Source organism: Lepidochelys kempii, chromosome 14 (genome assembly GCF_965140265.1).
Source record: "Lepidochelys kempii isolate rLepKem1 chromosome 14, rLepKem1.hap2, whole genome shotgun sequence".
NCBI lineage: Eukaryota > Metazoa > Chordata > Testudines > Cheloniidae > Lepidochelys > Lepidochelys kempii.
In genome coordinates, this window is record NC_133269.1 from 12,871,830 (window position 1) to 13,016,008 (window position 144,179).

General features: G+C 40.4%; 1 protein-coding gene across 5 annotated transcripts; it reads left to right on the forward strand.

The window, feature by feature from the left end:
- The first annotated feature begins 1,640 nt into the window (after window positions 1-1,640).
- SPAG9 (sperm associated antigen 9) lies at window positions 1,641-108,083 on the forward strand. 5 transcript variants are annotated; one of them, XM_073310894.1, is made up of 30 exons: window positions 1,641-2,071; window positions 10,834-10,954; window positions 34,565-34,635; window positions 47,340-47,434; window positions 53,114-53,267; window positions 64,036-64,246; window positions 65,036-65,135; window positions 66,194-66,315; window positions 70,497-70,554; window positions 72,091-72,243; window positions 72,326-72,377; window positions 72,837-72,967; window positions 75,712-75,768; window positions 76,902-77,075; window positions 79,995-80,124; window positions 80,622-80,714; window positions 81,165-81,332; window positions 82,227-82,398; window positions 83,805-84,032; window positions 84,589-84,784; window positions 85,673-85,795; window positions 86,298-86,378; window positions 86,917-86,984; window positions 89,866-90,014; window positions 91,627-91,798; window positions 92,774-92,887; window positions 94,936-94,974; window positions 95,866-96,042; window positions 102,318-102,455; window positions 104,363-108,083. In XM_073310894.1, the coding sequence occupies exons 1-30, from the start codon at window positions 1,766-1,768 to the stop codon at window positions 104,476-104,478; spliced, it is 3,969 nt and encodes a 1,322-aa protein (XP_073166995.1). In that variant the 5' UTR covers window positions 1,641-1,765; the 3' UTR covers window positions 104,479-108,083. The 5 variants fall into 5 exon arrangements, with proteins under 5 accessions (XP_073166995.1, XP_073166996.1, XP_073166998.1 ...); XM_073310895.1 differs by having other exon boundaries at window positions 85,676-85,795; XM_073310897.1 differs by lacking the exon at window positions 94,936-94,974 and having other exon boundaries at window positions 1,642-2,071.
- Window positions 108,084-144,179: the final 36,096 nt, after the last annotated feature.

Below are 144,179 nucleotides of genomic sequence, written 5' to 3' on the forward strand. Positions count from 1 at the left end.
ACATATTACAGAAAATGCATATTCACCTGGGCTCCACCAGCCAGGCTGCTGTGTTTCCTACAACTGTTTCAAGTGCTTTATGGAATCATAGGACTGGAAGGGACCTTGAGAGGTCTTCTAGTGTAGTACCCTGCACTCAAGTCAGGACTAAGTATTATCTAGACCATCCCTTACAGGTATTTGTCTACACCTGCGCTTAAAAATCTCCAATTATTAAGATTCCACAACCTCCGTAGGAAATTTATTCCAGTGCTTAATTACCCTGAGAGTTAAGAAGTTTTTCCTAATGCCCAAACTAAACTGCCCTTGCTGCAAACTAAGCCCGTTGCTTCTTGTCCTGTCGTCAGAGGTTAAAGGTAACAATTTCTCTCCCTCCTTCTTGTAACAACCTTTTATGTTCTTGAAAACTATTATCATGTTCCCCCCTCAATTTTTTTTTAATCCAGACTAAACAAACTCAGTTTTTTTTAATCTTCCCTGATAGGTCATGTTTCCTAGACCTTTAATCATTTTTGTTACTCTTTTCTGGACTTTCTCCAATTTGTCCACAGTACTCCAGCTGAGGCCTAATCAGTGTGGAGTAGAGTGGAAGAATTACTTGTTGTGTCTGGTTTACAACACTCCTGCTAGTACATCCCAGGAAAATGCTTGCTTTTTTTGCAACAGTGTAACACTGTTGACTCATATTTAGCTTGTGACCTCCAGATACCTTTCTGCAGTACTCCTTGCTAGGTAGTCACTTCCGATTTTGTATGTGTGCAACTGATTGTTCCATCCTAAATGGAGTACTTTGCATTTGTCCTTTTTGAAGTTCAGCCTATTTACTTCAGACCATTTATGCAGCATTCAGCAGTATAAATGCCTCAAGTTTCCTCAAGACTTGTTGATGTCATTTTTCTGGAATGTATTTTCTTGTTGACTGAGATGTTCAGGAAGCAGGAGCTGGCTACAGTGGAATACTGCCACATGTATTATCTCCCCATGCCTTGCCCCACCCATATGACACAAAGGCTGACTCAAGGCTCTTGGCCTGGATCCCCTACAAAACATCACAAGACTTAAGTGTGGACCCACCTATCCCTTCTCCCCGCCCCACTCTCTCCTTTCTGTGAGGTCAGACACCCTTCCCCACCCCTTAGCCCCCAAAAGGCTAAAGCCTCTGATACAGATGCCTCTTCCCTTAGCGCAGCCTCCCCCTGCAGGTCACGTCATTCCTACCCTGACAGTCCCCCCCCCACATGCCCCTCACCTTTTCTCCCTCAGCCAACAGGCCCCGCCCACTCCGTTCCCGTCCTCATTAAGCCCCTCCCCCAGGCTGTCTCCCCAGCACCACTGGGCTGCTCCCCTCCCCTGCTAGGACCTTCCCCGCAGAGACCCTGCCCCTTGCCCCAGGGACCTCAGTCCCCCGCCCACACGCCTCCGGCGACTCCTCGCCCCTCCCCCCCCACGCAAGCCCCGCCCCCCCCACGCAAGCCCCGCCCCACACGTTCTAGCGTGGCCCGCGCTTCCGCCCCTGTGCCGCGGTGAGTCCGGCGACGCAGGCGCGTCATTCCCCCTCCCCCTCCCCCGTACACCGCATGCGGCCCCGCCCTGTCCAGGTGACGCCGCTGCCCCGCGCCCCGCCCCGGCGCTGTGGGTGAGGTCAGTGCGGTGCGCCCGCGCCCTCGGCCAGGCCCCGCCGCAGAGTGGGGAGGAGGCGCTGAGAGCCGCCGCCCGGCCGGGCCCTGTCAGGGAAGGAGCCAGGCGGGCCGGCCGCACCGAGGCCATGGAGCTGGCGGACGGCGTGGTGTACCAGGAAGACCCGGGCGGCCCGGGCCCCGCCATGATGTCGGAGCGGGTGTCGGGGCTGGCGGGCTCCATCTACCGCGAGTTCGAGCGGCTGATCGGGCGCTACGACGAGGAGGTGGTGGCCGAGCTGATGCCGCTGGTGGTGGCGGTGCTGGAGAACCTGGACTCGGTGTGCGCGCACAGCCAGGAGGCCAGCGTGGAGCTGGAGCTGCTGCGGGACGACAACGAGCAGCTGCTCACCCAGTACGAGCGCGAGAAGGCGCTGCGCAAGCAGGCCGAGGAGGTGAGGGGGCCGCGGGGTCGGGGGCTGCTCACAGGGACGAGCTAGCGGCGGCGCTGGGCGAGGATGCGGGACTGGCCCGTGGCACAGCTGAGGGGACCGGGCCGCCCTACTGGCTCGGCAGGACCTGGGAGGTGGGGCCGCTAGAGCAAGCCGAGGAGGGCGGGGGAGCCGGGCTCGGATGCTCCTGGGATACAGCAATATAAGGGTCGCGGTAGGGTGAGAGTAGGGGCCGGGCCGACGAGGTCCGGGGCCGGCTGTATGTTTCCTAAGCCTAGTTTCCTTTCCTGGGAGTGGGATGGAGGCTTCGAGCTCCTTCTCCCGGGACTCGCTTCCACCTCGTAGGGCGAAGTGCAGGGTGCTTTAACATCCTCTTCCCATGCTGGTGGGACGGTGGAGCTACCCCACTTCCCAGCGTGCCAGAGTATTAGGCTGTAGTAGGCTGGCTTCACCTGGTTCCCATACAAGGTAGGTCACACACAGACACCCAACTTTGTACCAACTCATCTGAGGTGTAGAGATGGCCATATCATGGCTAAACAAGTGGCTTATTTGTAGGGGTAAGGAAACAGATATTTCCCCCTTTCTTCAGACTGTACTGACGCATAGCATCCTGGTCAGAGGAATGTATTGTACATCATATTCCTTTTTTAGGAATAGACAATGCAGAGTTAGAAAATGGCAATACAGAGTTAATTACAGCAAGCTGTTTATCTCAGTGCACAGCTTCCACTCTTTTATGTGGCTCTTCTTTCTTTGGGACTCTTAAAATAACTGACTAGAACAGCGCGAGAAGATTTTGTTTTTCTTTTATTCACATGGGTCAGACAGAAGAACAATACTATTTGCTAGAGTAGTCAAGGAACCAAACATTAAATGAATCAGTATCTCAAACTTCCCCACTGTGAATTTTCTAAAGTTAAGACGCTCAGTAGTTATTTTTATTGTCCTTCCTTATAAATATCTTGTGTGGGTGTGACTGAAAAATGATACATTATGTGGTGTGTAGAAATCGGCAGTGCTGTTCAGGCTGTAACTCCCTGGGCTGGTGGATGGAAGCTTTAGATGAGCAGCAGGTGGCTAGAGATAGTTCAGTAGCATAGTCCTTCAGTGATGATACCACATAATAAGCTCCACGGTTGGGTGTGTCAAGGTAGATCATCCAGTTTCTTATTTCAGAGAGTAAAAATTTGTAAAGCATCCCTTGTGTAAAAGTGTCAAACAATACTGTCCCGCACTGTTGCTTTAATTATTTCCTCCAACACACTATCTCTCCAAAATTGGAGTGAAACCATCATCCTTAATTTAGCCAACTGCCATGTCCAGACATAGGCTTCTTCTCCTGCACTCATCTTCATGTTCTTTACTTTCTGTTGTTTTGAAAACTGAAAAGCATTGTTTCTGAAAGTAGTCTTTTTCCGTACTAGTGTTGTCTTATTTTAACTTAGAAAGAGTTGTTTTACAAGCCTAGTAAAATTAACTCTGTAGTGCAATGCAAATAATTCTAAAATCATGTGAAAAAAGGTTAAGGTACAAATTGCTACAGGTCACACTTGAACAGGCAAGAAGACTACAAAACAAAGGATGTTTATTATAAAATTATAAAGAAATACAGTATGAATACACACATCTTTGCTCTAAAGACTTGCGTCTAGTTTTTGTCTAAACCAATAAAAAGAATGATAAATTTCTATACCAGATTTGCAAAATTAATTGCTCATTAACTCCCAAGGGAATCAGTTTATTGATAGGTGATTGAATTTCACTTTATTATCAAGGTGAAAAGGAAGAGGGGGTATTTGACTTATTTTCATGGACTGGTAAAGTTTCATGACTATATTGCAAAGATGGTTCATACTAAGGTGAAATATGAAAAAAAGGGTCTCGGCAACATGGAACAGAAACTATAACAAAGCTCAGGAACAAAATGTGATGTTGTTCCAGCTCTTATGGACTTTTCAGAAGTGCGCACCTGTAGGTATATCTATGGCAGTATAGTAGTGTTCTATTTCTATAAGACAATTGAGGTGACCAATATAATGTAGACTAAAATTGTTACTCAATTACAGCAAAAGTCCTTATTGATAGTCGCTGAAACTGCAACTAACTTTAAGGCAATGTTTTCAAATGTGAACACACTGATTGTCCTTTCAACATGAACGCACACCTGTAGTACTCACAGGCCATTTTCAATTACTCCATTAACATATGTATGATAAATTAAAAAATGCATGATACAGTCAAAGATGTATATGCATTTTCCAAATACAGTCATAGCACCCATTTTTTAATATTTGGTACTAATGCAAAGATGCTTCTACAAAAGGGTAACCAGCAGAAATAAAATGAGGGGGAAGGTACATGAGTTGCAGATTCATACTATTGCTTTCTTTTAAGGGGCAATTTTTTAACAAATGGTTGGCTTTGATAGTCCTTTGACTTATTTGGGTGAACTCTTCTGTTGCTTGATTGACCTAATGCTTACGATATTTTTCCATATTGTCTACTAAAAACCTGGTATTGCTTGGCTTCCCAACTTTTGACTATTCTGAATAATTCTCTCCCCCTTTCTCGCTATCATTATAGGAATTTTTTTCTTTGGCGTAGCTTGATGATGAATATTTATGTTGTTTCTTAACTCAGAACCTTTTTTGCTTCACTGTTCTTTAATCAGTAAGCTCCCATTTTTGTTGTATTTCTTCCTCATTAGCATTGTGTGACATGATGCAAGTTGTGATTGTGGGTTTCTTTTGGTAATGATCTCCAAAAATGAGAAGTTAAAATCTGCTTCTTTTAGCTATTCTTTGGGTGCCAGTCATTTCTTCAATGACTGATGCATGTGATCAGTTTTCATAATCAGTAAGAAGCTGCCTGCATAACTTTATTCATAAAAAGAAAAGGAGTACTTGTGGCACCTTAGAGACTAACCAATTTATTTGAGCATAAGCTTTCGTGAGCTACAGCTCACTTCATCGGATGCATCAAATAAATTGGTTAGTCTCTAAGGTGCCACAAGTACTCCTTTTCTTTTTGTGAATACAGACTAACACGCTGTTACTCTGAAACTTTATTCATGTGATGTTTGTTCAGTTTCCTGGTTTAAATGAAAATTGAGAAGATGGGATATCTGGATATTTTGCCAGTGTTTTGCATGTGACTGCTGTGTGACCATTTATATTTACAAAATGAGAATTAGGAAAATTTGTTAATAAAGGTTCCAGTATAGTCTAAGTAACAAGCAACAAAGAAATGAGGAAGAGGAAGAAAAGAACTTTTATGTTGCTGTGTCTTATAAATATACTTCTGATAGTAGTTCCTGGAGGAGCACACAGGTCTATGTTTCGCTATGGGGAGGTGGCAGAAAAGTTTTACGGGAGCTTTGAGTCACATAATTGCTTAATGTTACTACTGGGCTTAAAAACAGCACAACAGCCACAAGCAGTTTCTTTCAGCAAAGAAACGTTTATCTGGGGTTTGGGTTTATAGACTTGCCCCATAACTTATTAAATGAACCTATTATTGAAACCTGACGTCTTTAATACATACATTTTTTTTTTGTAAGCATGAAAAGGAAATTAGTTTCCAGCTTCCCATTAAATGGGTTTAAGTATTGTAGACTAATTAGAAATAGTGAGGAAGACCATGGCTAAAGTTTTTCTGCTTAGGATTTCAGGTTAACAGTGTTAAATATTTAAAATTACTCTTATTCAGCAGTGAGCAAACTCAAATACTCTAACTTTTACAAGAGTAGAACTCTTATCCAGATTTGACATTTTGAATGTCACATACTTTCAATGTGTAGTTTTTGATCTATGGTAAGTAGTAATCAAGTGGATGGAGCATGAATCTGAGTGCCAGGAACTTATGGTCCAGCCCTGGTTTTGCTGTTTATGTACTGAGGTGTTGGGCAAGTCACTTAAATACCTTCTTTATTTTGCAGTGTGCAAAATGGGAAATATAGCTGCCTTTCATGAGTGTTGTGAAGATTAATACCTAGAAAGTGCTTTGAAGAAGTATTAAGTGTTAGTGTAATTTAACTACTAAAACCAAGGAGTGGCTTTACATGGCATGTTGAATTGCTGTTATGTTCATCTAAATTTTGGGGAATGCTTGCTACAAATTGATATTTTGTAAAATGTCATTTGATAGAATTGTTGAAGTTGGTCCTCAACGTCAGTTCACTTCTAAAGGAATGTTACCTTGAAATCTAGTCACTTTTAAAAGTTAAAAGTAGTTTAAGCTGAGCTGCCTTGCCAATTTCTGTGGCTTTGCAATAAATTCCCTATTTTTGAAAATGTTTTTTATTCCCACCGCTTTTGCTGTGTGGAAGATCTACATAAACAGGGAAAACTGACTACACAGGGAAATAGCAACTCGAACTCTGCATAGTGCTGTCGGATGCAAAAAGTAAACTTGAGAGAAATGTCTGTTTTTCTCTAATCTCCCAGTTACGTTCATGTTAGGTGTTACTTGTAACAATATGGGCAAAAATAGAAATAAGTTGGTACTGTCCCTTTGAATAACTTCACCTATTTTGAATATTCTTTTGTTTCGTAGGTGAATATTCTTTTGTTTTGGATAGAACATAATTCCCCTTGAATAGAACTTAGGTCCTTAGCATCTCTTTAGATTGTCCAGTGTAAATCTTTAAAATAGCAGTGGAATGAGCAAGAGAATTACCTTTAACTAGTTAAAAAACCAACCAAACAAGCAAGCAAAACCACAACAACCTTAATTTGAAAACTGGTGTGTTTTTTAGCTAAGTCCTGAGCAGCTCCAGAAGAAATTGTGTAAAAGGATGAAAAACTAAATCTATATTTGGTTTTATGTGCGGTGATGACATTAAAATGGAAATAAAAACAGCTGATTCAGAAGTAAAATTGTTGCTAATCTTTTGCACTCATGTGACACGTGACTTCAGGAAATTGTTAATTTGCTTCCATTTGACAATGCTGTTGCAGTTGTGTTTATACCTATTCTTGCCCATTTTCTTTTGCTTACTTTAATGTGGTGCGGTAGAAGCAGTTACAAAAGTGCAAGTTGTATGTTTCTGGTTTCCGGTCGTATTTTTACACCATATATTTCACTAGTGAATATTACTAAAACAAAGGGAAATAGTTAAACTGTTCACTCCTTCTTCCAGCAGTTCATCGGAATACTGGTATAAACTAATAAATTTAAATATGAACTCCCTTCATTAAAGCAGAGAACCACAAAACCATTTACTTGTCTTTCAGCATCAGCTGTTCTTGCTTCTCTTCGCATTTTGCTCCAAGCGCTGTCATATGAACAGCATTGAGTCCTATGATAGCCATGTAACAGCTTATATGAAAGCACTTTTCTTCAAGTTTATAGTATGAATAGAAAACAGTGCATTTAGGTAATTTGGCTTAATCAGAATTTCTTGCTGGTTGGTCTGTATTAAATTTCTTGCTGCATTGGTCTGTAGAAATAAAGTGCTTTCATAAAGTGTTATGAATTCTCTCTCTATTTCCCTTTATGGATAATCTAAAATTTGATGATAGATCATAAAAGTTAGATATAAACAATTGTGAACAAGCTATTTCAATGCAATATTTGTGGGGAATAGTCTCAAGAGTGACAATCAACTTTGACATGATATTTTTGAAAAGCTACTTGTTCACACAGGAGTCCTATATCAACGTCATCTTAATAGATCATCATGTGGACCACTTGTCTTCCCAACTTCTCATTAATCTTATTCATAATCGTATATCATCCCTGTTACAACTACAGCAATTGCTTGTGTGGATGAGTAATATTGGTAAAGAATAGGCCGCTCTTTGCGATTGGAAACAAGGAGTGCCATAAGACCTGCCAGCTCTTAGGTCCATAAGAATGAGCTCCCTGGGCCACCAGTGCTCCATGTGTGACAGCGTGAGGATTGATGATTTAAGTGAACTTGCAGTGAGGTCAAGGAGTCTGTCACCGAAAGGAGCCTCCATACGTATAAAGACCCCTGTTTCCTATTGTCATTAGATCAGAAATATAGAGAAAGCTCAGCTTTCTCCTATGCGAAGGAGAGTGCTTTTTTTGGTCTGTTTTCTGAGGTGGTATGCTTTCCCTACAGATGTAACTTCTGTGGTTTTTAAAGTCCACCCTTTTTTAGACCGTTGGATCAGTTCAAGTATAATCATTTGAACTGGAAAAGTACTTTTGAGTCGTTAGAACTTCACCTATCACTTTCATTTTTTTTGTCATCAACTTTAGAAGTCCATTACCTACAAAATATGCTGAGTGAATTTCACCCTGTGCAGAGGGTAAGCACAAGACCTATGCACTGCCAAAGACCTACAGGTCTTGTGCTCACTCTATGCATAGCTTTGAGTTTAGTTTCTTATGCATATTTCTGCATCTGATTTACTTCCTCATGCTGATCTCACTTCCACACATCACAGTCAGGAGATGGGGGGAAAAAACATTTTCAGAAGATAAGACCGCACCCTTTCTGTAACCGTTTTAGCTTTCTGGCTTTAGGTTATTTTCTGTTATCTTCATTATTATATATGCTGAATACTAGAATATGTAACCACACATTGTATTAGTTACTATGAAATGAAGCTAGTAACTGGACTATTTTATTATTACTTTCCAGCCATCCCTGAAAGAATCAAAACAAGTTAGCTAGAACTTTAAGTGTTATGTACAGTGTAGCTACAATAAAGCATTGCTTGTTGGACACTTGTGATATTGGAACTACAACAACTTGGTTCATCACAGTACTCCCACAGTTTGCATATAATACCATTACTGTACTGTTATACTTAAATTACTCATGCATCCATTTGTGTGAACAATGAAGACTAACGTTACCTGAAACAACTGAACTAGAACTTTAACTTTCATTAAACACTTTTAGCTTGCGTGTCTTTAACTCCCAATTTAAAACTTTGCTATGCATGTTAAGACTGCTGTGTCGTCGTCCCCCCCCCACTCAGTATTAAAGTTAATAAGAGTTGTATGTGAGAGTTGATTAAGCATAATGTACACTTGGCCATTTTTAATCATTGTATGAGGGAGACAACACAGATAGTGGATTACTTGGCCTAGCCGCCACATCTGTATGACAACATGGGATTTTAGCTGCTAGTAGAAATTAATTTTGCATAAATGCCTATATAGGAATTGGACTCAGATCATAAACTTTACTCGCAGGCTATTGAATAGTAATAACTATTAGATGGAAAGGTTAGTATTAAAAAATTGATTCCTGGATGTAATTCTAACTGGATGGCAGCAGTACTGCTGGCATTTGTTCCTTAACACACACTTCCTGTTTTTCCTCTTTCCCACTCCCACTTGTGTTCAGTCCCTCTTACAAAGGATTTTAGGATGCTCGGTAGCTGCGTGTGATCATACTTTGTGCTGGAAGGTAAGTATCTATGGTTAGGAAGGGCCAGAGTGGTTGTAGAGGACTAAGTTATCTTAAAAAGAAAAGGAGTACTTGTGGCACCTTAGAGACTAATAAATTTATTTGAGCATAAGCTTTCGTGAGCTACAGCTCACTTCATCGGATGCTCAAATAAATTTTAGTCTCTAAGGTGCCACAAGTACTCCTTTTCTTTTTGCGAACACAGACTAACACAGCTGCTACTCTAAAATAAGTTAACTTAGTCTGCTTGGCACTGCTCTAAAGTTTTTTCGATTACACCTTATTGGCCAAGTGATCAAGGGAAGTTAATTTGGACAGAATGCTCCAAAAATGAACACTGGAATGCTACATAAGGTAAATGGCATGCTGTGTGCTCACTATAAACTTAAACTGTAAATGTTATTCAAGTTCCCACGGTTTGCTTTCTACCTTCAGGAGTGGAAATCAGTCTGAGAATAGTTTATGGAAATGAAACTGTTCTATTTATGATCCTATAAAGCTATGGTCATGATCCTAGTTGTTACAACATGAGGACTAGTAGTCTGGCTGATGATTAAGATGTTGATAGTTGAATTACTCACCTTTCTTTATCAGGTCTTCAAGACTTGTTTCATGTTAGCTCTTCTATAGCCTATATAACAAATAGGTACTGTTTCCAATACTTCATATTTTACTCTTTGTAAGACAGGTTGGCTTATGAAGAATTTATTCTACTTAAGAGAATAGGATTAATTTTCTACACTTCATGTAAATCCAGAATGGGTGTTGACTCGGTATTGATCTGAAAGTGACACACAATACTTAATAGTTAGAGGGCAGTGCATTATCATGTTGTCAGAGCATTGTTGCTTGTTGTACTACAGTAGGAGCTGGGAAGGAAAAACTTACATTAGAAGTCCCGTGGAGCTCCTCACACTTCTTCCAGTATATGGACAGGACTGAACAGATTTAGAGGCAGGAAGGTGGTAAGGTTTACATCTTTAAAAGCAAAAAAGCCTCTTTGTTGGAGTAAGAAAAAAGTCTATAATTACATGTAAAAAGTAAGAGGAAGTAGAGGAGCCCAACTTGCAGATTTGGTCACCCTAATTTAGGTACCTTAAGACTTTGAAAAATGGGCACGCTAGTTAGAACTACCGTTCAGTAGCTAAAATGTTTGAAATTCTGCAGCTTAGTGTTTCAGGAAAAGTAAACTACTATATATTCTTCTTAATAAAAGTTAAGCTAGGATTTTCAAAAAGGCCTGAGGGAGTTAGCTACCCACTTCCTTTGAATTTGTGAGCTTTAGCGGACTAACTTTGACTTCTTTGAAAATCCTAACCTTGCTGCTCAGTGTCTAACCACAGTATTGAATATTTTATTTGTTTTTTGTCAGAAATTCATTGAATTTGAAGATTCTCAAGAACAAGAAAAAAAGGACTTACAGACCCGAGTGGAATCATTAGAATCACAAACACGACAGCTTGAACTGAAAGCAAAAAATTATGCTGATCAAAGTAAGTAGAAATGGCTTATTGTGCTGTAACTGCACTCTGATTACATTATGACTTCAGAATGTTAATTTTCACTCTAATTTAGCCTACAATAGTGATACATGACAAATCTTTTTCTGATGCCTGGTCTACCACTCTTGACACACGCACTTAAACTGGCTTTAAATAAAAAGGAAAGGAGGACTTGTGGCACCTTAGAGACTAACCAATTTATTTGAGCATAAGTTTTCGTGAGCTACAGCTCAGAAGTGAGCTGTAGCTCACGAAAGCTTATGCTCAAATAAATTGGTTAGTCTCTAAGGTGCCACAAGTCCTCCTTTCCTTTTTGCGAATACAGACTAACACGGCTGCTACTCTGAAACCTAGCTTTAAATGTTGTTCCACCTGTAACTAGGACAGAAGTTTAGATGCTAACACATTTTGTTCTGATGATTCCTTTATCCTCCTCCTCTCTGACACAACACTACCTTCATTTTACATAACTCTTTTCAGGTCAGGGTATAAGTCTTAAGCTATTGCTATACTAGAGAGCTTACAGTGATGTAGCTGCATCGATGCAGCTGTGTCACTGTAAGCTCTCTGGTGTAGCAGCTCTAAGCTAACGGGAGAGTGCTCTCCCATCAACTTAATCCATCCCCAGTTAGTGGGGTCAGCTAAGCTGATGGGCGAAGCTCTCCCCCTGACATAGCTCTGTCCACACCAGCGCTTAGGTTGGTGTAATTTGTCATTTGGTGGTGGGTTATTCACACCCTTTGCGACGTAAGTTATACCGACTTAAGGGGTAGTGTCGACATAGCCTTACTGCGCAAAAAGCATTCAGTCTATAAATTGATGTTGATTACTGACTCTTTCCACTTTTCTGCTTTTAAGAGGACTCTTAGACCCCCCGCGGTAGTGTAGACGAGCCCTACCTAAGATACACAACTTCAGCTATGTACTTGGATCTTACTTACCGTGGTGTCTTCACTGCAGTAAGTCGACAGCTGACACTCTCCCGTTGGCTTGGCTTGCGCTTCTCATTCTGGTGGAGTACCGGAGTCGATGGGAGAGTGCTCATCAGTCGATAGAGTAGATGCGATAAATCAACATATAGATGCGATAAATTGACCCCTGCTCGATTGACCCGCTGCCTGCCAATCTGGTGGGTAGTGTAGACAAGCCCTTAGTGTGTGAGACGTGTAAATAACCAAATTTTTTTTTGCGGGGGTTGGTGACTGAACTGAAAAATAAAGGTTTTTGTTTTGTATTGATGTGAAGTGAAATGAAGTACTTCAGAATTTTTTGACACAAATCAAATTCATGTTTCATTTGACCTAAAATGAAACATTTTGATTTTGTTTTCAGTTTTTATACCTTTCATAATTTTTTAATAAACTTGAAATAAAATTTGAAATGAAGTCATAACATTTTGTTTAGAAAATATCAATCAAACATGCTGACTTTTTTGGACTGAAACAATTGGTTGGATTGGTTGACCTAAATTTTCAATTTTTGGCAAAAAAGTTTAATCTGAAAATTTTCCCCCATCTTTGCTCTTTATTGGAATCTCCTGCTTCAACCTTGCTTCTTTGAGAACGTCAGTTGTCTGCTGAGAGATCATTTCCACTCTCCCGGGCTCTAGCTATGAAGACCTTTCAGGGTGTGTTTGGTGCTGGGCCCTAGCCTGTGGCCTGCTGAAAGATTAGAATAAATTCTAGACTGACCTCCTTCAGAGCCCAGGGCAAAAGATTATGTATGATAACAGGACCCAAGATGATTACATTAGAGGAGAAAATACCTTAAGTACAAAAGACCGAAACTTAGGAATGTAAGAGAAACTCACTGAAATCCCAAACAGGAGATGAATGAGACTCCATATTTTTTCTAGAGCAAAGTCTCATTTTTTCTTAATGTGGCAGTCTTGGTGGCTTTCATTTAGCCTAGAGAAGTATTGGACCTCTCTTATTAACACCACTTTCCTGTTCATGCTCATCATAAAATGGCCATCTGTAGTTCCTCACTTCCATTTCCAATTACTACTCCTAATCCTCCCTAGTTTACTTTTCTCCTCTTGTCTCGGCTTGAGCAGGAATCTCTTGTAAGGAATGACAGGCTGCTTTTTGGAAGTTGATGGCATTTTAGGTGTGTCCATCTACCTTTTAGAGTTTGGGAAATCAGCCAGAACTGACCTCAGTAGATTGGCAATAAGTGCAGATGCCCTAATGATATCTATTTTTCTTCTTGTCCAGTTTGCTGGACCAGGCATGAACAGAAAATAGTTTTATTACCACCATTATAAACCTTGAATTCTGGTATTTTTCCAGTCTGATAATCAGAGTAATGCATTTTGGGAGGGTGTTCTGTATTTCTGCAGCATCCAGAAGGGCAAATGTGGTGTGTCCATGGCTTCTACGAGATTCAGTATCATAAATGTGTTAGTCATTGATAAAAAAGGGTCTCTGGAACATTTGGAGCTGCTTAGACCATTGTCTTTCCAGGAAACAGCTATTTCAACCTATTGTTTTTCTTAAAATGTAATATTTTGGGTTATTTTAAAGAAGCCTCAATTGCATGAAGATAAACAAATTGAAATATACTTTTTAAAATTGTATGTCATTTGCGAGTAGTTGCTGAAGTACTGAATGCAGACTTTATTTAGTCATTTGACTAACTTTCAGATATACATTCTTCCAATACAGGTCCACTAATGAAGCATCCTCCTTAGTCTAGTTTATTCTGCTGGAGGCAGAGATGTTTTGTTCTACGCTAGTTTATTATGTAAAATTACCTTAAAACACTGATGTAACTTGATTGTGGCATATTGTTGGAGTAGGAGAATAGCTGTTTGTTGTGCTAAAGTCAGTAATGTGGGAATAAGTTTACTTCTAAGTGAAATGTAAACTGAGGCTTTAGAAGTGAGAGCATCTTCACCTCTAATCCTGATTAGCCTGTTTTATAATGAGAAAAGAGGAATTGCTCAATTACTTTTCTGTCCTAAGTGGGGGATCTAGTATTTACAGAAAACTAGTTTTTAAATAGAACTCTTTCACTTTAGAGGGATACTTTCTGGTAATTTAGCCCCAAAATACACTTATACACATTTTTCACAACCTACTAATAGAAATGTCTTCCTGAAAACTTGAAAAAATTAATTTAAATATATTTTGGCTTATGTTTTTGCTGCATTATTTCCAACACAAAGATTGTGGACTACATGAAAATGAAAATAAATTAATTTCACTTTGATTGTTTTAGCTAACTGAAGTGCAGAAGGTTTTAAAAAAAACAAAACACTCCCTACAAATCATAAGTTGAAGATGAAGGATCTACAATATTTGGTACTAGATTGATTTTAATTGATTTGTGTTTTGTCTAGACTACCGTTAAATGTCCCAAGATTGTTTTAATCTAGTGGTGTTCATAGCATAGGTATAGAAATGCTCTACAAACTCGTTAATGTGAATATTCTTTTCATGTTAACTTATCAAAATCAAGATGTGCGGTGCTTTAAAATTTGCTTAAACTGATGAAAAATGTTACATTAAAGACTTAAAAAGGGTAGTGATAGATATAGTTCCTAATGCTGGGCTACAACGCAACCTTGCCAGTCAAGATGCTATGTTACTTGGCACTGGTTCTCAATTTCCACCCTTTTAAGCAGGATGCTACTTATTAAAACACACTTTTTGCGCCATCTCCTTCCTGTCTCCTTTTGTTCCTTCTCCTCAGCCAGCTTTCCTTCTTTCATGGTGGATGATTTCTCTGTAATACTAATGAGTAATGTGTAGCTGTCTTCTCTTCATGAGTAATGTGTAGCTCTCTTTTCCTCCTCTCTCACATAAAAAATTTTACTCACAGGAAGAATGTTGCTTTTTTTAGTGACATGCATGCATCTACAGCAAGGGTAGAGATTGAAGAGCTAGGTTGTGTTGTGCTCTGAAGTATGTAAAAGGAGGGCGATACAGATCATCTTAACTCCAGTATTCAATTTAAGAAAAACAGTTATGTGGTGTTTCCAGTTTTGCTATAGTGTAAACTTTGATTAGACAAAGACCCTGCTCCTCGGTGGATTAGAATATTATGGGCGGATCTTTGCAGAGTACGTTTTGCAGGAGTACATGCCTCAGATATGATATGTTCAAACAGAGACTTCTATAAGAATTATCGAAGTAAACTCAGTGTCACGGACCCTGGGTAGGCTGCCCCCACTGAGACCCTCTTCCAGTCCCCTGAGTGGATCTCTTTAAAAAGCTAAGCCCATGCTTCCACTTCTCTGCAGTGAGATCCTGCAATCCAGCCACTCACCCAGTGGCTGTAATCTGGAGACCCATTTGGAAACAACCTTGACTAATACAGCAGGTCTGATGAGGGTTTGTCTCGGCAAGGGTTTCCTCTTGGGAACCTGTGACAGCATATATTTTTAGGGAGACAGAAACAGCTTTTTGAAAAGAAAGTAGGGTTTATTTTGCCCAAAAGGTTTGCAACAGAGGAGTGAATTTAAAATAGCAGACCTACAGTCGTATTTCCTTACCTAGGTTTAACCTTTCTGTCCAAAGCTGGGGTGAGTCTGGCTTATTCTCCATCTCTTAATTGGGAGAAAGAGCATTCATGGCTTTTAACCTTCTCCTCCTGTCTCCAAATGTCTGACACATTCTGGTCAGCCTCTCTTAGCTCATTCAAAACCCATCTTCCTTTTCTAGTTTCTTTGGGGGGGTTAGGTCTCCTTTTAGGTATGTCTGCACTGCAGTAAGAGGTCTGACTGTCACATGTGTAGGCATACTTGAGGTAGCTTTGATCTAGCTAGCTTGAATATTAAAGCAGTGTAACTGTAGCAGCACAGGGTGTATGTATTAGCCTGCCAGAGCATTTTTTTTCTGATATCCTCTGTCAGAAGCTGCAGCTGTGTATAGCTGAAGAGGCTCACCTCAGGACTCTAACTCCTCCCCTGTTACCATCTGTCTAAAAAATGTGGTAGTCTAGCATTTAGACTGGTAGATCACTCCATTTATTCCTTTTTGTGCAGTTACATGAGGAAATTGTTGCCTTAATGGAGAAAGCTAGCTTCATGTCTGGCCTCTTCTTAATGCTAAATTACAGCCTGACTCTGCAGTTCCTGTTAAAGTTGTGTTGCAGGTCCACAGCACCTTTTAAAATCAGGCCACTTCACTAATCTTTATACAATATTGGATTTCTTTAGCCAGTAGTTGTGGCACACTCAGGAATGGTGGTTTAAATTTAGTTCTACTTTTGCCTCTCTTATAGCGCTGATTCAGTTTTTGTTGTCTAAATCGAGTGCTCCATGTTTCACCTTTAAGGCAAGAAATATGAGGGGTTTGGAAGTGATCTGACAAACTAATACTATTAATGTGTGTTTAAAATTTTTAACCTTAAAATAACCTACAAAAATTGAATTAAAGACTGAATATCTAACTTCAGTCTGAGTACCTGGATTTCTAAAAAGCCCTCAAACATTAATATATTTTTAAAAAATGGACTTGCTTACATTTACTATAGAATGTCTTTTTAAATCAAGATGCATTTGTTACGTGTTCACAGTACATAACACCATAGAATGCCACATTTTTATACTGTTTAGTTTCTGCTATAATCAGTTTATGTATGGTTGCTTTACTACATTTAATGTGAAGACTTCTGATTGTTCGGATTTGGCATCTCTAATGCGGTAGGCACATTAAGGCTATTGGAGGCAGTGCAGGCTTGGCATTCTGTTTCAGTGCCATTTCTGATCAGAATAGTTGCTATCTAAAACAGTTATTAGTTTTCTATTTGGAAGTTAATTCATGTTAATTGCTTGGAAACAGGCTTGTTCTAGAAGCAGAATTTAGTACTGGTAAGTGTTTTTTGAGAGAGAATTGCATTTTGCTTTTAGAACAGCAGTCATCAGAAACATAGAATTCAAGGATTAGAAACTTGACTAGCAAACCTTTCTAAAATTTTTGAAGTATACATCTTGCTAGAAGTACTGGGTTTTTGAGTACTTAAATAGAGCACCAATCAAACTTTAATGAGTTTTTCATCTGCTACATCAATGGCCAACTTGGCACAGAGAATTTGAAAACAAGACTGCAAACATTCCACAGACGATTAATCGAAAGTGAGTGTAAAAGAGGAATGGGACAAAAAATTCAGTTGATGCCTGACAAATAAAACATGACAGGTGGATTGCAAAAAATGATTTGAGAGGTTGGCATTGTGAAAATCGTACTGGTATACCCATCATTCTGAACTCTTCTCATTTCATAAGGTAGTCTAATTATACTGTGTTAGTGTCATCTCTCCCATTTTAGCTGAGACACCTATTTAGATGTCTGTCCTATGGTACCAAAGTATGGGGCACAATGTCCCCTTTCAATTCCCTGGATACTGCTACCTGCTTCTTTTTTGGCTACATTCCTTTTCTCTCTTCTCCTGCTTCCCTCAACTTTCTGTGCATTTAAAGGGGCTTATTGTGTGGCAAGATTTGGTAACACTTCATTACTTACTGGATGTTGTTGTGATAGCATTGCTAAAGGACATGGAGTGAACATTTGAGACAGGAAGGAAACTGATGAGACCTGACTTGTTCATCTTCACAAAGAGCCCAAGGTGGCAACGCTATTTGACCTGAGTATACTTAAGATATAATATTTTTACTGTTATTGACCCTTAATATCAGTGGGCGTTGGCTGATTTTGGAAGCTTGATTCGTGAAGTCTCCCTGTAGTGTGTATGTATAATAATTTTTAAAAGGTTAAATGAGGGTTGAAATTTTAGCTGCAAATCTTAATGGTGGCTGAGAACAGGTCTGAAAACATGGACTCTTTTTAGTTTCTATTCCAGCATTTAATTCCTTCTATAGTTTGGGCAAGTTACTTCAGGGTTGAATAAGATCTACAGAGTAACCGTATAAAAGGGAATAATGGATTCTGTACTTATTTCTGTGACTTCTACAATCAAATTACATAAAAAATGTACATTAAAAGCATTAAGGTTGCAAAGTCAAGCGTCAAAAAATAGGAAATGCCGGAATTAAGGTTGTTCACTTGTGCTTGTGTATTTAATTAAATGGTCATATAGTATGCTTTCCGCAGGATCCCTGCCTCATCCAGTGCATACTTCAAATGGTTAGTCATATAATTATCCTGGGTGGCCCCATGTTTTATTTACCACATACCATCCAAATACTGCAATGAATACAGGGGTTTCTTTAGGTTCCTCATGGGCTTTTTCTACTGAGCTCATCACTATAGTATCTGAGTGCTTTAGAGATCTTAAGTAAATTATTTTCACAACACTCCTGCGAGATGTATGGTTGTGGTGATATTCCCATTCTGCAGCGGAGGAATTGAGAAACAAAGAAACCAAGGTAAACTGGCACAAGAGACCACTAATTTTGGATGCCCAGCTTGAGAAACTTGGAACTTAATTTTTTTTTAAGAGTACTTAGCATTTTGTCAGCACTTCACATGTTGAAGATGCAGCTCCCATCAACTTTGGCTACGTTGTGATCCTCAGCTCTTCTTCAAATCGGGTCCATCAAGTTGTATATATGGAAATTGAGAAACATCATTTGGTTTGATTTAATATGCCCACCATCACGTAGCAACTCTGTGGAAGAGCAGGGATAGAATTCAATTCTCTAGGATTCATTTAATTGCCTTAACCACAACAATATCTTTTCCCTTCCTGTAGTTATCAGCCTTATTTACGATACGCCTTCTGCTGCAAATAAGGCAGAGGATATATAGGCAACCAACTTATTTACTCCACAACTGATTCATTTTCCTGAGCACCATCCTTCCTGTGCACTAAATGAAGCAGAGTCCTGGATAAGGTGACCAGATGTCCTGTTTTTAAAGGGACAGTCCCAGTTTTTCGGACTTTTTCTTATATAGGTGCCTATTACCCTGGACTCCCTGTTCTGTTTTTTCACAGTTGCTATCTGATCACCCTAGTCCTGGAGACAATAGAATGTGATCATATAATTAAAGACTGTATCATAACACACATGCACTAGGGGGCCTTGTTAAAGTTTCAAAAGGAATCTGAATTTTAGCACATAACTTCTGAACACTTGAATTTGTAGTCTTAATGCTCTTAACATAAAAAAAATACCTTGCAGAACCATATTGACTTCCTCGTGGATTGGAAGAGGGACCACAGCACAGATGACTACAATTTCATCCAGTGGAGTAACTGGTAGCAATACTAAGGGCTTGTCTACGCTACTGCATGGGGTCAATCTAAGATAAGCAACTTCAGCTACGTGAATAGCCATAGCTGAAGTAGTCTTACTTAAATCTACTTACCGTGGTGTCTTCACTGCAGTAAGTTGGCAGCTGATGCTCTCCTGTCAACTCTGCTTACGCTTCTCATTCTGGTGGAGTACCGGAGTCGACGGGAGAGCGCTCGGTGGTCGATTTATTGCGTCTCTACTAGATCCAATAAATCAGCCCCCGCTGGATTGATTGCTGCCAGCCAATCCTGGGGGGAAGTGTAGACAAGCCCTCAGTCACTATCTATGTAGACCAGCCACTAGAGGAGGCTGCGACACATCTTTTGCCAGTGGGTTTCACAGTTTGCTTGACAGCAGAGGAATGTTGAGACTTGGGAATTCTTGGTTCTCTTGTATTATATGGGTGAGTCCACTCTAGTGTTTAAAGACTCTTGTGTCCCTACCTTCTTATGTTCCATTCTCCCTGCTCCTTTCCATCCCTGCACCTGTTCCCTTTAGCCTTTCCATCCCTCTGCTTCTCACTGCTATGTATTCCTACTTCTTTCTACTTTCTGGACACCACCAGGGAGCATTGGGAGCATAAGAGACGGTCTCTCAGTTCTGGGTCCACAGTACCTTGTGGCTGTAGAAAGAAATGACAAGTAAAATAGTGCTCAGCCCTTTCAGGACTGCTCTGGAGCATGTTCAGTGCAGATGGAATCTTCTGAGATTTTTACATTTAGCCTCTAGCAAATATAGATTCATAGATACTAAGGTCAGAAGGGACCATTACGATCATCTAGTCTGACCTCCTGCACAATGCAGGCCACAGAATTTCACCCACCCACTCCTGCGAAAAACCTCTCACCTGTGTCTGAGCTATTGAAGTCCTCAAATCGTGGTTTAAAGACTTCAAGAAGCAGAGAATCCTCCAGCAAGTGATCCATGCCCTATGCTACAGAGGAAGGCGAAAAACCTCCGGGGCCTCTTCCAATTTGCCCTGGAGGAAAATTCCTTCCTGACCCCAAATATGGCAATCAGCTAAACCCTGAGCACATGGGCAAGATTCACCAGCCAGATACTACAGAAAATTTTTTCCTGGGTGACTCAGATCCCACCCCATCTAACATCCCATCACAGGCCATTAGGCCTATTTACCATGAATATTTAATTACCAAAACCATGTTATCCCATCATACCATCTCCTCCATGAAACTTACCGAGTTTAATCTTCAAGCCAGATAGATCTTTTGCCCCCACTGCTTCCCTTGGAAAGCTATTCCAAAACTTCACTCCTCTGATGGTTAGAAACCTTTGTCTAATTTCAAGTCTAAACTTCCTGGTGGCCAATTTATATCCATTTGTTCTTGTGTCCCCATTGGTACTGAGCTTAAATAATTCCTCTCCCTCTCCGGTATTAATCCCTCTGAGATATTTATAGAGAGCAATCATTTCTCCCCTCAACCTTCTTTTAGTTAGGCTAAACAAGCCAAGCTCCTTAAGTCTCCTTTCATAAGACAAGTTTTCCATTCCTCGGATCATCCTAGTAGCCCTTCTCTGTACCTGTTCTAGTTTGAATTCATCCTTTTTAAACATGGGAGACCAGAACTGCACACAGTATTCCAGGTGAGGTCTCACCAGTGCCTCTCACCTCCTTATCCCTACTGGAAGTACCTCTCCAGATGCATCCCAAGACCGCATTAGCTTTTTTCACAGTCATATCACATTGGTGGCTCATAGTCATCCTATGATCAACCAATACTCCAAGGTCCTTCTCCTCCTCTGTTAATTCTAATTGATGTGTCCCCAGCTTATAACTAAAATTCTTTTTATTAATCCCTAAATGCATGACCTTACACTTCTCATTATTAAATTTCATCCTATTACTATTACTCCAGTTTACGAGGTCATCCAGATCTTCTTGTATGATATCCCTGTCCTTCTCTATATTGGCAATACCTCCCAGCTTTGTATCATCCGCAAACTTTATTAGCACACTCCCACTTTTTCTGCCGAGGTCAGTAATAAAAAGATTGATCCCAAAACCGATCCTTGAGGAACTCCACTGGTAACCTCCCTCCAGCCTGGCAGTTCACCTTTCAGTATGACCTGCTGTAGTCTCCCCTTTAACCAATTCCTTATCCACCTTTCAGTTTTCATATTGATCCCCATCTTTTCCAATTTAACTAATAATTCCCCATGTGGCACGGTATCAAACGCCTTACTGAAATGTAGGTAAATTAGGTCCACTGCGTCTAAAAAATCGGTTACTTTTTCAAAGAAGGAGATCAGGTTGGTTTGGCACGATCTACCTTTTGTAAAACCATGTTGTATTTTGTCCCATTTACCATTGACCTCAATGTCCTTAACTACTTTCTCCTTCAGAATTTTTTCCAAGACCTTGCATACTACAGATGTCAAACTAACAGGCCTATAGTTATCTGGATCACTTTTTTTCCCTTTCTCAAAAATTGGAACTGTGTTAGCAATTCTCCAATCATACGGTACAACCCCTGAGTTTACAGACTTGTTAAAAATTCTTGCTTGCAATTTCGGGTGCCAATTCCTTTAATATTCTTGGATGAAGATTATCTGGGCCCCCCGATTTAGTCCCATTAAGCTGTTTGAGTTTCACTTCTACCTCAGATATGGTAATATCTACCTCTGTATCCTCATTCCCATTTGTCATGCTACCATTATCCCTAAAATCCTCTTTAGCCTTATTAAAGACTGAGGCATATATGCACTGAGCATGGGCAAATGACTGTTTTCAGAGGTTTATAACTTGGTGAAATGTAGGTGGATTTTTCAAATGGACAGCGAAACACACCTTTCTGAATTTCAATCACAAAGGTGCTAGTTTTTCTTAACAAAATGGTTGTAAGAATTTCACTGGCAAAATGTATTTTTTCCCTAGCCTCATTCTCAGAAGTGGCTGAGTTGTTTTTGCTGAAATTTTCAAGGGATTTTAGGTTGAGGCAGACACATGCATGGAAAATTTTAGTCTGAACAGTTAGTTTGGCATAGTTATAAATGACTTAAAACTATTATATAATGGAAAGTTTTAGACAACCTCAACTATAGGACTTTCTGCCAGCTTTGCCTATATTGTGTCTAGTTTGCAAGTAAAATATTTGTCTGGTCAGCCTGCAAACTCGCCTTTCAATTGGAAAGCCCAAAACTGTTATTTCTAGCTCTTGCATCACCAATAAAGATTTTTCAATTGAAACATGAAGCAGTCCACTTATTGGCCAACACAGGTCCATAAGGTCAGATGAGACTGGGCTTCAGATGCTATATTGACATCCTTAATTACTGAATGTGGGAGAAGCTTTACTCAGAGCTCCCCTTGCATGTCATTGGATTTTGTGGAGGCTAGAAATCTTTGGTTTTTCCTTTGGGCACATGGGCTCTCCCATGCTCAGTTATGGATTATGGAGTTATGGAGGTTTTTGGAATAAGGAGGAATCAATTTGTGGTGTGGTTGATCTTTGAACTCACTGAGTAGGTGGGAAAAGCAGCTATGTTTCTTGGAAACAGTGGAACATTCTATGACAATAGTGATCTTGATGGGATATTGGACCTACTTTCTGGCAGTTGCCTCCACCTATGGAACTTCTTGCCACCAGAGCCCAACATAAGTACAAATCTTCGTGGCTTTAAGACAGAAAGACTTATCTTTCTGCCATAGTTTTCTCACAGTGATGATAGTAATATAAGCTGTTTTGCTGAAGAGAATGAAAGAAAAGGTACCAAAGAGAACCCATATTAGCTTAACTTGTTAGATCTTCTAGTTATTGTGGTATAAATACCTAGATATCTATTCCTGTTGACAGAGAGGCTGCTGAAAACATCTGGTCCCCTTTACTCTAAAAGCTAGTGTACATACAGAAATTGTACCCATTTAGCCTAAATCTGTTAAATTAAACTAGTACAGTTTGTGTGTGTGGACTATCATCACTTAAAAATGGTTATATCCATTTAGCTTACACCTGTAAATTTACAAGCACAAGCGTAGGGCATGGCTACACTGGAAACTTCAAAGCACTGTCGCGGGAGTGCTTTAAAGTGCGAGTGTAGTCACGTGCGGGTGCTGGGGGAGAGCTCTCCCAGCGCTCCTGGTAATCCACCTCCACAAGGGGATTTTTCACCCCCCTGAGCCACCAAGTTAGTGTGCTATAAAATGTAAGTGTAGCCAAGCCCTAAATGAGTATAAGGCCTAGTCTACACCTAAACTTAGATTGACCTTGCTGCATCACTCAGGGATTTGAAATATTTGAGACCGTGTATGACATAGCTAGGTTGACCTAAACCACACTGGAGATGCAGGTAGGTTGATGGAAGAATTCTTCTGTCAACCTAGCTACTGCCTCTCGAGGGTGGATTTACTACAGTGACAGAAACGCCCCTTCTATCACTGTAGTAAATGTGTACTACAGCTCTGCAGTGGCATAGCGGTAGCACTTGTAGTTTAGACATACCTCAGGGCTGGTCTTCACTCGGGGAGATCAATGCTGCTGCAATGGATGCAGCAGGGATCGATTTAGTGGGTCTAGTGAAGACCCACTAGCTCGATAGCAGAGTGTTCTCCAGTCAACCCCGATACTCCGGGTCTTGGACAAGAGTAAGGGAAGTTGACCAGAGAGCATCTCCTGTCAGTGCAGTGCAGTGAAGACACTGGGGTAAGTCGACCTAAGCTACGTCAACTCCAGCTATGTTGTTTCACATAGCTGGAGTAGCGTAACTTACGTTGACTTACCCTGGTAAGTGAAGACAATCCCTCAGTGACCATACACAGTTGCACTAGTTTAATTAAATCAGTATAAAATCAGATCATTATGTTTGGTCTGCACTTAAGGGTTAGGTCAATACAGCTACATTGGTCAGGGGTGTGAGGGGGAAAAAAACCACATGCTTGACTAGTACATGCCAACCTAACTCCCAATGTAGACACAGCTGTATTGACAGAAGAATGCTTCTGTTGATGTAGCTACCATCATTTGGGGAGGTCATGTTCCAGTACTGACGGAAAAACACCTTAGTGTAGGCTGTCTACACTATGAGGTTATGCTATTATAACCAAGCAACATAGCTATGCTGGTATAGTCTCCATAGTATAGGCATATCCTAACACATAGTGGTACAGCTTTGTGTGTACACCAGGCCTAAGTACAATAATGTTCTAAATACAAGAAAATCATTCCAAACAAAATAATGTACAAATTCATGATTGTTCACTGGGGGGAAGAAATCTTATGGTTTATGTATCTTCATCGTTGTTAATTTTCAAAACTGATGAAGGTGGCAATAGCCTAAAACTGTTTTGCTACTTCCAATTTAAAAGGAACAGAGCAGTCTGTGTTAGCAAGTTTTCTACTGTCAAAAATACTGATGCTTGGTACTTATTGCTCGTATCTCAACTCAGCTGCTCTGTATTCACATGCTCTCATTTGAAAGTCTCTGGTTCTTCTCAAAATTTTGCCCAAGGTTTCATTTACTGATCTTTGAGGGATTCATGTATATGTTAGTGTGAGCACAGGAATATAATTCAAGAAGCCATTTAGCCCCTGACTACTGTATTTCTGATTTATTTGGGAAGGTTATATTTAGATAAAGGTGCACCATAATTGTTACTAGATCTTGCAGCATTTGGGAAGATTCTTTAGATTCAAGATGTCAACTTGAAACTTTAAGTGTTTTAGCCTGGAATTGCCTTCACACTCTTGATTGCATAGCAGTTTTCTTGGATGTGATACGGTTTCATTCAATTAGTGGTAACTCTTTGAAGACGACGTTATGACTTTCTGTGAGATCAAGTACCTCTTCTATGCTAAACTTTACTCTGACGTGTATCCCCAGTGTCAACTTAAGCTTTGGGATAGGAGTGTTGCACAGTGCAGAAATAATATAATCCCCCTCTTTAGTAATGTTTGACTGCAGATTTTTTTTTGAGTTAGATAAGACCATTAACACATTCAAAATTGTTTTTTTCAAACGTCCTTGCCTTTTCTTTGTACTTCATGGTTTTGAATATCAGAATGCCTCCTTAATCATTCATTCATTCTTGTTTCTGAAACCTCTTCCCTATTATGGGAATGTTCTCATGGGACTGAATGTAAATCTGGCCCTAATAATTATGTCTACTGCAGAAATTCACTGTCTCTGAAATTCTCTGTAAAGCCCAAATCATGTTATGTTTTCTTTGACAATTGAGCCACACTAGATATCTGTTACTGTTTTGAGATGGTAGATTCTGTCTAATCTAAGTTATCCACCATTAACTGTCTTGTACGCTTTCATCATACTAGAAGCACATTTTGTAGAATTAATTCATTTTATCCATTGTTTTAACTATAATTCTGCAGTTTAGCTCTTGTGCATAAGATCTTTTCCTGATCTTAGAGGCTTACTCTCAGAAAAACTACAAATCATACTTGCTTAAGTGATATTTCCAGTGATAAATTTTCATATTTAAACTCTAATTTTGAGGCTTCCTGTATCTCCAATAAATGACTAAATACTGGACTGTTAGGCAATAACACTGTTCCCTAATTGCTCATAACACTTAAATTAATAGGACTGCATATAAGTATATCGTGGAATTAAAAGCTCTTGCTTTTTGTACTGGAAGACTTTCTACAGCTAACACTTCATTTGAATTTAAGAGCCTAGATTTTGTGGGGTACAATATCCTATTAGAATGTAAGTATTCTTACATAAACCCTAAGTGCTGCTGCTTCAGAACACTAACCTCATGAAGCAAATATCACATTGCTTAGTTTTGTAGAAAATTGATTAAACCCCATTGTGCAACAAAATAACTACAAAACACTTGGGTCTTCAGAACATTCTTGTTGAGCACTAACTTTAAAAAAAAAAAAAAAGTGTAACTAAGTTGCGGTCTAGAATTGCAGCAATAGAAGCTGAAGTCTTATTTGCAATATATTGGGGCACAGACAGTTACAGGGCAGTTTTCTCCCTGCCTGTCATATCCATTGGTTTGACTGTGTAACCTCCCCTGGAGGAATCAACCCGTAGTGCGGTGAGGTATTTGGTGCAATGCCATTCAACTCTTGCAAGTCTGGTACTGGTGGACCTAGCTGGAATGGCTTTGTGGTTTGACGACACCCCGCCCCCCCCCCCGTCTCCTAGGAATGAATGAAAACCACCTACTAATTTCACATAAATTGCAAAACTGGACATCAGATGGTCAAACTCTGGGTATTACTCACTTGAAGTTGAGCAAGGCATTCAGCCTCTATTAAAAATTATTTATATAGCACCAGAAAAGGATGAGGATCCAGCTGACACTGTCTAATAGCATAACTTCTTTATCAACTTAAAATGTTTTCTAGAAAAACCTTGTTATTGGTTTCAGTATCAATCCTTTATTTGACTTACTGCACTCCATTGATTGTTCCTCTGTATTCTCTGAAAATCGAGAGCCCACTAGATGGAGCAGAACTACAGTTAGAGAACTCGTCATAGGAGTCAGTCACATTACAGAACTGGAGAAAAAAATGTAGTAGAAAATCACAACAACATAAAGGATCAATGTGCTTTAAACTCTACTCATGTGAAGCCTATTAATGAAAATGACTAAGAGTGGCGGGAAAAGGTTTAAAGTTAACCAGTATTAGTCATAAACATTACTTGACCAACATCAACACTGACGTATTTCTCAGGGGAAAGTTAACAATAAAAGGTTTAGCTCCTGCCAAGGCCTGATAAGGTACAGATTTGTTAAGGATCTCTCGTTTGTTAAGCAAAATTTAGAAGGCAGTCTAAAATTTATCAAATAAACTTCAGTTGCTGTAGCTGAGTTACTTACAGCAAAGGGTGTGTAAGATTTTAAATGTCTTTCTGGATTTTATGTTCTGGCTTGTCATTGGTGGTAACTTTGCTTCTTTTATAAAGTTAATCCGCTGAAGTTTTAGCATCACTGTTCTCCTGGTATTGAGCTCTTTTAGAAACAGCAAAATTTTGTATCCTGATTCTGTTCTTCACTCTGTTTCTCCCCTCTTCTCTCCCCCACCCCCGCATTAGTTATATCCCTGCTTCTGCAGCACTACCTTGTCCTTTTTTCACCCTGTAGTCACTGTCAGGATGCTCCATTACTTTTGGAGGTAGGTTGGCTAAACAGTGTGGTAGATTCAAGCTGTTCTGGCAGAAATTGTCTTCGCATGTGTCTTTATAGTGTAGCTCAGCAGGGCGTCACTTCTTGGGCGTGGGGGGGATCCTAGAGTGCCACTGTTATATAAACATTAAATGAAAATAACATGGATTTTAGATGACCGCTTATTTAAAAAATGTCACTGTCAAATTTAAGGATTTTCAGTGATAGTTTGTACTCGATCAAATTCGGAAGTTAGTGGGACTTAAAGCAACAGTAATGGACACATTGAAGTCCAAAGGTAATGGATGTCAGTTCATTTTATGGAATTCTGCAAGCAAGAAACTGAATATATGCACATTGCTATTTACTTGGGAACAAGAATTGTTGTCAATGTAAAAACTTTAACTACAGTGTAGAGCAAGTATTAAATGTGAACTATTTGAAGGTGTTTAAACTCTTGCCAAGGAACTGAGGTTACTACTTGTCTTAAACAGTATGTTTTACCCCCAGATTCTGTCTAGCTTTCTTACTGCTTCGTAGTTAAACGCTTGTGTTGAATCAATTTAGTTTTTCCCTGCCAAGGTTGGGGTGGTCAGCCTATCAGGTAGTCACTAAAGAACATGTGTGTTCTGTATCTTTTAAAGTTGGTGTGAGACATGCTGTTAGGGAATCAGTTGAAGGAAGATTGTCCAAGGAGAACCTTTCAGAATGGGCTTAAGTGGCATGCAAGTAAGGCCGACCAATAAATGGGATCTCTTTGCCCTGCCTGCACAGCAGGAACTGAAAATTCCTCTTGAGGAGGCATCTGATCAGTTGGATTTGGCTTTCTAGCAGGTTTGTTTCTCTTTCTCCCCCTTAGGCTAATCAGCAGTTTGAGGCAGAGGACAACAAACAGATGGAGGGTGTTCCAAACTTGGCAAAAGCCATCAAACTTGGGAGGTAAGCTCTGATTTTTGAACAGGCAGGGCAGGCAGCTTTCATTGCCTAATTGTTCATACTTGTTCTCAGGATGGAGGCGGAAGTTCCAAATGATTCACCTCATTTTCCCTTAATACTTAATTTCCTGTTTTGAGGCTTGCTTGGTTCAGTTTGAGATGAACTGGATAAGTTAAATCAAGGAGGCATAGGTTTTCATATGGAGTACTAGTATTTCAGATATTTGGATACTGTTTCACTGTGTGCTGTATATCAGATTGCAGATGGGCCTTGATCATATATTAAAGTGAACATTTTTGTTTATGGAAGCTTTGTTTTTCCAATGGAATCTGTTTTCTTTTCAGTCTAGTGTTCTGATTTTTAGAATATTTACAATTTGGTTTACATACTATAGTCAAAGCTGACTAATATTGGTATAGATGCAGAACTTCATTGAGGATTTAGAGCTCTGTATAAAATTGAAATGTCCAAAAAAAATTTTAAAAATTACTTCCTTAAATTGATGGATGCAGATTCTTCTACTGTTCAGGATAGTATTTTTCAATGTGTAAAACACTGTTTAAATGAGCTAGATACAGTGTTATTTAGTAGGTGTGTATTATACCTGGGAAGATGGACCTTTTAGAATCTCTACTCTGCAGTATTGCAAAATCAATATTGAACTTGTAATGTGCTATGATAAATTGGGCTACAATGAATTTGGAGGGCATTCAATTCACTTCACTAATTCTAATTTTTTCTGAAATTGAGATTCTCAGATCTTGCATATCACCAAACTAGACTTCAATCTGTGCAGAACATTAAACAATAGAAGTAATTGAAGTAAACAACTATTTCTTTTTGGTTAGATACTCTTGATAGCTGACACCAAGTTTAGTACAGATTAAGTCTGATGAAAGTTGCTCAATTCTTGATGCTCTTGGCTGTCTTAAATGGCAGCAGATAATGATCTTGCCAACTCAACTTTTTAAAATACATGTGAAGGTAATTATATATAAGGCTAACTGTTAAACCTCTCCATTCATCTGAATAGTTACATTTGGCTAGTAGGAAAATTGAGAATGGATTTGTTTTCAGCAATTTAAGTATTTATTTCAATGAAAGGACCAAAACAAGTTGTTTTTAATCTCTGCTTGAACTTTTCTGTAGGCTTCTTTGACCCCACCATCCTTGTGGTGGTATCTTTTTAAAATATTTTTCTAGCCAGAAATAGGGGTCTGAGACATTGGAGTGCAAAAGGAACTTTTTCAGTTGCTTTATGATCATTTCTTTAATATAATCTCAAATGTCTTCACTTTTGTTTTAAACCCCTTCCATGTGAGGCTCCAGGTTGTCCCAAATGGCATTATAGTTAGCATACCCCAACAGTGCTTTGCTCCACTTACAGTGGCTGTGAAGTAGCGTAGACTAAAATGGATGTTACCTGGATGATTTCAGACTACTACTCTGCTCCATGTGCAAGCTGAGCAAAATGAGGCAACCTTCAGACTTAACTTTATTGCCCTGGTGGTATTCTTGCCAGTCTAAAGGGCTTTGTGTACTGCCATCTAGCCTGTTGCTGTGGTAATGTCCTGTTTCTCTTAGGATTAGGAGACCCATTTGTAAACCCATATTAATTGCTAACCTTTTATGTTTCTTTTTTGGACCAGATTCTGATACCCTTACTCAGTATCTTAGAGTTTTATACTGTTGCTTATCAGTGTTGTATCTGAGCATCGTCTGTGTAAAATTTGATAGTAAGAGTGAAGTTCCTAATGGGTTGCATGGACTGCCTGATTCTCTCTTTTTAAGTAAAATATCTTGGGGTTGGGAGTGTTTTGGGTTTTGTTTTGCTTCATTGGCTTTTTATGGGGTTGTTGGTTTCTAGAGAGTGAGTCATGTCTGAGTAGAAGGGATTGTTCGTTTTGAGTGTCATTCAGAAGATGTTGCAGTGTTGGCTAAAGATCGACAGGCTCCTTTCCCCATTCCAGGGTTTGCCCATTTTCTCCCCATGGCAGGGCCTGTGTGCTCCCATTCTCCCACCTGCCAGGGGCTGTGTGCATACCCTAATTTGTCCCCTCTCCCCTCCCCTCTTTTTCTGTTTGGGTGATTAGTCATTCAGGACATCAACATGTTAAACTTTATTGGGAGGATGGACTGAAATGAGGTGGGAGTATTATGCTAGAATGTTGTGCAGTTTTTTTGATCTATAGAAAACTGCAGAGGTGCTTGAGGCTATGATGAAAAGCTGGCAGGGGCTTCAGGTGTCTCATTTTTTCCTCTTCTGGTTTCCAGTTTTCCCCAACAATCAATAAGGCTTTGGCCACTGATGAGTAGAACTTTCCATGAAATTCTGTAATTGATCAGATGTGGCATTCAAAAGTTATTACATTACAGACAGACAGAAAAATGCCATCAAGTTGAGTGTCAGGCTGTAACAAGCTTGACCAGCAAAGCCCAGGATGAAATGCATGAGCAAGAGACTAGGCATTCAGTTGAAGGCATCTTACTGAGGAAAGAACTCCAGAGATTAGACTAAACCAGAATTAGACATTTCAGTCACATTGCAGGTCCTTCTTCTAATAAAATGTTCACAAATAGAATGGTTATGAAATAAATCTGTGTGGGTGGGCATCCTGGGTCTTCAGTGCCTGCATCTAGTGAATCTGTCACCCATAGCTTGAATTATGGAGCTGCCATTCTTGTTAAAATAGGCCCAGTGAAGGAGGGAAATAGCCTAATTTGGGATAGAGCTAGGATACCATCAGTGATCTTAAACTATTAACCATAGTAAATTGTAGAAAGCAGATTTTACTGCTGATTGCATTTAGGTTGGCTGTAGACTGCTGTGATCAAAATGAAGTGTTGGGAATTAGTCTCTCATGGTTTACTGTAAAGTGATAGTCTATAGTTATTTAAATATGGTGTGTGTTTAGGTCACCTCTGGTGAATTCTGGAAGATCATTATGAGCCAGTACTAGTTAAGACATTAGTCAGAGGACTTAAACTTGTATCAGTGTGTGTTTTTGTGCTAATCGCCATGTGTGACTGCAGTAAATATAATCTTCTACTCACCAGCACTGAGAAGCAAAATTTCAAACCCAAGCCATGATTAGGTTAACATGATTAACATTATCTAGGTCCTGATGCTATTTCAGTATACTTGGAAACTGTTTCTAAGGAAGGGAACAGGTCTCCCAAAATATGAAGCCAATTAGCAATGCTATTTGCACTTCCTGATTTCCAAACTGCTTGCTTGAACTGAGGCAGTTTTTGAGCACCTGAAAAATGTTATTGGCTATGAGGGCAAAAGGGAAGGACCATAAGACCTTTCCTCTTAAAAGTCCTAAAGCTGATGATTTGACAAATGTGTCCTACGTATTAGTGACAGGAAAAACTAAGGTGAGCCAGTCTTGCTTGTTTTAAGTATTTCTACAGTATCTTTCTGTCTGACCAAGGCTTAGTTAACTTAGATTGTAAATTGATATGCTGTGGTCCAGCTATACTAGAAGATAATAGTCCAGACAGTCTGATAGAGTAGGCAAAAGTTGGCTTTTCAAATAAAATCTGTTTCTCTGGATACTTACCCAAAGCTTCCATGCACTTATCTTCTCTCCCTGAGTGTTCAGAATGGACATTGCCTCTGACTGACCAATTAGATTCTTCTCATCTGCTTTATTCTACAGTGCACTGATAATTTCTTTAGTAACGCACAAAGTATCTTGCATCCTATATCAAGCCTTTCAAAATTAATGTTCATGTATTTATTGCTATTATATGCCATTATGTGCATTAGATTTTTTTACTGTATTGTAAGATTGGTTCATAGGGGTATATGTGTATACTTTTGAGCAGTTTGATATTTATAGCTAGAGTGCAAAGGGTCTTGTCAAATACTTTAATGCTCTTAGAAGAGCAAGATGAGATTAGAGAGTAATGTTGATCTAAGTGCACAGACAATTACAGGTTATGGTTACACCTTTTGAATCTAGTTTTAAAATGTTCAGATTGAATAGTATCTATATAAAGTACCTATATAAAGTATATCCTATGTGCAAATGTAGAAAATGTGGGGCACTAAAAAGGTGCATTGAGAAATATTGATGATAGGAGCATGCTGGCAATAGTAGAAATGCACAAATTGCGGAGAAAATATTGGCTTAGGTCTTGTGATACTGTGGTGTTTGGCACTGAGTCTACAGCTGCAGACAGACTGGTAACTATATTATAAATCATCTTGAGGGGTTTAAACGGGGCAAGTGAAAGAAGAAAACCTCAGCTAGAAAATGTGGAGCACTTGGCTAAATCAAAAGAATACATAAGTGTATTACTCTCTCACATTCCACAAACTGAAAGTTAGAGTTGACAAACTTGTAATGGCGGGGGGGGGGGGAAGGGAAAAACAAGACTTTTAGGTAAGGCCTTCAATAAACTAATTGCAAAATAGGGCAAAGTAGACACAAAAATAAACAGAAGTGTTGTCACTAATAGCTTATATTGAAATGACATGATGAGCACTGCAGAAGGCCATGACTGACCATTTTGGTTGGAAAAAAAGAATTTATAAGAACCTTCCTAACACTCTACTGAATATGAGAATTACAATTTTTGTTATGAGTTAGTGTGAGAATTCCAATTACAGTTGAGTTAGGAGCTGAAAGTGTTAAAACCAAGGGTAACCGTGGCTTTCTCTACTGAGAGCTGCAGAAGATCCTGTACTGGTACTTTGTTCCTTTTCAGAATGGGACAGAAAACATACTTGTTTTACTTCTAGCCCATTTCTAAATTGAGGGGAGCAGCTGATCAATTTGGTATATCTTTGACATACCAATAGTATGCAGATTTAAAGTACTCCTTTATTTAAAAAAAAAAAAAAAAGTAATTTGCACTTTGAAAGGTAGCCAGAAGGTTTTTAAATAAAAAAACAAACAAAAAACAAACAAACAAAAAAACCAACCAACCAACATTTTAATTGAGAGCTAATTCTAACGTGGGTCTGGCTGTTCAGAATTCTACTTATACTAAAAATGTTGTGTAAAGAGAACACTGAGTTGTTAAACTATTTGGAAGCAAAGTGTGGTATAGGGAATACTATAGCATTGGAGATAACTTGGTCTAAGGCCAGGTCTGCACTACAGACTTACATCAGTGTAACTTAAGTCGCTCAGGGGTTTGAAAAACCTATCCCCGAGCGATGTAAGTTTTACCAATTTAAGTGCCAATGTGGACAGCACTATGTCAGTGGGGAAGAGACCTAGCTACCGCTGCTCGGGGAGGTGGAATAATTATGCCAAGGGGAGAGCGCTCTCTGATCAGCATAATGCATCTACACTAGCAGTGCTATATCGGTAGAGCTGGGTCCCAGTGGTAATTATGCTGTAGTCTAGCTCACTGTAGTGTCTTCACTACAGTGCTACAGCTGTAGTGTATGTGAAGACAAGCCGTAACCAAAAACCCTATTAACTTTAATCTTGTGAATTAAGACTTCACTGATGGCTAAAAGTTTTCTAAGTTGTATTTTAATAAACTTGAGATTAATTTCAGTACATATTTTTCTTCAAATGTAAGCACTCAAAGAAAATGAAAAGAGTAGTTTTGCATCTGCAGGATCATTACTTTAATATACAATGGCGTGCAAGGGTGACCTCTTAAAGATAAAGAACGTCTGTTATGGCTTGTGGAATACAGTAAGTTATTGCCAAATTATTAATATGCTATGTTACAGTGATCTAAAATATCTGGTTAATATTTGCTCTGATTAAAACCATTTAAAACTCTTCAGCTGAGAAATATAGGTTTGATTTAGACCTGTGAGTTGGCTGCCTATTTATGCAGAAGAAAAGCTTTCTAGATTCCGGGGCTAGAAGTTACCATTGTGATAATCTTGTGTGACTTGCTATTGGTAATGCCAACAGATCTAGGTTGCAGTTCTCTTCATAGACATGACCTCTGAATGCAAGATTAACAGTATAGCATGTGATAGGGTCTCTGTCGCTTCCTACTTTCTCTTGTTATGCATGTGTGAAAAAATTTTCCTGGACAAATTTAAACAACTTTAACTGGAAATCTGATGATTTAATAGTCTATTAACTTGTCTGTGAAAAATGTGATTCAGCTCCATATGGCTATTTGCAACCTTTAGGGGAAGGAGTGTGTTTTCTTTATCAATAGAAGGGGGAGTGAGAAAGATTTAACAAAGACAATAATAGAGCTCAATTTCCTCAACTCCATTAAGTGAGTCTTGCTGCTTGATACCCATCAGTTGGAATACCCTGACCTCTGGAGTGACAGTTGTGGTCTGTGAAAATCAGACTTCAGGACATGAAATTCTGGACTTTCAGTAGCTGGTATGGAGTCTCCTTGGGTTAACCTTAATTTTTTTTTTTAGTTAGCAGACTTGAGGAGAGGGAGGCAGAACTGAAGAAAGAATACAATGCACTTCATTCAAGACATACAGAGGTAGGTGTCTAAGTACTCTTAATTCATTTTGATGTAAAAATACTTACACCATGTGCAAACTTAAGCTTCCTATGTATAGCAGTTAATGTCAAAGTGGAAAATGTTTAGCCATTCTAGCTTGCTAAACCATGTACACAAAATTCTGTTAATGAATTTTGACATTTTTGTTGCCAACATCCATTGTACCCAGGCTCTGTTTGGCATTTAGTAGTTTTTATTTGCCATATATGTTTTAGTGTACATATGTTTTCCAAGTTACTTTCCTTGTACAAAACTGTCAATTATATAGACAATTCTCTCATATTCAGGCCTTGTTGAAACATGAGCATCCTCGTAGTTCCCATACCCCCAATACAGTTTTTCAAAGCAAATGTAGAAAAATGCAAACAGATGAAAAAAAGGTAACTTAATCCCCTTATTTCTGGTGTTCTGACTGCTTTTTCCACAATGCCAGTGGTTCTACTTTCTTCCTTGAGTTCATTTACCCTAGGAAATCAACTTGGTGCTGACAACCATTGTCAGGAAAGAGTTTTCCTTCATTCTTTCTTTCAACTGTTAACAGTAACTGCTAGTTGAGATCAAACCAAACAATTGTTCTCAGCCTGGTCTGTTCTTGCAATTGAAGAGTAATAAATCATGTGAAATGGGCCTGTTACTGAATAACTATTAGCAAAGGGAAAGGAGTACTTGTGGCACCTTAGAGACTAACAAATTTATTTAAGCATAAGCTCTTGTGAGCTACAGCTCACTTCATCGGATGGGTTCAGTGGAAAGGGTCATCTTCCTAGTGCAGGCAGGGATCCTAGCTGGCCTAGTGTTCATATGTATGTGAGAATATTTCAGTCTAATAAAACTTTAATTTGAGTACCTTTTAATTAACTAAACTTGCTATGTTCTGGTATTGAGAGGATCTTTCTTGTTGGTCCTCTTATTTTCTGATTCCAGCCCTTTACTGCTCCTGTTCTTTCTTAGCTCTCCAGCAGTAGGTAATACTTGGTCTTTCAAAGTGAGAGCAATTCTGTTCTGGCCTCTTCAACTAAAAATATTGTGCCTTGAAACATGACATTTGATTACCTGTAACATTAGCTTAGTTTTCATCAATATGAATGTGAGTTAGGAGTGTGAGGCATCACAATCCTCACAATGAGTAGCAGAAAGGGAAAGGAAGCCTCACAGGGACTGGAACCATAATGTTTATGGAGCTTTCAAACAGTACAAAACAAGATGTCAACTGTATGTTTAAAAAAAGTCACTTAGCAGCCCAAGTTCCATTGATTTTCATTTAGAATTAAGCTCCGAAATGCTAGTCACTTTTGAAAATTTACCCTTAGTCTGTTATGTTCTGTAGCAGTTAATTAACCTGTTTTTTAACTTGGAAATTTGAGCCTACCGGTTGTGCACAAAGTTTTGAAGTATGTATGATGAAACACAGTATCCTTGAAACTGTATTTTCAGAAATCCATGTTTATTCTAAATATGTTTACACTATTGTGTATAAATGTTAATTTTATATTGCTCTTGTTATAGTAGGCTATATATGTATATAGACTTCCATAAAATTTTTCCCAAAGAAAAATATTTTGTTTAATGCTGAAAAATAACGCTCCTAAAGTAGACTTAGTTAAAACTGTAAAACAGGAGAAACTGAAGCCACACTAAGGGGTAGGTAACTGCTTCTTCCACTAGTTTTAGTTTAGCAAAGCTTAGAGCATAATGGCTTGAGACCCTAAACTATAATAGTAGTTTGAATTTATATTTAACGTAAGGATCTCTGCTTTAAGAATCAGCCTCACAATACTGAGGTAGACTTGACATACATTTAGTAGACAGGAAAACATAGAGTGAGTACCCAGTCTTTTATTATACATTCAAAACCTCTTAGTAAAGTCATGAAGCTGACCCCCTCTCACCGCCCCCACAAAAAAAAAGCCTAGGGGGGTGGGAAGAGAACCAGAAAAAAACAAAGAGGAGGGAAAGAGCTGTACAGAGCAAAAATCAAGACAGGACTGAATGGCTTATTTGTGGGGATGAGAAAGTAAAGGAAATAAGAGGCCTAACCGGGGGCGGGGGGGAATAGGAGAGGTGACTTAAGACAGAGCACTGTGGGATCCCATGATGTGGGTTGTGGGAAGTTTTTGTAGCTTCTAAAGTTAAGGGTATGTGAGGAATGTGGAATTATACCCAGAGGATAGTCAGTGGTACAAGACTAGTACCCACAAGTCTTAATTCCTCCTTTCATATTGTTACAAGTCGGCCACACTATCCTTCTGAACAGATTGTGTAGACATCATTGCCTGTTCTTCTGGTTCTGAATAGAGTTGTCCCCCAGACAGAACCAGAACTTTGATATCTTTCCAGCTGTTGAATTTGAGTTGTAAATTTCTGAACAAATCGTTGGAAATGAACTTCACATCAAAACCAGTTAAAATTCAAATTTTGGCTCTTGCCTTTTGCTGTCCACAAGAGTTTTGTCACGTTACTACCCATCTGTGAATATTCCAAGGCCATTCCAAGCTCTGTAGTGGATTGTACTGGCCACAGATCCTTCTGCTTGTCTTTTCCCCTGCTCCCCATCAAAACTTGGCCCACTTTTCTGCTCTGTCCCTTCTAACCTATTCCTGTCATATCTTCCCTTGCCCTCCAGTCATTCCCCTCCCCACACTGGCTCTCAGTCTTCGTCTCCAGGCTCCTCAAGCAGTCTGTCTTCCCCTGTCCCTCACCCAGCTCCTTGTCCCAGTGTCTTAGCCCAGCCAGTCCCAGTTCGCCTCCTTGCTCCTTGTCAGATCTGTTTCCTGTTTCTCCCACACTGATTCCTGGCCTGCTTTGCCCAGTCCTTGTCCCCTCTTCCCTAAGCTTCTGGTCTGATATCCAACCAATACCAGCCCCCCCCTCTCCTGCCTCTTGGTCTAGTCTTTTTGCCCAGCCAGCTCCAGTCCTCATCAACTTGTAGTCAGTTTCTCTTCCATCCCCTTCCAGTCCCAGTATCCTGCCGCCTTCCCCATCCCACCCCCAGTTCAGCACTTGTTTCCTTTGCATTTGAGTCAGGTGGCTGCCTGGGTGCCACAGGGTGTCATTGAGAGCATAAAGGCAGGAGATATGGGCTCCCTGGTCTCAGTTCCAGTGCCTGGCCCCCACTCTGGGAATGGAGTATACTCAGGTGCTGTGTGGGGATGGTGCGTGCTTAGGTTAACCAGCACTAGGAGCTGAAGCATGCTCATTGAGCATAGATTCTTCAGACATTTCAGCTGTTCAGCTCTAGCACTTCTCTACTTGAGCATATGTGAACTGAGATTTTTTTTCCAAAGGCCAAAGTTAGATGGATTCTCACAGGAACAGTAAAAGGTTCAGCCCTTACACAGACACCACCTCTGATCCAAAGCATAGGAGTGCTGCAGTCTCAAAGTAAAGGTTATCAGGATTATTTTTAACACTGCAATTTTTTTCCTTCGTTTTATTCTTGGAAACAGCTCAACTGTTTTGTCTGAAACTTTCTAAAAAATTTAAGACTGAGGCAGGCTCATGGTCTAGAGAAATTCAGCCCAAATGATTAGTTTGGTAAAGTTATAAGCAATTGAAAACAGGGTTTTGTAATGGGAAGTGACAAGCAAGCTTAATAATAGGAGGTGCAACCAGTCCTGCCTGTAAGATACGTGGTATATTTAAAAAACTGTTCAGACTTTGAAGCACTTTCTTGCACCCTTTTGTGTTGCTTGTTTAAATTGTAAACTCGCTGGAGCAGAGACCCTGTCTCTTTATATTTATACAATACTTAGCACAATGGGCCCTGATCCTGACTGGGGGCCTCCAGGCATTACCATAATAGAAATTAATATAAATGTTTAAACTTTTCTTCCCCGTTCCCCAATACTCCATTTACAAAAATGATCAACAAATGTATGTAATCAATTTAACTTGATTTAATGAACACTAATAGAATGTTTGGAATGTCTTGTTTTTTATATAGACTTTCTTCCAAAACGGACAACAAGCTATGCAGGTTTGGTTTATTCAAATAATTTACCAAACATTTATACAATTTAAAATGCACTCTTTTGGGTGGGAAAAGTTGTTTCCTTAGATTTTATTATCACTGAGGTGACTATCTTCTACCACAAACGAGAAGGATTTAATGCAGCTCGCTCTTGTCTCATCCCCTTCAAGTCACAGTTCTTTTTCAGTTTTTACTCTGGGCATTCCGTTTCCTGTGCAGTGCTTTTTGACTGATTGCTCTACCCTACTCCTTTTCAGTCACTTTCACTTAGGTGTCACTCCATGTTCCCCTCCTTTCTTTTCCTTGGTTTTCTCCCTTTAGTAACTCTCACAACCTAATACTCCCCAAACCCTTACTAAAAATCGTATGTGACATTTGCCAAACGTCACATTATTCAGTCTGTGTTGTGTGTGTTTCTCTCCACCCCATGCCTGTCGTGTGTGTTTAGACTGTAAGCTGTTTGGAACAGGAACTCTCTCATACTGTGTTTACCTTGCTTGGCATAATGGGCTTGGCTGGGACCTCTAGGCATTACTGCAATACACATAATAGTGGAGGAAATAACAGGGTACTAATTCATAGTCTCCTCTTAATTTGTAGGGTTTTCTAGCACCATTACAGGGTCACTAGGGAATCCTAGAAAACGTGAACTTCTTCTCAGACCTCACTTGCTTCTTTATATTGCAGCTCATAGATGATCTTGCCATGTCAGTACAAGACTGAGTCCATCTTCACCTGTCCTATGCACATGTCTCTTTATTTTGTTTAATGATTCATGATGGAGTGGATTCAAACTGAGAAACCAGATAGAATTAAAAGACAGTGATATCAGATTTTCTCCCTTGAATTTTCTCAGTTTTCTTATTGTCTAACCCCTTCACTACCCTTCCTAGTGTTTCAGTTCTGCGCTGGTAACCTCACTGTTTATTTAGTATAAGATTATTTGGATGACATCACTCTACAGATTGCTTAATGTAGTTTTGAAGTTACCTTCAAGGGTCTCTTGCATGAAATCAAACCTCTGATTCAGCTGAGTGATTTCACCACAGTATTTGCTTCAAGAACTTATCTTCTACTCTCATCTCTCTAAATAGGAATATTTTTCTTCTTTCTTTAATCAACTTCACTTTTGTCTTTGGAAGTAATAATCCTTGATGCTTACTGAAATAACAATTCATTTTTCCTGTCAGTTGATCAAATAATGAAAGGAGTGTTTGAAGCTTGCAGTATTAGCTCTGACAGCTGTCTAAACCTGGGGTTCTCAAACTTCATTGCACCGCGAACCCCTTCTGACCAAACAAAAAAAAATTACTACATGGCCCCAGGAGTGGGGACCGAAGCCCGAGCATGCCAGATACCTGCCGCCCTGGGTTGGGAGGGCAAAGCCCCAATGCCCTGGGTGGCAGGGCTGGAGCCAAAGCCCAAGGGCTTTAGCGCCAGGCAGGGGGCCTGTAATCTCAGACCCATCACCCAAGGCTGACACCCTCAGGCTTTGGCCCCAGACAGTGCGGCTCGGGTTTGGCTTCGTCCCCTGTCCCAGCAAGTCCAAGCCAGCCCTGGCGACCCCATTAAAACAGGGTCATGACCCGCATTGGGGTCCTGACTCAGTTTGAGAACCGCTGATCTAAACCATGTGACTGTCCTCTGCCTTTATTTACTATTTGTTGATTCCCCTTATCCTTTTCTTTCTCTCCTCATCCCACTTTTTAGTGTGTCAGGCTTGTCTAGCTTTTTTCTCCATCTTTCATTCATTGGTGTGTTCTCTTATCCTTTCCTCTTTTTGACATTATGGCTCATTTCCTTTTCCTATTTTTCTCTCATTCCAGTCGTCTGCTTTCCTTTGCCCTTTTCTGCAAACTGACTGAAATATACTGTCAATATTCTATTAAATTTCTCTCTGCTGCTACTACATATAGAGTACAGTAGACTTGTCAGTGCAATGCATGAACCAGAGCAGAGAAAAGAGGGATGATAGATTTAAATATTTTTAATGGCCATGACTACACAATCTACTACTTTTGGGTTCTCAAACTTCACTGCACTGCGCCCCTCTTCTGACAACAAAAATTACTACATGATCCCAGGAAAGGGGACTGAAGCCTGTGTCCACCCAAGCCCCGCCCACCTCAAGGGGCAGGGAGGGTAAAGCCCAAGGGGGGCCTGTAACCTGAGCCCTGGTGCCCAGGGCGGAAGCCCTTGTGCTTCCATCCCAGGTGGTGGGACTTGGGCTTCAGCTTCGGTCCCAGGTTGTGGGGCTCGGGCTTCAGCCCCGAACTCCAGCAAGTCTTAACACCAGCCCTGGTGATCTCATTAAAATGGGGTCACGACCCAGAGTGTGAGAACCCCTGTACTACTTCATTTACCTGCATTTATATTTAAATAGGAAATTTAACCTTTTTCAAGCTTGCAGTAGCATTTGGAAGTGAGGTCTGATGACACTAATAGCTGTACTCAGAAAAGGTATTCCTGTACTAAAAAGCCAAGCCATAAAGACCGCTTTCTCCTTACCTCTTGTGTAGGAAGCTGGGAAGGAAGAACTTGTGTGAACAAACAGCTGAAGAAACTTCTCAAAATTTGTAATTAGCTTGGAGAAAAGTGGCGTGCTCTAAATGATGTATAGTAGAGATGGTTTGATAGCAATTCCCAAACACCTTCCCTGTTTAAGTAGAAGGAAACATTTCTTTTTTTCTTTGGAAAACAGAGGTACTGTACAGGATATAGTGTCGTGTCCCCCCCCCCCCCCCCCCCGTGAGTATTTGCTTAGTTTAATGAAGCATAATTGGGCCCTGTAAGTTTGTCACTGTTTTGGTCTGATACAATGTGACACAACAGTGAGCATTTCTCTAGCATTTGGAATATACTTTGTCAAGCTGATTCAGACAAAGAAATATCCTGAGTAGGTCCTCGTGCCAGGAGGATGGCTAACATAGAAGAAATGCAGAAAACTTTTTCATTACAAATTTGACAAAGCAGAGTTATACCAATCGTATGTATTTAATTGAGGTAAAACTCTATACTTATTTCCCAAAAAGTGTTCCCAAGTAAGATTTAAATGACCTTGTGTTAAAATTAATATATATTTAATGGGCTTAATGACTCAAAGTTACCATATCTGCCATCCCCATCATCTTATTTAATTGGTGTACATCAGTGCATTAGCCATTGTTAATGGGAAGAATGCTTTCAATTTACATTCAGATAATTTCTGCCCAGTGGGTGTGTAACTTTTTTCAAAGTAGGTTGAGAGTGCAAACTATGCTTAGAAGAATATCCTGTGACAGGATGCAGAAATCCCTTACATTTCTGCTAAAATAGAAATGCCAGATTAAAGTGGATTATCTGGGACATGGGAATATTGCAAACTGGAAGGAGTACATGCAGCATATGATGGAAATGGAGCTGCTCTGTAATATATAAATACTGTGTACTATATGTTAACCAGCTTACTGGGATGTTTATTGCACAACTATGTTGGTTAGGGATTTTAAGGAAAGCAAGCAGGAAGAGAAGAGTTAGCTCAAGATAAGACACCTCAGCAAACACTTCATGGTTGTATGATGGGACAATGACAGTCACTGGCTCTGAAGAGTCTGGCTCAACCTTGGGCTGAGCCTGCAGGACTGGTTTTGTCCAGAAGGGCCAAAGCCTGGGAACTGGCAAGCATAAAGAGACTTGGCTGTGTTAAGAGGGACTCTCTCAAGAGAGGAGAGGCACCTATTGGGGAACTGTTGGGACAGGGAGCTGACTGACACATCTGCTGGGGAAGTCTGAAGAAGTTAGCCCTGCCTGGATTATCAGGGGATGATTCTGGTCAGTGCTATTACTGGAAAACTTGAAGGCTTAAACCCATCTTGAAGATCTACTCAAATGGTGCACCTGACCACAAAATCAGGACAAGAATGAGCAGCCTGTTATCTATTAAAACCGTATGGCTGGCTTCATATGGACAACTGGACCTGGTCAAAAATGTTCATGGGATCTGGAGACAGGATGCTGAGCTAACAATACTAGGAAGTCATGAGGAATTGAATAGAATCTGAAGTGCAACTCTTACAAAAAGAAGGGGTAACCGAGAGGAGAAGGAAGGCAAAAGTTTCTATTGATGTATTAAAGGTCAAATGTCTAATGCAAGACTTCTGTAACACTTGAAAAGAGTAATCTGTTAATCTCAAACATAACACTGAGGAGGGAGTTGTTGCCTAGAGTCAGATCCACTCTTAAAATAAATACAGGAAGTGTAGAAAACTTGAGGAGTTAGAACTTTTTTTTTAAGATGAGGGGGGAAGAGTAATCTCAGAATATAAAAATTCCTGGAGAAAACACAAGAGGTTGATAGCAGTGGGCTGGGTTAATGCTGGATTTCCTGGAGAAGCACAGGAGGGGTTCTCTGACCTGCGAGACTAGTTTATTTAATGGCTTAATCTGTACATCTATCTTGATAGTGTATGTTGGCTTGCTTATTTTTCAATAAACTTGTAGGGTGCTTGTTTTTTTTAAGTGAATGACTTTCCTGCTAGTCTCCAGCATACAAAGAAACTGAGGAAACAAACCTATTAGTGATAAGGAGACAGGCAACCTTTGGTCAGGATGACTAATCTTGGATTATTCCAGTGATTTTGAAGGATTCTTTTTCAAACTTTTGCAGCATAGGAGCATTTCTGTAATGTGTTAATTTCCTAATGAGATGCTAATGGATAACTTAACAATATTTGATTTAAAAATGGTAATGGTGAATAAAAGATCAGAATGTCAGTAAAAAGAAAAGGAGTACTTGTGGCACCTAAGGTGCCACAAGTACTCCTTTTCTTTTTGCGAATACAGACTAACACGGCTGTTACTCTGAAACCAGAATGTCAGTGTGACAGGATATATTGAATCATTTAGCCCTGTAAATATAACCTTCCTCCTGCCCTATATATGTAGATCGGGGGTCATCAAACCGTATATCACAATTGACTGGTGGATTCTGGAGTTTCTCCAGTTGATCACTATCTCCAGCTGCTAAAAGTCAGGAAGTGCAGTGGAGCTAAGGCAGTCTCCCTGCCTGCCCCAGCCCCACTCTGCTCCTGGAAGCAGCCAGCATGCCCCCACAGCCCCTGGGGGAGCGGGGTCTCTGCATGCTGCTCCTGCCTGCAAGCACCACCCCCGTAGCTCCCATTGGCTGGGAACAGGGAACTGCGGCCAATGGGAGCTGCAGGGGAGGCGCTTGCAGACAGGAGTAGCACGCGTAGCCACGTGCCCCCCCACAGGGGTGTGTTGGCCGCTTCCGGGAGCGGCGTAGGGAGCCTCCCTTAGCCCCGCTGCGCCCCTGACTGGGAGCCACCCAGGGAAGTGCTGCCTCCACCCCCCTGAACCCCAACCTCCTGCCCCAACCCAGTGAAAGTGAGTAAGGCTCGGGGAGAGTGAGTGCTGGAGGGGGTGGTGGGGCAGGTGGGAATGGAGTGATTAACTACTAATTCCTCCCTGTGGGTCAAAATCAAGGCTAAAATGACTCTCCTTGTTGTTTCCTCCACTTTCTGGGAGGAAAGAAGTTGTCCCCAGTACATTCCAAGAACATGTTGGAAAGGTTGTTTTGCTGTATTGCTTTTCCAACAGAAGTCTGGGTAGCTAAAGTCCACCATTACTCCCAGGTCTTGTGTTTTGTTTACTTCTGTTTGTTCTAGAAATGTCTCATCCACTTCATCTCCTTGATTTGGTAGACTACAGTAGCCATACCATGATCTCACCCCTGTTTTTTACCCCTTTTATCTCTACATAGAGACTCTTAACTGGTCTGCTTCTGACCTCCTTTTGGACGTCAGAACGAGTGTGCACATTCTTGACGTATAATGCAACACCTCCTCCATTTTTAGGCTGCCTGTCTTTCCTGAACAAGCTATACCCCTCTATACCAATATTCCGGTCATGGGATTTATCCCACCAAGTCTAAGGCCAATGAACTCAAAATTTAGCTTATGTACTAATACTTCCAGTTCTTCCTGTTTGTTCCCCATACTCCGTATATATTTGTATAGACATCCAAGATGTTAATCAGATTCCCTCACTGATTTCCCTCTTGTTGCTCTAATGACCCTAATGTAATTTTCCATGTGACCCCCGCCCCCATCTAGCCTTTTAAGGTCATATTTTTATACCTTCTGGCTTTTGTCATCTGCCCCCTTTGAGCTTAGTTTAAAGCCCTCCTCGCTGGGTTGCCAAGTTGATGCATGAAGATGCTCTTCCCCTTCTTGGTGAGGTGCACCTCTGGTCTTCCCAGCGGACCACCTTTTCTCAACAGCATCCCATGGTCTTGGGCCTGACTTGGTAAATAGACTATGGCTATATTATAAATGCAGTCAGAACCATATTGTACAGAAGTCCTTAATGTTTATGGTCTCTTAGTACTTTAAAATAGTCAAGGATTATAAATGGAGGAAGATAGCCAAAGCAAGTTTTGCAGGGACCAGGGGCAGGGTGCACCTGCTACAAGGGTGGCTTGATGATGTGGCTTGCTGACTGGACAGGATGTAGTATGGCACACTTCTCAGATGTGCATGAAAAATGTGGAGGAAGATTGCTGGTCAGTGACTCGTGTGTTGTATTTACTGTTGATTTTGATATGACTCTGGTGCTTTGCACAATTATGATTGTGATGAAGCATTAACGTTATAAAATCTGCTATTACGTATTGTTGTAGTTTTAATGCCTGTTTTCAGTTATGACCATTGTCATTTAAACAATTACATAAAATTGACGGCTCTATCATTACCACTCTAATCGCACTCAGCCTTATGCCTCATGCTCCTGATTGGCTTGATAGATTTATAAAACCCTATTGTGCTCCAGTGTAACAGCACCCATTTAGAACAATGCTTAATCTTCAATAGCATGACTGTGAAATGCTAGCTAGAACAGCATGACTTAATAATGAAAACCTTAAGGATGAAATAAGATAAATCTTAAAAGGATCAGAAAAAAATTCTAACTACTCACTAGCTTAAAACTGAAATGTACTGTCTTTTGTGGTGTCTTATTTCTTCCTCATTTTGTAGGTACAAAACTTGTTCCTGTGGAGTGGAGGAGGGAAGGGAAAGTATGTACACAATTATGAGAAAATGGTTACAAAAGGAAGGGGTTAATCTAATTTGGCTAAAATTTGGTATTGATAATATGCCCATCAGTTTATGGTGGGTACTACCTAAGATACCGACCAGCCAATGCTCCTTTATTTTTTATTTATTTTCAGGTCAAAATCTAGACAAAGGATACCCTAGATATGATCAGACTTTAATGAACTAGTAAGGGTTCTGGTTAGTGGCTTATTTTATCCAAGGTGTGACATAATTATTACAAATAATGCAACTGTCTTTTTATAGAGGGCTACTTACGCAATAAAAACAAATAAAATGGGTTAATAGTACATCCATAGCTCAAATAGCTTGGCTGTTTCTTTAACTGTTTTTGTTTACAAATACTTTGTTTTTAGTAATAAATCCCTATGATTGCAATTTTATAGAACCCTCACTGAATAAAAACGTGAAATATATACAGATTACCATGTACAGCATATATATCTATTCCTGTTTTACATTCTACCATAAATACACATTTAAAGAACATAAAATTCAACACAGATTTTATTTTCAGAAAGCTATATACATTTGCAAGACCATACATAAGGTAACAAAAAACCAAGACAATGAGCAGTTGTAGTATCTATCTGTGATTTTGGGTATTCCTTTGACTCTATTGAATAAATTAAAAAAAAGAAAGTTCTGCTTTTACACAGGGACTTTTTTGCAGTGTCTGTTTTCAGTCTTCTGGTGTCTGATATTTATCTTCATTGTGGAGCAGTTTGGTGTAGATGGGGAAGTTTAACCATTATTTTACCAAGAATTATCTGACCAGAATACATGAAAAGTCAAAGGAAAGCCTGAAACACGCATCAGATCTCACTTCACTTTTCTAAATTCCAAACACTTACCATGTTCTTCGTTAATGTATTAACTAGTAAATTAGGCCACGTTTTGATAAAGGAACTAACTGCTCAAAATGTAAACATAATATACTTTTAAAAATATTATCTTTTTGTTTTGGTGACTATATTCTAGATAGATGCTGTTTTTTTCTATACTGTATTAACACAATGCAATAAAATGTTTCAACATATAATACTATTTTCTCTGTGTTTTTATAAATAAAATCTCTGCATATAGAAGATTTAGTTGCCAGTCATTCAAAGAAATATCACACACATTGCCTTTACTTCATGGATGTGTTTAAACTTCAGCAGGTTACAGTCATTGGGGTTTCGTTATTTCCATTTATTGGCACTTAGTTGCAGAACTCTGTCTGAAATGCCATGGACACTTATGTTGCTATTCAGATATTTCCTGTGCATGAATATAGGAATATGTCTAAGGGGTTAAAGTGAAACTGAATTTTTATTTTTGAAAAATAACTTAAGGTTCTTTCTCAAATGCTCAAATTTTAAGGAAAGGGTCTCAGATCAGACTTGTGGCCATAAATGTCAAATATTTTGCTAACATTTGTTTACTACTTTGAAAGAAATTAACTCTAAACTGTAAAATGGAGTGGGCTCCTGGTATCTTTTTTTTTTTTCAGATATGCAGAGGAGGATTGCAAAGTGGTGCAAAATATTGGCTGTAAAATACACTATTGCAATACATTTAAATGATACTTAATGTCTTACAGTATCTTTTGTTTTAAACAGATGATTCACAATTATATGGAACACTTGGAAAGAACCAAACTTCATCAACTAACGGGGGGTGATCTGCTAGAATCCACCACACACGGTAGAATTAGGTAAGCATTATTATGCTCTCACCCTGAAATAAAAAGAATTCATTCATGTATGTTTGCAAGACTGTCTGTTCTTTAATCCTACAACAACAGTTTGGCTGAATCAGAAAGATTTGTCGGATGATTGGAATGCAGTAGGAGAATACTGTAGAAATCCATGGGAAAAAACACTTGCTTTTGTAACACTAAATGTTGATATATAGTCTGTACATTGGTCTTGGGCAATAATTTTGGCATACATTTTTATAAATGTAGACAGGGTTTCTTTTAGGATATGGATAATTTCAAAATAACAGACATACCAGAGTCTAAAAATACTTAAATAATATTGCATTGCTTCTGCTGCTTTATACACAGGTTTACAAAGGAACATGTCTAAATGTCTGCTTGTGCTGAGAGCTCTATGTGAATATATTATGTAGATCTCAAAGCTTTCTGCCAATGAACTCTGGAAGGGGGAGAGAATAGGTAATAAGCTGGCTGTGTCGCTTGCTGCATAGATGCTAAGAGCAGCAGCTCTATGGTTCATTGAGATGGGGGAGGAGAGAAGTGATGTCATTGGTTTGGAGCTGCTGCAGGAGAGAGTGGAAAGCTGCTGCTGATGGCATTGTTTTTGTGGCAGCAGCTGAATGACAGACTTTCACTACAAAGATACACCCTCGTTGTCTGTGTAGCCTTGGTTCCGGCGTTTCACCATGCCAGCGCAGCACCATGAGTCCTGGATGCATGCTGCTATTTGTGTTTGGCTTCGTTGGCGGGGCGGTGGTCATTAATTCAGCTATCTTAGTATCTCTTTCTGTTTTGCTGCTTGTGCACTTTTCTATTTCTACTGGTGTGCCAGCTCTGACGCAGAATCTATCAAGGATACTCAGGTACTCTGACCTACTGAACCTCTGCTTATTGTATTCTTTGTTGTTAGTTTCCTCATTCTTGCTCATCTTTCGATCTATAAAAGGAGGCAACGGGATATCAAGTGCTGATTTGAAGTCCTGTATATTTAGTATTCATACACTAAGTAAGGCAAGGCACTGTTTTGTAAATTGTTAAAGGAAATTTGCATTGGTGTTTTTTTAAGTAATTACAAGGTCAGTCGGTGAGTTTTTGCTTTAGAAAGCTGTTAAATCTTTGACACTAACTTGTCAACAGAATAGAGGTGCTTTGTTAAACATTGTGGACAGAGCTTGCACTCGTGTTGTAAGGTATTTAGCGAATATTATATAGTCCTAAATTTGTGATGCCGCAGGCCTTTTCTTTATGCAGTTTATGTACAGGTAATGGGAGCTCTGTTCAAATATATAATTTCAATATTTTTTTACATATTTAAAAAAAATACTGTTTGATCATTTAAGATACTTTTGAAAGAAAAATCTTGTATTTGGGTATTAGAGCTGTAAGAGCCTATTCACTATTGTTGAGTCAAATGTTATCCTCTCTCATCGTTCTCTTTATACTTGTATGGCAGTCAACCAACTCTTTCCTCCCTTGAGTTATGTGCTGTTTGTCCTGGTTGCCTAGAGTAGTAGCAGATCTGCATTAGTGGAAAAAAAAATTTTTTTTTTTGACATTTTAATGTTTGTTTTAAATGAAATACAATGGGCCACATTTTAAAATTGCATCTTTCAAACTAGTGAACTTGGCATTCTTTAATCACTATCACTCTGGCTTAAATAAATGTATATACTTGTTAAAAATATGTGATTGTCAGAAAATTAGTTCTAATGGAAGATGATTTTAAAAGAATCAATGTAGCACATAGCCTAGGTTTGGTCTCTAGCCTTCAGTGTGTTTTTTAATCTTTTGTGACAAATATGTAAATGTAGTGCGTAGTTGACTTAAGTGTTTGGTAGACTTAAGGCATTTTAGTAAGTTTAATAGGGTAATATATTACTGTAGAACAATCAGGTTTCAGAGTAGCAGCCGTGTTAGTCTGTATTCGCAAAAAGAAAAGGAGTACTTGTAACACCTTAGAGACTAACAAATTTATTTGAGCATAAGCTTTCATGAGCTACAGCTCACTTCATCAAAAGCTTATGCTCAAATAAATTTGTTAGCCTCTAAGGTGCCACAAGTACTCCTTTCCTTTTTGTAGAATAATTACTAAGGCCTTTTACTTTAAAAGTAAAGCAAAATATTTTACTTTTTTAGGTTTAAAAAGTCTGAACTCTAACACTTTACACTAATGCTATCAGCTTGATAAAGAAGTCTTTTAGTAGCATGTCATCACTTTTCAAGTGAATATTTAAATTTCAAGTCTTAGAAACTGTGCTGTCTTTTCAGTAGAGCCTTTTGGTTAAATTTTAAAATGATTTTAGTGTGTAAATAAACCAGCATTTTTAAAGGTTGTGCTGTTGATTTTCTTAGCTTAGAAAAAAAAATTGTAGAAAATTGCTATTGAAAAAGCATTATGGTCTGAATATGTAATATTATATTAACTTGAGTATTTGTCATCAAAAAGATATAATGTAGAGTGGCTGCAAAAATACTTAAAGCTCTAATATTTCAGTAGGCCACTGTTAAAAGAAATAAAGACTAAACAGATACTTTTATTATTTGTTTAGGGAGTAAACTGTAATATCTGACTTCAATTCAGCAAAATGACATCTTTCCAAATATTTCTTGGAAACTGAAAGGGGGACTCTTCCCCATCCCACATGCAAGCAAACAAATTGATATTCTTAGTGGGAGAAGATCTTGCTTGTCAGAAGGGAAGACAGACCCCCTTACACCTTAATGACCTATTCCTTGCATGCATTTTGATTTTGAGGTCATACATATAAGACATCTATCTATTTACTCTAGGTGACTAATTATTTTTAAAATGACAATCCAGCTAATTCTCCCCCTCCTCCCCAAAGTGAGCCCAACTGAAGAAAGAATTTTTCTTTGAGGATTCCCCCTTTCCCTTCTTAGTTCATAATCCTCCTCCCCATTAAACTCCTCTCCTTAAAAGCCTATATAAAAGATAGATTTTGCAGCATGCCCTGAAGAGAAACAGATCTGGGCTTCTTTGGACTATTTGTCCAGAAGATGGTTTCCAAAGCTAAGGGCCTCTCAGAGCATGCTTAAAGGCGAGCCCCCTTTTAAACTGAAAGGGGCCAGCTGGATTTTTGGCACTGGATTTTTTTTTCCAGAAAATCAATACTTGAAAACTAAGTAAGTGTGTGTGTGTGTGTCTCTTCTCCTCCCTCCCGCCCCAATGTATTAGAAATGTGGGAATGCTAAACAAAGGAAGTACTTGAATAGATTCCAAGGACTCCTGCTGTTGTAGAAAAAAACTTCTGTTTAGTTTTGCAACTATTTAGTAAGGTTTTTTCTTCAGAGTTGTTACTGTTCCAGCATAACCCAACCCTTCCAATACTTTTTATCTATGTGGCCTTGATTGCTTTTGCTTTTTTCATTTGCTTCACATTATCTGTGCTTAACTGTATTAATGCTGATTGAATGTCCAGCTGTCTTTCTGTATTGGTTAAGAGCCTACCACTCCTGATTGTACTAGTTTCCTATTGCAAAATCTTTGGTATCAATTTTGGTACAGCATATTTAGTCATACAGATGTTATCTTGTACGTTGTGGTCTTTCATATATCAGTACTCACAAGGTGCTGTTCAGACATTTTTCCTTAACTTCCTAAAAGTTTTTAATCTCTTGAAAATTTTTATCCAGACATAGTGAATGTTCTCAAAAGGGCCTATTGCTTCTTGGGCCCCAAGTACAAGCACTTCTTCACTATCTTTACTATAGTTTTTGTCATCCTCTTTGCATAGGAGCATGGACCTTCCCTTGGCTACACAGGTCTTGTTAGCAGACTATGAAGTTGTCCTGGCTAATATAGATAGGGCCTGAATCATTTTACAAGTCAATACTATAGACTTGAGTCTCCATAATCATTGTGAAAATACTTACCCTGGTTTTCTCACTGAGAGGTGCCCACTGGTTTATGGACTATACTTTCTGTTTGCTTTGTATCACGAAGCTCAATTTTCTGCAGTCGTTGTGTACTTTCTCTACCTCTTACCTTTGGTAAACTTATATCTAACCACAGCTTTACTTTTGGCAGTGGTACTTAACTGCACGTATTTCTTTTGGGATCATGCTGTTTTGACCAAGCAAATGTTTTGCTTCATCTTAACTTTCTTCAGTTAAGTGTCCAGTACTGACATTCCTTTACAGAGCTAGACACAGCATTCTGCAGATGACTTTCTAAACAACATTTTTGTCTCTCCCCAAATGTAATCTGGTTTTATTCATTGTGATCACACCACTGGACGTGGGGTATCAGTCCTGGGATTTTGGGATGGCTCTTTGAGATGAGCCTTTGGGGTCTCCCAAATTGTCTCTTTATGAAGAGGAGGGTGAAATCGTTTGGCTTTCACTAGTCTTCTCTGCTGTAAAGTGATATTTAGTTTTTGGTGCTGTGTTCCCATGCAGAGGTGCCAACACTTCAAAATACTTCAAGGGACCGTTATCCAAATAACCCAAGGATCTTGGGAGAGATAGGACCTGCTTCATGCCAGTCTGTGGAATTCTGTATGCTTTCTGGGGTATTTTAGGTTACTTTTGATTGTTTTATCTAGTTTAACAGCTGAATATAGAATAGCCAGCTGTGGTAATATGACCAGTAATATGAGGATTAAAACCTTCCATGAACTTGCTCCCGCGCCCGTGACACACCTCTCTGCTACCAGCTTTCTCAATGTCCTATACGGTATTGGTACTGTTGATAAAAAAGCCAGTTCTGTAACTTCTGTAATTTGTGTCTATGTACTAAAAAGGCTATCTAAATTCATATCTCAACTTAGGTTTCCTGCCGTCTCATATCTGTTATTTTGGGAACTGAGTGCACCAACATTGAAAACTCTTCAGTGGTATCACCATAAGATCTGAGTGTTTAACTGGGAAAGCAGTTTTGTATAGTTTCTCTCATACAAACTAAGCTGTAATCTTAAATTTAGTCCATTCCAAAAATAGTCCCCTAATTTTCAGAGTCTCGGGTTCTCATAACGGGTCTTTCTGTTCACACCCAAACATACAGCTAGGCAGACTACAAACTGTGATATACAAACAGTACTTGTAAATGTGAAATGCTTTTAAGAGTAGATATGAGTTAGACTTCAAGGTAAGGGTTTGTTGCTTGATGTGGATGGGAAAGTTGAAAAGATTTGTCTGGATTTAGTAGTTGATCATTACAGAAATTGTGGTCCTGTACAAGAGTTGAGCAAATGAGAAATGCATTTTCAAAAGTGGCTTCTGAATGCAATTGGATTGTTAGTGCTTCATCTGAATTAAAGAAAAAAATTCAACTTGCTTTTAAAACATTGATTCTGATGTTCATGGTCCAACAATTATTTCATACTAAAATTTTTAGTCTTCTCCACCTGGAATGGATATCAGATGTAAATGCTGCACAAAGTTGTTCAAAACTGGAATCCGTTAAATGGGTCTAAAATACTCAAACTTTTGAAATACATAAGCAGAATCTGAGGAATTACTAAATAAAATAATGCAAACTCTGTATGCTTGCATGTGTATATAATGGGAAATATAGTATGCATGATTGAATCTAAATTCTGTTTCCTTGCCATATTCAAAAGCAGGTATAGCATAGGCAGTGAGTGTGTAAAATTGAACCTCATTAAATGTTGGGTATTTTTGTTTTAAACCCCTCCCTCTCCTCCCCAACAGAAAAGAGCGTCCTATATCACTGGGCATCTTCCCATTACCTCCAGGAGATGCACTGCTTACACCTGAGACTCAGAGAGAAGGAGGGGAAACACCTGGGTCAGAGCACTGGAAATTCCATGAGCTAAGCCAGCCACGCTCCAACACCAGCCTAAAGGTGAGCTATTGGTTTTCAGGTTTGTTTTGCATCTTATGAGAAGCCATCATAAACCATGGATTCAGTACATTGTTGGTGATAACTATATTACTGGAAGGGCTGAACTGTCGTCCTCCAGTTATATAAACTCCTCAACACATCAGTTATTGCATGTGATTTTTGAGTCTTGTATTTTAAAGGAACTTTGGGTGCCCAGTGAAAGGGGATTTTGGCTGCACTTTCAACATGGGATGGGAATGCAAGATCCATCTCCTGGTATTTCAGAGAGATTTTCCTTTTCTAAATAGGTACAGTTTTTTAAGGCCTGCAGTTCTTGTACTTACAGGCTGGATAGACAGTGTATACAGTTTTGGGAATTTAATGTTCTATGGCATGAAAAACTTTGAGTATTCAAGTACTGTGATGTACATATGTGTATATTTGTATATAAAGTTTGTGTAATTCTAGTGCTCATAGTTTAAAATTAAAATATTAAATCAGTAAAATTCAGTGGTGTGACTCGGAGGAAAATAGTTCTAATTTTAATGAGATTCCTGAAACCGTTTTTTATATATTTAAAAATCCCAAATGAATTTGAGATGTTCTCCACTTGAACTATTTTTAAACATAATCCCACACTGGATGCCATAAAAAGATGAAGGAACATCTGAATGGCCCTTCCCTCTTTAGATGTGTTTTGGGAAAACTAAAACTGTATAATTTTTTTGAGCATTCTAAAGGACTTTGATATCAAAGCTCTATAGAACTAATAAGCTTTCTGCCTCACATACAATTTGGAAAAACCTGTGCAGTTCTAGTTCAGATAGTCTGATCTGACAGCTGCTCTCTGTGAAGAGGTCCGCTGATTACAGCATTTCAGAAGGAAGAATGTCCTCTTTTTTTTTAACTCCGTTATTCAGTATTTTACTTTGGGCTCTTTTTTATTGAAATGGCTGCAGACCTTAATTGTTAGTGCCTGAAGATGAGGATCATTAATCCTGTGGGGTTTGCCATGTTTGTCCTCTAATTCCAGTTCACCAACAGTTTCTTGAAAGAGTAAGGCTCCCTAGATGCTTGATTCTTGAACCAAGAGAATTTAAATTGGCCTAAAAAGCAGGTGCCTAAACTGCTGGATTTGTGAGATTCTCCTTCTGTGGTGGACTAAGTGTGCTACCTCCATCACTGTCAGTCCCGGACGTGAGAGCAAGACTGAGACTACACCACATGGCTAATCTTTTCCCCTATCCTATTAGAAAGGGCTGTGACAGGTTGCTCCCCCTTCGGGGTGCCACTGGATGTACTGGGGTACCACTGAGCCCTCCCATTCCACCAGCCTGGGCTCCCTCACCCTGTCCTGCTGAGCCAGGCCCTCAAACTGTCTCTAGCGCGTGCACACACATAGGGACACGCCCAGCTGCAGAAAGACACAGATACTGAAATCAGCGCTGCATGGGAAAACTCAGCTAGGGGATTGCCCGGCACTCAAGTCTGCTCCCCCTCTGGGATGCAAACACAAAATTGTATTGTCTTGCACTGCACAGAGAACGGTACAGCATAAGCTTATGAAATTCGCTCCTTCCCTCAATGTGGAGGAAGATATTCACAGCTTTTTGTCCCCATTTATGAATTTCGAACTGGTTTAGACAAACAAAAACAAGTTTATTAATTACAAAGGATATTATAAGAGATAACAAACAGATCAAAGTAGATTACCTTAGTAAATAAACTCAACTGACCTTAAGACACTGGATAGGTAGGATATAAATTAGCAAATTCTCACCCTGAGTGATAAACAGGCTGGCAGATTCTTAAGACACTAGTTTCCTTGGCTTTCCCAGGTTTTCATATACAGGCTAAAGATCCTTCTAGCCTGGGACCATCACTGTCCACAGTTCAGTCCTTGCCCCTCAGGTGTTTTCAGGTGTCTTGTTGCAGAGAGAGTGAGCCCCTGCCCTCCAGGATGTCATTGTTCCTCTTCTTCCCATTTGCTGGAAAGCTCTCTTGCTATGACCTAGGTCAAACAGTTCCCATTGTGTAGTGCTATCTACCAGAGGTTTCTATTTTATACAGTTCCTGAGGTAATCCTTTTGCTTCTGTGCATTTCCTCAATAAGCTATTAACATTGTTTGGCCTATTTACTGTTGTACTTGAAAGGCTGTGGGTGCTTTCAACCTCACAACGTGTTTCAGTAACACATACAGAGCCAAACTTCATAACTTCACATACAACGGTAACACACACAATCCAACAAGGTATTAATGTCTAGCAGATCAAGACTTTTAGAACGATACCTCAAAATATATTTTGTACAAAACATATTCACCACTGTCATCTAATTAGGATATTGGGGTGTCAGGGTGTCACAAGGGCCTTACCACTAATGAACCCATCTAGTTTTGGAGGTACAAAAACAGATGCCTCTTCACAGGTGGATAAGTACCCCAACTCAGGAGATAAAACATTGTCTAAACTATAGCATACTTCATGATCCTGATAGATACAAAAACTGAAAAAGAAAAAGGATCTGAAGACCCTGTTGAAAACTTTGTCCTTTAGCAATCCATGAACAGAAATACTATAGTACAGTGGTTTTCAACCTTTCCAGGCTACTGTACCCTTTTCAGGAGTCAGATTTGTCTTGTGTACCCCCAAGTAATCCTCTATATTCATATTTCCCCATAGCAATTTCAGTTATTCAGAAATTGACAGGCTTTAGGAGGAGTTGCTTTGCTGAAATACAGGTTAGACTCGCGTGACTTGAGTGGATGGAGTTGTTATAAAGGGGGTTTTCTGATCTCCTTCAGTCCCCTCCAGAAAATACCTGTCATTTCATATTGTCAGATTATATTTTTTGGCATTAGTCCTTCTAAAAATATTAACTTGTACACACTTAAAAATGGCTACCTTGCATGCACAATTTTTGATGCTCTCTATATACATATCTCAGTTTAGTTATAAGACTAAGTGCCTTAGGGCAGGGATCATTTCTGTAAGTTAGATAGTATTTATCTTACACAGTGCCAAGCACAGTGCCTATATTTAATAAATGATCCTGTGGAATGGCATGATGCACTGCAGTCACTACTAAGAGGAATATTAATTTCTATTATAGTTTTTAACTTGTATCTTGCCAGTGTCTTGTACTATTGCTTTCAAATACCTGCATTTTTATTCATGCTGTAGTATTTGAAGGATACACAATGGTACACCTAAAAACACTTCCATATTGGTGCCCAGGAGCAGCACAGACCAGGGTTTATCTAGATAGTTTGGAACTTTGTACAGTAAGGACAATATTGGGTGCCATTGGAAGACGAGATGTAGTTGTGTATTGCTTTCTTCTATCCCTATTCTGATTGCATTGCTTACAAACCACTATTTAGTTCTCTACAAACTTAGTGACCTAATTTTAAATACACAACTTAGTTCCATGAAAAAAGGCTTTAGGAAACGTTGCTTACAAAAAGAATGGGAGTACTTGTGGCACCTTTGAGACTAACAAATTTATTTGAGCAAAAGCTTTCGTGGGCTAAAACCCTCTCCATCGGATGCATGCAGTGGAAAATATAGTAGGAAGATCTATCTAATCTATACACACACACACACACACACACACACACACACACAAAACATGAAACAATGGGTGTATTTCACACTATAATGAGAGTGATCAGTTAAGGTGAGCTATTTTCAGGGGGGGTGGGAGGGGAACCTTTTGTAGTGATAATCAAGATGGGCCATTTCCAGCAGTTGACAAGAATGTGTGAGGAACAGTTGGTTAATAAACATGGGGAAATAGTTTTACTTTGTGTAATGACACTCCTAGTTTTTATTCAAGCCTAATATAATGGTGTCCAGTTTGAAAATTAATTCCAATTCATCAGTCTCTCATTGGAGTCTGTTTTTGAAGGGTTTTTTGGTAATATTGTGACTTTTAGGCCTGGAATCGAGTGACCAGGGCGATTGAAGTGTTCTCCGACTGGTTTTTGAATGTTACAATTCTTGACGTGTGATTTGTGTCCATTTATTCTTTTACGTAGAGACTGTCCGGTTTGGCCAATGTACATGGCAGAGGGGCATTGCTTACAAAATACAACTTGGTTATTTCAAATTCTTAAAATATTTGGGGAAGATATTTAGACTCACTCCTGCTTAATGGAATTACATTTAACACACACTGATTTCTGGAGCATATATTGCTATCAGTTAAATCTATAGATAAATCCAGTGTCCAAATGCAAGGGAAGAAATTAAGTAGTTATAGCAAAACAATGGAATTATACGGAAATCCTTGGTTAGTCCCTTATAATTTTTGGAAACAATTGATTCAAACTCAGTTGAGACCCTTTTTCTTCACAGCCACTTTCTGTTGGGCAACCACGCCATTTATTTGGAGCTTTTTGTGTGGTAAAGTCAATGGTCAGTGTGTGCTGCATTCTTCAGTGTATGCATTCGGAATACAGAGTTGGAGAAATGTTTGAACAGAGCCAACATTCATGTTGAGGTTTCATTCCCTGTGTGGGTGAGCTCTGGATTCGCTTAGAGTACAATTTCCTCCCTTCATTACTTGTTTACTAAAATATGAATCATTATCCAGTTGAACTTTAACCTTAACTTGGGGCAGGTGTTTTTTAACATTAAAAAACAACTTATAATATTTAATCACATAGCCTTTTTAGAAAATGGACTTCAATTGTTTGCCATAATTCCTTAATTTTGAGCTTCATGACTTCCTGAGTATCTTTGGAGGGAACGTACATATTCTTGGAATCGGTCAGAGATGTCCAATAGTCAGGTGTTACACATGCTGTGTTATAGTCTCCAGTTGACTCACTGTGAGATTAACAAATATTCACTCTTCCCATCTTGGTCACTTTTAAATTTGTGATTAAGGATATTGGTATATGGAGACAATGCAAGCAATTCTGACACTTCCAAACAGTTGGAGACTTTTCCAGCAGGTTGTTTCAGATGTTCAAAATCTGACACTTTACAGCTAATCTAAATTTGGTATTACATATGTAACTCAGTACAGTGAACTCTGTATTTAGTAAAGAATATGGTAAGATGAGGCTTGATATCATTGATGGGGCAGGACCTAAAAGTACTAAATTAATCATTAGGGCTTGAAAAATTCATATGACTAGGAACTTGATCTGGGGTAAATACCATTAATTTATGCATTTACGGTAAGATTTGCTTTTCACTTATGATTGCAGAGAACCCCTTCCAAACAATAGAGTACAAACTCATGCACTGTTGCCTGTCTAAATCCTCAGACAGCACCAGCATCTTTGCTGCTGGTAGAGCTCAACTGCAGAGTGAAATTAACAAGCCTCTAGTCAATTTTACTGCTGCTGTTAAGGACCCTGTGGATCAGGTTGGATTCCTGCTGCTGGCTGGGGGACAGCTGTAAGCAGCAGCAGAGGCAGGTTAAAGGAGAGCTTTATAAAAAGGTTGTTATAGGGTCAGCTCAGTAGGGAATGTCCTCCCCTTGCAATAGTCTAGAGGTTCTGGATTAGGATTGGGGAAAGAGAACTCCCTCTTAAACCCCTGGCTGCTGGAAGGTGGGAAGGCTTCAGATTTCACACTTACTAAGTGGAGGCCATAAAGGATGGAACCTCTGAGCAGGATTCAAGGAGAGCACCCTAGTAGGAATACAAAGCACAAACTGGTGCAGAGGTTGGCTTCGTCGCGGGATGTTGCCCCTAGACAATGAGGCCCTTCATCTAATTAAATGATCTAGTTTAGACTTCTGGTTATTGGGTGGAATAAACTTTTCAAGCCTTATGTCTGAAGGGATGGATGATGGGCAAGGCTGGGTGTGGTGTGTTTCTGCAGGTGAGGGTTGGTGCCAGAGAGAGCGGAGAAATAAATTAAGAGCCAAAGTCAGCATTTTTGGAGGAGCAGGGGGTGGAAATGGGATGGAAAATACAGGTGACATAGCAGAAAGCAGTGTTAGGGAAGCAAAAAGGATATATGCGGGAGAGAAGTAGAAATAACATGTGGCAAATGCAGGAGCAGCTTTAGTCTGTAGTAAGAAACTAAGGAAGTGGGAGTGAAGGAAATAAGATAAAACAAAATCAAGAGGCATAGTAAGTTACATACAGAATGTTATGTTCCTATTCGATGTATACTACAGATAAATGCAGAACATCTTATCGAATACACAATTGTTTATTCCTTTGAATGCAGGGGGGTGGGAGATTGGTTTCAGAACATGGCAGTACAGGTATATTTCACCTTGAATACCGGTTTTGGTCCCCAGGCTAATAAATTCTGGATCATTTTCTTAAGCCTTGTTACTCATGTGAAAAACTCTGTATTTGGAGGTCTGCTGTTCTGAAGGCTGTGCAGCCATTCTGGTTATTGAATGTTTTTCTAAAGTGTCAAGTCAAAAGGATGAGAGGGAGCCCAGAGTAGTGATTGCACAGTAGTTTCCAAATAAAATATGTACATTTCATAAGTGAGATGTGGGGTGTGGGGGAGAGGTGTGTTGCCTTCATGTTTGAGATGCATTGAGTTAGACAAATCTAGATGCACACCTGAAAGTATATTTATTATACAGCACCCATCATTTGTGTTTGAAAGACTAAAAAGATTGAATGAGCAGCATCCAGGTGGAGACCCTAAGCCCAAATACCTGTGAGCCCAAGGGTCCTCAGTATGAAAAGTCCTGTATACAATGGTCCAGTCTAAACTGAGGCTAAAACTGTTTCCTGAACCTGCTCAAGCAAGCAAATTTGTGGCAGGAACAAACAAGATAGTGTTAAAACTATTTGCTAGACTAGTTAGGGATCTCGAAAGAACATTTTAAACATAGTTAGGGTAGAGCAGTGATCCCCAACACGATACCCGCGGACACCATGGCACCCGCTGGGGCATTTTTGTGCGCCCACAGGACACAGTGCTGCCGAGTGTGGCCGCCGGAGAACCGCCCACTGAAATGCCGCCGAGACGTGTTGCCGTTTCTCAGCGGCCAGGTGTCTGGCACCCGCCACAGTCTTCTGGGAATAGCAATATGCTCTTCCCACAAAGGTTGGAGACACTGGGGTAGAGTTTGTCCACAATGGACAGATAAACTATTAATTTGAACCCATTTGGGGCTAGTCGATATATACATGTAAATGACTTGTGGGTATTGTGACACAGTAGACCTCCAGCTATGCCACTTTGTTCCAACTCAGCCGTAACAAAGTTAAAATGACAAATTTAAAAAGGAAACTTTTAACACAATACAGTCTTTGGAACTCATTGTCACAAGAAATGGAGGCAAAGAACAATTAAACGTATGGTTAATGAAACTATCTGCAATTACATTTCTTAAATATTATAGGGATATTGATCCTCTTGCTTCAGGACATAAGCCAGTCACTGACTGCCTGGAGTTAAGAGGAAATATTTTCCCAGTGCGTGATACTGCATTAATTGCCCATCATGGAGAACTTGTCTTTTTCTGAAGTATCTGGTACTGGCAACAGTGCGAGATGGAATACTAGAATAGATTTGACCATTTGTCAAATTTGCTACAAAGTGGCAATTCTTATCTTCCTGGATCACAGTGACTGTTTCATAAAATGGGAAGATCAGTTGTGATAGAGAGGCGCTCTTGACGTGGTAGATGGCAGCCTTGTGGTGGTGTTTTAAATTCAGTGTTAATTGCTTTTTTCAGAGCCAGCTCCATTTTTATATCAAAATTGTGTGGTTCAACTTCAGAAATATCACTAGGGTTTACCTTTAGGTGATGTCTTCAGGGGTGATGGGGATAGTAGGTACTTTATATTATAATTCTCGGGGACCATGTGCACATAGGTATTAAAGTATATATTTTAAACGTATTCAGTGGAATCCCCCTCACACATTCGTAGGCCACTTTTCTTAGATTGTCATCTCGGAGACTGTCATGTATTTTTACAGTGCTTAGCAAAATGGAGCCACAATCCCGAGCAGGGTTTTTTGGTTCAGCTGTAATAAAAATCTGTAATAGTAATAAGATCTGGATTCATAGTTTAACTATTAGCTGTGATCCAAAATGTGCTTTAAAAGAAAGGGGAGGTTGTTGATCACCTAGTTAACCTCTTGGAGACTACAAAGAATTACAGTGGAGTCCCTGTCTGAAGGAAAATCAGACATTTCAGCAGTGTGAATACACAAAGGGTTTTCAGCTACATTTGAAGTATCACCTTATTTGTATATTTTACGTGTTTTTGTGCAGTGACCTTATTTCTATTTACATAACTTTTTTCATTTTGAATAATTCTGCGTATAAATACAGTTGGTATATTAAATCAGTTTTCCTCTTCAGTTTATTTCATATATTGTAGTGACAACAGAATAAAATTCAGAATAAATGTCTGAACACTCTAGCAGGAATGTATTTCAGCAGGAAATTCACATGCAGTCAGTTACTCTGAATAGAAAGTGAATTGGATTGGCATGCCAAACAATGGATGATGTTACATGAAGTATTGGTACAGAAAATTAAATGGCGATGGGAAGAATGCTCAGGTTTTTTGCAAGTACAGCACTGTTTATTGTTGGTTTGCATTGAAGCCTCCTCACCATCTCTTCTCCATCCCTCCCAAGGTCTTTCTTCAAAATGCAGCTACATGTTCTGCTTGCTATCATATTTGGCTTTCCAATTTGTAACTAGTGAGTAAGAGATCAAACAAAAAAAAACAAACACTAGTTTAAATTTCCTATATATGTACAGTGCCCATCTACTACTTTTTAGAAGCTATACAGATTTTTTTTTTGAGGATCCTGTGCAGTCTGTATAATTTAATGTTCAAAAACTGGTAACATTTTCCTCTGTTTTTGTAATTTCCCTTAAGTATGTAAACTGGGTAAGTGACATACTGAGCACTGCCGAGATTCTTGTATCATTGAAAAATACTGTACCCTAAGTGTGTAATATTTTGTTTTTCAAAAGTGGTGCTTTGTTTGACTGTCTTCCTCTCCCTCAATTCCCTCAGCAGTAAAATTCCCATGTAAGCAGCAATAGTCACATTGTTTGGCTTCTCCCTATTTTAATAATCATTTAAAAATCTCATCTTGCAAAAAATTACAGATATGAATATTAAAACTGAAATCCTAATTAAACTTCCTTTGTGTGTTAAGAATGGGTGAAATTTTTTTGATAGTGCTGCATGTCCATTTATATATGCCCATTTTTATTTGCTTCTTAATTGAATGATCATTTAATATAATCCAATTCCATTTCTCCGTAATGTGGTTTTTTTTAAAAAGGGACACTAGAGATACAGATTTAGGCCAGTGAATTTGTGCTTCATAAAATGTAAACTTTGTTTCAACCTTGACTTTGGTTTTGGTGTCTTGATCTAAAATAATTTCCAGGGTCAAATCTGTGTTTTGCTTTTAGGCATATTTCCTATGTTCTAAATAGCTTGCTTGCAGCTATTTGATTCTTCCAGTTTTGTTTCAGAAGGCCTTGGAAAGGTTACACTGTAATCTCTAAATCAATGTACTTTTTGTATGTATCAATCTCAGGATGTTTTATCTTTAGACTCAGTGTAAAAAGCCTTAGAACTGTCATGTTTGGCTCTTGCTATATCAGGGCTAGACTGCCCCAAGGTCCCTTTTGGCACTGTTTGGAGAAGTTAATTGCAACCATCTTTGACTAAGTCCTCATTCTTGCCTCTCTCAGGTTAGAAGTTGGTTTATGGCTTAGACAAAAACCTAGCAAATATTCCCAATTCAAATTGTCACATAAAGTTCCCCATAACTTGAATAAAAGCAAATATTCTTGGCCTAGTAAAGAAAATAAAGCATGATATAAAGTATCTCATCTCCGGCTCCAAATCCTACAGGATATCGTTGTAGAAAACTGAATACTTAGTCTGTTTAGTGACTCGACTCAAATCTGGGTGCCTTTCTATCTGTTCAGAATCTGTATGTCTAGCAGGCAATCTCCGAAGAGTGTCTGCCCTGAGAATTGTGGGGAAATTAGCAGAGGAATGGTAGCGTATACTAGTGATGGATAACCTTACCATTGTTGTGTAGAGCTGTGCTGGACAGGGTCCAAAAGTGCTAGTTATTCTTAGCACTGGTAGAGCTGCACTGGAGTTGTAACAGTGGGAGGTTTCCCTGAAGTTCTCAATGTAGACAAGGCTTCAACATGCCTTTTCATTAGGGGAAGTCCTATAACAAAGTAGTCCTTTTTACTCTGCCAGGTAGGATTTAGCCACCTTAGTACGCTACTGTGTGGGGACTTCATTGGTAAATGAAAACGCAATAATAGAAATGATTGATTCCATGCAACCAGCTTGACCAGATTAGTTTTCATATCAAACTGATTTCCTTTCCTTAGACATATTAATATTAATTTTTTGTCTGTCTTAATGTTCAGCAATCACCGTTGTAAATTAGGGTATTATCCATTTTCAGTGCTTTTTCTTGAAGTGGTACACGCAGTTTGTTGCCTAAGGAGGCTCAAATAAAGTTCCATTCATACTGTTGATCATCTTCAGTACCTTTTGGAGACTATTTCTTGACCATGCAAGCCAAGTCGTTTTTAGCGTTCTGCTTATTAAAACATATAAACCATAACCCTAAATATTAAGATCGCCGAGATGTATCTAATCGCTCAAATTCATATGAGAGTCTGCATATTCTGCCACATCTAAATTAGCGCTTTAACTTGAATGAAATTAACATAGTGAGCACGGGAAATAAGTTCATGCACTAATGCTTTTTCTTCATTTGGAATCCTCCTTGTGTAAACTAATGCCTGTGACAATTGTGTAAACAATAAAACTTTCCATTTTAGGATGAACTTTCTGATGTTAGTCAAGCAGGCTCAAAATCGACTACCCCAGCATCAACAGCTGCTTCAGATGTGCCTGTGTTATCTGCTGAAACTCCCCTGAAAGAGGATAATGAAGAGCTTGCAAAGAGTGCAGATGCACTGAACAAGAAATCAGATGTAAGCAAGCACATTGAAGTGCAGGTAGCTCAAGAAACAAGAACTGTGTCCATCGGTAAGCTGCTGTAACAGTTCAGGCATGTGATGTGCTTGATATGCAATTCAATGCAATGCAGTACAAAGTCAGTCCACGGTGCCTGGAGGGAAAGAAGTATTTGTGTTCATACTTTTGGGAGTGCAGAGTACTGGTGAAGTTGAAATGAGGATCACTACTTACTTCTTGGGCTGTTCACGCCTTATTTTCCATGGAATGTGAAGTATATCTATGTATTAATTACATTCCAGGGTTATTTAAAAAAACTAGAAAGACTAAATGAGCTAATTCCATCTCCCTTCATGAGTTTCCCTTACAATATATTTTGACTGCTTTGTTCTGTCTGGTTTTAAATATTTGAGGTAATGGTTTTTCCACCACTTTCTTTGGGAGACTATTGCATGGTCTAAGGCTTTGTCTTTACAATATGAATTTTTTACCTATTGCTAATGAGTTGTAGCTGAAGCAGTGCTCAACCTGATTTAGCAGCAAGTAGAGCCAAGTAATGTGTGTTCAGCACCATTTCAGAAAGAACCTGAAATCCAGGCATTGTAAAATTGAATTTTAAATTAAAGTGAAATAGAATTAGTTCATTAGTCCTTCTGTTTTGATGAATGACATCACTTTTTAAACATGTGAGGCCAGTATAGAATGACCAGTATATGAACTCAAGTTCTATACAATTTAGAGGCTTTGCCACAATATATGAAATTTGTCAGGAGGACCCCTGCATGTGACTCTCTTTAAGCCAATAATGTACAGAGCTTTTCTTGTATGTGACTAATATTACTTCCCCACCTCCACCCCCAGGTGCTAATGAAAATGAAGAAAAATCTGAAGTTCAGGCAATCATCGAGTCCACTCCAGAGCTCGATATGGATAAAGACCTCAGTGGATATAAAGGTTCAAGGTAAATTGTATACTGTGACTTGAGTACACAGATTAGGGTTTCAGAAGTTACCACAGTTACTCATTTTGAACTTTTTGGAGTTTTAACAGATTGAGAGCACATGTTGCACAATCAGTTCCCATGACCTCTTTTTTTCTTCCCTGAAGAATTCTTATAACAGCAAGTTTTGTTTTTATTGCTTGCACCCCCAGTCCAGAGCCCTGAGCCCCCCTGCAATCATGCACTAAAAGTTCCATAGTATGCTTACTTCAGAGAGTACTAAGTTTTTGTGGACAAGCTCTTAGTCTCGTAAGCCACTTAGGCACTGTAAAGGGGTTTTCTCACTGCATGAGCACTTCCTTGTGGTCAAGTGTAGTGTAGCAGCTGTTTTCCCCCTATGGTATCACCTGCTGAGGTTGCTCTGTTGGTGCTGTTGTCTCTCTTCTTGCAACTTGGCCCTCTGGCCAGGTCATGCTTTAGTCCACCACTTCCAGGGTAACTGTCTCCAGCCCAGCTATGGTCTAGTGACCTTACAGCAGGTCTTCTGTCTGTCCCTGGGTTCCATGGTCCTTACATCCCTTATCTCTGGGGGTTTCACACTACCTTCCTTTGTGGTTGGTAGGGGAATGCAGGCCCCCTCTTTACTTTAGTTGTAGTCCAGGGACCCTGTAGCTGGCAGCCAAGGTCTGTTCCCTCAGACACCTTGCTGCCTCCCTGGGCCGCTTTCTGGGGGATAGAAAAGGCAGGGAGTGACTGCAGACTCTGTCCCTGCAGCCCACTTTCTGCTACAAACTTCCTGGCTTTGTCTCTCCCAGGTGCTGCCATGTATGTTAATAGGTCTCTCTGGCTCACATTATCCCCTTCAGGGCCCATATGGGGTACACTCTTCCAACACTGGTACTTAAGAAACGTCCAGCAAGGTTTTCAGTTCATTTCTGTGTTAATGAATGAGCTATAAGCCAAACCATAGAGCAGCCATCTAAAATCACATTTTTCCTTTGCTGTGCAACTGTGTGAAATATTTGACTGATAGTTGGTTCAGTTTTCTGACTTCTAAAAATTTCAATTCTGCTGCTTAGCACTCCTACCAAAGGTATAGAGAACAAAGCATTTGATCGTAATACAGAATCTCTCTTCGAAGAGCTGTCCTCTGCTGGCTCTGGCCTAATTGGAGATGTGGATGAAGGAGCAGATTTATTGGGTAAGACAAGTTAGTTGAAGAAATTATGATGCTAGTGTTTTTATAGCATATTTCTGGTAATTGCAGCTCCCTTTAAATATATTTCCTGAAATATACACTGATTCATTGGATTAAGCTCCGATTTCAGTGGCCTTGAAAGGGTATTAAAGTTCAGTTAAGTTAGTAGAATAAATGTGTGTGCTATTTCATGGTTAGGCTTCTTTAAGTGTGAAAGTTTTTTCTTGTTCAAGTGACTTCTGTCAGTATCAAGAAAGGAACAAGAACATTGGAATCAGTCTGTCCACGTTTTGCTAAACCTCTACCGCCCTATTCAGCTTCTGTTGTGATGCCTAAATTTTTTGTGGATTAATTTGGATATTACTCAGTGGAGACAGATTCTATTTTCATTGAGGTCCTGAGTCAAGATTACAAATGTAATAGTAAACTTGGTGACTGTTCAAACCCTGATTCACTTCACTTAGGATAATTCTTCTAGTCTCTGCTGCCTGAAGCTGAATAAGGCTCCGTTTTCCTGTACTGATAAATGAAACCATCTCTTAGTTCAATGTGAATTTCCTGTGGTATAGCACACTTTTTAAAAGCACACATTTTAAAATTCAGCCTTTCATAAATTCTTTCAAGTGCTTGGTATTTGAATTGCTCTGTATATGGTATGACACAAGAATGTGTCTACTGCCTCATATATTTAGGATATGTTTCTTACAAAGCAATTCTTTCTCAGTTTTGAACAATCAAATTAACATTGCTTAAAACCTTTTGGGTAACAAATTGGGCCTCACTGTGCTTTTTATATTCATATTTGGAATTTTGCCTATGAAAGAGTTTGTGAAACAAGTTGGTGGTGATTGAGAACCAAACCATTTAGAATCACTTTAGCATCCCCCAGTGTTTAACAAAAAGCAACAACTCAGTAATGACATCTGTGCCATGAAACTTTTGCTGTGGCAAAACAACTGAGCCATTTTTCAGCATCCACACTTTATTTTTTTGAATAGATGGCAGTAGATATTATAGAACATATCTTAGGGCTTGTCTTCACTACCGAGCTAAATCGGTGCCGTTGCAGCGTGTCTGGTGAAGACACACTATGGCGATGGGAGAGCACTCTGTTGTCAACATAATTATTCACTGTCAACGAGAGGCAGAAGCTATGTCAGCAGGAGAATGTCTCCTGCCAACATAGCGCAGTGTAGAGACCATTTTAAGTAGATGTAAATTGTTGCTCAGGGGTGGTTTTTTCATTTCCCTGAGCAATGTAAATTACATCAACTTAAGCAGTAGTGTAGACAAGCCCTTAGAAGCAGCTGATTTTTGAGTCTGAAAATGAGCTGTGTAGAAAGCATTAAGAGCAGTCTGACTCTCAGACTTCTTATCTAAGGAGGCATGGTGTAGAATTTGCAAGAACCAAACGTATTTTTGTATAGTCTGAATTTCTGGTGATTCACATTGTGCACTTCCCTGAGTATTCCTTGTTTAGTGGGGAAAACTGGATACAGAGTTGCACTGGAACAGATTTTATTTTGAATAGGCAGCAGCGATGCAGGTTGTACCTATTGTTAGCTGCCATTGTCCCTAGTCTGGAAAGACCACCACTAAGGGGAAAAATAGTTCTGTTGTTTTCCTCATACTTGGGACTTCCTTGCTGAGACCACAAGCAATGGTGGTAACTGTTGTGGTGGTTCTTTTCTGTGGTCATCTCTTCCTAGTTTTGGTAGGCATCCATAACTCACTTCACATGTCCTCATACAGTGGTCATTTTTAGTTGCTACTAACATTCTGCATTCAAAAATGGGTCCTTGAGATCAAGTTTCATAGCCCATTAGCAGCAATTTTTAGTGCCTACTCCTAGTAGTAGATCTTACAAAATAGTTATTTAAATCTGTCAGACTTGTCCCCGTATTGGGCACCCCATTTTCCTTGAGCAAAAATTAAAACCCTTTTTAGTCTTCTCATTATTTAGGCAACGTTTATTTTGTTACTTATGTTTAGAGAACAATTCTTTTACTAAGTCTATTCCTATAATATGTGCAATTAGGCTTCTCATGTGTTATGTGGAAATATGTGTTGACCTACGAACTTGATATGATCAGATTGGTAGTTTCATTTATGTAGCATTACAGCACATGGATATTTTTGTCTCAGAAGCATACATTTTCATAACTGTTGCATCACACACAAGCCACATCTATTTACAGTGTATTGAGTGTGTTTTTAGTGGATTATTCCATTCTAAATTAATGTTAGCATTGAGTTTCTAGTTCTGTAAAACCTAGTTAATCGGGATTCTATAATCTGTTTTCTCTTGGGCTGCATACCCAGGGGAATATTCTGGTGTGTATGCTTTTAAATACTTTGAAAACTATTGCTTCTACAGTTAGGCATTCCTGGCTGCTGCTTTCATATAATACATTATCTGCATTTTTTCTGCTTGGAAACATTTTTTTGCCCTTGCTTTCCAGCTGTGATTTATCCACATTCTTGACAATGTAGGGATCCCAACAGTTATTTGCATTTAGTGCAAATCATCCTAGGTACCCTTTTAAAATAGTTCTTCATATATAATTCAGTTTTTAATAATAAAAAAAGGCAAAGCTGTTCTTCAAACAAGCAAAACCTCCTGATTGCAATCCTTGGTTTTCTACAACTGTTGGCAAAGTGAAAATAGCTGTGATAAAATAACCTGTATATTATAAAGGTAACTTACTACTTTCAATCTAAAGTCCAGTGAGCCCTATAAGAGACCTGGTGTTCCCCTTTTAGGGGAATATGATACACTAATCACTCACAAGATTAAATAAACTTCAATTTGCCTATTTTAAACGTTACTTTTTACTATTAAGATTTGTTCATTTTTAATTTTTTTCTTTTTGCTTTATCAAATGTTTTGGAAGATATTACTGTGTTTAGGGAACTTGTTAAACCCAGACGTGCACACTGTTCTTTCAATGAGGGTAATTCCTTAAGATTTTTTTATTTTGCTGTGTAATGCTAACCTCTAATTGCCATAATTGCTCCTATTATCAGTGTGTACATAATGCTGGGCTTGGTTGTCTTGAAAATAATTTGATGAACAAGACTTACAACTATTATTGCTGTTTCATTTTAAAAATTAAAACAATACTTAAAATTCTACAGTAGATTCTACTTAAAATATAATAAGCATGCAGACAGTGATGTATAGGAACTTCCTAGAAATAAGAATGAACCTTATGGATGCATAAAACAATTGAAAGCATTTAAACTCAAAACTTGGAATTTTTTTCAGAATCGACTATTTCATCTAAATTTTGCATTGATCGGTTTAGCACTTGTTCCAAATACCATGCTTCTAAAGCGTGTCACAGAAGTGAAGATTACCTTTTGGTTCATTTAAAGCTTTGTTTATACCTGGCTAACTCATTTGGTGATACTCATTTATTTTACTGTCTGTCTTACATATCAATCTGCTTCAAATGATAGAACATTTCATTTCATATTTTCGGTGCTGGCTTTTTTAAATTCACTCTTACAGCTTACAAATCTCTTGATTTGTTATTGCTTTTTGCTCATACTACTCCTTACATTAAATGTTTCTTGTTCTTGTTTTTGCTGTACATGGAATGCATGGGCTATAAAGACCGTAATTTCTTTGGTAAGGTACCGTCTGCTTTGGGGAGATCTTCAAGGCTTTCACACTATCTCTGAGCTTTCTTGTTCAGCATGTCCTGTGTGTATTAAAAATGCATATTTTGAACATAAAATATACTCTATAACCTTTTTTGTAGAATGCTTCATTGAATGTGCGCATTGTAAATGGTTAAAAAAAAAAATTGTCCATGAATGACATAGATGTTCTATTTGACCTAGTAGTACTTTAACCTTTCCATAAAGCCTGCAATTCATTTGGGGAAAAAACCAGCAGACACTTTGTTGGTCATTAGCCAGGGCTATCTTTGGGCATCACCTGGGAAAGGATGAAAGCAAAGCTAAGTAGAGATGGAAGGGACAAAAAGCTTTAGATAGTTGCTCAGTGGGAGTATTTATGTTGCTTCTGTGAGGTGCTTATATATTCATCTCGTTAGGTAGATAAAGACAAAATGTAGATTAACCATATTTAAATAAAATATTTGAATTTGATTTCTCTGTTGTAAAAATATCCATTCTTTTTTCTGAAATTCATTCACTTACTCTCCCTTGGAAAGGAATGGGCCGTGAAGTTGAAAATCTTATTCTGGAGAACACCCAGCTATTGGAGACTAAGTAAGTGTCAAACTGTAGCTTTTAATTGGGGAGCACTTCCTGCCTCCTCCCTCTGCTCTCACTCTTTTTATCATTTTCCAAAATGGACCGTGCCATATGGGATCACTGACAAATGGTGACACTTTTACTTTAGCATTAAATGGTATATATTAGTATTCAGAGCTACCCGCAATTATGTGTACTATGTCTGGCTCTTTTTGTGAATCACAATGTATTTGATTTTGTCTAGAATGTCACTTCAATCTACTAATTATACTTTTGCTTGGTAGACTTGTATTGCACTCTGCCAGCGTCCTCCATTCCTGTTAGTATGCAGAGTATTTAAAATACAAAAACTTTAATGAGAGAGCAAGAAATCTTGTCCTTTTCAGTAATCTACTAGCTTCCAAGAGCAAAACAAGAACAGTGTGCAGTGCCAACTTTCTAATCCCTGAAAACCGAACACCCCTGCCCTGTGGCCCTCCTCCCCTGGTCACTTGCTCTCTATACCTGCCTCTGTCGCTTGCCCCCCATCCCCTGGGATTCACCTGTTGCCTGCAGAGCTGGGCTGGGAGGAGCTGACATGGAGCCTGCCTGCATGTCCAATCAGGGCATGGCAGGGGCATAGAGTGAGGCTGGGGAGCGAGGCACTGGGAAGGGGAAATTGGGACACAGTGGGGTGGAGGGGGTCCGCAGAGCGAGGCGCTGGGAAGGGGAAATTGGGGCACAGCAGGGCAGGGGGGACAGATAGGTCACCCTTGCCCTCCATGCACAGCACTGGTACCTACTTTGGAGTCAGGTCTGTCAGGCTGCGGGGTGGGAAGAGCAGCAGCAGCTGCTAAGCAGAGGTGCTCTCCAGGAGCTGCTGCTTTTCCTGCCCCGCGGTGGCAGAGGCCAGTTACTGCCAGTTTCCCTTTTCGACTGGACGTTCCAGTTGAAAACCGAACATCTGGCAACCCTACTTTGTAGGTTTTATTGGCAGAGTATGTGTGGCTTTGCTGATATTCTTTCTTTTAGGAATTTTCAGGGCGAAGAGGTCCAGTGTAAATAAAGATTTAAAAAAAAAAATTTTTTTTAGCCCTAGGAACCTGGCCAGTCTGTTCTCTAATACAGTTGTGCCACTTGGCCACTGTAACTTCCATTACAAGCATGACTGTTGTCAAATATTTTTATTTTTCTGCCTGTTTTGACAAGCTGCTGAAAATGTGTTCCAATTTGGAATTGAAACCAGCTATAGGAATTTATTCGCTATGTAGATTACTTGAATTTGAACTTTAATTGCATTTGGATGCTTTTATTTCCAGGTTTTTAGCAGCTTTAGAGAGAAGATGGTAACACGTGAAGTCATCTGTTTACAACACAGTGGTGGTGTTGCATGTCATGTACTTTTTAAGCTTGTTTTAGAAAGTTTAGAAACTTCTAGTTGCTGCATACAACATTATCTATTTGGAGGTTTCCCAAGTATAGGAACTAAATTATGCTAGTGTTACAAAGCTATGTGCTGTTAGGTTTCAGTGGAGTTGTTATAAAAATGCATTCCAAATGTTTGTCGCATAGAAATGCGCTGAATGTGGTAAAGAATGATTTGATAGCAAAAGTGGATGAATTGACCTGTGAGAAGGATGTACTGCATGGAGAACTAGAAGCTGTAAAACAAGCCAAGCAGAAGCTTGAAGAGAAGAACAAGGAATTAGAAGAAGAGCTTAGAAAGTGAGTGTTTAGTACTGTCCTCATGAAAGTTTAGCAACATCTGCTAAAGATTCTTTTAGTTATCTCATCTTTTTTTCTTTAGAGCTCGTGCAGAAGCAGAGGAAGCAAGACAAAAAGCGAAAGAGGAGGATGATGTAGGTGTATATTTAACACTAAGTTTGTGTCATGTCCTTTTCTAATATTCCATCTTATTGGTTTAATTCTATGGAACTTACGTGGCTTAATCAAGATATAAACTGTTTTCCATGTGGGAAAGAAGAAAAGTCAAGGGAAACAAAATGTCAGTTTATTTAGACTAACCTGCTTGAATCCTTTCCTGCCTCCTGTTCCCTTTAGTGAACTGGTTTTGACTTAGTTTCCACTGGCTATTTATTGATTTCTGGTTGGAGTTCATGGTGTTGTCTTAGGCCTACAGAGCCCAAAACTGTTTGAATCCTGGCTACCCAGCTCTTGCCTTGTGCAGTTCAGTGGCATTTGCAGTCATCCAAGACACTTGAGCTAATTCCCCTGTTTTCTAAGCAGAAAGTGGTGGTTGACCTCATGCCCCTGATATTCCTTTGTAGTACTATAAGCTTGTTTTTCTGTATGTGCAGAGTGATGTTCCCACTGCTCAGAGGAAACGTTTTACCCGTGTTGAAATGGCCCGTGTCCTGATGGAAAGAAATCAATATAAAGAGAGGCTGATGGAGCTTCAGGAAGCTGTGCGATGGACTGAAATGATAAGGTAAGTGACCTAAGATCCTTTGATATTCCTTTCGTATTGTTAGCAGATTGATTTCTGGGGAGCGGTGTGGTGGATAGGACACTAGGTGGTAACCAGGAGACCTGGATTCTGTTGCCAGATTTGCCACTGACCTATGGTTAACATGGGCAAGTCACTTCCCCTCTCTGGGCCTCTGTTTACCCTTTTGCTGTTTCTTATCAAATTAGACTCTGATCCTGTAAAGATTTAAGCAAGTATGAAACACATACCATTGAAGCCAAAGGGGGGGACTCTGAGTCCTTGCAATGTTAAGTGCATCATAGGTCTTTTCAGCCTTAGACTGTAAAGGTTTTTGGGGCAGGAATAATTCTCTTACTGTGTGTTTGTACTCCGGTCTTCTAAGACAGGCATACAAACAATAAAATAAGATTGGTCTGGTCTGTGGCCCAGATGTGATCATTAAATCAGAATTGGTTGGTCAGCTCAAGTAAAAGGTAATTACTATAACTTTTTTGAAAGGGTGCAAGAATTGTCAAATTTAAGAAATAAAGACTGGGAAATAGAAGCTGCCAGGCTTTCTGGTCAATATCAATACCAGCATGGAGTCCTGAAATTGACAAGACAGCCAACAGCTGATGTAAGTAATGCAGTGTCTAGACAGACACTGTGTCACCCTATCTACAGGGACATAAGCCCTATGCCTTTCATGGAGGTGGAGTTATGTCGGTGTAGTAGGGGACTTACATTGGTGGGACACTGCTGCAGTGTGTACACTGACATAATTAGGTCGGTGTAAGCTGCCTCACATTGACCTAACTGTGCAGTATAGACCAGGCCTAAGACTCTATTTAACTTACAATATTGCGGATTCCACAGTATTAGGTTTCCACTGCAGTTTTGAGAGCAGGAGCCCCGTTGTGGGGCTGACAGTGGCAGCTGCCCTGGAGCTGAGAGCTGGAGCCCCTGCTGTCACACCCAGGCCCGCACTCTCAGTCTCTGGCAGTCGACAGCAGAAAATTTGCAGGAAAACAATAGACTTTATTCCCGCAAATAATAAGGTCCATTATTACTTTTCTGCAATTTTCCATGCAGATTGCAAGACTTGATTGCAAGTCAGCTTCAATTTTTTGACAATCCTCCTGTAATTTAAGTAGGGCTTTAATTATAACATATTAGGTATGTGAGCCATTTTGACTCCAAAACTTGGTGGGAAACAGCATTTCCTCAGGTAGAGATGGCTCATTTTTCCATGGCTACTCTCTGTAATGGAATTCTGCTCCCTCTTTCTTCTTCCTTCCCACACCAGTAGTTGGCTTGCTTCAGGAAAAAGTCATTTTGTCACCAGCTAAATCCTAAGGAGTAAATTAGACACTGACAGGTAAGTTAAAAACAAACTGCAAGGTTTTGTTTAAAAGTGGAAATCTAAAATTTAAAAAGGAAACCCAAGAAAAATCATTGCAGTAAAAAAAAAACAAAAAACCAAAAACAAGTTGTTGCATTTCACCTGGGTGGTTTCTTTATATACATTGTAAGCTCTTTACCCCCAAAGTCTTGTGTCTCAAATATGTGAAGAGCACCCACTGCTCTTTTGAGCTCTCCTTATGTTCTCTCGCCATCACTTCCCTTCCCTCCCTTTGCTTCCTCAGACCCACTGACATCTGTACAAAATAGATTTAAGCACCTTTCTCTCAATTTACTGTTAAGGAGTCTCTTTTACAAGTTACAGTGGAACCCTGTTTATCTGATCTGGTTGGGAACGGGGCCAGATTGGATAATCAAAAATTTGGACAATCAGGAGAATGGGCAAAGAGCTTTCTATCCATTATTTTAAGATGCGGAGTTGCTTTTAAACTAGCTGGCCCCTCCTGGAAAAGCATTAAAACATACCCCCCTTCTTATCTGTTTATCTACTTAACAGATCATACAGACCCCTAGTTCTTGCAAACAATGTTTTTGTTCATGTATTAACAAGAAAACAGATGAGTTTTTTAACCATCTGTACACGTATTGATCATTTTTACTCTTTTTAATCCTGAACATTATAGTGTTTCTTAACCTTTTTGTAGCAATTGTCTTGGGCCGCACACCACAGTGGCCCCACAATGCTAAGTTACATGTTTCAGCTCCCCCTGGCAGGGCACGGGCTATCAGTTCCGGGCAGCAGGGCTGAAGGGTCAGTTTCCCACATTCCTGTATGTGTGCTGGTGGTTTGGTTAATACAGAAAGATGGATAATAGAGGTTCAGATACATGGGGTTGTACTCGAATTGATAAAGTACAATGTTCTTTGATTTCTGGTGCTGAAAGTGAACATTAGTTGTTTGTCTTCTCTAAAGATTTGAGAATTATCATCCCAAATTCTTTAAAACTAGTGTTTAAAATAAAAAATAAAACCCACCCCAAACCTGAAAGTTTCTCTTTTCAAAAGGTTGCTTGGAGCAGTATTCACTGCTGTTACTGTGCCTTACAGAATAACACTATAAATAAAACTGGTATCTAAGACTAGGGAAGTAAGAATGGAGGGTGCTTATTAACTTACTTACTGAAAGGAGAGCACTTTTCAATTGCAGCTGAGTTTAAATGGGAAAACTAGTCTCTAACTTGAGAGATTTTTCTGCATCTATGCAGGTGTTAACACCTTCAACTTCTATCTCCATGACTCAAGGCAGAGCCTTATGCTTAAATACCAGAGTTGTGTGTATTCCCATACACCTTACCTTTTGTATTATTGCTTATTTAATAAACTCAGTATTCCTTTTTCTTTAGAGCATCAAGAGAAAATCCAGCCATGCAAGAAAAGAAGAGATCAAGCATTTGGCAGTTGTAAGTACTGAAATACAGGCAGATACTGCCAAAAATCTCCACGCATTTGGTATTAATGCTTTTTGTATGTCAGTTTAATTGTTTTGTTTTGGGGATAAATATGTTTAAAGTGCTTCTCTTTTTGATACCTAGCATGCCAGCTCGGTAAGGCTGTTCTCAAAGACAAAATGTGTCATAAGCTGTATCCCATAATGAACAGTTGTGCACTTACTGTAGTTAGATACTAATGTGCTTCAAAGTAAGGGTACAATATTTTTTTATCAGAAGATGAACCAGGTTCTAAATACAGTGATTCTGAACATTTTTGTAACTTACTTTAATGATAATATATGATAATGATTTAAAATTTAATGATAATTTGAATGTTTGTGGTTTGCATATAATTTCAACACTTTTTTCTTTCCACCTGAAATAATGTTTACTGATTGTTTTGACATTTAATTTATTTAAAGAATAAACATAAACTAAAAAAGGGAGATAAATGTTGAAATCCCTGTAAATCTTTTTTTTTCTTTAAGTGTTAATGGCTTAACTGGTAATAGTTCATCTCTGGTCTGGAAGATTTGTAGGTTCACTGGGCTAGAGGGTTTACATGAATAGAAGGTTGTAGATTCACCAGGATTTGGGCTTACCTGCAGTTCCTCACCACTCAGCTAATGTACTCTTTAAGACTTTTCTTCAGCTAAGAACATAAGCTACCTTTTGCCCATTTTGTGGTGGATGCTCAAGTGAAACTTAAGATCCTGTCTTCCTTTAAAGGAAGAGGCTGGGATAATACCACTGTTTGAATTAACATGCCTTCTCTTATTAACACAGGTTCACATTATGGCTGTGTAAGCTATTGCTAAACACATAATAGCTGCTCTGTTTGGTTCCACTCCCTTCCAACCATTGTAATACATTGATTTGAGCAGTGTAGTGTGCACAATGCTTTGAGTACAAAATAGGGTGACCAGATGTCCAACTATTATCGGCACTGTCCTGATATTAGGGGCTTTGTCTTATATAGGTGACCTATTACCCCTTCTCCCCTCCTAGTCCTGATTTTTCACACTTATCTGGTCACCCTAGTACAAAAGGAGGTCAGTTTTTTGTTGGATGCATACAGACTTGTCACGTCTTTTGTCTTTCAGTTTCAGCAGACTGTTCAGTTCATCAAGCAATACTGCTAAGAAACCAGAACCACCTGTTAATCTTAAGTATAATGCTCCAACTTCACATATTACTCCATCAGTCAAGAAAAGAAGCAGCACCTTATCTCAACTACCTAGTGACAAATCTAAAGCCTTTGACTTCCTCAGTGAAGAGTAAGATACATTTTTATTTTCCCATTGTAACTTTTATTAATAAACTAATTTGTTCATTAATAATCTATAATAAATATACAAGTAATGATTATATCAAGTCACCAGAAAGGCAGACAGGATAAAAAAAAAATCAATAGCATTAATGTGAACAGTCAACTGCAAGTATATCCAATTATTTCTTGGCGTGAACATGTCAAAGAAGATACTCATGAAATCAGCATTATGAAAATTGCAATGTGTAGAGTGATGGCTACATGTAAGAGATGGCATGGGTGACATTGCTATTTTCAAGTGTTGCTCCCTCAAAAAAAATTACCTCTAGGCAATGGAGAAATATTTAGCTCTCAGAAGAATGTTTTAAGTACAGTAGAACCTCCCATTTATGAACCCCAGAGTTACAAACGGACCAATCAACCACATATCTCATTTGAAACTGGAGGTATGCAGTCAGGCAGCAGCAGAGATGGAAAAAAAGCAAATAGAGTACAGTACCATTAATCATAAACTACTCAAAGGAAAGTTTAAAAAAAAAAATTGACAAGATAAGGAAACTCTTTCTGTGCTCCTTTCATTTAAATTAAGATGGTTAAAAGCAGCATTTATCTTCTGAATAGTGATGTTTCAAAGCTATTTTAAGTCAATGTTAAGTTGTAAACATTTGAAAGATCTATAACGTTTTATCCAGTTATGAACATTTCAGAGTTACGAACAACCTCCATTGTGAAATTTTAAGGTTCTACTGTATGAGCATCATATGACTTTCAACAAAATACTGTTCCAGCAGTGTCTTTATAATTAATAATATATCTCTACACAAGAAATATTTTATAATTAAGCAAAAAGAAAAGGAGTACTTGTGGCACCTTAGAGACTAACCAATTTATTTGAGCATAAGCTTTTGTGAGCTACACTCACTTAATCGGATGCATATTCATGAAGTACCAATGAAGTGAGCTGTAGCTCATGAAAGCTTATGCTCAAATAAATTGGTTAGTCTCTAAGGTGCCACAAGTACTCCTTTTCTTTTTGCGAATACAGACTAACACAGCTGTTACTCTGAAACCTTTTATAATTAAGGATTATATGATTAAAGGGAAAAATACATGTTAGTGCTAATAAGATCAATGTATTTCACAGTTTGTAAATTTACAGTAGAAAATGTCTTGGATAACAAAATATAAACAAAGCAGTTAAATATAGTACTGTTTTAGAGACTAGTTTATATAGCTGATTTGTTCTGGTAATATCCATGCACAAGGAGGTTTTAAGGTAAACAAAGCATGTAAAATATTTGATAAATCTAGGAAATTAAAAAAGGAATCTCTGCATTGTTTATAAAAATCCAATTTGAGCACCCATCACAGTATATATAGTGATCATAACTAGCACAGTAATAAAACAGAGACAAAATTAGAGACCAGCCAGAACAAAAACATATATTGGTGCTTATGTAATTTATGCCAGTAAAGTTCTTTCATTTTTCATCAGATTAAATGATTTAAGGGTTGGTATGAATTTTGTGTAGAACAGTTTTGTGCCAGAAGCGGGGAATGAGTGACAGGATGGATCACCTGATGATTACCTGTTTATTCCCTCTGGGGTACCTGGTACTGGCCACTGTCGGAACACAGGATACTGGGCTAGATGGACCTTTGGTCTGACCAAGTATGGCCATTCTTATGTTCACCCTTGCCCTAGCTGGATGCATCTTGCATGCCCACAAGGGACACTGTTGTGTTGGCCTGTTGCTTCTCTTCTTCTGCTTTCATTTTTAGTAAAAACTCTTTAGCTTCCTTCTCCAAAGCTACATGGTAAAAGAACACTTAAGTTAAAAATAACATTTCCGGATGAAAATGTTGTATCTACTATTGTTAAAAGTAACCACAAAGGTTACTGTAATTCAAACGTTTTTAAAAAATCTGTGTACTTGGTGTATTTGACAGCATTTTGTGTGCAGTCACTTTCATTTGCCTTTCCTCATGCTCTGCAAAAGGGTGTTTACCAGTAAAAGCAGTGGGAAAGCTAAAGCTGAAGAGGCAGGAGGCAGGGATCGGTCACAGAGTGGGAAAATGGGAAGAGGAAGAAGAGTGGGCCTGACCAGATGATGATTAATGATGCTCTCAGCTGCCAACAAAACCCTTCCAAATGTGAACAGGAAACAAAAAAACCCTATACATTTTAAAGAACTTTAAACAATAGTGATGTACTGTTTCTGTGGTCTCTACCAGATAACTGAATCCCCTCTCCTCCTCCTCCAATTGGCAATTTAAAGTTCACAGTAGTCTTTGAATATATTCCTTTTTAAGCTCATTGGGAGAAAGCAGAAATAGATTTAGTTGTCACAGAATCATAGAACTGTAGGGTTCAGAGAGGTAGCCATGTTAGTCTATCTCAGCAAAAACAACGAAGAGTCCTTGTGGCACCTTAGAGACTAACAAATTTATTTGGCCATAAGCTTTTGTGGGCTAGAACCCACTTCATCAGATGCATGGAGTGGAAAATACAATAGCAGGTATAAATACACAGCACATGAAAAGATGGAAGTTGCCTTACCAAGTGGGAGGTCAGTCTAACGAGACAATTCAATTAACAGTAGTAAACAGTAATACCAAGGGAGGAAAAATCAGTTTTGTAGTGGTAATGAGAACTGTATGGCTGGAAGGAAGCTCAAGAGATCATTTAGTTCACTGCACTGCACTGAGGCAGGTTTAAATCGAAGTATACCATCCTTGGCTCAGACTAACGAATGTAGCATTTTTCTTTTACTGTAATAAATAGCTCTGAAAATAGTTTGGATTATGTTTACCCTCAGTAGTTTAGGGGTCAGCTTCTGCTATGGCATACCTACACATTAAAAGAACTTATTAGGAGAAGGGGGATGAATTGTATTTGAAAAAAAAAAATCCATTTTCACTCTAGATCTGAAGCCAATTTAGCCTCACGCAGAGAACAGAAACGAGAACAATACCGCCAAGTGAAAGCACACGTTCAAAAGGAAGATGGTAGAGTGCAAGCTTTTGGCTGGAGTCTGCCTCAAAAATACAAACAGGTATTGTGGTTATGACTTCTTCTAGGGCATTTATCCAGTAACTATTATTTATGATTATTGTTCAAGTAATAAAGCTCCATAAAACCGTGGTGTTTGATGTTAGTATATTATAGCTAGTTGTCAGATAGCTTTTTAAGAAGTCTGCTTTCTGAATTAGTACCTTGAGAAAGCAGTGTTAGTCATCCAACTGAAGGACAAGGGCAACTCTCTGTAGAAGAAACTTTTTTTTTAAAACTTTAGTAAGACTAGAGCATTAATTTTCAGGAAGGCTGGGACCTCCAGGCTCAGTCCTTTAAAAGAGAATATGATTTCAACATTATTTAAAAAGGCATTGAAATGTTTTTGTTATCTTTGTTTCCTTTGAGTGGTGCTGACCAAACTATGGGCCATGAACCAAACCAGCCCTCAGCCATGGCAAAATATTGTTCTGCGTGCTGGACAAGGTTCACAAACAACGATTTTTTTTTAGGGAAAAGTGTCATTTTTTTTCTTTTTAGGTAGCAAATGGTGGTCAGGGTGATAACAAGATGAAGAATTTGCCCGTGCCTGTCTATCTGAGACCCTTAGATGAAAAGGATACATCTATGAAGGTAGGACTTCCAGAATTATGAGAATTAGAGGGTATAGCCCTTGATGGAGGACAGTGAGACATTGAACTGGTAACTTTCTTGATCTGAAACCTAAAATATTGAATGACTTTTCTTACCCTTTTAGGTAATTAAGGTGGGTGTCTAAAGCAAATGTGTGATACAGAATGCACACTGCAGCGGAATCATACTTACGCAACGTTACACTCATGCTCTTTCTAAAAATTGCCTTCTTAAGAATAATGGATTCATTTTCTCTGCTGCTATGTCTTCCATAAATTGTACTGTAAAAAAAATTGTACTTGACCCCCCCAAAATCAATTTGCATTCTTAACAATGTGCTGTTATTTTCTTGCAGTGTTGTATCCTACATAGTTAGTTCTTTTCTTATTTTTATAAGCCAAAAAAGCCAAGTGTTTTGCAAGTAAAAGGCTCAAATTCTTCTCTTTCAAGCTTTGGTGTGCTGTAGGGGTGAACTTATCAGGAGGGAAGACAAGAGATGGAGGCTCTGTAGTGGGTGCCAGTGTATTCTACAATGATGTAGCAGGTTCGGATGCAGATGGGAACAAGCACCGAACAGGATCTCAGAGTAGCTTAGATAGACTGGACCAGGAACTCAAGGTAAGATCAGTTCTGTTATATAATGTTGAATATTTAAGAGCATATTTAAACATTACCTTAAATAATACTTAATTGGTAATCAGTTCTGCTATTCAGCAAAGGATAAGCAAGTTTTCTCAGGTAGAATTGAAATGATGATCGAGACAAAAAACCTGGTGCTTTGTATTGAATCCACCTACTGAAATAAATATTCACGTTTTGTCTGAGGTTTACAGGCTCTGAGGTAAATCTAAATAAATAGCTAAGTATTTTTACACAATCTGTGTAGTTACTTGAGAGAGATACCAGCATTGCCAACTTTCACAATTCTATCACGAGTCCACATTTTTTGTGTATTTCTTAAAGTTCCAGCTTCTGAAATCAAGAGATTGCACAAGAATGTTTTCATTTTAAAAAAAGGTTTCTATCCTGAATGATTGCAAGTAAAACATGAAGACTTCCTCAGAAACTAGAAAGCAAAGAAAAGTCAACTTACTTTTTTAAAATTCTCATGATTTTTCAACTGAATCTCATGACGCTTTGGGGCCTGACTCACGATTATTAAACACTGGAAGTTGGCAATACTGAGAGCTTGCAGACATGTAAATATAACTCTTCTTCTGACACCACCTGTCTTAGATTAGTCACTAGATAAAAATTACAGTTCTCTGTGTAGTTCCATTACTTTTCATTTACTCATGTATGGAACGTAAGTTTTATACCTTCCTTGTGCATCCAGGAAACAAAGTCCAAGTTCGCTTTCCTTTTGTTTTATAATCGTATTAAACATATGCCTAGCTGTCCAGTATGAGTTTTACATACTGTATGGGTATATAACTTTAAAACTGATGCCACCTGCTCCCTTCTAGTATATTAGTACATCCGCTGTTGGTTGGTTTGTTTTTGCTCTTGCAGGAGCAGCAGAAGCAGCTGAAACATCAGGAAGAATTATCCAGTCTAGTCTGGATCTGTACTAGCACACACTCTGCTACAAAAGTGATCATTGTGGATGCTAACAAGCCAGGAAACATCCTAGACAATTTTATTGTTTGCAATTCTCACGTTCTTTGTATTGCTAGCATTCCAGGTAAGAGAATCAGCCTGTCCTTGGTGCCAGTTGACTTCCCTTAGAGTGGTGAGTGTTCATCTCAGAAAATTAGAGCCAGAATGTTTTAGACACAACAAGCTAAAAGGATACAAGTTATGTGATTAATCATCTTGATAAAAATACACGGTAGCTGACAGCATAGCAAACAACATAGCTGAGGGGAAACTGGGTTTAATCTTACATCAGTCCTGTGCCAATTTTCTACCACCTCTGATCCTGGAATTGGCCATTATCATAAGTTAGAGAGCCCTTAAAACACCAATGCAGGAATGTGACTTAATAGGACCAATAATCTGGCCCGCTATCTTCCAATACTCCAGTTTAGAGGTAAATAGTCTTTTCAGTAGTAGGAGTATTCCATAATCTCCACGTTTAAAGTATGGTTCTAATTTTATAATCATTATTGAGATAGAGATGTATGATACTTTTTATAGGAGACAATGAGATCCCTCCCCAAGGAGCTTTATCTTTTAGCATTTAACCAAAGGTCCAATTAGGAGACAATAGGTGTGTAAGGAGGGTATAGAAAACTAGGTGGATGCTATACTTCAGGAGGTGAGGTTGGTTGCTTTGTGTGCATCCTGTTAACTCATTTGATAAAAATCTGTTAAAAATTAGCCACCAGTGGAGGGTTTGTGCTAGTAGGCTTTGAAAAAGCAAGTTCCTTTGAGTGGAGGTTTGAGTGAGAGTGCCAATGTAGCACAGTAAAATCAAGTGGTAGCCTGGAAGCAAGATATGAAGGTGCATATGTGAGATGAAGGGAGGGTGTGTTTAGACATGAGATTCTGGGAAGAACAGAATGTGCAGGAGACTGTAGAAAGGCAAGTTAGAGGAATGGAGTTGTGTAGACCTTGAAAGTCACAGGAAGATGAACTTGCTCTGTTGGAACTGCTTCTTGAATTAGCCTGCGTATGATGATTCTTACTATTGGGATTGTCTTGAATGATACGTATTTCAAACAATGTATCATACAAAACAAAAGCAACATTCTTATCTCTGGAAATGAGCTATTATATGCATAAATTTAAATCAGAACAAACAGAATTAGAGGAGGGTCTGTTAACATTTTCCCCGTATTATCAGCATCTGTTTCTACTTTTAACCTGGCTGCAAAGTTTTGATCAAACAGAAACCTGATGTACAAGGTACAAGCATGCAGCACTTCTTTAAATCACTTTGTCCACTTTTAATTTAAAGGATGGTTTAAGATGCCTTTTCATGTTATGTCATTTAAGCAGGTTTTATAGGATGTTCTACTCATGTGACTCTCAGGCACTGTAGACTGTAAATATCTTTTATTATCTAACTTGGATCTTATTGCTTGATAGATTATGCACTGTTTTACTGTAGCCAAGAAATTATATGAAGCTTAATCTGCCTTTCAGGGGCTAGAGAAACAGATTATCCTGTAGGAGAGGAGGGGTCACAAGAAGCAGACTCCAATCAGGTGGACAGGACCTCTTTGTGTGGAAGTATGACCAGCAACAGCTCAGCAGAAACTGATAGCCTATTAGGAGGAATCACAGTGGTTGGTTGTACTGCAGAGGGTATTACAGGATCTCTCATAACGCACAATGCTAATGGTGCCTCATCTGTGACAGATAAACAGCCAGGTATGAAAATATTCATCCATGTATGTTTAGAGTTTTAAGTGGGAATACAGAGTAAGTTATCAAGAGCATCAACACAAATTGAATAGACCTGCACTGAAGGAAGAGGAGGATGCTAACTTCAGCCTCTGGAGATGTGCTCTGCCATGGGAAGTCAAGTAGTCTGTCTTTGCCTCAGTTCCCCATCTGTAAAATGGTAATAGTATTAGTTCTCTACCTCACAGGGATGTCAGACTAAATGTCCCAAAGGCTGTGAGGTGTTCAGATGGCAATAGGGATAACGTTAAGTACCTCAGATAGAGAAATAAAATAACAGAGGAGAGATGGGTTGAGAGAAACCTGGAGAGAGCGTGCATTCAGTCAAAAGCTGTCTTTTCATGTCCTTCAATTACATATCCTTTCCCATTTAATGTGGGCTATTCAGTGGAAGCCGAAGGAATAGCCTATCACATAGGGAAACAGAAGGCAAAGAATTAATAGTAATTTGCCCGTGCACTTGCCCCGGTGTCTATACAGACTGGTATCAAGTTAATTTTTAACTGAAATATTTGTTTCATAGAAACTGCAGCTGAAAGTCATGTGGTAGATGAAAATGTTCCAACAGCAGAGGAAGCAACGGAGGCGACAGAAGTCAGTGCTGGGTCAGGAGACGATTTAGCTGATCCAGCCCAAACGGGAGTGTATACAGAGCATGTCTTCACAGATCCTTTGGGGGTGCAGAATACCACAGAGGGTTCTCCAGTATACCAGTCTAGGTACATGGCCAATATCCACACCATTAAAATTTATTAAAATTCATAAATATACCATTTTAGAGTACTATTGAGACAAAGGTTCAGATATTTGTAAAGCACTTGAGGCCCTCATTTGGAAGGCACTATATAACTGAAGGGTTTCAAGGTGTGCGTGTAGATTAAGCTTTACACAATAGTTATGCAGAATGTCTTGCACTAGTTTCTCTAAAGTGATCTCGAGTGAGAATGAAGAGTAGTTTCAATGTAACTTCATTATGTTTTCTACGCTTTTCTACGCAGTTACTTCCAAAAGGGAGTGTGTTAATCTGTGTTTTAATTTGTTCCTTTCAACCCACCCTTTCAGCAAACTGCTGGTGTTGTTCAGCACCTGGTGTACTCATTGGTATCACACTTGCTCTATTATTCATGTCTGTCACTTGGCTCTTACATTTGTATGGGAACAAATGTAACTTGCCTCTTTCCCAGTCCAGCCAACTGCTGTGCAGTAGCTGTGACAGTTGAGGGAAAACTTGAATGAGGTTTGTAGGAGTCGTTTATAAATGTAATAAAAAAAAGTTGGAACATTTCTGAGATTTTTCAAGGCCTTCAGCTATTCACATGAGCTTCCGCCTGGTGTGTGTATGTATGGGAGCAGAATAATGGGGCTGAATGCAATTTCTCATTCCTTGTAAAAAGTAGATATCCTCATGAAATAATTGACTCTAAAAAGGTGTTCATTTCATTCGTACGATTGGTATACTTAATGGGATTCTTACTCTGCTTTAGATATACTTCTAATACACTGGATATTTAAACATTTAACAGATTTGAATTTGGTATCTGGGTTATAGTCTGAGCAGTCTGTGCATTTGTTCAGAGTATTTTTTATCATTTTACCATTTTTCTCAGTAGTGAGTCAGACTTGTGTAAAGATGTGGTAGAATTGCCAAATGAGCAAGATCTAGTGAGAGAAGAAGCACAGAAAATGAGCAGCCTTTTACCTACAATGTGGCTTGGAGCACAGAATGGATGGTAAGAAAATGCTAATTATAAAACTACTAAATTAAGAAGAAAGCAAGGAAGAATATTCTGAACCAAAGCTGCAGTAGTACCTTTCAGTGTGCCTTGGCATTATAGAACATAGGGAATGTATTGTTCTGCAGTGTAATATACTGTACTATATATTGTAGGAGTTTAACAAATATATCTTTTTCAGAACAAAATTAAACCGTTATCTGACACGTCTCTCTAGAAAAGCCTTTTTTTATTGAAAGAAATATGGTACTATCTGAGGGTTCTGTAGTGCTGAATGTCAGATCACTAGGATCATTTACTATCCCAGTTACAGGCTCTGTGGATAGATGTTTAGTAATGTTTTGGGCAGCCTAGCAATGCTGCAGTTATCAGTGAGGTTTTTTTCCCTAGTTAAAGCTTTACCCTGGCCAAAATTGATTAAAACTATTGTATTGTCTCTGAGATATTAACGTGGTCTTGAAGTATTCATGTTTAATTCATCCCGATTATGTCCTTGCAGCTTGTATGTTCATTCTTCAGTGGCCCAGTGGAGGAAATGTGTTCATGCCATTAAACTTAAAGATTCTATTCTCAGTATTGTGTAAGTTGCCTGAAATAATGTTTTGTAAATTTTGCTAATTTAAAGTAAACCGTAATTATAGATTACTTAAATTTCCACTCTGAGTTCATTGAGACAGTAGTTAAAAAAACTAAATTTATTTATTCTTTTGGGGAAGATGATGGAGAGGTGGGTTAAGTCAGCATAGTGGGGAGCAGGGGAAGTAAAGGGGATTTTATGGATACTGAAATATCAAGGGTATTTCCAGGTTTTGGGGACTCGTATAAAGAGGAAACTATTATAATTTTCCTAGAGATGTGTCCTACGTATTTTTTAGCTAATGTATTGTTACTATCAATTTTCAGTTTTCAGCCTGTGTGTATTACAGCCCCTTCTGTTCAATCAACCATTTTCTAAAAATCAGAAAACTATATATTTAGGAGCAAATGTGAATTTCATTTATAAAATTATGCTGAACTGTAAGAAATTATATTTACTGTAAAATATCCTATTTAGATTTTTATATTGATAATATGAATTAAATGCTAATGAGATACCTTTACCTCCTTTCTTTTCCCAGACATGTAAAAGGAATAGTGTTAGTTGCACTAGCTGATGGAACATTAGCCATATTTCACAGAGGAGTTGGTAAGCATTCTGCTGAACGATCTTGAACATTCTGCTGAACGATCTGCTGAACTGAACAGAATCAGTGACCATACAGAAATAGCTCATGATAGAAACTGAGTAAATAAAATGTATCATTAGTAAATATTTTTCTTTGAAAATGAATGCACTGAATTATCTGATTTTTGCAAACAGTGTTAATACAACAAGCATTTCCAGTCTCTTTAATGTTTTGTGTAACTAATCTGTTAGCATTTTGGTTGATGAAGTGTAGCATTAGATATGTTCAGGCAAACTTATTTTACAGTAATTAGGAATTTCCCTGTTCTCCCTTTCTTTCTAGTAGATAGCTAAGAAGTTCTCCTACTTGGAATCACCACCATGGATCCTCACTCTGAAGTTCTTTTGAGCTGCCTCCAGGACTGTGGAGTAATTGAAATTTTGAATTATAGGTACAGTAAGTAAAGTGCATGCATTAAGCCAGTCGATCCTCTGCCTGTATCTCCATCATTGTTACGCACCCCTTCAGTACAGATTTTTTCAGTCAGCTGGGTCGTCTGAACTCCATGTTAGTTTCACTCATGCCTGTCTCTACTTCAAGTTCTGCTTGCTTTTAAAAGATAAACTTAACATTAGCTTGGTTTGCTTTCCCTTAGTTGGGTATTGTGGTGTTGAGGCTGGCCTTCGGAGACTTGTTTGTCATAGAATGCTTAATGCCCTTTCTTGAAAACAGGGTTTGTCATATTTAGGCCCCCACTATACTTTGGAGAACTGTATATATTAAATCTTGCTTATCTATTGATCCTGGCCACACTGTGTAGCTGTATCTAGTTCTTGTCAATAATCCATATTTTATGTTGTCACTCTTCTTCCCACCTCTGAGCAGTGAGATTGTTGCTTATTTCTGTCTTGTGTCAGTGCTGATATATCAGGTCATAAATATAGGATAGTTTTTTACTGTCACTTGTGTCCAAAGTTAAGACTTTTTGAAGGTTGTTATATATTTTCTGCCTTGAATCCTTAGCCATGTAAAGGCCAGCATTCTGACTTGTTCTGCAATACCTTTTCTGTTAACTTCAAATGGTAGAAACCATCCATCAGTTCAGAAGACTTTTGCACCATATCAGCACTAAAAAAAAACACTCTGGGAGTTAATATATTTCCCTTTGAAATCAAAGAAATCAGAAGTCTTCTAACTGGAAGTTGTCCTTGTCTCATGAATTTCTGGAGGCTTTTTATTATCCAGTCTCATTTCATCAAGCTTGTATCTTCCTCTCTAGGTTTAACATTGCTGCAAATGTTTCAAATACATAATCCAGAGCTGTAAGTAATCTCCATAACAATTCATAACTGGTCTGTCTGTCATAGAGGTCTATTTTTAGTTGCAGGCCCTTGGTGGGATCAGGTTTTTCCTCTTGTTCTCCACTCTTTTCCTTAAAACATTCGCATTGATTTATATCCTCCATACAACTTTAGTATAGTCTTCCAGGCTCTTTGCGTATTTGTGAGACTTACTTCTAGCAGGATAGCCTTTTTTTTTCTTTTTTCTGGCCATTATGTTGGCCAGAAAAGTCTTGTCCCATCAATTATTTTTCCATAAAAATAACATTGTTCTTATTAATGGCATTTGAGGAAAATGAGGGCTTATTCTGAATTCTACAGAAACCAATCCACTGTCCTTCTGGTTGGTTGTTCTTAAAAACTCATTCATATTTTGGGCAGAAGATGGGAGAGCTGGGGAAGTCTCTATATGCAAGCTGTGTAGCACAAGCTACTTAATTATCAAAGCAGAACTAGTCATGTCTACAAGATACACAATATACCCCTGCCTCTTTGTGAGCATTTGTGGTTGGTCATGGCTGCCAGCATTAACCTCTTTCTAATAATATTGATTCTGAAAATCTGTATTCAATATTTTCAGCCCTACCATTCCTCAACAGGCACTGTTTCTCCATCTTCTGAGTAAGGTTCTGTATGGGAGATCTCAAATAGGAGAGATGGGGGTTGTTACTTACCAGTAATTGGAATTCTCCTGTTGGATCATCACCACAGGTTCCTTGCTTATTTGCTATCTTCTTTGTGGTGCTTTGGATCCTTGTGATCAGCTTCTAACAGAATTAAGCAGGCATGCAGCACTGACGCAAATACAGGGAAAGGCTCAACTGGCTTGATACTGATACTCTTACTTTAGATACCTAAAATTCCAATGGCTACAGGGTCCTTGAAGGATCTCAGGTATATGTCAAAGAATGATGATCTTTGGAGGAGATTAACCTAGAGGAGAACTCCAGTTAATGGTGAGTGATGTCGTGTGTGCTATTTAAAAAAAAAAAAAAAAAGCGGCATACAGATAGTAGGCAGCATTTAAAGAAGTCATAACACACTTTAGACAACATAGGGGATAACCTTAGTGCACTGGCCAGCATTTCCATACTCAAACAGCTAATATTCAGTGCTATGTGTACTTCAGTGCTCATTGTAGCTGTTGTATGCCTATCCAAGCAATGCATTTAGTAGTATCTAACTGCTTTTTAAAATGCTTTGGCATACTTTGACTGAGTCACTATCTACAATCACATTCTGTAAGAACAAAAATTGCACTTATTTCCTTAGACAATAACAGTCCCACACTTAATTGTTTCAGTTTAATGGAAATTATAACTCTGAATTTGAATTGACTTTTTAAATACATGTCTATCATAACTTAATGTGAATAACACTCTTCTAAAAGGTTTCAGATGAAGTAGGTTTTAGCCCACAAAAGCTTATGCACAAATTTGTTAGTCTCTAAGACCCCACAAGGACTCCTCGTTTTTACTCTTCTAAAAGTAGAGATGTACCATTTTAAAAGCAAATATGCATGCAAATTAACCTCAATGAATTATTCCTGTTTGTTTTAAAGATGGTCAGTGGGACTTGACAAACTATCACCTCTTAGACCTTGGCCGACCTCATCACTCCATCCGATGCATGACTGTTGTACATGATAAAGTCTGGTGTGGCTACAGGAACAAAATCTATGTTGTTCAACCAAAGGCCATGAAAATAGAGGCAAGTTAAAACAGTCTTTAGTTAAAGTACAATTAATTTTTGCCATTGTCTTTTTGTCTAAACACCCTCCTCCCACCTCCAGTTTTATTCATGAACCCTGAGAAGACATTGTTCATCAGCACAGAAACAAGCTATCATTAACAAATTATCTTTTTGGAGAGAAATTAATCAAATATCTTCTAAAATTCAATGTTAATATTTCACATTGTGGTTTTTAAAAAGCAGCTTTTTTGCTTTGAGTATCAAACTTACCCCACATCTGTTTTTAAAAGTGATTTGAAATTAATACATCAATTTTTGTGGAATCTGTGCATCAACCCCTCCTCTTCCTGAACAGATCCTATGAAATAAAACCTGGTAACCAACCAGCTTCTGCAGTGCCTAGAGGGGGAGTGCACAATACACTGCGTTTTGTGGTCTTCCCCCATCCATCAGCAGCCTCTTCTAGGATTTGGCTTTCCATACCTTTATTTCTGGGGGATGGATTTTTTTTAACTTGTTGTTGTTAGGAGAGCGTTTGGCATCCAGATCAAGCAAAGTTAAAATTTATCTAGAGGTCTAAGCTGCTGTTTCTGCAGTGCCCTACATGTACATGGCATGTTTCTTATACAGGAAATAGCCAGCATAAGTGACTAGGGATTTTAGGTGCTTTAGTTTTTGGGTGCCTAACTTGAGACCACACTAAAGGATCTTGATTTTTAGAGGCTGAGCGCTCAGCGCCTCTGGAAAACCAGGTTTCTTTAAAGTGTCTCAAGTTGGGCTCCGAAAATCACTAATCACTCTGGAAATCTTGGCCAAGATCCTTGCTCAGAGCATCTTGCGATCTATTAGGCAATATATGGGAAAAGGAAGTGAAGACAGAAGGAATTGATGCAGCCTCATCTGAATGCTTATTGTTGCGGTTTGGCATGCATCTTGTAGTTCCAGGATTGTTTGGGATGTTATATTTATTTAATTCAGGGGTCGGCAGCCTTTCAGAAGTGGTGTGCCGAGTCTTCATTTATTCACTCTAATTTAAGGTTTCGTATGCCAGTAATACATGAGCGTTTTTAGAAGGTCTCTTTCTATAAGTCTGTAATCTATAACTAAACTATTGTTGTATGTAAAGTAAATCAGGTTTTTAAAATGTTTAAGAAGCTTCATTTAAAATTAAATTAAAATGCAGAGTCCCCCCAGACCCGGGCAGTATGAGTGCCACTGAAAATCAGCTCGCGTGCCATAGGTTGCCTACCCCTGATTTAATTGTACACAAGAGGACAGGATTGCAGTGGAAAGAGCCAGATAATTTTTAGGCAAATGTCTCAAACTGTACTAGCGAACCTAATTACAAAAATATAAATATATATATGATCTCTCTCTGTCTTGCGTGCTCGCTCTCTCTCTCTAGCGAGAAGGGTTGGTAGATCATAGTGGCTCATAAATAGGGATGTAATAGCAAATGACTGTAGAGATGTATGTTGTGAGGCAACACTATGCCAAGCCTTAACAAAACACACTCAAGGCAAGGTTAGTAGCTTATCGGAAAAGTTACCAATATTTATAACATCTGGCTGAGAAGAAATTATCTTGTCTTTTTCATGATCAATCTAATTCAAAGTATAATCTTCCATAGAAATCATTTGATGCACACCCAAGGAAAGAGAGCCAAGTGAGACAGCTGGCCTGGGTGGGTGATGGGGTGTGGGTCTCTATTCGTTTGGATTCCACGCTCCGACTTTATCACGCGCACACATATCAGCACCTACAAGATGTGGACATTGAACCCTATGTAAGCAAAATGCTAGGTAAGTTGCTGACTAATAAAATTAACCATAGTGTTTTTTTCATTCCTGTTGCTACTTGAATCTCTTTTTATCTACCATGGAGCTTGTCTCAACCAAAGAAGAAACTTAAAACAGGACATCAAAAGCCTATGGTGGCATGGAATTTAACTTCCCCAACATATCTGATTCTGCTGTCACTAGTCAAACAGTCTAATACTGACTATAGAGAATCGTGGTCCTTTTGGTTCAATCTCCTGATCTTAAGGACACTGCGGACAACCATTGGGAATTTAGAACTGTTTAGGAAGACAGGATGGTAGTGGGAAGAAGTGTATGAAGCCCCTGAGATTTTGCAGCCTGTAAATGTGGGAGAAAAGTTGCCATGCACTTATGGGGGAGAATACTGAGACAAAACTTCAGATATATATTTGCGTCTCATAAAACTGAATACCTGTTTTCTGATTTTGCTACCATTTTTTCCCCAGATACTGGGACTTGTACCCTTAATATTAGTCTTTGAGATTTACTTCTGTTTTATCATCCCCTTCGCTCCCTCCCCTCAAAAAACAGTATTGTTTTTTAGCTAGCCAGGAAAAATATGGTGTCAGAGGTCTTTGAACTTGTCTTTAAGTTAAATCCCTTGTTTTGGGTAGGTCATTGCATTTGCCTCGTAAGCCCAGAAGCATTTTACTGTAACGTGCAGCATTAAAAAATCATAACATTCTTTAAAATTAACTGTTTATCAGTATAGTATTTTATTCCTTACAGAATCAAGATTAGACTAGAGCACAGGCCTGGAAATTGGCCCACATGAGTTTCCTCTCTAGATTCAGTGTGACTTTGGACACAACCATTATGCTTGGTTCTGTGTAAAATGGGGACATTCCCCTCATCTCACATGGATGTTGAAGTTATGAAATGCTCTGAGCTCCCTAGAAATCCAGGTGATTATTATTGGTGCCCAGAATTTTTACTAAAGCGTTTGTTTGTTTTTAGGTACTGGAAAACTAGGGTTCTCATTTGTGAGAATCACAGCTCTTATGGTGTCTTGTAATCGTTTGTGGGTGGGGACAGGAAATGGTGTCATCATCTCCATTCCATTAACAGAAAGTAAGTAAAATGTGAATGAATGTCTGTATCTGAATACCAAAAACAGTCGGTGAAAGTACTGTAGAAATAAGACTAAAATAGGAAGTGTTATCCACGGGTTTGGTAAAGGATATAGCTACACTTATCTCCAGGTTTGAATCTGCTCCAGGTTAGTAAATATCCGAGAGCTTTTTAGCTTGCATAAAATGGATTGGTACCATCTGGTCCATCTCCTAGCAGACATCTCTCCGTATAAAACACTTCATCCCAAAGGCCCTCTTGGAATGCCAGGGATTGGATGGACACTGGGACTTGTACCCTTAAAGAATGTGGGCAGTGATCTGTGTAAGTTTGACAGCGCTACCTATGATACACCGCTTGCGAAAAGAGGATTTCAACTTCAGTCATGACAATTTGGCACATCCCTTGAGCTCTAAATTCACATTTTAAAGCTTATTTTGGCAGTAAGGGTATAGTGAGCACAAGTAAAATATCCTTGTTTTCTCAGAATCCATCACATAATGGATAATGTCTCCTTGGTGTCTGTGACTAGACAGGGTGAAACTGAGCTGCTTTTAAAGGTGTTGCACAAAGGTATATGAGTTGTAACCACATTCTTCAAATAGTTGGTGGGTAAAATTCAGCCACTGGTTATTCAAAAAGTCTGTACGTTTTAAAAAAAAAAAAAAAGTTGAGCTTTTGCCATATGCTGGTGGGACATTTAAAAATGAAATACTTGCATTCTAGGAAAAGCAGTTAGCCTTTATAAAGGCTAATAGAACTACCAACCTCCTCTCCTTTTCCCCCTTCCCCTCCCTCCCTCAAGAGATAAACCACTGTTAATTCAAGTGCTATGAATGACAATATTGTCTTGAAACCCAAACATCTATTTAAATTCATTCCCTAAAATTTTGACAAAAAAAAGCTCCCTGCTAGAGACTTCATTGATTCAATTTGGATCAAAGCTTTTAATAACAGAAAATGCTTGAAGAAAGGTTTCTGAAAGGAAAAGCTGGCAACTTTAAATATAGTATCAATTGTGGTGATAAACATCCTACTGTGTAAGGTTTTTAAGGTTTGACTGTAAATAATCCTGAGGACGACCTTTCTTTTAAATTTGCTGGTGGTAAATCTTCATGTTTTAATTCCTTTGTTGAGAGCACATGCATTATGTTTCTCATACTGTTCCATTACATTGATCATCCATTAAGTAATTGTTTGGGGTTTTTATGCATTGCACGGGTGTATTGAGCAAAGACATAAACACTTAAAATCATAACGAGTTTTGAAATAGTTAAATCAGGCTTCCAAAAACTAAATAGTTGCACTTAGCTTGTAGCAAAGTCAGTTTTTTAAAAGTTTGGTGGAGATTTTCCTTTTTCAATACTGTGAACCTAAAAAAGGATCCTGTCAACGCTGGTAGGCTTAATTTTAGGCTTAAATAATGTTCTGGTTCATGATCACAATGATGCTTCTCTCCATGCTTTGTACTTATGAGTAGGCAGGATTTTGTAAATTTCAGTACCCTGCCATTGTAAATGTTCCTGATTACAAGAACAGACCACATAGCTTGCATGCATACACAACTACAAACAAACTCAGTCCCATTGGTCTTGTTGGTGAGTTGATGAGCTGGACATCTTATCTCGCACGTATAGTAGTCACTTTTTAGAGCTGATGGATTTTTCAGGGTGAGGAAGAAATATTAAAACAATGTTTAATTATACATTGTTTTGCCCATCAGTTTTGATCGTGTCCATTTAAGAAAAGAGAGAAAGGGGAAACTTTACTATTTAATGATGTAACTTAACAATAATAAAAATATCACATTAAAGTGACATGGACTTCATTGACCATTTATCCTGAAACCATATAACAAGATATTGTTCTTGATTACTTTTATTGATTTTATTGAATCTTCTTTAAATAGGTTTTTAACTTATGTTAGGAGCTAAAATCTAAAACGCTGTCTTATCAAATACTCAAATATGAAAGTGTCAGGTTCTCATTAATCCTTCTCCTCTACTGTCATACCTATCCATTTCCCCTTTCCTCCTTTCTCACTTTAGCTGTAATCCTCCACCAGGGACGTTTACTGGGGCTGAGGGGTAAGTGCAGATCCTGAACAAAAATCTATTTTCAGGCTTCTAATAGCCACTTTGAGGCTGTTTCCCACTTCTATAGATTGACCCTTTGTATGTTCCTCAATGTTTTCCCACTCAGTTACTGCATTGCAGCAGTTTTATGTTTGCTTAAATGGCCACCAATCTGCTCAGCAGTTTAGTGTATCATCCTGTGTTGCAGCTGAACTTTCATACAGACTTTGTTTTTCTTCCAGCAAATAATTTGATACCATATCTCATAACTTCGTCATTAATCCACATCGTTGACTGTCTCATTACAAATCACATTTCTTTCACCCCTTTGATAGTCTTTGGAATGGAGATGGCTTGTCTGTCTAGCATGAATAAGAAGCACTTTTCTGTCAGTAGATTTTAAATCATCCCAGCAAAAACTAAACAGTGTTTATAATGGTGTAGCTGCTTTATGCCCACAGCTGACTATTTTTAGTGGGGTTTGTGCTGGCAATAGGATACCCTATCATCACAGATGCTAAGGAAATCTTCCTTTAACATTTTAATTTAGTTATATATTTGAATGATTTAGGATTTGTGTTCATTGAGACATCAATTAGATGTATTGTATATTAAAGATATTTTTCTCTCACGAATTTAGGGTTTTTTAAAAAGTAAATCTTAAGACAATTATGCTAGACGAATAAGAATCCTACTCCATTTTGTGATGTACTTCAAATAACCAAGCATGCAGTCTTATTTTTTCTTTCCAGCTCTGTCCTGAATTGGCATTTCTGCCCTTCTGTTCCATTTTATCTGAATTGGCTTTAGCTTTTAGATAGTACCATAAGGTTACTTAACAAATAACCACTTCTACAGACTGAATTTTCAAGTGGAAAACATTTTTGTTCTTTTCTTTTACAGCTAATAAAACAACAGCAGGCTCTGGAAACCGTCCTGGGAGCGTTATACGTGTATATGGGGATGAAAACAGTGATAAAGTGACTCCTGGAACATTCATACCATATTGTTCAATGGCACACGCACAGCTTTGCTTTCATGGGCACCGTGATGCTGTTAAGTTTTTTGTTGCAGTACCTGGTAAGCTTTGTATTCCTGTTTTTAAAATGCGGGGTTTTGCCTTTTTTAGATCTTTGCTCTGTGGATGCAGTGTTGAGATAGAGTCAATGTGAGGGGGAAAACCCCATATTCAGAAATGGAGTTAGGATTCTAGGCTTCAAACCATAGTGCATTTGGAGAGAGACCACCTTGCTTCTGAGATAGTGGGTCAGCATTTCAGTTCAGAAAGCCCCATCCTGTTTAATGGTATGAGAATGGTCTGCGTGGTAGTGGAGAAAATGCTTTGCTTTCATCTGGGAGGAGATGCCATGCAGGGGTGAAGAAGGGAGGAGTTGAGCAGTTGGCTATTAAAAAGGTAGTGAAATGAATTGGTAGATGGTTACAGCTGTGATGTAAGAATTTGGCACTAGCCAGCCCAGTTCCTGTCCTCAAGGGACATTCTGTATGAATGAAGCACAATTGATAGAGAATGCCCCTATTGTAAAAATATTGGTTCAAAAAGCCAAGCACACTTTTTTTAGAAACTAGAATGCCAGATGCATGCCCATATTGAATGTGCATACACAGACGAGTTGGCCCCAGGAAGGCAGGAGTTAGATTATTTGCTTAAAAAGGTGACAGTGCTTTAATGATACGTAAATAATTCCAATTGCTCTGCTCTTTTTCTAAAGTCACTGTTGAAAGTGGATTTAACTGTTGTACTGAAAAGGAATTAGCTTTACATTTCAGTATCAAGTAACCAAACTAGACTTGTTGCATTCTTTAATTTACATTGAACAAATTATTCATACCTAAATTCAAGTAACCTGCATCAATTTTTCCTCTCCCTAAAACATGAGGGGAGTAAAACACAAGATATATGCAAATATACTTTACCCATGTTTTGCTTCAAGCCTTTCATGAGAAACTGAACCTGTTTGGATTAGATGTTCCTTAGAAAGAGACTATTTGTTCACTGGTATTCCAGTTTGCCTTAAACCGTTTCTTTTCCTGTTCAGCAACAAGTTTACTATCAGCATTTTAGCTCTACCAGTCAGGAAGCAGCAGACATGGTTTGACAAGTGAGCGGTTAAAAAGAGATCTTTTTCTGTCTGTCCAATCAAACTGTTCAGGTGGAAGCTAAAATTCTACGAGCACTGGTTCCTGTGTGTTTTCCACAGATGGGTACACGTGCACCCAAGACCAGAAAATCTTGCAAGTAGTGTCTCTTGGTCCACACCTGCACCCTGGAGCTCCCCAGGCTCAGTACTGAGGGTATAAAGGGAGGTGCAGACTGACCGCCTCTCCAGTTCCTTTTTATTGCCACATAGCCTGAGTCGGAATTCTCTGTCTGAAGCTAACTTTGCAGGGTCTTTATTTGTAAACATAATGGCTTATAGAGTTTAGTGGTTTTGGTCATCTCTTTATAATTAGTGTAAATTAGTTTTCCTCACTTCAGGGACCCTTTCCATTTCCCTCCTTCCGGGAAGGACTATGCCCAGAGTTCTGGGGTTCAAGAATTGTTTTCTGTGCCTTGCTCCTTCTCTGCCAGTGATGACCACCAGTGCTGTCTTTGCTGCCTTGGGGGAGGCCCACGTCTCCTCCAGGTGCAGTATCTGCTGCTCCTTCTCTCCCCAGGCCCACGTAAGATGAGAGCAAGTAACTTATGTAGAAAGCCATGAGACCTGAGTCAGATACAGGCTGGGGAGAGCCTCAGCCCTCAAGCATCTTTGCTCTAAGCATGAGTTCCGAAGCAGAGACCAGATCTGATAAAACCAAAGACCAGTCGTCTTATGAGAGTAATGGATACTGACACAGAAACAGATCCCTTTCAGATCTGCTCCCAAGAGAAAGGATCCCGCCTGACTCCTTCCAAATTGGGTGAGTCCTTGTACTCAGGTCCTAAAGACTTTAGATCCACTAAATCCTCCTGACCGCAAAGATCCAATATTACCAATTCAGTACCAGCTAGTAAGCCAAAAAATCACCAGCACTAGCCAAGAGCTCCAGATGGGATTCTTTTCCTCCAACAGTACCAGCCCAATCTCATAAGGACCCACCAACTACTAAGCCTGCGGATGTGCCTGTTCCGACAGTACCGACTACTGGGACCCCTCATGCTCAGGAATGGACTGAGAGTTAACCTCCCTGGAGGATATCTTCGCCCTCCCATAGCCAAATTTTGCTCTGCTTTCAGGTCCGGTCCTTCCGAGAGACATTTCAACACCAGAAAAGGAATCCACCTTGAGGAACAAGAGCTGCACTCCTGCTCTGTCCACAAGCTGGTGTCTCCATCCACCAGCATCAACAGTACCACAGATGGAACTTGGATCTCACCATTTCATCAGTTGAATCTGATATTCAGGACAAACCATTACCTCCACAAAGGACCAGACAGGGCTTCTAGACTGTCCTGAATCCATTCTTTGACCAGATGATTACCCTCCCAGGAACTGCTGGTACCTGATGTCTTGCCACCCCCCACCTTCCCTCAACTAGCCTTCAAACCATCATACTGGCCCTGTTGGGATCCATGGATCACTACACACAGCACCCTGGATCCATGCAAGAGTTTCACCAGCCCTCTTCTCCTAGGCAACAGCAACTGACTCCACCAGCATATATGGAGGAGGAGGAGGACATTGAGCTGGATCTACTGGTACCAGGGTACTGACAAGCATATCCTCCTCCTCCCCTGATGAAGCAATCACCCCATCCCCACCTAATGCCCACAGGCAATACCAAAATCTCTCACAGTGGATGGCAACTGAACTTTAGATCCCACTTGAGGAAGCTCATGACACAGAGCATAAGTTTTTGGACATATTATAAACCACATAGCTTTCCTAGTAAATGAGGCTGTTGTGGAACGAGCCATGGTGATATGGCGCACACCTGCATCATACACCCCTACTCCCAAAGTAGCTGAGAGATATGTCCCTCCAAAAGGGGCAGAATTTGTGTTCACCCCCCCACCACCACCACCCAAAACTCCCCAGTAGTACAAACAGCTATGGAAAGATCCAAACAACAGGATGCCTCCTGTGGACAAAGGCACTAAACATCTTGACCTCCTTAGGAGGAAGGTGTTCAGATCCACCAGCCTCCAGCTTACTAACTGCGCCTGGTAAACAGTGATTCTAAAGTATGATTTTTTTTATGAACTATATAAAGTTCTTGGAGCTTAGAGATAAATTTCTCAGGAGAAAAGGGCCCAATTACAAACCTTTGTCGATGCGGGTAGACTCATGGCAAAAACTTCACTTCAAGCCACAGCTGATGTGGCATCTATAGCTATAGCCACTGCAATAGTAATGAGGCATAAATTTGTGACTTCCCTCTTTGGGGTTGCCCAGAACACCATCAAGGTGTCGTTTGACCGAACTAATCTCTGACAGACTAGTCTTTCTACATATCTTAAGACTCCAGGACAAGCCTGTGCTTCCTGTGCATTTATACCCTGGCTTGGAAGAAGACCTACCCTAAACAGGTATATAAACCAAGGTTTCTTCCACAGCCTTTCTGTCATTGACCCATATGAAGTGGCAGAAGTTGCAAAGACCAAGATATGCAACCCCATCCACCTCAGCGTCAGCCACCCGGTAAAGGTTACTTTTGATGGAACACTCAGGAGTTGCGAACCATCACAGATGCTATCCCCTGCTCAGCATTATTCACCCACCACCCACAACTGGAGGGCTATAATCATGGACAAATGGATACTAGATATGATCCACTTTGGTTACACTGTCAAGATTCTTTCTCCGCCTCCCCAGAAAACACCTTCCCAGCCCTTTCTTAGGGATCAGTCTCATGAGGAGATTCTCTGACAAGAGGTGGACACTTTTTTCTTGAGTGAGGGGCTATAGAGCAAGTGCCACCTCAACATCAAGGGAAAGAGTTCTCCTCTTCATATTTCGTAGTTCCCAAGAAAAGATGGAGGCCCATTCTTGACTTGCATCAGCTAAATATTTTTATTTGCAAATTCGGCGTAGTTATGCTGGCACTGATAATTTCATCTCTGGAAGAAGACAGATGGTTTGTTGCTTTCAGCATGAAAGATGATTAATTTCATGTGAATGTTCACCCATGGCACAGAAGGTTTCTTAGATTCCTAGGAGAACAGGAACACAACCAGTTCCAGGTACTCCTGTTTGGCAACAGCACTCAGGGTCTTCACAAAGGTCTTCTCAGTGGAGGTGGCACAGATGAGACAAAACTGCTACACCATCTTCCGAGACGTGGACTTGCTCCAAACAGGAAGATCCAGCTGCAAAGTTCATCTTTGCTTTGCCTCCTGGCATCTTTGGGAATCTGCATGAACATGGAGAAATTTACTGACTCTCAGACCATAGACTTAATAGGAGCGATCCTAGCCTTGACCTCAGCAAGGGCATGTCTCCTTATGGACAGATTCGAGGCCATGAGCAGCCTGATAAGCCATCACTCACAGACCTCCAACTACTGTCAAGGTCTGTCTATCCCTACTAGGCAACATGGTCTCTTATACTTGCATAATGCAGTTTGGCAGGCTTCATCTCCATTGCCTAATGGCCTGGCTTTGGTATTTTTACTAGACAGACAGTATGAATACCGAAGTAACAGTCCCCACCAATGTCGGGGCTTTCCTCGCCTGGTGGATGAGTCCAGGGCAAGTGTGTGCTAAAGTCCCTTTCCTTCCTCCCACATCTGACACAATCATAATCACAGAGGCATCCCTCATAGGCTAGGGAGCCCACACGGGTGACCACACAACACAAGGTACGTTGACACCTTCAGAGGCCAGAATGCTCATCAGTCTTTTGGAACTAAGAGCAGCCAGACAAGCCTGCAATGCATTCCTCCCACTTATACAATCCTAACCTGACCGGATAATGTTGGACAACTTGATGACTGTCTTCTGTATAAACAAATAAGGAGGGATGAAATCTCCTCTTCTGTGCGTAGAGTCAATCCTCTTAGGGAACTGGTGTATCTGGAATCACATGCGTCCCGGGTGCACAAAACTCAGAGGTGGACAATCTCAGCAAGCACTTCTCCACTGACCATGAGTGGGAGATACACAATTCAATGCTAAATGAAATCATCACTCAATGGGGAATGCCATCCCGGGACCAGTTCACCAAATCACTGGACACGTAGTCGATGTCCCACCTGTCCATGAAGGTCGTCTTCCTTCTCTCCATCATGTCAGCCAAAAGGGTGAGCAAACTGTGGGCACTTCTGGCTGACCCACTATACGCTACTTTTCATAAAGAAAAGCTATTCCTTTGCCTCCACTCAAAATTAATCGGTAAGGTAATTTCAGAGTTACGTATAAATCAGTCAATTCACTTACCAGTATTCTTTGCAAAGCGTTCTACCTCAAAGTACGAAACCAGTTAGAAAAATGGCAAGACACTTGCTGTAACAGAGCAAGAATGCAAACAAGTGGTATCTGCTCAGAGACTACGTGGGTTTTGGTTTATACTCCGTTGATATCAGCGCATCTCCCTTCTTGGGATGAGGTGAGGGCCCGTTCCCTTAGAGCACAGGCAACCTCAGTGGTATCTCTTCAGGCAGTGCCAATGCTGGACACTTGTAAGGCAACAACTAGGAGTTCCAGCGACACCTTCGTTACACTTTAGTCCAAGCCTCTTCTGAAGATGCAGCCTTTGGAATGGCAGTATTACAGACATCTGTACTGTGTGCATCCTTGCATCCCCCTCCTATTTGACTACCTCTTACCTGTCGCACATGTGAAATACACAGAGACCAGCACTCGAAGAAATGGAGGGTTACTTATTTGTAACTGGAGGTTCTTTGAGATGTATGGTCCCTATCTGTATTCTACTACTTGCCCTCCTCCTTCTCTGCTTTAGATCATGACAGGATTCATGGTAGAGAAATTACTGGAGAAGCGGTCCATCCGCTCCTCCCTTTATACCCTGAGTGCTGAGTATGAGGAGCTCCAGGGCACAGGTGTGGATCAAAAGACACTACTTGCAAGATTTTCCAATCTCAGGCACATGGTACACACACATACCTACATGTGAAATACAGATAGGGGCCACTCCTCTCAAAGAGCCTCCAGTTACAGGTAAGTAACCTGTATATCTCACATCTCTTTAAAGAGTTAGGGGATAATCTTAGCATGGCCAGCATTCTGTCTCTTGCTAATGGGGTCTCGCATCAAGGCCGAGAGTAGCTGAATGTATGGTTGGCCATAAAATATATGTCTAGCAAAGCCACAGCGCTATTCATCCCTAATCAGTTACTTTGAAGATATTTCATATTCAAGGTGCTGAATAAAAACCATGTCTTTTTCTGAAATACAGGTCAAGTTGTTTGCCCAGCCAACAGTGGTGGAGCAGAACTATCAGGTGATAAATCTGCCCAAGAATTCTTCAGCCAAACTCCCTTAAAATCTATGTTGGTGATAAGTGGAGGAGAGGGATATATTGACTTCAGGATGGGTAAGAAGTTGGATCTTGCAAAATGTGTTTTCATTACCTTTGTATAATGCAGTAAAGGTGCTTTATGATAGAGTTAATGGCTTGATCTGTTTTTCTGTTTAAAACCTAAATCTGTTATGATGCTTCTAAGGAAGGGGACAGTAATTTAGGAAAGTTTCTGTTATCTGAATATGTTTGGATAAATATTAGCCCTGTATGGATTTAATAGAAGACTGAACTGTAACTGTAACCATGTTCTTTCTGAAAATGAGTTATATTAGTCTTAGTGCCTTTCATCCAGAAGGATTTCAGAATGCTTTCATACATTTAGATACACTGTAGCTCATATATTAACTATCCAGGAATCTCTTCACTCACCACTTCTGAAATGCAGCCACCTTTGGGATAAAACCCAACAGCTGTTTAACATCTACACTACCGAAGATAGGACAAACAGGACTTTATTTGGGGAGTGGCAGAAGTCTTCTCATTTTCATTAATGGGCAAGTAAGTCAGTGATACATTTGAAATCGGGCTGTGGAGAAGAGATAGATAAAGTGAAAAGATTTTAGTCAAATCTTTGTCAAGACTAATGCAATCTGCATACAAATATTCATTCAATCCCCATTTTTCAAGCCCTAGTCCATGTTCCTGTATTTCTTGGACTACTTTGACAAGAAGGCATTAAGTGCTTTTGTGTTAATATCTTACATTGCTGGAGCATGTGCCCTTGGCTTAATTTACCTTTTAATAAACCTGATTTTTAAAGATTACATGAGTCTTTGTCCAGAAATCTTAAAATTTTCCTTTTATAAGAAAAAAAAAATCAGTTCAGATCTATGCTTGCCCTTTTTTCATATAGAAGCTTGTAACGGTTCCTGTTCTGGTAACACTCTTGCATTGATCCCACCTGTATGGACTTGGTATACATTTACCATATAGAAAAGGAGTACTTGTGGCACCTTAGAGACTAACCAATTTATTAGAGCATAAGCTTTCGTGAGCTACAGCTCACTTCCTCAGATGCATATCGTGGAAACTGCAGCAGGCTTTATATATACACAGAGAATATGAAACAATACCTATTCCCACCCCACTGTCCTGCTGGTAATAGCTTATCTAAAGTGATCATCAGGTGGGCCATTTCCAGCACAAATCCAGGTTTTCTCACCCTCCACCCCCCCACACAAATTCACTCTCCTGCTGGTGATAGCCCATCCAAAGTGACAACTCTTTACACAATGTGCATGACAATCAAGTTGGGCTATTTCCTGCACAAATCCAGGTTTTCTCACATCCCCCCCACCCCCATACACACACAAACTCACTCTCCTGCTGGTAATAGCTCATCCAAACTGACCATATAAACACGGGTTTACTTAATCAAAAAGCCTTTGCTTTAGGAAAGAAATACATGAATGAGAAGCGTAAGAGTTAATAGGTGTAACCATTACAAAACAGTTAATGTACAATCCCTTGCCCCCTCCGGCCAAAATTATAAAAGTATGTCTGCAAGCTCTTCCTCCCTGTTGCAATCCCACTCATGTCAACACTTCCACTTGGATGATATGCAGGGTAAACATTGTGTCCCTTTTCTATTTTGCTTTATGTACCCTAGCATCAAACCTTAGATTCTCAGAAAATAAATGTAACATTTATAAGTTACAATTAATTTAAGCTAGGGCTAGTATTAATAAATATGGTCTTTAAAATGCAATGTTGTGGAATATTTGTAGTGCAAGTTTCCAGCTTGCTAACTTAGTTTTTTGTTAAGGGTTTTGAATCTGCTGCTGCTCTAGGGGCGGATGGCAGCTGTCTTTTATTGCGTATTCTTGCCCGTTACTACACTGACCCTTCCTGGTGTATAGTGCTAATACCAATGTATTTTCATTGGTATGTTCAGCTGAATCTAAGTTGTCGTTTCTCAGGTGATGAAGGTGAGGAATCTGAACTTCCTGGAGAAGCTCTGCAACTTGAACCTTCTGTAGCCAAAGCTGAGAGGAGTCACCTAATAGTGTGGCAAGTAATGTATGGCAATGAGTGAACCCACTAAAGCAGCTGGAGGCTGAGAAAAGGCTTCTGCATGTTTTTTGGTTTTTTATTTTTGCAGAATCTGTTTCACTACATGGTGTTGAAGCATTTGTTTGCTGTTTAACTTTATATCGCAAATCTGTCAGACCTTAACAATACAGGAATTAGCTTGTGCTGTTTTACTGCACCAGTGTTACATAGGTAAGATCAGTATAATGAAGAAATCAAAGTGTTTCCTTTCTCAAGACTGGTGACCACTGGTAAGCAATCCAGAGAGCTTACTGTACCACAACAATCTTATGTAGTTCACTTCTTTTGCTAGTGTCACTCTCTATCACTAATTGAGTTAAACTTCATTACAGCTGAGATTAATTTATCTGCACGACATATTGAGTGAAACAGCAAAGTTATTCCCAGTGTATTATAACATTGACAAACTAATATCAGATGAATTATCAAGATTCATGTATACATTCAGTGAGGGCTAAAGTGAATTGTAAATTTTAACTTTTATTTTCAAACCTGACAAATCGTGTTTATATAGTGTATACAGTTTTGTTTGTGGTTTTCATCAAAACTTCTGGGGGAAGAGGGGATTGTATAGAAGAACTTAAATAAAATATTTAAATAAAATTTCATGTTTGACTGCTGAAGAACTCTAAAGTTTGAGAACTGCTACCCTCAATAACGAACAGTTTGGAGAACAGTCTTCTCGCTTTTTCCTTGTCAATTGGCAACGTCTCAGTAATTTCCAAAGGACACTTAGACATTGGGATGATTATAAAACTGAAAAGTTGTAAAATCCTTGAGCAGGGGATACATTTATTTTCTTCATGACTTAAATCCATATATCTTTTCTTAGACCCTAGAGCAATCTTCTCTGCCTAGCTAGTCAAACTCATGAGTAACTGTTATGGAGGTTAAAGACCTCAAACAGAGCAAAAGAACTGACTGACAAAAAAGAAAATACATTCTGCCCAAATGAAATTGCAAAGGAACTTTCAGTTCTATAATTAGGCAAAAAACACATAATTGTTTCATACCCCTCTTTAGGTAGTGAAATACTATGTTATTTAGAGAAAAGAAAAACACATTAACAGATTAAGTAACATTAAGATCGAGTTAACTGACAGAAGCCAGGAGAGTCCAATATCAAGGCGGACATTCTGTCTACTCACCATATATTTTTTTAACCACAATAGAGTGAGTTCAGGATTGAGTGTCTTCCTTTTGCTTTGAATTTCCTGAGTTGGTATCAAAACTGAGTTGAACACTTTCTATATAATTTCTGTAAAATGTATAACACTTAGCCAGTTTGTTCCTTAATTTAGTCTCTGAACAATAGACATTTTTAAAAATCTGAACATTCAGCACGTATCCCGAAAAGACTGGGACTGTCTGAGCAATCTGTTTAAGTGACAGAATGGAACAGTTTCAAAGGAATAAATATAGACAAACGTTTTTTAAAACTGCCTAAACATTTTTATGCAATAGGAGCAGTTCTGGTGTATCAGGCAAACGTGTTTATATATTTTTCTTAATTTTTTAAAAACACATTTAGCTGAGGTCTATTGTGTAAATATATATTTAGGCAGCTTTTTTCAAAGGCATATCATATCTGATAAACCAGAAAAACTCCATTCAGGTCTATTGGTTAGATTTATATGTATAAATACTTTTTAAACAGCATATTTTGTACACAACTGTTCCACTCTCGTAAATATGTATTTAGGACATAGGCTATGTAGTAAAAATCCTTATTAAAATGCCTAATATCTTGGTAGTGTATTTTCTCTCCAGAATGCCAAATGTGATGAGTGTTATTCACAAATCACTTTCCAAATTTTCATTTTTACAATCAATCTTGAATTGCTTTGGCTTAAATATGAAATCTGGGAACTTTAAAAAAAATACAAGTACATAAAATCAGACGGTCTTAAACATTGTTATAAGAAAGACCTATTTAAAAATAAATATATATATATATATATTTGGATTTGTATGCTGAACTTCAAGCACATTTGAGTTATATCTCATGAAACTGGTGTCTGAGAAAAATGCTGACTAAACTTTAACAGTAATGCAACCATCACTACAACTAGTTTTATTGCTCCTCCTGCCATCTTTCCTTTTAAGTTTAACTTATTGGCTATTAGGAAAACATTCTATGAGCTTTATGCGCCAGTGGATTTTCACTTTCATGTATTCTCAGAAAGAACGCACAATTCTGTTCCTTAAGTCTTGTATAGCATTTTATTTGTAATTATTAACAGTTTCTCTGAACTGCTTCACTGCTGTCAAATAGAGCAGATGTGTCTGGCAAGTGCATCCCTAGTCTTTTTTGCCAAATCAAATGTGTCTGGTACACTGTGCCATTCTAGTCACTTCAGTGGACCAGCTCTTGCAAAAATGGCTGCAGAGACAGAAGTGTTTGTGTCCAATAGTGGAGGGGTTTTAAAGGAAACATGGCCTGTCACTACAGTACAACTGTGGGTGTAGAGGAGGGGGTTGCACACTACTCTGCATTATTCATTTTAAAATTTATCCCCTGTTCTAAGGAACAGTAGGTTAAGGGCATACTTCTTCTCCTCACAATGCACTGGGATTTATAAATTCCAGATCACTTTGAAGGGTGGGTAAAGCACGTAAAACCCCATGCATCAAGATGACAAACTCCTAAAAATCCTAAATCTCAAGAATGTGTTTATGCATCACAGACTTTGTGGTTTAAACGTCCTATAAAAAGGAATCAATTTCTTGATAGCTACAGCTTGTTAATAGTTTGAAAACATTTCGAGCACAAAATATGCAGCACATTACTTGTCTGGATAAGTGTGTTTGCATGGTAAAGGTAAAATGACTTATATAAGCTGCTGTATTGTTCATTTCTTGTAAAGGTCTTCCTGCGTTGGATCAGATAGAGCTGGCAGAGTGTAGACACTTTATCATAGGCTGCCTTCGTAACAAACAAATGTTAAAACTGTTTTATTATACTAACTGTTCTAAAGAACATATGTCTTTAAAATGGTGTGTAACTGAATATTTATTTCCATGTGAGTATTATAAAAGTTACCAAAGGATTAAACTTGATTTAGCACTCTTGTAAGTGACCCTGTTGACCTGGGGTCTTGTAAGTGACCCTTGTCTGTAAAATGAGACACAGTTAAAAAAAAAATAATAATAATAAAATACAGCTCTATGTGGAAGTTAAATATTTTTTCTAACAGGGTTATGCCATATTCTAACAACATATGTTGCACCTCAGAGCATTTTTCTATACACTAAATGTCTTTCCCAGCCTCTAACAAAAATTAAGTTTCCTTTATTAATTTTGTTGCACATTTCTCAACCTTTTAAACCTATTTTAAACATTTTATGGTCTGTAATTTGACAGTTTTGTCTGTTAGACACTTTACGCTGAATTTTACTTGCCTCTGTAATCTGAGATGGATACTACAGCGTTCAACTTGCTGTCTGTTAAAACTCAAGGCTTTTCTGTGAGCAAGAAAGCTCATATAGCAGTGTAGTTATTTCAGTATTTATTTCTATTGAATCCTTGGGGTTCAGAATGTAACTTTGTACATGAAATATATATAAATATGTATATGAAACATGCAATGGATTTGGTGTTTTCTTTGTAGACTCATGCTAAACGTGTGTAACAATTGGTACCAGAAGACAATTGTCAAATAGTTTTAACAGCCAAATAACTTCATCTTAAGTAATTGATGTAAATGTGTAATATTTGTAACCAAGAGCCAGGCTGCATTCTCCCATGGTAAAACCAGCAAGAGGGGGCTAATGAAACTCTTCATGGAGTTTCTCATTGATTGCTGCATGGTGGGTAGACAGACCGCATTTACCTCTCAGTGGAAATAACTGAATCCATTCACAAACCTCATGACACTGCAAGTGCCATGGTCTTTCAACACCAGCTCTGGCTTCCTGATGGCCCCTGTACCTCTCCTGACCACAGATATTCAGCAGCTCCGTAAATGTGGAGTTCTTCACTTCAGGGTGGGTGTTGGGAAGGGGTTCAGAATTTGGCTTGATCATTCACTTTTCCAAAAAGCATCTCTCTGGGTTGGCTGGGAGATTGCAACCTTGTGGCCTTGCCCCCCACTCTCACGGGGCTACTGGTCCCTACGGAGCACTAGACCTTTGGGGTTTTGTAGATAGTAGCCAGGATCTTGATTTTCATCTAGAAAGATTTAGTACAGAGTATCAAGCACAAGTGTAATGACTGCCCTGCTGTATTTGACAGAGCCATCCCTATTCTACAGTAGTTTAAGCTTCTAAGGTTGTCTTCACGGGAGAGTTAATTCAAGTCAACTCCTCTGGTATTAGCTTAGCTCAAGAGAGCAGCCACAGTGGAATACAGAATTCCAGGTGCAGTGGTGACTGGATGACCAGCTAACTTAGCATTGTACTACAACTCTACCCAAGGGGGCTAGTGCCCCTGCAATAGAAATATTTAAACTTGTTCATGTCCAGGGGCGGGGAGGGGAGGAAGAGTGAGCCCTAGCAAGGCTGGACCTGTCACAGTGAGGTCCAGGATCGGGCCTGGGCCTGGGCACAGCAGGTAGGAACCCCCAGGACTTTCCTTTTCAGCCTGAAGCCATCTCTCCCCACCCCTACGCTAAGTCTCAGTACCTCCCCCTCCCAGACTCCGATTGTAGTGCAGTACCTGATAGGCCAGTCAACTCTAGTTTAAAACATCACTGTCACGGTTCCTCCCCCACTCTGAACTCTAGGGTACAGATGTGGGGACCTGCATGAAAAACCTCCTAAGCTTATCTTTACCAGCTTAGGTCAAAACTTCCCCAAGGTACAAAATATTACACCTTGGACTGGCCGCTACCACCACCAAACTAATACTGGTTACTGGGGAAGAGCTGTTTGGACGCATCCTTCCCCCCAAAATACTTCCCAAAACCTTGCACCCCACTTCCTGGACAAGGTTTGGTAAAAAGCCTCACCAATTTGCCTAGGTGACTACAGACCCAGACCCTTGGATCTTAAGAACAATGAACAATCCTCCCAACACTTGCACCCCCCCTTTCCTGGGAAATGTTGGATAAAAAGCCTCACCAATTTGCATAGGTGACCACAGACCCAAACCCTTGGATCTGAGAAAAATGAAAACGCATTCAGTGTTTTACAAGAAGACTTTTAATAAAAAATAGAAGTAAATAGAAATAAAGAAATCCCCCCTGTAAAATCAGGATGGTAGATATCTTACAGGGTAATTAGATTCAAAAACATAGAGAACCCCTCTAGGCAAAACCTTAAGTTACAAAAAAGATACACAGACAGAAATAGTTATTCTATTCAGCACAATTCTTTTCTCAGCCATTTAAAGAAATCATAATCTAACACATACCTAGCTAGATTACTTACTAAAAGTTCTAAGACTCCATTCCTGTTCTGTCCCCGGCCAAGAAGACTACAGACAGACCCAGACCCTTTGTTTCTCTCCCTCCTCCCAGCTTTTGAAAGTATCTTGTCTCCTCATTGGTCATTTTGGTCAGGTGCCAGCGAGGTTACCTTTAGCTTCTTAACCCTTTACAGGTGAGAGGAGCTTTCCCCTGGCCAGGAGGGATTTCAAAGGGGTTTACCCTTCCCTTTATATTTATGACAATCACCATGCTCAAATGAAGGGTTTTTGTGTGTGGACAGTTAGGGACAACACACAAGTTAACTGCAGTGAAGACAAGTTCTAAGTGACTTTCAAGTAGAGCAAGTTGCACATGACATAACACAGGTATGGTCTCGCCTTCCACTCAGTTCTTCAGGGAGCCTGTTAATGTAGTCTGGCTGGTTTTGGTGGATTTTAAATTGTAGCTGCTCCATGCTAGGGCTGTTTCTTTCATTGAACTTTTTTACCCACAGCTTGTTCAGATGGGGTGGCTTAAAGACTTTTTTAGTCTTGCTTTTTTTTTTCCCTGGCATTTTCCTTCTGGTCTTGGGAACACAGATGAAAACTAGCTCACTTTGTTAGCTGTAGCCAGTTCTTGTTCTTTATTGTTTGACTTCCCTGGTTAACTCTTCCTCCTTTTTAAGAGACTTTTTTACTGCCTTATTCACTTCCTAATCATAGTTTTTTGTTTTGTTTTTTAAAAGCTGGCTCTAGTCACAGGCAAAAATCAACCTATAATTCATGTTAAGAATCTAGAGGATTTCCACTTATGATTGCAGCTCAGATGAAATAGTTTCTGGCACTGGACTGTATTTTCCTTTTCACCTTGCCAAAGTATCTGACTTGACTCGTTCAAGCCAAAACACAAGTGGAGCTATTTGAGCCCAGACACAAAGGAAATACTTAGTGAATTATAAAGGTAGGAGGAAAGAGAAGAGAGACAGTGCCAAGAGATTCATTCTTCATGCGTGGACACAATGTTCAGCTAGAGTCAGCTTCCAACTTTTGCTAGCTTACCTGCTCCTGTTTAGCCGTCTGTTAGATGTGTGGCTTAGTTTGTTTTTTAGCAAATGGTCACCTCAGTTTACTTTTCTGTAAGTCTTTTAAAACTATTTAATATTTTTTATGGCCTGCTAGAAAGGTGAAAATACACACCCCAAAGCATTATGGGACACAAGGCAACGTGGCTATAGTTCTAACACTAGTTACATCATCTAGTCCATTTCCCTGCCAATGAAGGCTACAGCTAAGGACAGTGCAGTTCAGCACAATCCATTGTAGAACCTACGTAAAGTGACTATACATATTTAAAAGATACACTGGTCCTGTAAACATTTTATGGCAGATAACAGGTGGGGGGACGTGGGGTCATGTGCCCCCCAAGCTTTCTGCCTCCCATTTTTAGCCAAGCATCCACCAGCACTTGGGGGGGCTTGCGGGTCAGAGCCATCGCAGTCTTGGGGCTCAGGAGGAGCAGCTGAGTCCCAGGGTGCTCCATTGAGGGACCATCTAGCTGGGCAGCATGCTGGGGCCAGGAGGGCCATTGGAGCAGGCAGGGCAGGGCTACTGCTGGTGCCCAGCAGTGGGGAGCTGAGCTGGTGCGGGGAACTAGCAGATCCCATCCCCACTTTCCGTGAACTAGCTGCAGATGTTGGGCTCTGGAGCCCAGGCAGAGGTGGCTCAGCAAGGGAGGGCACCCCCAGCAGGAGGAGCAGCACCACCATGTGGCTGCTGCCTCACTCACAAAGCCTAGGGAACGGAGCAGCCCAATACTGAGCGTGGAGGGGTGAAGAGGGCTCTACGTTCTTGCCCAGGGGGCTTCTGTAGAGCCTGCAAGGTTGGGGTGGGAATAGGCTGGAAATCACTTCCTTCACCCCACTCTAGCACTTGTCTGAGGGAGGGAGAGGCTTCCCCCAAGCTGGCGGTGCTCTGGGCAGCTTTTGCACGCACAGGGCTTGGCTCCTCCTGGGCAGTGCCCCGTGCGGGAGGGTCTTGGGCTTTCCTGGGGTGCTGGCCAGGGAAGCATGCAAACGACTGATGGGTGGGCAGCAGAGGTGACATATGGGGTGGTCAGGTGCCCCCCCCAGAAGCTTTAAATTGTGCACCGCCTTCCCCCCTCCCCTCTATCAACTGTTACCTGTCTCTGGTAGATAAATGAGCCTATGCTAAAGCAGCTAGAGCACAAGCAAGTAATCTGTGCCTCATTTCCCCATCTGGGATAACACTGAGCTACAGCTGAGAAGTGCAGCGAGGTGCTAAGGATTGTTAGGACTACACCACCATGCCTAAACTGAAGTGTGTGTTCTGGCGTAAAACAGTCCATGCCTTGGAAAATTTCCACAGTGTGGCTTTAGTCACCAGCTTTTTAAAAACTGGGAAGTTTCTTGGAACAGCCTCTTGCCAATGAACATCCATTTAGAATTGGCCTCCTTAGGACAGTGCTGAGTATTTGAAACGAGAAAGAAATAGATGGAGCGAGAATGGGTTCTCAAAGAAAAGAAAAATCTTATCGATCAAGTTACAAGGGAAGATTACTGAAGTGCAGACTATTAATAAATTTTTACACATTCTTTTGTGACAAAAGAGAGGATTAAAAGAGGGATAGTTAAAAAGCAGGAAGGGAGGATTGGGATCAAACAAAAACGGCCAATGTGTAGGTCTGCCACGTCTCTTCTTGTTTCTAAACTTTTGTCTTACCTGTTTTTTGGGGGGAGGAGGGTTAGTTTTTGTTGTTTTTTGGGGAGGGGCGGGGAGGAGAGTTGGTTTGGTTTGGGTTTTTTGCCAGGCATTCAATGGAGGGTCATAGCAATCTCCCTTACGAGGTGGAGTTACTTGCTACATGGACTCAGACTCCCTCCTGCAGTGCCTCTATGTGGAAATAACAGGAGGGCAACAAGTGCTGAAGCTGTGAGTGGCTTTTTCAGAACTGGTCCCTTGGTCATCTTTCATTACAGCACTTTCACAATGTAAAGCAGGGGTGAGCAGACTATGACCTGGGGGCCACATCCAGTCCTCCAGATGTTTTAATCTGGGTCTGGGGCTTGCCCCACTCCGCACAGCCCCCAGAAGCAGGGGCATGTCCCCTCTCTGGCTCCTACGTCTAGAGGGAGCCAAGAGGCTCCCACATGCTGCCACCGCCCCCTGCAGCTCCCATTGGCCAGGAACCGCAGCCAATGGGAGCTGCAGGGGTGGCATCTGTGGCTAGGGCAGAGCTGCCTGGCTGTGCCTCCACATAGGAGCCGGAGAGGGGATAAGCTGCTGCTTCTGGGAGCTGCTTGAGGTAAGTGCCACCTGGAGCCTGCACCCCTGTCCCAGCCCTGATCCCCCCTCTGAACCCCTCGGTCCCAATCCAAAGCCCCCTCCTGTACCCCCAACCCCTCATCCCCAGCCCCACCCCAGAGTCCTCACCCCCCCCCCTCACGCACACACCCCAACACCCTGGCCCAGCCTGGAGCACCCTCCCGCACCTTGAACTCCTAATTTCTGGCCCCACCCCAGAGTCCTCACCCCAACCCCCAATTTTGTGAGCATTCATGCCCCGCCATACAATTTCCATACCCAGATGTGACCCTTGACCCAAAAAGTTTGCCCACTCTTGCTGTAATAGATGCTGGTTAAGAGGAAGCCTCCCCATTACAAGCCTAATTTTTACTTCCTCCCTGCAACTTCCACATGCCACGTTCAATGCAGGGTAGACTGATGTATTTCCCCCCATAATATCTGGGGCAAATCACAGTTTTGGAGCTACAGCGTTGAAACATTCCCTGCAGCTTGTTTTACAAAGATTTTTCAGCTTTTCATCTCTGAAACTGTGATTTGCTGCCAAAGTTCCCTTTTCCTGGAGCACTTACCCCTCTGCAAGCACAATCACAGGTGTCCACTGTACACAAATGCATGCCAGGTTCCACCTTGGACTTTGACGCTAGGAGCATGAGTTCTCCCAGCTCTGGCAGTGACGAATCACTTTAGGCAAGTCACTTCATCTTTCAGTTTCCACAGTGATAAAATGGGGATAATTACCTACTGTCGTCAGGGCTGTTAAACCATTAAGAATATTGTAAAAGGGAAAGACTAGGATGGCAATAATGACAGTCTGAGATGCAGCGATCGCCAGCAATGACTGTCAAACCCCGCAAAAGAGGCTCTTTAGCTGCGATAGTCTTATAAAACAATGTACGTCATTTCAAATCAAACCACACAGTAGAATCCTAGACCCACAGAAGCCACTGCACTGTGTATGTTGGGCTATATTCATATATTAGGTAGACTTTATTGGACCTAGGAGGACTTGTGGCACCTTAGAGACTAACCAATTTATTTGAGCATGAGCTTTCGTGAGCTACGAAGTTAGTCTCTAAGGTGCCACAAGTCCTCCTTTTCTTTTTGCGAATACAGACTAACATGGCTGCTACTCTGAAACCTGTTTATACGACCTATCTAACAGTCTGACCCCCCTCGATGCCAACTGGCAAAGGATTCACTATCCTGTGACAACAACACTTACCAGGCCTGACAAACTCACTACTCCCAATGCATTGCTGTTATCTTTATCTATATTGTCTTGTAAGGTATTGAATGAAAGCTGGTACCAGTGGTGATAGATAATTGTGAAACTTACGTATTAACACAGAATGAGGAATATCGCTACTGATTGATATTATGCTTTAAAGTTTGTAACCAAAGGAACAAACAGGTTTTCTTTCAGACAGGGGGAAGGAAGGGAATTATTTCCATGTCTCCAATGCAAATTGAGCTAATGTGGAACCAAGTATAATGGGAGCTGTATTTGCATAGAATTCAACAGGAAAAACCAAATGGACAGGGAGATATGAAGTCAGCATGGGAAGACACTGGAGTCCCATCCTGACTCTAGAAACAAAGACAATGAACTCTTGGAAGCATAGAGTGAAGGAAAAGGACACTTGGTTATCTATTTACTGAGGAGACCCCCTGCCAGGGCATGGGGAATCATGAAAATCTGGATCCTGATTTGACTGAAAATCAACAAGCTCTACAGAAAAAGTAGAGGGTAAGAAAACTGCTTTAGCCAAAGGAGCGTAGCCTGCTAAAGTTATGTGTAGTCTCTTGGAAGCGTGTTACATCTTTGCTTCCTTTGTAACCAATTCTGTTTCCCTTATCCTTGTTTTATACCACTTAAAGGTCTATCTTTGTTAATGAACTTCTCTTTGTTTTAACATAAGTAGACCTCAGAGCTGTACTATTAAGTAAAGTGTGAATTCTTAGAAAATCAAACAAGATGGTGTGTATGCTGTCTCTTTGGAGATAGTAAATTTGAGGTGTTTTAGAGTAACAGCCGTGTTAGTCTGTATTCGCAAAAAGAAAAGGAGTACTCGTGGCACCTTAGAGACTAACCAATTTATTTGAGCATGAGCTTTTGTGAGCTACAGCTCACTTCATCGGAGCTGCAGAGGGAGAGTCAGCTCCTCTGGATGCTGGGGAAGAGTGAGCTCCATTGGCCCCAGGGCCACGCGGGGAAGGAGGGAGAGCAAGCCAACTCCACCAGGGCTGGGGCTGGGAGAGGTAGCTCCTCTGGCCATGGGGGTTGGGGGAAAGGCAGCTCCTCTGGTCATGGTGGACACAGAACGTGCCTCTTCCCAGGTGGCCAAATTTTTATTCCTGTGCACGTCTCTAGACTGTGGCTACCATACACTGTACATATGATTTTATTATAAATTTTGCTTGCAAGGCAAGTGACCATTAGGATAAATTCACTGGGTTTTATTTATAGTTTATATTTTCTTACTGTGTTCCCTTTCCAGTGAGGAGAAGAATTGGGAATAGAACCTATGAGAGCAAGCGACAGAGCCCTGGTCTATACTATGGGGTTAGGTCAATTTTAAAATGAATGCGAGTTAGGACTAACTGCTAGAATGGACTCCCCTTAGCAGCAGATGGAGCTAAGCACATTATCTTCTTTACTTGGAAAACATGAGAGGCTCCACAGATTATACTTTTCATAGGCATTTCTACGGTGACTATAACTGTAGCATCTGAGCTGATGGTAAAGATCCCTCCTACTACACTTGAAAGGCCTCAGTATGGGATGGGAGCCAGAAACAACTAGTGCCACCCCCCAACTTACTGTATGGACGTTGGAAAAGTCACTTCTTACCTTGAGCCTTCATTTTCTCCCATGCCTTTTTGTAGCGGCCTCCACACCCTGTACTACTTACAGTGGTGCCATCATCATGGGCCCAGATCATCCCCCGTTTTATCTGATTGAGTGTTAAAGGGGGGGGGGTGGCGGCTATTTGTTTATTTTATTACGTTATAGAGCAGCTTGGCTGCCTTGCTGATGGTGGCAGCTTTATAACTTTAAAAAAATACATTGCTAAAATAGATATTATTGAAATTAAGTGTTGGGCTAGTAGAGAGAGAGGCAGTGCAGACAGGATACTGGCCAGAGAGTCAGGAGAGAGTGGGTGGGGGGGTCTATTCTTGGCTCTGCCACTGATCTCTCGTGTGACCTTGGGCAACTCACTTCACCTCTCTGTGCCTCTGTTTTGTCTCCTAACCTTTGTCTGGCTCATCTATTTGGATTGTAAGTGATTTGGGGCAGCAGGTCTCTCCTAAGGTTTATGTATACAATACTTACCACAGTATATACAATACCTTAGGGTGGGTCCCTGATTGTGGTTGTGGCCTCTAGGTGTGACCGTAATTCTTCTAAGCATTCCCATGAAATTCATGGCATTTTAGCATATTCCTGGCACATGCAGAAGCTTTACTCGACAGCCTGTCTGGGCCTGTTGTAACCATGTGGGGACATAATTATTTTTAATTAAAAAAACCTTTTATTTTCAGCCAATAAACTAAGATTTGGGAAGGCATGGCTTCCTGTTTTTTGCAATATTTATAGTGAAGCAATGAGAAAGGGAACAGATCATGTGAATTATTGATCATGATATTCGGTGACTGTTCCAGATTCATAATGGAAAAATCAAACAAAATCCACAGTGTGCAGTTCGAAGAGCTGACTTGCATTTTGAACACAAGATGGCACCATTACAATTTCAGAGACAACATGAAGATATAAAGGGGAAAATATATATCATGGGGCTGCATGTTTCCCCTCCCTACCTTCCTATTTACTTCTGTAACGTCTCAGGTTACAGATTTCCTCTCCTAAGTACTGGTCCAGGTGAGACAGTTGTAACTAACCTGTGCTCACTAATCACACATAAGAGAAGGTTTCAGAGTAGCAGCTGTGTTAGTCTGTATCTGCAAAAAGAAAAGGTGTACTCGTGTTAGTCTCTAAGGTGCCACAAGTATTCCTTTTCTTTTTACATAAGAGAAGGGGAATCCTCTCTCATCATCAGGGTCTTTGTTGTTTGCCACAGGGGGTCAGGAAGGAATTCTCCCTCTATACAGCAGCGTGCAGTTTGCTAGATACATTATAGGTGTTTGTCTGCTTCAAAAGCACTACTTCAGGCATGGCACCAAACTCCATGGACCAGTGATCTGATCCAGTCTAGCAGTTACTGAGCAGTATCAGAGATGCAGAGTCAATACAGTTCTGTGCCAAGATCTCACTGGGCCTAGAGCACTGGCTGCTGAGAAACGGGACATTGAAGGTATCCAGAAAGGTCACGCTGCCATGCCATCTCTTACTAGGCTAACTATGAATAGGGTTTGATTATGTTCTCTCTCTCTTTTCTGAGGATTAATATTTTCCCATTAAAGGAATTCACCCCCGTGCAGAGGGCCACCCAAAGGGCTTGGCAACACTTCAGTTCCTGAAATAGGGCCTAAGTGGGATTTAAATTGAGGTGTAACACTCAGGCTGGCTTTATGCATAGAGATGAATTTCACCCTTTGAAAAATGTATCTTCCTCCCATCTCCTGGCTGCCTTCCTAGTGGGTACACCCGCACTGCAGCTGGGAAGGCTGGAGGTTAGCAACACACTATGCCAAGTGGGAGGAGTGCAGCATTTCATCCAATGGTTGCATGTGCCACGCCAAGGGCCTTTTAGGGAGGTTTACACAGTAGTTTGCACAAGGCGGGCACTTAAATTATCTCTGGTCTAAAGCATCATACGCCTGGATTCTTGTATTGTGGAAACCATGTGTAAGTCTAGAGCCGCTGCCTCCTCAAAGGAGTGGAGGTTGGATTACTTAGAGAGGGTGGGATAATTGGCCAGACTATCACTTTTCTCAGAAACAGACATGTTAGTTAAGCCTGCCAAAGCTAGCTTGAAATTTCCTCTCCACTGTGAACTTCCCCATGTCCCCATGACAGCTTTCTTCTGCAGACCAACACACAAAGAAGCTGAATATAAGCAGAATAGTGACTATAACAGCGGTGCCGGCATTGGGGTTGGGGAGAGGGGGAACTTCCATCCAGGCCTCTCTTGAACATGCTGTATGCTGCAAATCCCCCTACTGGGTCTCCCGTTCTCTGGATGGCATGACACCCACCCTTACTACAAACTGGCTCACCCAGTATGTTCTCACTCTAAAATATAGTGTCTTTTTAAAAAAGTGGGAAACAATAATTTAAGAAAAAAAATCTTTTTCCCTGGCAGGAACTGAACCCATATTCATATATAAGAGAAAAATGTGGCCCACCTAGAGCTAGCTACAAAATGGGAGGAGTGGATTCCTGTGGAAATTTGTTATTTTTGTTAAAAGTTTGAATGCCAAAAAATTTAATCCTAAACCCAAAATTTTCAATTCAGAAATGCTGCCCCAGTGTCTCATGGGAGTTTGTTTGGGCACCACCTGTTAACGTTCTCCTTTATACGCTGGGCTCTCTGGTTGCCCTACATCTGCCATGATGCACTGTCTCCCCTCTTCAAGACGGGAGTCCCTGGCCCTGGCGCATGAGGAAGATGTAATCTGTCTGGTGAGCCTGGCCCCTACAGGAGAATGGGGACATGAAACAGGCAAACTACAACTCCCAGAAGGCACTGCAGCACCATAGAAAAATTTTTGGCCAATGTTTTTCGCTGTTTAGGCATTCACTTTTCTAACAAGAAGCTGAAGTATTCCACAGAAAAAGCTGATAATTCTCACCAAAAAAATCTGTTTAGTCAGAAACCTCATTTTTCAATTTGAAGCACAGTTTTGACAGAACATTTTTTGACCTGCCCTAACATCCTTATCCTGTCAACTAGCCGCACATGCTATGGCCATGCTCTTTTGCTTTCCCACGATCGCTAAGAGCACCGCATGGCAGCTTGGCTTCAGTACTGTACTCAGAGCAGCCATGTAAAGGATGTCTCTGGAGGAAGGGCTGCACAATGACCACTCTGGTTGAGATGCTGAGGAAGCCAGGACTACGGAAAGGGCTGTCAAGCTATCAAGCAGCAGTAGCACAGGCCCCATCCTCCTTTCCAATTCCTCCCCCACCATAAAATAAACTCCAGGGCCTGGTGCAAGAACTAATACATGACAAGAACTTACGAACGTACCCGTATTTTCCATGTTGAAAGACTCGGGCGGGGATCCAGGCCAGGTGGCTGGCATTAGCAAGCCTTGCATTTCGTTGCTCAAGTTGCCCATCCTGTTCTACTGATGATAGACTATCTCCCAGAGGATTATTACTTATTTATTTTATAATAAAGATTAATTTAGAAAGCTTCCCAGATTCCACACCTGCTTTTCACTTCCACCTGTCAGCACAAGGCTGCACAAGAAGGTACAGGGGGAAGAATAAGGAATTTTTACAACAGTCCTGAGGTCCCTTTCTCTCTCTCAATTTCTGTGGAACAATTTGTGCCTCCCGCCCTACCTACTTGGCCAGGACATAGTCACCTGTATGCGAGATAGATACATACGGTCACGCCATCTGCAGTATAGCCCATATTCCATTTCACTTAGGCTGAGTTAGCTAAGGGATGAAGGATGCAGAGGAAGAGAGAGCACAGTATACAGGTGCTCTCCTTTGGGTGTCTGTGTCTCTTCCCCCCATCTCTATGCAGGGGAACTAAGCACTGAAGGGACAAAAAATTTAGTGCACATCCCAGCAACTCAGAGCCAAGTTCTGTTCTCAATTTCCAATGGGATTGTTCACAACTCACTGGTGTAACAGTGCAGAATTTGGATTTCCCCCCCCCCCCTTTTTGGGCAATTTCTCATGGGTAACAAGTACACAACTTGCTTGTGGTAGCACTGGGCAGGCTGACTGAACTGCCTGCTTCTTGCTGATGGGGTGAGGAATACAGAAACACACCTTGGGCTGAGTAACTGACATTATAGTTGAGCTATTAGAAAAAAAAAAACTCGCCTAATTTGGCAGTACTGAAGCAGATCTCTGAAGAGGCCTGGAAGGGAGAATCCCAAAAGCACTTACCAATGGATCTGGCTGACCCTAAATACAGCTTGGGTGATGCAATGTAACAGGAGCTAGTCTGCAGAAAGGGGTGGGTAGTTGATTTGGCAAAACACTCGGGAGACAGAGTCACAGATGTGCATCTGGTGATGCCATATGGAAACAAAGTGATTATCATATCAAAGCACAGTGAAGACAAAGGCCACTGGAAACAAAAGAGCTGGGTCTTCTTGGTCAGGCCCCCTTTTTGGAGCACGCTCTCTCTCTCTCTAAGGATATTCAGTCTACAGCCATTTTCAGAGCTCACAAATCCTTCCTGTCAGGCTCCCTTTTCTATCTTCTGTGCAGCTGGGTGAAGAGGGAGAGTTCATTAGGAGCAGAAGGGTCTTAGCTATGCCATTGGTCCTTTTGACGGGGCAGACCTGAGGCCAGCCAACCCTGTTCCAAGGCTATATCCCTTTAAGGACAGGCATTTTGGGACCAAGCTGGCATCCCTGCTGGAAAATGGGGGCAGGACTACATAAAGTAAGTTCTTTTACTCATTCCAGGTGAGATGAAAATTGAGGTAAGAGCGGTGTTTAAGGTATCTCACTTGGGTCCAGAGATACCTGGGAGAAGAGTAGCCAAGTATCAGAGGCCCAGGGAATGAGGCCAGCGAGAAAGCCTACAGACAGATAATGTAGAAAGTGGCCTTGTGAGAAGTGTGATAGGGTTGGGAGTTTGGGGGCAGCAACCCATCGTGGTATACAATTTGCAGGGCCTGCACTTGGGCCCCCCGCAGTGATATCTGCAGGTGGCGTGGGAACTTCTACAAACTAGGGGAAGGAAGCTGTGGTCCAGGGAGGGCAAATGCTATTGCACCCTGCAAAAAGGAGAAGGTGGGGAGGCTCTGGCTGTAGGGCAGACCCAGCAGAGATTGGAGGAAGAGTTGGTGTCTTCTCCCCGCCCCTCCACTTTGGTTGGACTCTGAGTCAATTACCCAAGAAAGGGGGCACTTTTTGGCTCAGCAGCAGGCTCAAAGCACTAACTCGCCAAGTACCTGAGGAGCGGATGAGGCACCAGTCTCCTGTCATCTGACTAGGTAAGTTGCTGCTACAGTCTGGGTTTGTGGCTTTTACAATTATAGAATCCCTTTCCACACAGAATCTCTCTGGTGATGCATGCTCAGCAAGAGCCGTGCTCCTTCGCATCCATTTACTTCAGTGGGAATTCTGGTGTGGTAGAGCAATGCAGAACTGTGCTCTGAACTGCTATGTCAATGGAAAAGCTTCCTTTGAGTTTGAGGTGCAGGGTTTGGGCCCTAGTTTATCTAAGTAGGTAGGAAGAGGCTTAAGAGAATAAAGATCTTGCCACTTTTCAGAGTAACAGCCGTGTTAGTCTGTATTCGCAAAAAGAAAAGGAGTACTTCTGGCACCTTAGAGACTAACCAATTTATTTGAGCATAAACTTTCGTGAGCTACAGCTCACAAGCTGTAGCTCACGAAAGTTTATGCTCAAATAAATTGGTTAGTCTCTAAGGTGCCAGAAGTACTCCTGATCTTGCCACTGTGATTGGTTTTTTTGCTTTGAAAGAGAAAAATCATCCTCTCTCGGTTTTATGAAGATTTTTTTCCAATATCCTGGTATCTAAGTGCCTAACCTACAGCACACAGTCTTCCCACATGGTCTCATACCCAAGCATTAACCAGGCCCATCCCTGCTTATCTTCTTAGATCAGATGAGATTGGGTGCAACCAGGGTGGCAAGTCTGTCACTAGCCCAGTAAAGGTGTTTTTAATAGGAAAATCAGGGTTTGCAGCTGGCAGCCCAGTATCCGCCCATCTCCACAGCATGCTATTTAATGCCTCTGAATCATTGCTAGGCACCAAGGCTGTGATAATTGTATTAACAAAAGGTGGGGTGATCTACCATGAGGTAACACAATTAGACTCTGACAGAGATGATCATGCACAGTTGCTGTTTAGGTTTTAAACAGAACTAAAACTGTTACTACAGCTTTTTAAAAATGACTGACAACCTTAGAATTGTAGAACTGGAGGGCTGGAAGGGCTCTCCAGAGGTCAAGTCTAGCCCCCAGAGCTGTGGCAGGACCAAGTGAACCTAGACCATCCCTGACAGATGTTTGTCCGACCTGCTTCTTAAAAAAAAATTTTTTTTTGTAAATGGGGATTCCACAACCTCCTTCGGAAGCCAGTACTTAACCACCCTTACAGTGAGAGTTTTGCCTAATGCTGTACCTCCCTTGTCTTACATATTAATATATGTTAATATACCCCAGAATGAAATTAGCTTTTTTCGCAACTACATCTTTGTATAAGACACATAACTGCACATGTGGGCATACAAACCCTGCTGCACTTCAGAAAGCTACTTCTTGTAGCAGTACTCACTACAGGAACTCAAACACAGCTGGGTTTAAAAACAAACCCAACAACTCTTGAGGGAGTCGGTTACAACATGGCTTTTAATTCTGTCATGGTTCATGATTTACTGTAGCCAGAACTGACCCATGCTGTAAGCAGGTCCCATAACATGGGGCAGGTGAGTACTTAGTGTGCTGATTTCTGTGTTGTTGCCCGGAATCGTCCTCCCAGCTATCTCACAGCTTTTGCTGACATTGTCATGCTGAGGATAATCCAATGGCTGGGGAATGTCAGGGTGTGTGCACTGAGTCTATTTCTACAGCATGCTTTGCCTTTTGGGATGGAGAATGAATGTTGGGGTACACTCACATCCAGGGCCTGAATTGTACCACTTTTATTTCTCTGCTTTTATTTACTAATCCCCTTTCAAACAAGCCTATTCCATACATTGCATCACCCAGACTGCAAAATGCAAGAGGTAGCTTTGCAGCAAACCCTGGCAGCCCGCAGTTAGGTGCAGTAACAGAAGTACAGGTTTGCATAGAGCTCTAAGAGGCATCTGCATGACAAACACTGAGGGGGGAGGGTTGGGAGGAAAAACTAGGCACTAAAGAGTGTACAAATCAGGATGAAAACTCAAATGGTCAGAGTTAATCATGAGAACGCTAGTCTCTACTAGAGCATGTGCGCCTGAGAGAGACAGAGGGGCTGTATTTACAACAGTATTGCCACTACCCTCCAAGTGGAACGTCACACCTGCTTAAGTGTATCAAAGGGCCCCCACATTGCTACAGTTCATGTGGCAGGGACCAGTGGTTTCTGGTGCGAGAGGCCCCGAGTTCTAACCCTGCTGAATTCCTAAGCAGTCTGTTTCACCCAATTCTCCAAAATGGGAGAGGGTTGACCAATAGATATATAGATGAGGATCTACTCTTATCCCTGCTCCTCTTCCACTACCATCCCTAGATCTCTCCCCCTGTACTGGGAGCTGTACCCTGGCCTATTGGAATGCAAGTTACTAGCCTCTTGCCCTGTGCATAATGACGGGTTTCAGAGTAGCAGCCGTGTTAGTCTGTATCCGTAAAAAGAAAAGGAGTACTCGTGGCACCTTAGAGACTAACAAATTTATTGGAGCATAAGCTTTCGAATTTGTTCATCTCTAAGGTGCCACAAGTACTCCTTTTCTTTTTGCCCTGTGCAGCAGACCCTCTGCAGCAGGCAGGTCCGTCCATGCCTGTGGAGTAAAGTGGGGGCAGGATTTGCCCTGGGAATGGGACTATGTGGTGCCAGAAATGCCCAAGCTGCTGACGGGGTTACTCTGCAGCCTCCCTGGCCCTGAGCTTTATTTAAACCACCATTTACTTTCTCTCCCAACAATCTTCAGTGGCACTTTTGGCTGGTAGCAAGAGCTCTAGTTCTGATAGACAAACTCCCTGTGGGGGTGGGAAGGGAAACAAATAATCTGAAACCTGCAGAGAGACAGTTGCTACTGAAGATACAAAGCTGAGCCAGTCTTCAGGGGCAGCAGTTTATTACAGACTTACCAGGTCATGGCCCTGGAGATTGTGATGCTACATTTGGAGTGGGAGAGGAAGGAATCAAATCCATTAGCAGTTGCATGTTAGTAGATCCCTCGGATAACCGCCTGGGGAAATGTTCTTAGAGACTGATCTGAAGAGGACTGAATATACAGAGGAGAGAGGATGCAAGGGCTTTCTTGGCTTCAAATTGAATTGTTCAGGGAGAGAATGGCAGCATGCCTGTGTGGGCAGGGAAAATAGAATTCTTGTCAAAATTGCCCAATAAATAACGAAAACCCCTGAGACATAGAAGAGGAGACTTGAACATCACATACAAAACCGTTAGAGTAGGGATGACTCAGCTGGCAAATAATACTTGGCCTGTGTGGGTGCCAACCAGCAAAAATCTCTTGTGCATTTTGAAGAGATGTCAATCTTGAATTTCCCAATTAAAAGGGGAATGCTACAGTTCTAGGCACTAGAGAACTTTGACCGGAAACCTGTAAGTTCATACGGCCTCAGAGTCCTAAAGTCGTGGCCCATGCCCCCATTGTGCTAGGTGCTGTACAAACAGACCAACTAGATGGTCCCTGCCCCAAGGGGCTTACAATCTAAGTAAGAGACAACAGAGGGATGTAAACGGATGGCGGAGTACAAGTGAACAATGAGACAATATTGGTCAGCATGATGGGGGGGTGTGAGAGAGAGAGAACAAGCACACACACACACACTATGGTATCCTTCATAACACAGGTGCTGGGACTAGGGGTGCAGGGGGTGCTGCTGCACCCCCTGGTTGGAAGTGGTTTCCATCATATACGGGGTTTATAGTTTGGTTCAATGGCTCTCCGCACCCCTGCTCCATGAAGAAAGATTTTGATTTTAAAGAGATTTCATTTCAACTGTAGCACAAATCCACAGTTCATGGGGTGGTTGTTTTTTGTTTTGTTTTTTAAATTCTTGTGTCAGTGGCTGTACTTCTATTCTTACTATTTCTGTCAGGATGGTGTAGGTGCCATCCGTGCTGTAAAGCTGGTGAACTACTACGCAATTGTGCGGCACGCAGAATCGGCATAAACCTCTGGCTGTGAAAGTGCAGACGGGTACTGTGAACGGTGGTTGGGTGAACTTCTGCTCTAGGCTCATGAAAAGGGACCCACAACTAACTCCCCATTAAGGATTCCATCCAATCAGGAGACTTTCAGGATTTAGGTTGTAAACGCTTAGTTTAAATTAAAGTTCCTTGGGACAGTGACCTGTCACTTGCAGTTTGAACACCTTGCCCAGTTCTGCCACTATGCAAATAATTGGAGCAATAAGGAACACAACCATAGTATGACTATACTATGCATGTTGGTGGAAACATAATAATGAATGGTGAAGCTAAGAATTTAAAATTGAACTTCTGATCTAGGTGGAGACACTGAAAATAGTCTACACTACAATATGGTTTTGCGGTAGAGGTCCAGGGCTAGATCATCCTGTCATTTAGATATAAATCGGGAGTAGCCCAGTAGCAGTCACTGGGGTTACTCCAGTGTAAAACTTATGCAAGGAGAACCAGGCCCATAGAATTCCAACTCCTCCCACTTATTCTGTCCTACCGGCCCCTATTTTTGTGAACTTCGCACATGTCATCTCTCCGAACTATTTGCTGATTTGCAAAGTGGCAAGCAGGGGGCTATTTGCTGGTGATTTCAGCTCTGTTTCTGATGGCAAGAACGGCACAAGCCAAAAATGAAGAGTCCAGCACCACTTTACAAAAGAACCAAATACACATTTATTGGGTAATTTTCCATGCAAACTTCTAAAGCATCAGATTCTACCAGCTCCATCGGTAAGTGGTGACTATCAAAGTGCATTAATACTGGGCAGAGGTCGGGTGACCAGACCGCAAATGTGAAAAATGGGACGGGGGTGAGGGGTAATAGGAGCCTATATAAGAAAAAGACCCAAAAATCAGGACTGTCCCTATAAAATCGGGACACCTGGTCACCCTAGGGAGGTGTCAGCCTAGCTGATGACTAGGATTGGTGGGCAGAGCCCACCAATGCAACCAAAGGTCTGTCCCTTCAGGTAAGGGCGGGGGGACACAGAACTCCGAACTGATGGCCCTGGAGACCAAGCTCCTACATGCCATGTCACATTCTTGGCCTCTCAGTTTGCCAACAGAGCTGACAGTTACTGTCAAATGTAGTGGTGGAACTAGGTTGAGATCTCCCAAAATCACATAGACCACCAGTCATCAGACAGTAGTAGCCATGGATCATGTATTGACTTGGGCAGGATTTCATCTGGAGACAGACTATAACCCAGTACTAGTCCCCTGACCCATCTCATCCATCCCTTTTACATCTTGGTTATTAGATTTCTGGGCAAAATAGCGTGACTCTCAGAGTGAGCCAGTGGGGCTGCAGCCCAACTGCTCCAAGTATGGGAATTACAATTACCTAGGACTTCTCTTTTGCACAGTTTTGCTGCTGCCAGAAAGGAGAATTAGTCCTAGGCCTGTGCACACAATGCAGTCACGTGGTGTCTTTTTGCCCTGGATGCCCCTCCACATGTTACATGCTAGGACTGGGAGTGGCAGCAACAGAGTTTACCCTCAGGAGGAAGGTGATGGAAGGGATGAAGATGGCAGGAGCCATCTGGAAAAGAGGGGGGCAATTGCTCCCCCATACAGGATTCCCTCAATATCTTCTAAATACATCTGATGCCTGGTCTACAAGCCACCACTCATGAGTATATAGTGTAACACTGCTAAAGGATTTTGATCAAGAGGTGAAAAAATAAACCTTTGTTCATATAAATAACACAGATGGGACTCACCCAAACCCCATATCTGGCCACCACTGGACTCTGGATAAGTCTGGATCCCCAAAGCTTAATGTTGTTGTGGGGGCCCCACACTCCTGATTTTAAGGAAAAAAGCCAAGTGTCCGCTGTGCGGTCAGCAATATTACACAAGTGGGTGTCTAAGTGGTGAGCAGTAAGCAGCTAATTTTAGACATGTTGCCTCCATGTGTTATGCCTCAAAGACAACATAAGGGTTTTTGTTCTTTGTTTCCTAACACAAACACAGCTCAGTAGGGGATGAAGGGGATTAAGGACGATTTGCATTCGGATTGAAGTTAATCATAACCCCATAAAAAAAATAAAATGGCTGCAACTCCACTTCTTCTGTTGCTGTATTACGCTCGAATCAGACGGAATTAGTAGCCTCTGTGGTTGATATCAGAACAATGAGCTTTGCCTCCTGCACTGACCATCAGCAATAACTTCGCTATAAAACACTAGGGCAGAGAGTAAAAACTCTGTAGTTGGGAATGGGGGCAGGGAAATAGTTTTGCTACCTCCAGGGTGAATACACTCTGTCAAAGTGCCCTGCTCTCTGCTAGAATAACAAGTCAGATGACTGGCTTTTGCAAGCAGCATTGAAGGCTAGCTGCTTCTCAGCCAAATCTCTGAACTTTTCAAGGTGCTTAAAAGGTCAGTTCACCATGGCAACTTTGATCTGTAACAAAGCCAGAAACATACATTGACTTTGGCTAAAGTCATGGTTTAACCTCTGCAGTGTGCTGGCTGGGAATAAAGAGTCTGCCATTTCATCTGCTATCCATATGAGTTTTGGTTCAAATGCCTGGTAACGGAAGTCCCATATTGAACTCCTTCAAAGAAACTGTAACTTTTTTCAGGAGGAAGCTAGACACCTGCTGTTATGCAGATATGGAAGGGAGGCACAGCCAGTCAGCCCTGTTGCTTTGTAATACGCTCACCCATTTTGTTCCTGAGACAAATGACTTATGTAGTGAAGAGTCCACAAAGTGCTCACGAGAATATTCTTAGCAGAGTGCTTTACTTTCATTAACAAGACTACATCCATTGGTGGTGGTAAGGAGTTGTAACCAGGCCCCAGAAACCACTTTCTATCAGCTTTTCAACACTGCTCAGGTCCCAGACAAAGGCCTCATCTCTTTTAGGAATTTGTTCAGTAACCAATGACCAGACTTCAATGTACCTACACGAGAACAGCCCTCAACTATAGTCAAGGAAAGCCATGATTTGCACCAGTAGAGTTTTCCCCAGTTTTAAGCAGAAGTAAATGTTACCCAGATCGTGATCTCCTGGGCCAAGGACTGTCCTTTCATTATCTGTGTATAGTGCCTACCACAATGGGGTCCCACTTCCAGATTGGGACTGATCAAACACAGCTGTGGAAGTGCACAAATTGCTACAACATTGCAGGAGGGTGACCGTGTGCCTTCACCCTACCTAGCTGGCACATGTTCTCACCCAACTCTCTCACCCCCAGAAAGGTCCTGTCCACACTGAGTGTCTTTGCATTACCTTGCACTACTAAGTTACCTGGTAATTTACAGGGCTAAGACACTCTGCTGCAGTAGGTTTACATTAGGTATTTGCACCAGTACAAACACATGGGTGTAGCTACACCTTTGCAAACTTCCAAAGTCTCCAACCCTAAAGTCTTAGCGTGAAGGTCCTAAACCCATAAGCAGCAAATACTGAGTTCACACAGCTCTAGCCAATAAAAGAATCCAGAAACAACTTGTCATGGCTGCCTTTGCAGTATTTCCTTTAAAGAGGAGATCAGGGCATGTCCTTGCTAGTTATCCAGCTCAAAAATGACACAAAGGATTTTAAAATGTTGAAACAGGCAGCAAGGAAGAAATTTATGGGGAAGGAAGAGATTTTAATAAGCCTCAGCCTGAGCTGGGAGTAATATTTCAGCCTCACAGTGACACTTCCATGTAGAAAGCGTTCTAGTTTTGTGACTTTTTTTTTTAAGCACTGCAAGGTGTGATCTCAAATGAGATAAAGGAAAAAGGGAATTAAATCTGAATAGCTCATAAAAAAATATCTCCAGCCCTGAGAAGAATTCCAATGGTATTGCTTAGCTTATATTGCTGATGTAACAGTATTTCACTTCCAAGCAGCTACTCATGATTAAAACAGACTTGCTTGGTCTCTGTGCCAAAGTGACTGGGCTTTCAGATGAGAAGCAGGAACGAACTTTTTACTGCTTGCACAGAACGTTGCTTTAGGCTGGTATGTAGGTGTCCTAAATTATAGGTCTACAGTCAGGCTGAGCTCAAAAAGGAAAATTCAGAGATAAAAAGCTAATCAAAATAATTACTACACACACTGTGCATAAATCAACTATTTTGGGTTTTTTTTAAAGATGCTGTTCTTCAGCCTAAGCTTTTCAGCTGTTCCATAATTTCTGCCTCTATGAATGCTAAGTTTATTTACCTTCAGGGCACTGCCCTGCCTTTCTATGGGTTTGCCTTTCTACGGGAGATGCCCCAGTGCTTAGGGAGGAGATTTTGATTGTGAGACTTCGTGGTTGCTGCAGGTTCCTTTCTCTTTATAGTGATTGTATTTTTAAAATAACTCTCAGGGGTGCCACATGCACATGAGAGAGGCATCTCTTTGCTGTACTTTTAAATCCAAATAAATAAAGTTGGTTAACAAATTATCTATCCAATGAATTTTAACTTTTTTCCCCAGCCATGAATCATCTGAGAAGATGGCAACTTTCTCAAATTCATTGGCTTGAAGTTATTTGCCACGTAATTTTGTGTAAATAGATCTTGGTCAGCTGCTCATTCAAGAAGCAGTTTCTGATTATTCAAAGTCTATTTTGTCTGAGGTACAGAGCTCACATGTCTTATTTCTTCTGTTCCCCAGCTGGATGAGTGTATGTATTAGAATCAGGGCTTCAGTGCAAATGCTTACGGGTACCCATTCAATATCTACTTTCTGCAAAAATTCTGCAATCTTCATTACATGCCAAAAACCAGCTCAAGTCCTGCTATGGGACCAAGTGGTACTAAGCAGGCACCAGTCCTACACAGATATGTATTTCACCCACAATATTTGCTATTTCCATATTCATGGGTTGGTGGGGTTTTTGGTGGTGGGTTTTTTTTGGGGGGGGGGTGTTTTGTTCTTTGCAATAGTCATATACCTCTAACTAATGCTTTGCAGTTGTATAGAGCCTTCTAGAGGACTTCAAAGCACTTTACAAAGGTAGGCAAGTATTACCCATAGATAGGGGAAGGGAGTGACAATGAGGCTCAAAGCTGAAAGGTTTTTTTTTGTTTTGTTTTTTAAAATATATATAGTGTTGACTTTACACCTTGTGTTCCATTCTTTGGCAAGTATGGCTATCACCTTAGCACCATGTAGCCCAGGATTTCAGAATGTTACTTAAGAGCTGCAAAGGAGAGATCAAAAAGACTGGAATTCTTTTGCTTAGAAAAGAGACGACAAAGGGGGAAGAGGATAGTCTATAAAATCACAAATGGTGTGGAGACAGTGAATAAGGAAACGTTGTTGTTGTTTACCCCTTCACATAACACAAGAACCGGAGGTCACCTGATGAAATTAATAGGAGGAGGTTTAAAACAAACATAAGTCACCCTGTGGAGCATATTGCCAGGGGATGTTGTGAAGGCAAAATATAACTGGGTTCAAAAAAAGAATCAGAAGTTCATGAAGAATAGGTTCATCAATGGCTGTTAGCTAAGATGGTCAGGGATGCAACCCCCTGCTCCAGGTGTTACTAAACCTCTGACTGCCAGAGCTGGGAGAGGACAACAGGGGATGGATCATTGCCCTGTTCTGTTCATTCCCTCTGAAGCAGCTAGCACTAGCTTCTGTTGGAAGACAGGATACTGGGCTAAATAGATCATTGGTCTGACCCAGTATGCAGCATTCTGTCAGGTCTGTAGGCACTGAGATCGATGATCTCTCGCTCACAGACCTTGACTATGCTGATGGTGTTGTTCTTTTAGTACAGAGCCCCGACAGGTTTCGTGAGGCACTCCAGCATATGGAGGCGGAGTCAGCTAAGATTGGTCTCCATGTTTCATGGTCAAAGACAAAACTGCAAAGTCTAGGACAGTCTGTTGTTGGGCACTTGCATTCAAAATGCACCACCCCAGAGGGAGGTTGTAGAAATTGCTGTCTTTCTTTCTGCTAAAGGAATTAGTTGTCCTCCTTCCTTCAGGAGGATCACTTTAAGCTTTCTGCACCACTAACTTTCTCAAGTTCTCTACTTCGGGCCTTTGTGCTATATCTGGCTCACAGAACACAAAGGTGCAGATCCCTCACCTACTGATCATATATCCATCATGATGGCACTCTACCTTGTGTATCAAATTTATCTTGATCTAATCTAAAGTTTGCTGTTTGAAGTCTCCCTAGCTCCCCTAAGCTTCTTTGAAAAATCCTACCCAAAGCAGTAATGAATTAAGGACCAGTCTACCCCTCTCCTGTATGTGGTTAGGACAGGGTTGTCTCCAGTCCCAGATTCTGTGGGACTGCCCTGAAATGGGTGGGACAATTACACTTTCAGAGCATTCACATGCAACTACAAACACTTGTGAGTGAAAGAGAATCACATCATAACTGATTGTCCTAGGGGGTGAGGTGATGTGCTACCAACAGAGAATAGATGAGTAGGCAACTGAGCAATGCTGGATTGATCTGCCCTATATAAACCAAGATGTGCATGTGTAGTGTCCATCAGTTCTCCTAATCTCTTAGGAAGGATCTGATCAAGGAAGCTAATTCCCTGGAGTGCTCTTACGCAGAGTCTCAAAGTGTATGTGAGCTCTTAAAGAGCCAGAGAAGGGGCACCAGTGGAGGTTCGAACCCAACCATCCCCCTATTGAACCCTTCAGGAAAATCTGTTTCAAGTTCACGTTGAAGGCTTGCAGGAATATTGAGATAAATAGTTCATCCCATCTCTAACTTTAACAAGTCTATATTTACAATAAACTGAGTGGAGAAGGATTTATTCCTCTCCCCCCCCCCCCCCCGAAGCTCAAAGCTTTGAATCTCTCTGGCTGTAACTGCCTCTTGGAAAGCAAGTCTATATTCCCTCCCACAACAAGGTCTTTGAAATAACTGAATGATTAACACTGTTGCATTTTTAACATAGCCTATATAAAAAGAATGCTATAAAATAGGCTTAGTGGGGTTACTTGAAAAGGAACTTCATCCAAGGCCAATAATAAATAAAGTTACATAACCTAGTAGGTCATAGCTCTAACTAAGCCTTTTATGGGCCATAAATCCACATTTATTTCCTGGATTTTATAGCTTCTGTTAAAAAAAGATACTACGTGACTGGAATAAGCCTCAAAGTCTGTACTCTTGTTTATAGATACAAATTCCATTCTATAAAAACCTCTGTTGTCCACCCAAACTGCTAACATATAAATATGTATAATGGATTTTCCCTATAAGCAGGCACTTCCTGTAAACTGAGAGATACCAATAGCAAAGGATTGGAAGCAAAGAAGGTAAACAGTGAAGAGGTATATGTTATAAACAATGGCTTTTGCTGTTACAGGAGTCAAGTGAAAATTAGTCAAAATTTGAACAGTGAAATCTGTTGGTTTTGGGTGAGGGGGAGTGGGAGATCTGACTAGAAACCCAGGATGGTTGCTTCCAGTTGAGACCACCAACATTGCAGTTCTCAAAGTATCCCACAGGGGGTTCCAACACACGTGTAACTTCTAGATAGAAGCTTTTCAACCTTGTGCTGAAGGGCAGCAGATGCGCTCCCACGAAAGTGACCCAAGGTCAGTAGACCTCTCTGGACTTTTCAGCCTCAATCCTGAAAACACTTGAGGACACACTTAAAGTTTAAGCACTTGACTTCAGTGGGACTCTTTGTGGTTAAAGTTAAGTGTGCGCTTTAAGTGTTTGCAGAACCAGGCTTAATTCATCAAGCTTCAGCACAGGGACACATGAGAGAAAAGGGGAGGTAAGGTTTGATCTAAGAATACAATTTGTTGGCTGATTCAGAGTAGCATGGGCATCAATCTTGGAAGTGGGGATTTCTCTTTCATCCAGGACAGGAGGATGAGTACAGCAATGGCAATTTTAAACCTAAAAACTTTTTTTTTGGGGGGGGGGGTGTCTTGTTTTTTCTAATCACTCTTATCTATCTGCTTTTTTCAGTTTGACATTTATTTACAACTGATGGCTTTCTCATTTCACAGCAGATGAGTCTGCTTTCATCTACTCTACAATTTTCTCCTGTATTCTTTATTTAGAATACCAGTCTTGATACTAGGAGACAATTTGCTGTAGAACAGGAACTGACCGTTAGAGTTCTGGACGGCGCTGCATGTCCTGCGCCAATCTCTCATTGCATGCGCTGACGAACATAAGGCACTGCAGGTTGTAACTTGTAAGCGTGCATCAAGCAGGTAGTGATACCCAAATGAAGTAGACCACATACGAGTAGATGCACAGTGTGTAAGGAGAGTGACAGCAAGTACAAGGATGTTATCAATCTACTGTGCAGTGCCTGTTTCCTGTACTGAGAAAGTATTATTAAACGTATATCAGAGGTGCCAACTTTCCAATGTGCTGGGGGATGCTTGACCCTGGCTCTGCACCAGGCACTTCTTCCTGCCCTTGCCCCACCCCCTCCACCAAGCGCACCTCCTCCTTCCCCTCGCTCCTGCACCTCCTGCATGCCGCGGAACAGCAGATTGCAGCAGGTGGGAGGGAGGGGGAGGTGCTGATCGGGCGGGGGGGCTGTTGATGAGTACTCAGCATCCACAGGGGAAAAAATGGGTGCTCCAGCCCTGGAGCACCCACAGAGTCAGAGCCTATGATGTATATCCTATTTTAACACTTTGTTTCTATAATATGTTCAGAGCTCTCACAAAAAGAGCTCTGAACACCTTCTCACAGCATCCATAGGAGGCAGATTAGAGTCACCATTATTTTCCAGATGGGGAATATGAGGAAGAGAAAGGTGAAGTAACTTGCCCAAGGCAACAGTGAATCAGTTGCAAAGACAGGAATCCTGAATACCAATCTATTGATCTAACTCTTCTGCCGCTGAACCTGATAACAATAGAAGGCTGTCCAGTTTAGGTTGGTTCAGAACATCTGTAGTGTCTAGTTGACAATGTTTAGGATACATTTGTCTAAAAAGAAAATCATTTCCTGGAATGTGTTCCATAGTGAGATGATTCTGGCTGCAGAGTCAACAAACCTGAATAGAGAACTTTTATAAAGCCATTCAAACTAGAAACTGGAATCCCAGACTCCAAGGCCAGAAGGGACCTTGTGATCATCTAGTCTGACCACCTACAGGTGATAGGACTTCCCCAGATTGATTCCTAGAGCAGATATAATCATGTATACCTGTTGTGAAATGTGGTGAAGCAGTATTCCTTCCCAAAGGGACTTATAGAGGGAGAAATACTGAGACCTATACATTTATTCATTGTGAAGTGCTGTGGTTCAGTGACAGGCAAGCCATATGGAATAACCAATGCTACCTTCCATAATCTCAACCACATGTTCAACTAGAGCCATGTCAAGCTTCTTAACAGGCCATATGGAGGAGTTATTCTTCTCCAAAATGCTAATGAAGAGCATTTACTGAGATAGGAGGTGTGTTACTTCACTTATCAGGGGAATAGCCATAAATAGGGCAGGTTATTCCAGCCTAATCACTCTATAAGAGGTAAATATGCATTAACATAGCTGACTGAATGTGCTAAAAACTAAGCTTTTCAAAAATAATGAATGATTTTGGGGTATCTTAAACATCTTAAAGGGGATCTGACTCTTAGAAGGTGCTGAGATCTTGCCCATTTGGGAAAAAACAGGTCCTCTAAGGTGTCAAGCTGGCACCCAAAATCACTAGTCACTCTTGAAAATCTTGGCCTAAATTAATTTTTAGCCTAGTTTACTATTGCTTCTAGAGAGCTGCCATCATCTCGTAGCACTGTATTATGGACAAACAGTGCTGAGACCAACAGTCTTTCAATAAAAAGCAAAAACCTAAAGTTCTCAAATTAGCAGCTGAAGTACAGAGGTGACCTTTTATTTTCTGGAATTGAAAGTACATCTGGACAGTAACTTGGCAAAAGTCAGTACGTAAATATTAGACAGGTTTCAGAGTAACAGCTGTGTTAGTCTGTATTCGCAAAAAGAACAGGAGGACTTGTGGCACCTTAGAGACTAACCAATTTATTTGAGCATGAGCTTTCGTGAGCTCACGAAAGCTCATGCTCAAATAAATTGGTTAGTCTCTCAGGTGCCACAAGTACTCCTTTTCTTTTTACGTAAATATTAGAATACCTGTTTTGTTCCTGGTCAGCAAAACCTGCTTTCAGAGATATGATTAGGCCAAAACTGTTCAAAGGTAGGCACCTAAAGTTATGACCCAAAGAGTGAGATGTTTTTCCAGAGGTACTGAACTCTAGCTCAGTGGATTCTCCTAGGTCTTCTACAACACAAAGTAAACAGATAGTTTCTTCCTTGGTCTCCCAATCTACCTTCATTCACAAAGTATGTATCGGAAAACTCCCTGTCAAAATGGACTACTCACGTATTGCTAAAACAAAATTTTAAGTTGTCAAAAGGAGTTTTGAAAAGCTTATCTTTTTGTTCTTATGTGCCAAGGAATAAAATATAAAACCCAGCATAGCATGCATGACCTATTGGATAGACTATTCCAGTGGTTCTTAACCAGGGGTTCAGGTCCCCCTGGGGGGCTGTGAGCAGGTCTCAGGGGGGCCGCCAAGCCAGGCCAGTATTAGACTCGCTAGGGCCCAGGGCAGAAAGCCGAAGCCCCACTGTATGAGGTTGAAGCCTGGGGCCCTGAGCCCTGCCACCTGAGGCCTGATATTGAGGCCTGATCAATATAGCTTTGAGGGGGCTCCTGTGGCATGGGGCCCTGGGCAATTGCCCAGCTTGCTACCCCTTAACACTGGCCCTGGATTTTATATGCAGAAAATCAGTTGTGACACAGGTGGGCGGTGGAGTTTTTATAGCATGTTGGGGAAGCCACAGAAAGAAGAAGGTTGAGAACCCCTGGAATATTCCACTGCACAAAGAAAGTAGAAGAAATAAGTTGCATTATATAGGTCCCAACAGAAACTTGATACGGACTAGAAAATCTACTAGTGCTCTTCCATCTTTGCTACCCATGCAGAGTGCTGCTTTCTTAAAGCACAGTTACTATTTGCAGAAAGAAAGGGAGTACTAGTGGCACCTTAGAGACTAACCAATTTATTTGAGCATAAGCTTTCGTGAGCTACAGCCCACTTCATCGGATGCATTCCGATGAAGTGAGCTGTAAGCTCACGAAAGCTTATTCTCAAATAAATTGGTTAGTCTCTAAGGTGCCACTAGTACTCCTTTTCTTTTTGCGAATACAGACTAACAAGGCTACTACTCTGAAACCTGAAGTTGATCAATAATAGCTTAATGTGTCCACTGCTTAGTTTAACTAACATTTCCAAGAGATGCCCTTTAGAGGGAGCTCTGACATCTCTGTCCCAGGTCAACCTTTGTTGGACACCACTTAAATAAGCAGGAGTGAGTACTTGTCATTTACCTTCTGGTTCTAAATGCTTTCCTCGAAATCAAATGCTTGCTTTCTTACTGGATATGTTCTGTTTAGCTTTCCCCTTTTTTTATTAAAAATTACCACTATACAAAACACATGTGCTTTGATAAAGAAATGGCTAACACATCTCAAAGTAGGGTCAATGGGGAATTATCATTGTAAGAGGGTATTTCTAGAGGTGTTCCGCAGTATTTGTACTAGGCTGAATGCTATTCAATGTTTTCTTTAATGATCTGAAAAAACACTGCTGTTAAAATCTGTGGATGACACACAGACTGGCAGAGTGGTAAATAATGACAGGACAGTCATATAGAGTGATCTGTATCATTTTGTAAGCTGGGCCCATTCAAACAAAATGTGGTGGTTTTTTTGTTTGTTTGTTTCTAATACAGTCAAGTGTGAAGTCACACCTCTAGGAATAAGGAACACAGGGCATTCCTACAGAATGTGGAACTCTTTCCTGGAAAGCAGTGACTCTGAAAAGGATTTAAGAGTCGAAGTGGACAAGCAATTGAACATGATGAGCTCACAGTAAGATTTTGTGGCAAAATGGGCTATGTGATCCTTGGATGTAAAAACAGGGGAATAGTGAGCAGGAGTAAGGAGGTGGGGTGGTGGTGGTTGTTGGGGTTTTTTTTAAACTACTGGAACAAACTACCAGAGGAAGTGGTGGATTTTCCATCTTTTGATGTCTTCAAGTCATGACTGGTAAGAGGCTGTATGGGTTAACTTTCGTTTATTTAAAGACTGATCTCAGTTTTACATCTAGGTAACACATTGATTTTTAGTGGAATTCCCGATTCCCACTGGTGTAAGTGGAAGGAGAATCAGGTCCTCTCTCTTTGAGAGTTGTAAACATTTTACTCAGCTGAACAGTGCCAAATCCAACCTGCCTCCCCTGGCTTCGGAGCCTGAGCTTCATCATTTACACAGCTGTTTTTAGGGTCTTAGCATGAAATGGAGTCTGTAGATCCAGGCTCTGAGACTCTCTGCTGTTGGTTTTAAAATGCAGTGTGGACTTACCCACAGGCACTTAAGAACCTACGGGTAACATTTTCTAAAGTCCTTAAATCGCCTCTGAAAATAAGACTTAGGCACTTTTGAAAATGTTACCCAGGCTTAGTCTCAAAGCTGCTCACCGTGACACATATTGGGAGTTGGCAAGAAGAGATTTAAAAAAAAAATCAGACCAAAATAGGATATTAAAGATTCAATTGTGACTTTTGGGGTTTGACTCCCACTTTTTGGGTTGGCACTCCTGTCTGGTATTGGATAGGCAGTCAGTGCAGACCAAAAAGTACTGGTGTCATCTTTGCCCAGAAAGATATACCTCGTAATAAAAGGAGCTGCTGAATTCTTGTTCTGTTTCTTCTCCCTTGTGGCATATGGTCACACTCAGTCTATAGTCGGTAATGAAGAGTTCTGAATTCGTTCTACCATTTCTGCAGCTGAAGAATGAATCCTTTTTCTAAGCGAATGAAAGTGCCATTGAGAGCAACACTATCCCCTTATTTAAGCTAGATTTAATTTTATAAGGTGGGGCACACAAATCTCAAAATTGCTCTTGCAGCCTGATTTTTCAAAGTTGCTCAGCACTCTCCGCTCCCATTGATCTGGATGGTCACTGGCCTTTATGCTACTGAAGGAACTCAGTGTTTCTATAAAACTCATCCTGAACCTTGCCATACAAGTTCCTATGTCATAAGCAAACGTTCCTTGGGGACACGGCAGGTTAAAGAGCATCTCTTCTTTGTTTTTAAAAATCTTTTTTCTTTTTCTTTAAACCATCACCTACTATTAAAACGGAAAGGATTTCAAACATATCCCCCTCATCCATGCCTTGAGTTCTTGTACTTTTCTCTGCTTTAACAAAGGAAATGTATTAGTCAATTTCACTTGTTTTTATGTTCCATTTCTCAAGGTCTAGCACAATGCTGCAATGTCTGAGTTTAAGCTATGCTGTTTGGTTTAGTAAGTTGGCTTCCACTGGAAGTGAAGTGGAAACATTTAATTTAAACATTTAATGATATGTTAAATCATGTATTTAAAAAACCTAAAATGGGGCCTAAATTGACCTCACTGTGTCTCCTTATCAACACTGATATTTCGCAGCCAGTCAGAGACCACCCATGTAACTACCACAGATACATTACTAGCTGGAGGCACAATCATCATAACCAGTTGTAATATGGACCCTGCATACTCTACATCCCAATGGGGCCAAATTCTGTGGCAGTAGCCCCTGAATTCCACAGCAACCTTAATTTATTCTATTGCCATAAAATGCCTCTTGTTCCTGTTCCCTCTCCCCATCACACACGCACCTAGCTGAATAGTCATTGACCTAAAACTTGCTGATTGATTTTCTGCCATGATAAAGGAGGATGTGCCAGAGCTCCACTCCCTAGGCCTCTGCTCCCGTGATATTGACCAGTCAGGCCACCTGAGAACTACCTTCTTCAACCTTGGGTACATCTACACTGTAGGTGGAAACAGTAGACAGATGTGCTAAATTATAGCAGTGTAGGTAGAGGCGTCAGCCCATGCTACACCCAGCTACACTTCTGTTTTTAGCATGCCAGCTTGAGCAGAGCTGAGGAGCACTTTCCCAGCTACAGTGTAGACGTACCCTATCTATTCCAGGGTAGCTTGTGGGTGACTTCAGCAGCTTATCTCCCCATATCTCAGCTGCTGCACTGTTTTCCAAGCTACTTAGCTCACCAGCTTGCACTTGTCTGCTCTACGCCTTGGTTGCATACTGGACTGTAGCTTTTGCTCCCACTCCCTGCTGCTGGCTCCATGGAATTGTCAAGTCTGCAGGGCTGTGATTTGAAATAAATGGGGCAGGTCATACCTCTCAGAACGCTTGTTTCAGGGTCTCTGCAGATGACACTGTACAGTTTGTGCTCAGCTCATATTTGAGGCTCCCTGCAATCGTAGAGGCTAGAATTTTTTTTTTTTTTAAGTCTGGTTCTGGAGCATGATTCTGCAGTAGGGGGAGAGTTTGTTAGCAAATTTCATGACTTTAGAACACCCAAGTTACTGACTATAACTCTTCAGTCTGTGTCTGTCTAGCACAGTGGTTCTTAACCCGTAGCCCGCTTGCGGCCCAATCAGCATGCAGCTGCAGCCCATGTGACATCCTCAGACATACAGGTAATATATATATTGTGTGGATGTGGCTCACATAACACACAGAGAGCTGCATATGCAGCCCACAATGGTAAATAGGTTGAGAACCACTGGTCTAGCAGCTTTTCTTCCTTCACAACAGTCTAGGCTTGTCCACGCCTAACCACATTGCGTAATCTTGATTTTTGAGTGACTGGTGGGACAGTCTGAGCAGCTATCTTTTAATACTTCACCCACTGCTGCTCACCCCAAGGACAAAGCCTTTCTCCCCCTCCCCCCAAAGCCACCCCCTACTACCCAGGATTATGGAATTTTCAAAGAACTTTAGGGCTCTTTAATCACGACTCCAAATGACTTTTCAATGGGAGCCACGAAGCTAAAATCCTACTCCATACCTAGAAGTTTAGGGTTAGTTCTCATATCCACGCTGCAGTTCTCTGTAGAAAGTGTGGCAGGCTAAACATTTGAGTTGAGGGGATGGCAGTTGCTCCTATGTTTAAATACTGCCACCTTTCCAAAAGGCTTTATAATTCACTACAGCAGTGTTTTGTGCATCATGGAGTGCCAGTTATGGCAGAATTTTTGCTGGAGAGATTATAGATACTGCTGTTTCATTTGTTCTCTCAGCTGGATGTGCAAGGCACTGAAAGTTTGCCTGATATATACCATATATGCAAGAAGACTGTCTGGACATGTCAGGGAGTGACCACCTTAGCTCAGAACTCATCTTGCTTTTTTCAGTTTACATGTCTCTTTAAAATGTTAACTAGTTTAATTTTTTGTTTGCTTCAACTACTTGAGCGGTAACTTGTGTTTCAACAAAAAGCTGAGTTTAAAAAACCCAGCTACCCTTCGGTTTTGCATGAGGGTTGGGTGGGTTTGTATGGCCTAAAAACTTGGAAATATTTGCTACCTGGAATATTGGCATTCTAGGAAGCACCAACCACACTGCTTCCACGTACCACACTTGAACGCTGGCCAGCACTGTGATTTCTGGATTCCAAATCACAGTAAAACAAACATCGGTGTACCTGAGGCTTAGGAAGTATTCACAAAAGCAAATGGGCTGGCTCAGGCTTATCTGTACTTGATTTCCTCCAGTTAACATGGGACACAAAACTTGCATTTTTGAGCACTTTTAATAGCAAAAGGCAGCTGGCCTGTGCTTGGGCTGAAAAAGTGAATTCCCCTCGGCAGTGGAACCTGCCAAATTCACCGTGGCTCTTACTCACCCCTCCAATTAATTCCTAGGAGCGTCAGCAGGCTGGAATCAATGCATTAGATTAGCTCATCTCCCTAGTAAGTCCTGATTCCCAGTACTAGAAGAATTAAGCAAGTGTGGTGATTCACAAATGAAATTAAGGAGACTGGTGGGGGAGGGAAATGCTTGTTCTGTAATGCTGCCTGGAGTCAGTGTTGATGCTTGACATCAGCAGGCTTGGGGCCCAGCCATATATAGTCTATTTTCAGCCATGGAATGTCAGGAGCCCAGGACGCACTGTCTAGGTCATTAAAACCATGTTACTTTCCTATTGCTAGATAGACACTTGCTAGATGTCCTAAGACACTCAAGTGGTTAATTCTGAACTATAGTATTAAATGGATCATGTCACTGTTATTTTTGGTTCTCTCACTTCTAGTGTGTGGCCTGTATTTTGTCTTTTTGGTCCTGTGCAGTTTATTTTCAGTTTCTTATTCCCTTTTCCTAAAGTCATCACACGCACAAGGTGGTCAGCAGCTGGTAAAGTATTTTAGTCTCTGCAAAGCTAAACTAGATTGCTTTGACGGGAATGGGGGGGGGGAGAAATGAGGGGTTCAGTGGCTTAGACATCAGTGAAACAAGCAGCTGAGCTCTCACTAGGGTAGCAGGTAGATCCAAAATAAGAGCTGAAGTGGACTTAGCAAAAGCCCAAGTGCAGTGCAAGTTCCAAACATTCAAGTCTGTTCTGCTGTCTAATTTAATAAGAAGAGTGAACTTAGTCTGTTTCTCAGCTGCAGAGGCCACTAACTATATCTAAGCTTAGCTGTCTCCAAGGCTGAATAGTTTCTGTTGGAAACCTAGAGATTTGTGGCGTGTTGGTCTTGGCTGTTTCCAATTGCACTGGGCTGAAACGAAGAGGTCAGGAATTTTTATTTATTTATTGTAATAGCTTGGGCTGATACAGTTGCTTGGCAAACACTGCAACTGTCTCTGTACTACACTGCGACCAGTGTATGAGAGGTTGGATTTTGTAAGGGAGAAATAGGGGATGGCCAACGTTTTTGAACACTGCCACTTCCATCGTCCCAACTCAAGCCAGTTACCTCAATGCTGAGTCATTGCCCTCAGGATGTTAGGACCCTTGGCATAGGCCCGAGAAGCTGTGCTGGATGAGATCAGGAAACCCAAGCTAAGGGCAAAAGAGACGGGAATGGAAAAGGAATACCCTGCTATGCCACTGATGCACAGTACCGAAATATCTGCAAGTATCATAACTCACAAGTAACCCTACAGTATGGGGTGGGTGGCTTGTCTCATACATGGTGGGGGGGAACCTCTTACGAAAAGAAGTACCCCTCTCCAATATCCACCTGACCCTCCAGTCTGGTTCCCATCCATGTTCCACCAGTCTTCCCAGTTGCTTCCCTAACCCATCTCCATGGCTGCCAGTCTCTTCTACTCATTGCTTCTAAGCTCCCTTCTGCAATTTGCACTGTAAGGTTCTTTCACGCCTCACCCCACAATTCCCCACTCTCAGGACAGAAGTTCATCTGCAAATCTCTAAAAAGATTTAAGACATTGGCTGTGGAATGAGAATTTTTTGTACAGAGCCAAAGCATCTCCTCTGGTCTGTACAAGTTTCTGGGTGCTAAATATGCAGGACTGAGGGGCAGGCTGAAATCTTGCTATAAAATTTTACAGTACAAAAACCTAAACACCATTAGTGTATATTGCTATATATAGACTCTTGTGTGTGTTTACAGAAATATCCGTCTGAAAAATTGGGGACACTTGTGCAGTATGGAACCTAATTTTTAAAATTAGGTTCATGTACAATTGTTTTGTGTTTGCAGTTTCTGTGGTCGGATGAACAAATTTAAGTGTGGACAAACCGCCAGACACGTAACTAGCCATTCCTATGCATAATTAACCATTTTACGCATTGGGGAATTATGCACAGGAATGTCCTATTTGCACCCATAATTATAGTAACTGCACAAACAAATCAGGTGTGCAGCTGCACTTGCATTTTTGCACATGTATAATTACATGCACCTGGTTTCAGCACCAAAGCACAACAGAAAAAAAGTAATGGCTTAAGTGGGTAGACAAGACAATCTGTACATGCATGGGTAACAAGCAACAAAAGTTGAGTCCTCTCCAAATGTATAACAACACTTCAAGAAGACTTCCTGTATAAGCTTTGGAAAGTCTGTTTCTTTTTAGCTAGTTTAGAATAATTTTGTTGAGTGAAGCACATCCATTCTATCACAATACAGGATAGCAAACAGTGGCTGCACATACCATATGCATTAAATGACACTTAACCGGACTTATCAATGGCTCTGTAATTGCTAATTAAGGAGTTTAAATATATTTGAGGTGGCACATGACATCTGATTACCTTGGGAATTTGGCTGAGGCTTACCTAGCCATGAATTTCTAAACTGTCTCCTGCAATCTATAGTTTAAGGCCAGAAGGGATCACCAGATCATCTGTCTAACCTCCTCCTGTACATCACAGGCCACCAACACCACCCTGCATTTGCACACTAAACCCCGAGGTAGAGGAGGATGGGACCAATTATAGATTAAACAAGCAGATGCAACTGCAGGAGTGGGTTGCAGGGAAGTGGAGTCTAAAATCTTAGTGGTGTTTGTGGACTGTATAACTGACAGTAACATTTTAGTACCATGAATGCAAGATGACATACCCATGTATGTATGGGTGATGATCTCTAATACTGCATATGCCAGTCATACTGGGAAAAGGAATCTGTCATCATATTTAAGTTAAATCCTCTCATTTCAGCTTCAAGAACCTGTTCTTTCCAGTTTTTTCCTTTTATTGCCTCTGATTTTTATTGCTGTTTTGTATCAACTAATGCTGTAGATTAGGTTTATTTAGTGCAGTTTTTATGATCTGGCTCCCTTGCTGTCTGCTGCTGGCTGTTACAAACACTCTGTTCAGATACAATAGATGAGACCGTTCGTATTTTCTCCATGGGATTATACCAGCTGTGGGACTCCATCAATCTTTGTGAAGTGATATTCAAGTTTTAGGAGCAAGTATTGGATGGTTATGATCCAGATAATATTAAAAAGTACCATAGTAATATTCTTTATTGACTGGTACACGATAGTGATATTAACCCTATTAAAACTGCAAACTTATTTATAGCGCCAATAGGCACCAAATAAGACGTGGGCACCGCTATGCCAGGCACTATATAAACACACCGTATAATCCCTGCCCCAAAGAGATACAATCAAAATAGGCAAGACCCATAATTTTGCAGAAGAGGAAACAGGGGCAAAGAGCTGAAGCTGGTAAAATCTAAGTCCCTGGGTAGTTCCCTTTATCTCA

What these genes read in the sequence shown, in the direction of transcription:
- SPAG9 (XM_073310894.1), top strand. Translation starts at nt 1,766, where the DNA reads ATGGAGCTGGCGGACGGCGTGGTGTACCAGGAAGACCCGGGCGGCCCG. An exon ending in TGCGCAAGCAGGCCGAGGAG is followed by an intron (nt 2,072 to 10,833) that starts GTGAGGGGGCCG and finishes GTTTTTTGTCAG; the next exon opens with AAATTCATTGAATTTGAAGA. An exon ending in TGCCTCAAAAATACAAACAG is followed by an intron (nt 80,125 to 80,621) that starts GTATTGTGGTTA and finishes TTTTCTTTTTAG; the next exon opens with GTAGCAAATGGTGGTCAGGG.